A 144,179-nucleotide genomic window follows, 5' to 3' on the forward strand; every position below is an offset into this window, starting at 1 on the left:
CTGACTGGCAGGGAAGGGCAGAGGCTGGGGGGTTGGGGGGGGTGGAGCTAAGGCGGGATGGAGCACGTGGAGGAGGGTCTCAGCCTCAGTGCAAATCGAAGGGGCAATGATGAGACAAGGGGGCGGGGCGGCAGGACCCTATGGGGAAAGAATCAACCATGACGTCATCACCCAGAGGCCAGATGCCGGCAAGATGCCCGGAGTAGCATGGGACCGTCTACCTCTGAGCAGACTCAACTGCACATCCAGGGACCAACTGGACGTCAGGGGCCCCTTTTACCTCCACATGACAGGAGGCTGTTGGCTGCACCCTGGGTTCCAGATAGCATGTTAGAGAGGAACAAGAGAGTTAGAAATCACGACTGCACTCAGTCTAGAGATTGTGTAACTTACTTTTAAAACAAACTGCAACCCATATAAATTAGAAAGGTAAATTTATATTATGCAGGCATGTATCATTATCTGGAGGTTAGATTTCCCCTACACTTCAGAGCCCAAGCCCGAATGGCCCAGCAAAGAATACACCACGGAGCTGGGCTTGTCATTCCTCCTTCTTCCAGCGGTTGTGCCTTTGTAGTTATTTAGTTCTCATCTCTGACCGAGAAATCAAGAGGCCGCTGGCAACAAGCACACTGAGAGGAGGCACTGCGCAAGTGGACTGGGAGGGAGCCCGGGACCCCTCAGAGGGCACAGCAAGAACTTTATTTTTTTTTACAACAGAGAGAGAGAGGAACTGACAGGAAGGGAGATGAGAAGCATCAGTTCTTTGTTGTTCATTGATTGCTTTCTCATATGTACCCTGATGGGGGGGGGTACAGCACAGCGAGTGACCCCTTCTTCAAGCCAGCGACCTTGGGCTCAAGGTAGTGACCACGGGGTCATGTCTATGATCTGCACGCTCAAGCCAGTGATCCCGCACTGAAGCCGGTGACCTCGAGTTTCAAACCTGGGTCTTCTGCATCCCAGGCCGATGCTCTATCCACTGTGCCACCACCTGATCAGGAAAAAACTTTAACAACTGAACTTAATGGCCATCCACATGGTCTCAAAGATCAGGTGACATCTACTTTTAGAAAAGGTGTCAGCATATGTAACACAGTTGCAGAATAATTACATAAAAAATTGTGAAAAGAATATAAATCACATAAATATTTGGCTGCTTTAGATAAATAAAACATTTTTGTATACTATATGTAGACATCTTTATGTGTATGCATTCCTAGTACATTTCTTTTTTTAACAAAGGAAGTTATTTACATCATATCTGATAATACATATAACTATGGAAAATAACATAACTTTAGCTTTAGTCAACACAGTTCCTAGACTTCTATCTATGCAGGCTTGTATGTATGTGCACATTTTTTGCCTCTATAGAATTTTATTGATATTTAATAATGCAGTTTCTTAATGGTGAAATAAAACAGGTTTAAATTTATTACTATGTGATTTGCCACTTGATAAACTACATATTTAGTAATTTATAGCAGAAATTACCAATCTATCCATCAGCTCTCCACTACATTTAAGAATTTCACTCATCATGCTTATGCAAATTTACACATATTCATATATATATATACTTCATACATATATGTGCAAAATACAATTTCAACAGTGTGATTTATTGTAACTTTTAATAACTTACTTTTTGGCCATACTGACTGAAAAAATTATGTAGGAAAAAAGGAACATTTAAGCAAGGGACATATTTCAAGTTCCACCAGTTCAAAGGCAAGGGGAGAACAGTATGAACTAGTTTATTAATATCCACTTTGGTTTTTAGGCAGAAAGTCGGCTGCTGAGAGGATGATGTGCTCGGGCTGATGCCACAGCTCGGGGCCGCATGCAGGGCCAGCAGCTGTGCAGAGGGGGACACCCTACACTGTCTCAAACACGAGTGCCATTTTTAAAAAATTTTTTTATTTTTTAGTGACAGAGACAGAGAGAGACAGGGACAGACAGGAAGGGAGAGATGAGAAGCATCAATACTTCATTGCGGCACCTTAGTTGTTCATTGATTGCTTTCTCATATGTGCCTTGGCCGGGGGCTACAGCAGAGCAAGTGACCCTTTGCTTTAGCCAGCGACCTTGGGTCCAAGCTGATGAGCTTTGCTCAAACCAGATAAGCCTGTGCTCAAGCTGGCAACCTCGGGGTCTCGAACCTGGGTCCTCCACATCCCAGTCTGACGCTCTATCCACTGCACCACCGCCTGGTCAGGTGCGTGTGCCATTGTTAATCTGATGGAGTGACGTTAGCACTGATACAGAAGTTATGCTAAGAGCTGGTACAGTGAGAGCTTGCCACCCACTGCTCCTTTTGTCAATCCAAGCTCCAAATCTTCTAGAAGCTGGAGGGAAAGGTCTCCCTCAGAAGCAGTATGGCATTTCTCACCCAGATTTACCATGGGGCCACAACCAAGACCTGTGGAGAAGTTATCAAGAGAAGCAAACGTTAACAGGTGTATCCACACTTGGGTGGAAGCAGCAGTTACTGTGGCCAGGGTCATGAGAACAGCTATAGTTAGTGAGAAGTCTCCCAAGTGCACCTTCCGGGGTCAAAGCCCAGACTGGAAGGGGGCCCTCCCTGTCTCACCAACCTAGAGAATTAGCTTCCTTGCCAAGCTGAAGGGTTTCCTTACGCACTTAGACCTATGCACCAATCTGAAAGAGAAGCCATTTCTATGATTCTGTTTTTTCAAGAATGAGAAAATTAAAAGCATGCATTTTGTTTAATTACCGGTAGAAGAGGATATGGGTGATTCTATGAAAGCTCATCACGGAAAAGCAATCCCGAGTCAGGGCTGAGTATCAGGGAGGCACATCATGGTCTTGGGAGTCACTTCTGGCCAGAGGAAGTGGATGATCATGAACCCAGACTAAACTCCAGCCGACACACTCTTCTTCTGGATCCCACTCATGGCCCACACTACGGTTAACAGTTGTTAATGACCTTACAAAGTTGGCAGCACAAACTGACCAATTTGTCACCCAGATCTCACCAACTTGCTTCACAAAGGTTCTAACGTGGAAAAGTTCCAATGATCAGTAGACGTTTGCTTTCTTCCTTAGAGTCACTTTTAATGTTAGTTAACTCTACTGACGGGACAGAGGTGACTGAGCTGTGAACACTTGGTTTAATTCACTTTCCCCCAGCTGTGAACACTTGGTTTAATTTAATTCACCTTCCCCCAGAGAGTGCCCAATACAGACCGTGACAACATAGGCTGCCTCTTAACAATGAGGACGCTGTTACTGACTCTCCCCCATGAGGAAGAGTGGCCAATTGGTTGACTGTAACTATTACTGTGGTGTGACCACGAGTAGCATGAAATAAACTGCCCCACTTTTAACCAAACCTCTTGACTTGACCAACATGGTCCTAAGCCAGCTGAGGCACGGTAAGTGCACGTCAGATGTTAATGCTCACACAACCTGCATCACGTGCAATGAACAATCTTTTCTAACTAGCGAAAGTGGGAGTGTATACGCTCCATGGTAACAATCAAAAGCCGCGGCTCCCCAGTCCAGCTGCACAAGATGGCCTCAGACCTCCTAACTCGAGTCTACAAGGGGCAAGTCTTGCTCTGCAGCCTCCGGAGGCGAGTCTGGGGTTTCCGCCCAGAGCCCTCACCGCTCCTCCTTTGGAATCACTTGTTTGTCTGCAGCACAGTCTTCTATTCCTCAGTGAGCACACCCTTCATTTCTGAGACTGGATTGCATTACTTTTTAATCAGGTCAAGTCAGTTTGGTGAATATGAATGCCTCGTTAGAATTCTGGATAATACTAATTTTGGTCAAAAAACCAGTAAGAGTGCTTTCCTTAGCAACTGTAAAATGGCCGGCTTTGTTGGCAAACTTTAGAGAGCAACTTTGAAAATGTGACAAATAAGGAAGTATAGACTTTCTTACTTTGAGAAGGCATCCCCTTCTCTCCTCCCCCTTCATTCAGATGTAGAAGCTGTGATAGGTTTTTGACAGAATCTCACTATTTTATATCACACACTACCCTCCCCCACCCGACGCCACACCCTTTGGGTAAGTTCCCTGCCTCTTCTGACCTACAATTCCAGTCCAAAAATCAGTCTAGTGGTTTTAATACAGAGAACATCATATAGAAAATACTAAAATTCTACAGATATCTGCTATCAGTTCCGTAAACATGTTTACAAAAAATTCACATATACTATACACACCAATATTCACAGCTATCACAAATTTTTTTGTCTAGGATCTGTAAGTTTGACAATATCAAATTCTCCAAGTAACACTTCCTAACTGATCAAAACAAACTTTCACTGAAATACCAAGAAAATTTAGTTTCAGATCCAAATTCAATTGATAAAGTTCTTTCCAGTCTGCCAAAACTGGGGACACATCAACACTCGTTAGAAGCACAAGTTTAGAAATCAGATAAGATTGGGCCCAAATTCCTGAACCCCAATAACTACAACTAGGATCTTGAATACTTTTTTTTATATCACTGTTTTCACAGGATGTTGACTCGAGAGCTTTAGAAAACAGCATGTGACATCCTCTAGAGCCACCCAGCAGTTGGTCTACATTTTCCACTTTTTAACTACTGTATTGAAAAGATGAAACAGTTTCCATTTAGAAAAGTAAAAACTCCGACCCTATGCATATTACTTGTCACACCTCCCATAATGCAGTGCAGTGAGTTCAATCTGCGACTTCCCCCCCAAGTCACAAGCCACCTAGTGGTCATGACGCACATTCATCTGAGATGCACCGAGCGCCTACACCTGCCGCACGCCAGACACTGTGCGGAGGCATTGGAGTATCGCAACTGCAGAAAGAATTTTGGAGTTAGAATTTTAATTATCCCCACACTGAAAGAATTCTTAAAATTTTAGTATTATGTGGACTGTATGTTCTTATTTGAGCACTGCAATCGAACAGTCTCATTAAGTTACCAGGGGAACCGAGCATCGACAGTGCTCTACCGTGACCACCTTACTGAGGCTTACTGGCATCTCGGGGGTTGACAGTGGAACAGCCTATGTTTACAGCACCACACAGGGGATTCTAATACATTCTTTCCAAGACATGCATCCCTTCCCCGACCCCTTTTAAAATTCACCGACATAAAGAATCCTTGCAATCACAACCACATTTTATTTTGTGAGGCTGTGTGTTCCCTAATTGCAATGAATTTTCAGTCTTTAAATAATATAACTATATAACAATTCAAAGTAAACACTGGCTTGGATTTGATGATATCAGAGAATTACAATTTAACAAGTGAACAAAGGTTACATCATTTTTGCAGTTGGAAAACTACATATCCACCCTCCTTAAAATTCTTCAAGTATAAGTCACCGAAATTTATTCACATCAACAGGATTAAATAAATGGTTAGGATGCATTATTCTTTGAAATCAAGACATTAAAAAATGGAGAAAAGATGAATGACTTCTTGCTGAAAAGAAAGCAACGTGAAAACGTATCTTATGAGCTTAAATAATACCTATGAGTTAAAACGAAAGTGTCTATGGTGACCCTATTTTGTTTTCAATGCAGCGTCATTCTCCGATCCATCGTTCAACTCAACTGCAACTGACTGAAACGCAACTGAGTGCAAATGGTCGCGTTCTCCAACCATTCAATTCAACTGCAACTCAGAAATGTACTGTAATATATTTATAAGCACTTAGAAGCATAAATATCAAACCTGTGCTCAAAAACTGACATGTCTCTAAAGTCTAGATTTGATTTGTACATCCACACTTGCGACAATGACATAAATTTATCTTCACTGACTTCTAATACTTAAAAACTAGCATTTAAGTTTTTCTTTTAATGTCTCATTTAAGAGATTTTTTATTAACATGACAATCTGAGTTATTCTAATTCCCAAAGTATTACATATTATTTAATTGGGAATTGAGAGCAATAAAGATTCTGAAACCTGAAATACCAGTAACTTCCTGTAGATGTTTATTACAGAAATTCCAAATATGTACAAATCGAAAAGTGAAGCCTTTCAGCTTCCCAAGCTACACCTGACCTACTATCGCTCAAGTTTGGTGGAAGTGTCCTGAGAACAATGTTCATGATAGTTTTCGTTTGTATCTTAACTACGTCATGTAAAAGTGGAAAATGTGGAGCTTAAGAGCATAAGGTTTATACCATGAGAGTCCAAATGAAGACAAACTTAAATGCAGTAAAAGCTTCTCTGCAATTCTAAAAGGAAAATTGTAACCCAAGACGCATGGGGAAGAAGATTTACGTGGAGTTTTTAATCCATAGTAGAATTCAGTTGTAATTTGACCATAAATTTAAACAGAAACCATCTTCTGAGACATATATTCTAATAAATGTATCAACAGTACTGATAGTCAATGAAGGGCCAGTTATTTGAACTTACTAGGAACATTTCATTTTTCTACCCAATAGAAATCTATAGTGGTTTGCCCCAATTACATTATCTGAAACAATGTCTTATGAAACAAAATTAAATAAAACTGAAGATAAAAATACTCTGAGGTTATTAAAAACAAAGCAAACTATAATCCTTGGCAGATCCATAAGGTCAAAAACATTGCTGAAGTTGGAAGCACAGGATAACTGACAGGAATCCTCAGCACAAGCACGTCTGTGAAAACATGAACGACGACTCTTTGGAGGACAACAGCTCAATATCCAAGAATCATCAGGTGTGGAAATATTGCTTAATCACTTTCCAAAACACGGGTAGCTGCAAGAACCGAAGATCTTGTTAAAAAATATCAAGGTAATCATATTTACTGCATCTTTCAGATGCATTTGGAAACAGAAGATTAACATGCACCTCAGCGTCACCAAAATATATATATATATTTAGGAGGGAGGGACTTACGATATTTTATAAACAAAGTGTAGACTATATGTGCTTTTCAAAGGGGCTGAATTAAATACAACCAGCTGCCAACGTTGTGCTCTGACATACTTGAATTAGTGGGTATGTGTATGCTAAATTCGTTTATTTTTGTCAACAATAAATGAAATAAAAACACTGCCCTATACAATTCACTATTAGCAGTGAGTACAACAGCAAAAAATTATTGTACAATTTATACATACTAAAATATTTCCTCTCTCTAGAGATAACGCAGAACAAAATCTAATAATTTTAAGACTTAATTTGGGAAATCTCAAATTACAATAGGAAAAAACCAAATCAGGGTGTGTATTGCGTCCAAAACAAAGGTTCCTGGTCATAAGGCTATAAGATTAGTAAGTGCAAGTGGTAGATTAAAGCATGCTCCAATTGGATGCTTGGGTCTTGGTATAGTTATCAAACCTTTAAATTAAACTAGACTAGCTAAAGGAATGCCATAAGCAGAGCAAGATAATTGGGAATCGTGTCATTTCTTTTACCATTTTTGTTACCCAACTTATACAATGCACAAAGTGCTAAGCCACACTACAAAAACACATTTACATCAACACTGAAGACCTGGGGAAATGAAATCCAACAATTTTATTTTAATGAGCTGCAGTTTCTAAATGTTTGTTTTATTTTGTCCCGTTTTCGTACAGTATTGAAAACAAAACGCGGCACATTCCACTTTCCCGAGAACTGTAAAGATGATCTCTACAGGCATGAACGGTGTAAAGCCTGAAGCTCAATCAATTGATGTTGGAAACTCTCAAAGGGAGTAAAGGCTTGATCTGAATGGTCTAGAACATGTACTGCAATTTAATAGAAGAGATGGTCGTCTTAATATTTAATGATTTAAAAGAACTTCTCAGTCCATGCGAAGAGTACAGTCCAAGAATAAATCAAATTTCTGAACGCATTTTATGCTACGTATGTGTATACTTTGCGATCCTCAGGTGTTCGTGCCAAGTATTCTCTCTCAATAAGTCCTTCAATACGTTTCTTAATAACAACTGGACTTGGTAAGAATCGAGCCTTCAACTGCTGCGTTACCTGAAAGAGAGGGGAAGAAAAATATTTCTCATCAGAAAATTTAACAATTATGTAACATTTTCATATTAACAAAAATTCTTATCTTTGAATAGAACTGATGTACCATTTCAAGACTCAGATCAACTTGACTAATTTGATTCCCAAAGTTAAAATACTAAAAATTTAAAAAGGTTTTATTTGAAAATGTACTGTGTTGTTAAAACATACCTTCTCTCATCAGAATGTGAATATAAAAGTGAATTAGAATTAAAATAATCAGTGTGAATGTATACCACCTACAATTTCGCCATTCTGACTCTGGCTCACCCTCCCACGTCACAGAATTTGGGTAGCACAATGTGTGTAGAGCATGAACTCTGGACCCGAACTGCCTGGACTGCAATCCCAGCTCTCTGGCTCTGGACCCTGGGAAATGTACAAACCTCGTGAAGTCACTGTATATGAAATATCAAGGATGGTGATTTAGAATACTGCCCAGTCCACAGTAAATGCTGCTGCTGCCATTCCATTCTTTTCTCTATCTGCTGTCAGGATTCTAAGCACTGTGACATCAGTAATAATAAAACAACAACTACAGCAGCAGCTGAATGACTGTGCATATTAATTTAGTTAATGTTCTTCGTCCCATAAAGTAGGCTGCCTAATTTTTCCAATAGGCCAGAGAGGGACACTGACATCAGCAAGCAGCACAAAGTGCGAACAGAGGTGACAACCACACCGCTGCCCCCACAACCACCGGCTTCTGTGCCGAGCACCACCCACAACCGGCTTTCCTTCTACTCCTGCTGAGTCAGTTCATTGCCCAAGGTCGCGACAAATTGAAAATTGAACCCTAAAACTTCACTCTCCACTGAAGTCTATCCTCCTTCTAGTATTATCATTCCAGTATCAACAAACTTGTTCTCAGCCCACCTGAGGTCTCTCATCCTCTGGCCCTTTCTTCTAAGCTAGTAATAACTTCTTCTGACCTTACCTCTGCCCTGACAACGTTCAGACTGCACTCACGATCATTTCAGCAACACACTCAACAGTATCCTAATTCCTTTGGTTCTACTCCATAGACACACTTTCAACATTTACCACATCATTCAAAACCGACTGAGCCCCTGCTGAGTGAAGCTGTAGTTTGTAATACCTGTGTGCAGCCCAGGAGTCAGCAAACTGCCGCCACAGGCCTCATACAGCCCACTGCCTGTTTGGCTCTTCTTACTAGAGCTCACAGCCACACTCAGTTGTTACCTGTGGCTGCTTTCATGCTACAACTGGCTATTAAACATAAAAAGTCTGCCCATCTCTGAAACAGATTGATAACACAAATTTAGAGAATTCAAGTTCAGAAAGTTGCTGAGGATGATAACCTCACATCCTGTTTACATAGAGAAAAGAGGCCATTTCAGTTGGAAATTCCTCCGACTCCCACCACCTTATCCATATACGTTTGGCTGTACTTGTATTAACATTCACCCCTGTTCCCTGAGCCTTAGGTTCTCAGGAAAAAGAATATTCTATAACAGGGGTCCCCAACCCCCGGGCCGCGGACCGGTACTGGTCCGTAGAAAAAGAATAAATACCTTACATTATTTCCGTTTTACTTATATTTAAGTCTGAATGTTTTATTTTTTAAAAATGACCAGATTCCCTCCCTGTTACATCTAAGACTCACTCTTGATGCTTGTCTTGGTCATGTGATACATTTATCCATCCCACCCTAAAGGCTGGTCCGTGAAAATATTTTCTGACATTAAACCGGTCCATGGCCCAAAAAAGGTTGGGGACCACTGTTCTATAACATCCCTGTTAACACACCTACCACCCACCCGTGCTCTATACAATCCTTTTTTTCCTTCAACTTCGGTACATAAATCATCCCCTCCTTTCCTATTTTTCCCTTTTTTATTAAGCAATCCTTTGTTATCCCAGTACATAGACCTGCTCCATATCCTCCCATCTAGAAAGACGAAATCTAGAACCCTTCAACTCAACACCCAATCCTGCAGCACTGCTCTCTGCTCTTTCTCCTGAGCCGCATCGCAAAGGACAGTCCACTCTCTTATGGTGACACATCCACTTACTTCTCAAGGCACTGCTATCAAATACCCACCTCTACCAGTCCAATGACAACGTCTGGAAAAACTAACCAGTCACCTAACTGCCAATATGTCTTCACTGTTTATTTATTTAATTTGGTTTCTCCATGATTTTTGAAATTTGTAACATGTGAACACTTGATGGTAACAATGACTAATTTTAGAAAAAAAGGCAGTTTGTTTTACATCAGGGGTTGGGAACCTTTTTGGCTGAGAGAGCCATGAACGCCACATATTTTAAAATGTAATTCTGTGAGAGCCATACAACGACCCGTGTACTTTACGCATTATCCAATAAAAATTTGGTGTTGTCCCGGAGGACAGCTGTGATTGGCTCCAGCCACCCGCAACCATGAACATGAGCAGTAGGAAATGAATGGATTGTAATACATGAGAATGTTTTCTATTTTTAAAGTTATTATTTTTTTTATTAAAGATTTGTCTGTGAGCCAGATGCAGCCATCAAAAGAGCCATATCTGGCTCGCAAGCCATAGGTTCCCAACCCGTTTTACATGACGGTATTAAAAGAGCAGTAAAACTTTTTGTTTATTCTTCAGGTGACAACATTCTACGGTTTTCTTTACAACACATTAGCTCTTAGAGCGTGCACTATTTCACCGTACTGGTACACTTAGGTGTCCAGTGCCATGCTCTGAGTGTCAGCATTACCGACTACAGCTCCCTAATTCTAACATCAGTGCGCTCCGGAACTCCAACCGCGGCCGTCACTGTGCCCGCAGGCCACGCCCCCCCCCACGCCCGCGCTCACCTCCGCCACGAGCACGTTGTGCTGCATCTTCTTCCTGGACTTCATTATCCGCACGATCGCCGCCTCTATCTCGTGCTTCCTGTCGTCGTCCACTTTCTGCCTCGTCTCTTTCCTTTCCGGGTCAGATTCACCTTGTTTGGCAGCAACTGAAAGAAAATAAAGATGTTTATGTGATTACCATGTAATTTCAAATGTAATGAAAAAAAAAAAAAACAAAAAAAACGTGGTTTATAAAAACAAACAGTATAAACCAGTAATACCCACTAAAAAATTCCAATTTCAACCCATGTACACACATATACTCATTATTCCAAGTAAATATCCAATAGTGCCTAATTCAGTGTTTAATAAATACTTAAGTACACAAGAAGTGATATAGAAATCCTACACTCTTAAATTATTCCTTTTAAATATTAAGGACTTATTTTTACAGAGTTAATAAACCAATTTTTTTTTTGTATGGAGCATAATAATTCCTTTCCTGAAAGGAAAACGGTAGCTTTGGTAGTTGACTTCCCCGTCACTGCACTGCTGGGACTTCCAGACGGCCCTCAGTTCCTACCACCCTGACTCCAAGGGAACCCTCACCAAGAGTAACTCAGTAAGAGAATACCTTATGTCTTACTAACTCAACATGCAGCTGTAACCTCATGCTTACACAGAAGAACATGTATTGCCAAACTTTAATTAGCTCAATAGATAATTAAAAAGTTTCACTAGAATGTCAAAGAAACTCTATAACAATTCATTTGTCCCTCTCACCTATTATCTATTCTTTTTTAATTTCACAATCTCATTGTCACTAAGCACAGTATATTCCAATCTTTAGGAGAAGTCTTACTCTATTACTCCCTAGAGATGTCAAGGAAATTGCTAAGGGATTACATATACAAGTTCCTTTCTCCTACAACTTTGCTCTAAAGTAGCAAAGCAAGAAAGTGGTGACTGAACTTTGGTTGATTTGGTCTGAAACAGGAGGTAGATGAGAAGTTTCCGGCGGCGGAGCCCGGAAAGCACCAAGGACCACACGGGACACCGCTGCCTCGGGCATGGGAACCACCAGGAGAGGGCAGCCGAGAGCCGGCTGACCGCGCGGTTGAGAAGATTGCTTCAGTGTGTGGATCCAACTAACTGTTTCTCACTAGAATCCCTTGGGTGAGAATTCTGCTTTCCATGTCTTGTCCTAAGTTATAGATAATCAATCTTAATAAAAAGGAGTAAAATTAGATTAAAATGGTCTATGAGGAAAGAATGCTTTCAGACTGACTCAAAAAAGCCATGTCATTAAAAAAAGATATGTGTTACTTTAAATAGAATTAAATTAAAAAGAGACATAAAAATCAACTTAATGTGAAAACCTTGATTGACTCCTGGATCTAAAAAGTAGGCTAAGAAAGGTATTTTTAAGACAACTGCCACATGCAAACTCAGGTGTATTATACGCTGTTATTTATTTTCTGGGGTGTGATACAGTATCACATTTATTGGAGGGGGGGGTCTTACTCTAAGGAGATATATGTATGCTGAAGAATTTGGAAGGAACTGTTATGATGTTTGCAAATCAATTTTAAAATACTGTAGTAAACATACACCTATATGGAGAGGGGAAGGGCAGGAGAATGGTGTCCAAGCAAATGTGGCAAAAAAATTTTTTGCTGGTGCACAAAATACTTTTAATTTTTACATTGATTTGAGAGAGATGAACAGAGAGAGAAAAAGAGAAGCATCAACTTCTTGTTCCCTTAGTTGTACACTCACTGATTGCTTCTCATATGTGCCCTGACCAGGGTGCTAACTGGCAACCCCAGGATCCAACCTGCAACCTTGGTACTCTGGGAAGAGACTCTAGCTACTACTGTACCACAGATCAGGGACAAATGTGGCAAATTTTTAATGGCGTGTAAATATATGTGATGGACATATCCATGCCCATTATTGTGTCTTTCACCTTTTCTGTAGATTTGAAAACATTTAAAGTAAAAAGGTGGTGGGAAAAATAAATATTTTAAACAATCTATTTGGTTCACCTTGTCTGGGTCACCTAAATAGGTTACTCCAAAAGAAACATGAAGATTGTGGTGCTATACACTGAATTATGGTTTTTTAAACACCATGTGAGGACAGGACTCCCTCGTAAGGCCCAGCACAAGACGCTGCACGGAGAGCTCAGCAGAGGTGTCCGCCTGGGAAAGGGCGGCCTAGGCAGACAGGCAGACAGGGAGAACAGAGGAAGAGGGGAGTGGCGTTGGCAGGAAAGACTGTCAGCCAAGGAAACTGCTGTAAATTACAACGAATCTAGTTCTTTTCCAAGGTTATTAACAACCCTTTTAACGCCTTTGCTTGAACTTCTATACTGACTACAATAAAAAGCAGCATAAACAGGTGTGGTCAGAGTCCTGAATATTTGGTTATGATTCTCAGTACTTCCTCCAAAAAGAAAAGAAGTATTTTGACAACTTAAAAAAACCTATGTGGCCTGACCGGGTAGTGGCGCAGTTGATAGAGCATAGGACGTAGAGGACCCAGGTTTGAAACCCTGAGGTTGCCAGCTTGAACGCGGGCTCACCAGCTTGAGTGTGAGATCACAGACATGACCCCATGGTCACTGGCATGAGCAAGGGGTCACTCGCTCTGCTGTAGACTTCGCCCTCCCCATCAAGGCATATATAAGAAAGCAATCAATGAACAACTAAGGTGCTGCAATGAAGAATTGATGCTTCTCATTTCTCTCCTTTCCTGTCTGTCCCTCTCTCTCTGTCACACACACAAATAAATAAATAAGAAAACCTATGTTGTCACAATACTTACCATCAAAGAGAAAACTTGAACTTACACAAAATACCAGCAAGAGGCAAGATAATCTAAGTACCATTCCAAAAGGAAAAATATCATTTCTTTACAGAATTTTATAGCTAAAAAGAACTTAAAGGATCTAGAAGTATTTATCATATAAAACTATTTTCCTATATTAATAAGATCTAAAGCACAATATTAATAAATATAGTATTTTATTAATATTTATTAATTTTTCCTGTATTAATAAGATCTAAAACACTACACACACAAAATAAAAATTTTAAAGTCCATGAAGACTGGCACTATTACTGCTGGGCATGAGGGAACCTGTGATTACAGAGACAGTCACTGAGGGTGAAGCAGTGTGAGGATAATTCAGATACAGACACTACACATTTTCCTCCAACTCGAGGATGCAGAGTCCTGAAACCCCAAACCTCTACCTGTCCAAAGGCACTGGGGAAACCAGACATTTTCCTCCATGACTCCAGCACAGTTCCCTTTTCTTTTTCATCTACATCTGTGTCTCAAAGACATGGGGATGAAGACATAATGATACAATTTTTAAGCTATGGGACAAAGTAATCAAGACTTTAGCAAAGACACACCACCCTGCTTTGCAAAGCATATGGATCCAATTAGGGTCAAAAAGGAAACAAATTGTGTTCTACATATAATTTTTTTGAAACAATGTATTATAGCAATGAATGGTATATTTAGCATTAAAATAATTTTAAAAAGACTATTACTACCTACCATAGAACATAAATACAATTTTTAAAAAATCAAAAAGCTGTAATTTAAAAATTTTTATTTTAAAAATAATTTTGCCATAAGATACTAGCTGTAATAAAAAATTAGTACTGAAAAACATTAATAATTTTAAGATGAAGTAGAAAACTACAGTAGAGTTTAAATGTCAAAAAAGTTGAAGTGCCTTTCTTTCCCTTTAAATGCATAGATCAGTGTTTTTCAACAGTGTGCCGTGAGACATGGTCAGGTGTGAGTATAAATACATTTAGAAACTATATTATTAACTATATGTATAATATGTACTGTGTTAGAGTGTCACTTTGTGTCATTTTGGTAGGTGGTGTGCCCCAGGATTTTGTAAATGTAAAAAATGTGCCACGGCTCAAAAAAGGTTGAAAATCACTGGATAACGCACATCTTACATTATGTTGAATGTACAACAAATAGAATGTTCATTGTCAACTTAAATATAAGGCTGTATTAAAATCTGCTCACAGACGCCCATTCCCGAATGCCCTAGGCAGCAACAGCAGAGGGGGAGGTGGGCCTACAGACAGACCACACCTAGGGAACACAGAGGCCACACCCAGTGGACTCCAGTAGCCAAAACCTTCTTTTACACAGACAAAATGAGAAGGCAGAGAAATGCTACACAAATGAATCAAGAGAAATCCCCAGAAAAGGACCAGAATGAGTCAGATAAAACCAAATTACCAGATGCAGAGTTTAAAATAACGATTGGTAGAATGCTCAAAGATATTAGAATAATAATAGATGGTCATTACAAACACCTAAATAAAGAGATAGCAAATATAAAAAAGGACACTGAAATAATAAAAAAGAATCAGTCAGAAATGACAAATACAATATCAGAAATGAAGACCATAATGGAAGGAATTAAAAGCAGGATGGATGAAGCTGGGGATTGAATCAGCAAGTTAGAAGACAAGATAAATGAAGGCACAGAAGCAGAGCAGAAAAAAGAAAACAGACTCAAAAAGTCTGAGGAAACTCTAAGAGAGTTCTGTGACAACATGAAGAGAAATAACACCCGTATCACAGGGGTTCCTAAAGAAGAAGAGAAAGAACAAGGAATAGAGACTTTGTTCAATCATATCATAGCTGAAAACTTCCCTAAATTAAGGCAGGAAAATGTCAAACAAGTTCAAGAAGCACAGAGAACTCCATTAAAGAGAAACCCAAAGAAATCTACACCAAGACACATCATAATTAAAATACCAAAGCTAAGTGATAGAGAAAAAATGGCTATCACCTACAAAGGAGCCCCCATAAGGATGACTTACGACTTCTCAACAGAAACACCTGAGGCCAGAAGGGAATGGCAAGAAATATTCAAAGTAATGCAGAACAAGAGCCTAAAACCAAGACTACTTTATCCAGCAAGGCTATCATTTAAAATTGAAGAAGAAATAAAAAGCTTCCCAGACAAAAAAAAAACTCAAGGAATTCACTACAACCAAACCAATGCTGCAAGAAATGCTAAGGGGCCTGTTGTAAACAGATCAAAGGGGGAAAAGAATACAGCAAAAGAAGAATACAGTTTTAAAGAATAAAATGGCAATAAACAACTATATATCAATAATAACCTTAAATGTAAATAATGGATTAAATGATCCGATCAAAAGACATAGGGTAGCTGCCTGGATAAGAAAACAGGACCCATACATATGCTGTCTACAAGAGATACACCTTAAAACAAAAGATGCACATAGACTGAAGATAAAAAAATGAAAAAAAATATTTCATGCAAATGGATATGGAAAAAAAGCTGGGGTAGCAATACTTGTATCAGACAAAATGGACTTTAAAACAAAAGTTATAGTAAGAGATAAAGAAGGTCACTATATAATGATAAAGGGAGCAATCCACCAGGAAGATATAACTGTTATAAATATCTATGCACCTAATATAGGAGCACCTAAATATATAAAGCAGACTTTGATGGATATAAAGGGCGAGATCAACAGCAATACTATAATAGTAGGGGATTTCAATACTATTAGGATTTTACTAGATAGATCCTCAAGAGAGAAAATTAACAAAGAAACAGTAGACTTAAAGGACACACTAGATCAACTCGATTCAATAGATATTTTCACAACTTTTTACCCTAAAGCAGCAGAATATACATTCTTTTCAAGTGCTCATGCTACATTCTCTAGGATAGACCACATGTTTGGGCACAAAAGCGGCCTCAACAAATTTAAGAAGACTGAAATCATATCGAACACTTTCTCTGATCACAACGGCATGAAACTAGAAATCAACCACAACAGAAAAACTGAAAAATACTCAAACACTTGGAAACTAAATAGCATGTTATTAAATAACGAATGGGTTAACGAGATCAAAGAAGAAATAAAAGTATTCCTAGAAACGAACAATAATGAGCATACATCAAACTAAAAATTTATGGGACACAGCAAAAGCAGTACTGAGAGGGAAGTTCAGAGCATTACAGGCATACCTTAAGAAGCTAGAAAAAGCTCAAATAAACAACTTGACCCTACATCTAAAATAACTAAAAAAAGAACTGCAAGTAAAGCCCAGAGGTAGTAGAAGGAAGGAAATAATGAAGATCAGAGCGGAAATAAATGACACAGAGGCTAAAGAAACAATACAGAGGATCAATGAAACCAGGTTCTGGTTCATTGAAAAGGTAAACAAGATTGATGAACCTTTAACCAGACTCACCAAGAAAAAAAAGAGGACTCAAATAAATAAAATTAGAAATGAGAGTGGAGAAATAACAACTGACACAACAGAAATACAAAATATTATAAGAAAATACTATGAAGAACTGTATGCCAAAAAACTAGACAACCTAGATGAAATGCACAAATTCCTTGAAACATACAATCTCCAAAAATCAATCTGGAAGAATCAGAAAACCTAAACAGACCGATTACAACAAATGAGATCGAAACAGTTATCAAAAAACTCCCCAAAAAGAAAAGTCCTGGGCCTAATGGCTTCACAAGTTAATTCTACCAAATATTCAAAGAAAAACTAATTCCTATCCTTCTCAAGCTATTTCAAAATATTCGAGAGAAAAGGAGACTTCCAAGCTCCTTTTATGAGGCGAGCACAATTCTGATTCCAAAACTAGGCAAAGACAACACAAAGAAAGAAAATTATAGGCCAATATCCTTGATAAATTTAGATGCTAAAATCCTCAATAAAATATTAGCAAATCGAATCCAGTAATATATGAAAAAATCATACACCATGATCAAGTGGGATTTATTCTGAGGAGGCAAGGCTGGTACAATATTTGCAAATCAATCAATGTGATTCATCACATAAACAAAAGGAAGGAGAAAAACCACAAGATAATTTCAAGAGATGCAGAAAAAGCATCTGATAAAATCCAGCACCCATTCATAATCAAAGCCATCTATGACAAACCCACAGCCTACATCATACTCAATGGGCAAAAATTAAAAGCAATCCCCTTAAGATCAGGAACAAGGCAAGGGTGCCTGCCCCCTTTCACCACTCTTATTCAACAGTCTTGGAAGTCCTAGCCACAGCAATCAGACAAGAAAAAGAAATAAAAGGCATCCAAATTGGAAAAGAAGTAAAACTATCATTATCTGCAGATGATATGATATTGTATATAAAAAACCCTAAAGTCTCAGTCAAAAAACTACTGGACCTGATAAATGAATTCAGCAAGGTGGCAGGATATAAAATTAATACACAGAAATCAGAGGCATTTTTATACACTAACAGAGAACTGTCAGAAAGAGAAATTAAGGAAGCAATCCCCTTCACCACTGCAATCAAAAAAATCAAGTACCTAGAAATAAATTTAACCAAGGAGATTAATGACTTGTACTCGGAAAATTATAAAACACTGATAAAAGAAATCAGGGAAGATACAAACAAGTGAAAGCATATACTGTGCTCATGATTAGGAAGAATAAACATCATTAAAATGTCTGTATTACCCAAAGCAATTTATAAATTCAATGCAATACCGATTAAAATACCAATGACTTCCTTCAAAGATATAGAAGACATATTCCAAAAATTTATATGGAACCAAAAAAGAACACGAATAGCCTCAGCAATCCTGAAAAGGAAGAATAAAGTGGGAAGTATCACACTTTCAGATATCAAGTTATACTACAAGGCCATTGTACTCAAAACAGCCTGGTACTAGCATAAGAATAGGTATATAGATCAATAAAACAAAACAGAGAACCCAGAAATAAACCCACACCATTATGGACAACTGATATTTGACAAAGGAGGTAAGAGCATACAACGGAGTAAATACAGCGTCTTCAACAAATGGTGCTGGGAAAATCGGACAGCTACCTGTAAAAAAATGAAACTAGATCACCAACTTACACCATTCACAAAAATAAACTCAAAATGGATAAAGACTTAAATTTAAGCCGTAAAACCATAAGCATCTTAGAAGAAAACAAAGGCAGTAGTAAGCTCTCTGACATCTCTTGCAGCAATATATTTGCCAATTTATCTCCACAGGCAAGTGAAATAAAAGGATAAACAAATGGGAGTATATCAAACTAAAAAGCTTTTGTGCAGCTAAAGACAATAAGAACAGAATAAAAAGACAAACTATGCAATGGGAGAACATATTTGACAATATGTCTGATAAGGGGTTAATAACCAAAATTTATAAAGAACTTGTAAAACTCAATACCAGAAAGACAAAGAACCCAATAAAAAAATGGGCGAAAGAAATGAATAGACACTTCTCCAAAGAGGACATACAGATGGCCAACAGGCATATGAATAAATGCTCAACATCACTAATCATTAGAGAAATGCAAATTAAAACCACAATGAGATATCACCTCATACCAGTCAGAATGACGCTCATCAACAAAACAACATAGAATAAATGCTGGCGAGGATGTGGAGAAAAGGGGACCCTCCTGCACTGCTGGTGGGAATACAGACTGGTGCAGCCACTGTGGAAAACAGTATGGAGAGTCCTCAAAAAATTAAAATTCGAACTGCCTTTTGACCCAGCTATTCCACTTTTAGAAATATACCCCAAGAACACCGTAGCACTGTTTCAAAAGAAGAAATGCACCCCCATGTTTATGGCAGCATTGTTCACAATAGCGAAGATCTGGAAACAGCCCAAGTGTCTGTCAGTAAGATGAGTGGATTAAAAAGCTGTGGTACATATATACTATGGAATACTACTCAGCCATAAGAAATGATGACATCGGATCTTTTACAACAACATGGATGGACCTTGATAACATTATCTGAGCGAAATCAGTAAATCAGAAAAAAAATAAGAACTATATGATTCCATATATAGGTGGGACATAAAAATAAGACTCAGAGACATGGACAAAAGTGTGGTGGTTATGGGGTGGGGAGGGGGAGGAGGAGAAGGAGGGGGTTGGGGGAGGGGAGGGGTACAGAGAAAACCAGTTAGAAGGTGACAGAAGACAACTGGACTTTGGGTGATGGGAATGCAGCATAATCAAATGTGAAAATAACCTGGAGATGTTTTCTCTGAACATATATGTACCCTGATTTATCAATGTCACCCCATTAAAATTAAAGGAAAAAAAAACCCTGCTCACAGCAGGGTCACTTACATGTTTTTAAAAACAGAATATGAGTTTTAAGGGTTTCAAAGATGAAAAAATTCACCAAAATATAAATAGCTGCATGTAAAGATCAAACTTTAGATAGATAAATCCCAATTTTGAGAAGTCTGTAAAGCAGCCTGTCCAGGCAGTGGCACAGTGGATAGAGCGTCAGACTGGGATGCGAAGGACCCAGGTTCGAGACCCCGAGGTCACCAGCTTGAGCGTGGGCTCATTTGGGTTGAGCAAAGCTCACCAGCTTGGACCCAAGGTCACTGGCTTGAGCAAGGGGTTACTCGGTCTGCTGAAGGCCCACAGGCAAGGCACATATGAGAAAGCAATCAATGAACAACTAAGGTGTCACAACGAAAAACTGATGATTGATGCTTCTCATTTCTCTCTGTTGCTGTCTGTCTGTCCCTATCTATCCCTCTCTCTGACTCCCTGTGTCTCTGTAAAAAAAAAAAAAAAGGAAGTCTGTAAATCAGTTTTAAAAATGGATGTTCACTGTTTAGAGTTAACCAGCAAAAAAAAACAAAAAACAGTCAGTTAAAAAGAATAACTTTCTGGCCTGACCTGTGGTGGCGCAGTGGATAAAGCATCGACCTGGAAATGCTGAGGTCGCCGGTTTGAAACCCTGGGCTTGCCTGGTCAAGGCACATATGGGGGTTGATGCTTCCAGCTCCTCCCTCTTCTCTCTCCCTCTCTCTCTCCCTCTCTCTCCCCCTCTCTCTCCTCCCTAAAAATGAATTAAAAAAAAGAATAACTTTCTAAGTAGTAACCTGTTCATACAACTGTCCTTCATATCTTGAAAACCTATGAAAATAAGTATAACATTCAGTGCTATGAATTATTACTTTTTTGAATATTTACTGTACTTAGATTTGCATTTTGACAGGAACACATATCAATAAAAGTTTCATTTCTTAAGTCTCCATGTCATACAGTGCCAGAAAAACTTCCTTTTTAAAAGACAAATTTTGAACAGATAGAATTTCTAGAGAAGAAAAATATAATTTCTTTAGGAGGACATTGTAATACCTGTTTGAATCTTGACTCTGTGCAGTTTGGATGTGAACTGGTCGTTCACGGTGAATATGTGACCATTCTCTATCTCCTTTGACTTGGGTTCTTTGGTAAGAACCCGCTGTGTTGGTTTACCACAGGCGAGGGACTGCAAGGCTCTGACAAGTTCTCTTTCCGGGATGTCCGTTTCTTGTTGAATTTCCTGAAATTTCATTAGATTGACAAAATTATAAATAGACTTTTTGAAATAGTAAAGCAGATTAATTAGTAAGCAAAACTGAACACACAGTTTTGGTTAGAGAATTCCATTCAAGCAATAATTTATAACCAAGAGATCCTTATTATGATACTTCACTAAAATCTCACTTATTTGAATTAGAGAAAGAGGTGATTCAAATTACAAAATACTGAAAATACATGTAATACTTTTTTGTTTCAGGAGATGCAAGGCCTAATCTAAAAACGTCACCCAGCAGGGACTATCAGGAACCTGCTTTAATATTAGGTGAAAGTGTTAACCAACATATAATTGCTACTTTTAGAAATATTCTACAACCTTCCTTCCAAGTTTATGCATACTACTCCTTTCCTTAGGAACTTTTGTAGAGAAGCAAAAGTAAGCTTAAACTAAGGCCTTCTAGCATACAATCAAAATTTATAGTCCAAGCTGACTACATCTTCTACTGTTTGTATGACCAAATTAAAAAAAAATTAAATATCTAATAATTAATACTAAATATAAAAAGCAATAAATCTGTTTTGAAGTGCAGGTGATAACTGTTGCTACGTATTATGAGACAAATAAAATACAAAAGCAATTCAGGAAAAAAACCCTTGAACAACATGGGTTTGAACTGTGTGGGTACACTCTGGATGTTTGTTTTTTACAGAGACAGAGAGAGGGATAGATAGGGACAGACAGGAACGGAGAGAGATGAGAAGCATCAATCATCAGTTTTTCATTGTGACACCTTAGTTGTTCATTGATTGCTTTCTCTTATGTATCTTGACCGAGTAACCCCTTGCTCAAGCCAGTGACCTTGGGTCCAAGCTGGTGAGCTTTTTGCTCAAACCAGATGAACCCGTGCTCAAACTGGCGACCTCAGGGTCTCGAGCCTGGGTCCTCCGCATCCCAGTCCGACGCTCTATCCACTGCACCACCACCTGGTCAGGCCGGATGTTTTTCAATACAGCTGACCCTTCAGATTTAACGAATCCGGGATGGAAAACAGTATTGTTGTACTCCTAACCACAGTGGTTGAACCTGGGGACGTGAGGGGACCGCCACTGTAGACGCAAGTCACATGTGGACTTTCACTGGGGGGGGGGGTAGGTGTTGGGCTCCTAAACTCCACCCTGTTCTAGAGTCAACTGTGAAAATTTCAATTCATCATAATCTTGAATCTTTTATGTTGAATAACTCGTAGCTGTCTTTTTCCTTTTTTTTTGTATTGACATTTTCCTGGTTCAGCTTTAGTACTAAGGTTATGCGCGCCTCAGACATTTCCCAGTCTGTGTATTTCCCTGAATCTGTGTTTCACTTTTTGGGTTCAAAGTTCCTTCTGTACAACTTTCTATTTTAATTTGCTATTGTGTTATTCCAATCTTCTATATCCCCTTTTTTGTCTGTCAGTCGGTACATATGAAGAATTTTTATGATTGTGAAATTTACCTCTTGTACTTCCATTTTCTTTTATATATTGTGGTTACATCACTAATTGTAGTAACTTCTTGATGACCTATTATCACCATTACTTAGTGATTTGCTATTTAAATTTTATGACAGTAATTTTGCAATTGTCCATATCAGCTTTTATATTTAGATCTACTCTCAGAAAAAAATTTAAAAACATAATAAAGAACATTCAAGAAATTTGTATTAATATCCATACCTCTTTTAAAACCCAAATGCTAACTCCCAAATCCAAGGTATAGGCTACCACTGTAGATATTTCCTCATTTTAGCTGCTGTGAACCACAATACAGACTTCTATTCAAACAATATATTATATATATATATAAAGAAAAAAAAGCTTCAGTAACCTCACTTCTATGAATTAATTACATGTGACACTACAAATAAATGATAACTTAAAAAACTGGATTTATTGATCTTTTAGAGAAAAGAAGGGAGAGAACACTGATTTGCTGTCCCACTTATTTATGCATTCATTGATGGATTCTTTTCTGTATCTGACTGGATCAAACCACAACCTTGGTGTCCTGGCATGACACTCAAATCAACTGAGCTACCCAGACAGGGCGATAAATGCCACCTTTTGTAGGTAGCTGGCCTGCAATGATCTTGGTATGTTTTAACCTTGTGTGGTTCCCTCACTGTATCAGGAGTGACTTGGGTGACCAAGAATACAAGGAAGTGACAATATGTGACTCCCAGGCTAGGTGGTAAGGTACTGCATGTTTTGCCTGGGCCTCTCAGACTGACTGCTCTAGGGAAAGCTGGCCACTGGAATTCAAGAGAACTACACAGCCGAGTGGTAAGGCCCATGTGGAGAGAAACTAAGACCCCTTACCATCAGCCGAAAGCATTTGCCAGCCACGCGGGAGGAGGTGCACCCCAATAGCCTGGAAGTGTCTTCCAGTCCCAAACAAACATTAGATAACTGAAGCCCCAGGTGACATGTTAATGCAACCTAATCCGAGACTTCAAGCCAAAAACCACTCACTGAGCCTTTCCTGAATCCCTTACCCACTGATATCACAAAAAGATTACAAATTGTTAGTGGTTAAGTTTTAAGATTCCTGATATAGCATAACTAATATACAATCATATTGAACTCATAAAGAACATTCAAACATAAACAATCCGTTTCTTTTAAATTAATTAACTACCTCCTCTAATATATGCAGATGCTTTCTATGAGAGCTAAGGAAACTTACTTTACAGACTAGAGTGAGACACATGGTGTGAGGAAAGACATCTATCTCATGTACCTTCTCACTGTACCTTCAGATCAAGATGCCAATAGTCAGAAGGCTTTGGAGTCATAGGAATAGCATTCTATACATGGCATTTATAGTCAGGCTTCCAGTTTGTGACTTAGCTAAAATTCAAAATATTAAGACAAATTTTCTACTTAGTTTTACCTTTTACCCAATCACTGCTTATTATAAGCAATGACCTCAAATTGATTGCTAAAGGCAGAAGTTAGCTTGAACCATTAAAAATATTACCAATTCCAATAATGACTGTAGAAAATGAACTTATTGTTTTTATTTTTACTGTTATTTTGGCAGTTCTAAAAACCAACTTTAGCAGTTTTCAAGTAGCTTACTTTGCTTAAAATATATTATCCATGAGAGGTATAGACTAAAACAGCCAATCTATTAAAGAAAACAATTTCACTGGTTTGAAAAGGCTTTCAGTATCTCAGAAAGGTACTCAATACTTGCTTAATCAACATTCGTGGGAATCAAACATTTATAACTTGTGCTTGAAAATTAAGATTCTTCCCTAAATAAGACTCACCTGGAAATATGTAAAAGCAAAATTACTGACTTGGCCACTGACCTAAAACATAGATTTCCAAACATTTCCTTGAAAAGTATCCACAAAAATGGTAATCTCGTAAATTTTTCGCTTCACATAAATGGAAATATGGAGATGAGTATTAAAAAAATAGGCCTAGAATTTAATCTTGCTCTTAATTTCAAACTTAAAATGATTTCTTCCTATGTTCACCAATATCTGAAAACTGGACTTCAAGTAAGTATAAATATGGCAGTAATTTTATAACTTTAAAAAATATATTCATTCTTTATTTTTAAATTTAAACTTTGTAACAATCACATGATCTTCATTTCAACTCCAGCCCACCCATTTAAAGGTATGGGGAGAAAGAAAAAGGGTAATAAAAAAGTCAGCATATTAAAAGTTACTGTAAAAGAAAAATTAATAAAAGATGGAAGGAATCTAATACTATTAAGATAGTGTGAAATTAACAGAGGAACAGACATTGAAATCAATGAAATAAGAGACTGACTCATACTCATACGGTCAACCACTTTTTAATAAAGGTGCCAAAATAATTTAAAGAGATAAAGACTACTGCTTTCTACAAATGATGCTAGAATGCAAAACAGTATCATTGTTTATCAGTGAATATCCATGAAAGTAATTCTTAATCCTTACCTGAAACCACTAAAAAAAATTAACTTGAAATTGATCACAGACAAATGTAAAGCTAATGCTATAATCCATTCAAAAGAAAACACAGAAGAAATTCCTTGTAATCTCGGGGTAGCCAATAATTTCTTAAACAGGATATCAAAAGCAAGAGCTATAAAAGGAAAAAAATGGCAACTGGACTTTGTCAATATTAAAAAATTCTGCTTTTTAAAACACCACTAAGACATTCACAAGGCAAGTATCAGTCAACACTGTGAGAAAATATTCCTAAGGACACGAATCTGATTAATGATTTGTACAGAGAATTTATAAAGAGCTCTCAAAAACTCAAGACATGGACACCTCACTAACAAAACATGTAGGTGGCATATGAACACACAGAAAATGCTCAACATCATTTGTCATCAAAGAAAGGCAGATCACAGTCAATCCACATGAGATATAATTACACGTCAACTAAAATGACAGTAACAAATTTTGTAGGGAAAGTGGGCAAACGGAACTCTGCTACACTGCTGGCAGAAATGGAAAATGGTACAACTGCTTTGGGCCAGTTTGGCAGTTTCTTAAAAAATTAAACATATCGTCCTATTGATAAGAGAGCCTCAAACTGACAACAACTCAAATGCCCATCACCAAAGATGTAGTGACCCATATAACAGAGTGTCACTCAGCACTGGAAAGGATGAACTACTGAAACTACACACACAACAACATGGACGAATCTCAGAAACACTGTGCACAAAAAAAGCACCAGAAAAGCAATACACATTGTACAATTCCATTTATGGGAAATGCTAGAAAAGTCACCTAATCCATGGTGATACAAAGCAGATCACCGGCTGCCTGGGTACGGGGACAGTGGGAGGGAACTGATTATGGTGGCAGTTATAGAGATACATACATCTATTAAAACTCGTCAGACTGTGCACTTAAATGTGGTATGTTTTATTACATAAAACATATACTTCAATTAAGTTCATTTTAAGAAGTCAAATAAAACATGACCTAACAGTGTATAAGTTCATACAGCTCCATGAGCCCAATATTATGCAGTTTTCTCTAATGGCACTCAAAGGTTACTCAAAGAGTAATACTACTAATAATCCTCAAGTATGAACTCTAACGGTTATTCAAATAAGAAAGGCTCAAGGTAACATGTGAGAATTAGAAACAACACTATTGGTTAAAATGTACACATACAACCAGCCCATACCTCGAATGTGTACTTCTCTCTATTATTGAAGAGCATTAATATGGTCATCTGGAAAGTGGAGACTTGCAGTATGTGCTTCCGGGTATTGGAGCCAGTGACTTGTGCCCCTCCAACACCAACTTCAGATCCATCTTCCTGTTTCATTTTAAAAATAAAACATTAAAAAAGATATAATTATTTCCTGGTAATTTTAACAGCATGCTTGAGAAATACCCCTGTAATGTCCAAACCCTCCTTTACAAAACTATGTAACTTATTCCTATAGAAAAAGAAACTTATTTAAAACCCTGTATGTTGTGCATGTTCACAAAGTCTTTATTTCTATCGTATTTTAATTTTACAACTAAAACTGTTTTAACAGTATTACATTCCCTTTACTTACTTTGCAAAAGTGGTAAGGTTAAGTTTGTTTTTGTAAGAGATCAAATACTAGCATAGGTTTGGGGTGGGGGGAGACTCCTCCTGGCTCTATGATTTAAGTACAAAGTAGAAATTTCAGTCTTAGATACTTAACATATAAATTATTTTAAAAACCTGATCTGTTTAATAAAACTTCAAAAGATAACACGATTTAGTAAAGAAACTTCTCCTTTAAACTAAAAACAACCAATAATTAAAAGTTAAATTCTTTAGTATTCCTGACCTTCCCACTTATAAATACATATATAACAATTTCTAACATTATTCAACTAAATGAACCATAAGAAATAGTTCCCATTTAAGTTAAATATAAAAATTAGAATCCATGCAGCCATTTTCAACAATATTAAAAAAAACCCACTTTGGTGTTATATAGTATCATATAAAACTACTAAAATTCTAGATGACAGCTTACATATTATTCTTTAATTTTTTCCTAGAAGTTGTTTATTACTTTTCTATTTTAAAGCAAATGACCCTGATGTGAGTTATACCAAGTGATGAAAGTACTCTGAACAGTGGTCTTCAAATGCTGGTCCGCAGACCACTGCCAGTCACCAGAGATTCGGTGTGGGTCTGTGACAGAACTAACCCGCTGATGTTCTATGAAGATTACAGTCTGGGTCTCACTCTACATGGAGTACATTCACCCTTCATCAGGGACACTCACATGTTCATATTTGTTTCAATTTTTAATAGTTATTTCTACTTAAAAATACAAAGTTTGATCTATGTTTACCTTCTGAATATCTCAACAAACACACACGGATCTATAATCTTCATATGACATTAGGATGGTTAACTCTTTGGTGGACCAGCCCAAAATTTCTATCAGACCGCAGACTGGCAGTTGAAAACCACTGCTCTAAACCTCACAATTTCAGATATAAAAAAGTGTTACTTTTTAAAAAATGAAGGCAATTCAGTAGTCTAGAACTCATTTTAAAATAATTACTTTAATAACATTTTGTACGTCTCACAAATCTCAAGTGTTAATGTTCTCAGTTTTGATTATTGAGAAATAATGATTACAGAACTGAGAATTTTGAAAAGTGACTCACAGTTCTGTATGCCCTCAAATCAAATTACATTTTATTATTTTATGCAATATGGTTCCAAGTCTTATAAATACAATGTATAATTAATCATATTATTACTTAATCCTTAAGGAAGGCTACTGGTATAATCTTCACATTATCAAATGAAGTTACATAGCAACTGAGGGAATAGAGGGAAATACGTATAAGCAAAAGCCAGAGCCCCCTACCCCCCTGGCCTATTTCATATTTGAACCAAGTATGGAAATAAGAGAAATAATTTACCCTAGTCAGGAAGAATCAGAAACAGTCCCACAGACTAATTGTAAGTACTTAACATAAGCAGGGTCACACCATCAACACCTACTTTTTTAACTGGGCCGTAAAAGGTGGCGTTGAGATCGGCAGAACCCATGTGATGCTGGAGTGTGAGCTGTCGGCCGCTGTGTTTCGCTAAGTAAAACCTTCAGCAAATCAAACCAGGTTTTAAAGACTCATACAATGTACATACTTAAAATGATAAACTACAGAATGATAACCGTTAACAAACACACATGTCAGGGAGAGTTTAAAAGATAAAGAAAACCTTAGGAATCAAATTCAGTTCCAAGTTTTTACATAAGAGGAAACAAGAAAAAGAGAAGAAAAAAGGGGGAGGAGGGGGTGGAGAGAGACAGAGAAAACCACAGAGCTAGGTTAAAGGCAGCATACTAAATGTCTCCCACGGGTCCCCACTGCCCCAGTCTGCTGCTCAGCCTGCTACGCCTAAGACCACCCTTCTCCAACAATCAGATATCAAAAACACAAACTATATTGCTAACAATGCACTAATGCTGAGGGATTTATCAATAAAACATTCCTCTGAAAAGAATTTATGCACTGTATATTAAAAGCATAAAGAATAAATTCTCCCTTTGAACACAAGGTACTAAATGGAGTATATTCCTCTTTAATCAGGGATACTCAAATGCTCATATTTCTAATTTTGGATAGTTATTAGTACTTAGAAATACAAAGTTTGACCTATTTTTACCTTCTGAATATCTCAAAAGCATGTCTTGGTGCTGGTGGGATGTTGCACTTTGGTGTGGCTGACTGGGTGGGCCAGTACCCTGTTGTGAGCACCCGAACTGTGAGATCAACACCACCTAAAGATACCTGTGTAAAGGACAAAGAGGTATTTTCCATACACACTTTGTTAACTATCAAAGTAGTTAGCTTCATGTTTGATATTAAGTAAATAAAGCATTATCTTCTTAAAGGTTAGACAAACAGTGTTTCTCAAATTTTAGCTCTCCTGGCAAATATTTATAATTATTAAGATACTGACTTAAAAATACTTACCAAAGGATAGTTGTTAGCATGTGAACAAAGGGTTACCAGTGTCACTGAGAAATGCAAACTTTGGGCCCTGAAGTATTTTTAGATAAAATGTTAAGGGATAAATCATATCTGTGCCACATTAAAGAAAAGTCTAGGATATCTCTCATCTCAGTTTTTTTTTCCAAATACTTTATTTATTGATTTTACAGAGACAGGAGAGAAAGGGGAGCATGGAATGGGAAGTATCAACTCATGGTTGCTTCATGTTAGTTGTTCATTGCTTGCTTGCTGTATGTGTCTTGACCAGGGCAGCCCAAGGTTTCGAACCGGCAACCTTGGCATTCCAGGCCAAAGGTTTAGCCACTGTGCCACCACAGGCCAGGATCTCATCTCAGTTTTTAAGTACTTTTATCATCTTTACTTCTATCCTATTAATATATATTTTTAAAATTTATTTATTCATCTTTAGAGAGAGAGAGAGAGAGAGAGAGAGAGAAGGGGGGAGGAGCAGGAAGCATCAACTCCCATATGTGCCTTGACCGGGCAAGCCCAGGGTTTTGAACCAGCGACTTCAGCATTCCAGGTTGACGCTTTGTTCACTGCGCCACCACAGGGCAGCCCCCATTCATATCTGAAGTATACCGATCAACCTGTCTTTGCATGCAGTTCACATTCTCACACCCTCTACATAGGACACGAGAGCCAGCTCTGCAGAGGAGGTGCTCTATAAATATTAAAATAATGAATAACTGCCTCTACAGAATATATGCTAGCATTACTTTTACAAGATAGTTTCTCTTTTTAAACAAATTAAATTTTTAAGAAAGCAAAGCACAGCAAAAAACCTAACAGGTAAAATATATATTATCTTTATTATTGATAGTCATAGCTTGTTCTAAAACATTATTGCATTTTTGTCTAACCTGAATAATTCAGTGATGTAGATTTCTAAAAGAAAGAGTTAAGTTTATAAAAAAAATCAACTATTCTACATTCAAATTTATTCAAAAATACCTATTAAACTACTAGCCCACTTTAAAGAAACTAGCACCAGAAACCCTAGATGCTCCGAAGAGATGGTCACAGCAGACTCTTAGCTGATGGCCAGAGGGGCCGCGAACTCGTGGTATACTTGCAGGCTGAGAGGCGAGGGGGCTCACAACTCGGTTCAATACACCTAAGAGAATAGTCTTATTTCTTCCCCTATTTTCTTACAGCTTTTAACTTTTCTCTTTAAATTTTATGTATTAATTTTGAGAGAGAGAGGGAGAGAGGAGAGAGAGGTGGGAAACACTGATCTGTTCCTGTATGTTCCCTGGAGACTGAACCGGCCCCTTTACAACTGGGACAACGCTCTAACAACCGAGCTACCTGACCAGGGCCTTCAAGTCTTTTCTTAAAATGCCATTTTTTAAAAGAGGCCTTCTCTCATCACTTTTCCTTGTTACAGATTTCCGCTGTATCTTCCATCGCTGGCTAAGGTGCTATGTGTGTACTAATCTTGTTTCTCATCGTCTCCCAGAATAGGCTAAGCTCCAAACGGCAGGGAATTCTGTCTGTTCTGTTCTCTGCTGCACACCAGTGTGCAGAACCATGCTTGGCACAGACCGCACTTAATGAATTACTTGTAAAATGAAAAAGTAAAAAGAGCCTCAAGGAACTATGATTCTGTGATCTGTGTCTTCTGTTCCTCGCTATTTCAGAAATATTTTGAAGCCATTAAACCAATATTCAAACAACACATGACAGAGGCAAGTACAGAGACAGAAGTTCCAGAAAAATCTATGAGGATATATGATTTGCTGATGTAAATAAACAGAAATATGACAGGACAGGTAGTTTTTCAGACCTGTCCTGTGTTAAAAATAAAAACATAGGGGAAAAAATGAACAAATACTTAAAATATAAGGTCTACCAGAAAGTTCTGTCCGTTTTTGGAATAAAACAAAATACAAATTTTTCTTACCGTCAATAAACTTTATTAAATAATATAATTGCCATTATTATTAATGATTTCTTGCCAGCGTGGGGGCAATTTGTATATCCCATTTTTGAAAAATGTTTTATCTTTTGATGCAAAAAATTGAACCAGTGGTTAATATCTTCTTCATTTTTGAATATTTTGCCCTTCAAAAAATTTTGTAAGGACAAAAACAAGTGATAGTCGGAGAGTGCCAAGTCCGGAGAATATGGTGGATGCGACAGACATGCTTCTGTAGCATTTCTTCCTTGTTGAAATTCGTAAAAATTACAGTGGCGTAAATGAACTTTATCAGTAGCCATGGGTACACTATCGCTTCACACATAAGACTAACGAGAATCAACTTTGTTTTAGTTAATTTGCTACATCAGTATGTATACATTAAGTGATAAAAATAGAGAGGCACAAAAACAAAAAAACAAACAAAAATATCTTTTTTGTCCTGGTTGGATAGCTCAGTTGTTTGGAGTGTTGTTCTGGAGCGTGAAGGTTGCCAGTTCAATTCCCTGGTCAGGGCACATACAGGAGCAGCTCAATGTTCCTGTTTCTCTCTCAGAAAAAAACAAAAAAACTAACAAAAATAGAGAGGCACACATGCATCAAATAAACGTGCTTACGTGTCGAAACTTGTTATAGAAACGGACAGAACTTTCTGGTAGACCTTATACTTTCAGGATAATAAAGTTATCCAAATAAAATATACAATTATTATGACAATTTTAAGGAAGTACTTGATTTGACTTCTAAAACTAAATGCAAGAGTCACTCTTGTTATATAACAAGCAAAAATTGTAAAGAATCACCTGCTTGAGGATTGGTGATATTTTAAAAGTGGGTCAATGATTTCAGAAAGCTCAGGATTTGTTTGATTACTCTGTCAATTTTCATCAGATCTTTCTAATGTAGGCTTAGGAGACAAAGGCTTAAGGTCTTGAGTATAAACAATTATATAAAAGCCAACAATTACATTCAAACAACAACCTTACAGTAAGTGCAAGCTGCAACTGGATTAGCAGGTATATAACTGTGAGCTTCTTGATAACTATTCTACTTACTGTAGTTAACAAATTATTAAGTATGCTCCCCCACAGTGAAAGATACATCTGAAAAATCAAAATGTAAGACTAGACCATTCTCAAACTTTGGAACAACAGAAAATAACAAAGACAAACAATCTGATGAAATCATCATGCTGAACAGTCACCAGACACCCGCTATCCCCCGTGAAGGAAACAAATCAACACAGAGCGATCAAGAGTAAAGACCGTACTTTTCGTATCAAAAGCCTTCAACTATCACAGACAAGGAAATTAGTGAGAAAAATAGGTCACACAGAAAAGGTAACTTAATAAAACAGTAAGGGTGCGGATCCCATCAGGGACAGTCCCATACAGATGGCTTCAACAGAGTACTTATTTGGACCAGGTTACTTCCCTACCTCTCAAAATGTGCGAGATTAGTGGAAACAGGAAAAAAAAAAGTCATTACATGGAAATACAATTACATCAATATAGTAGAATAAAATACAAATTCTACACAATCTTTAAAAAGAAAAAGCTAAGATAATCACATTACTCAGTTCCTGCCCACCCAAATGTCTTTAAATCACAGCCTCATCTTTCCTGCCTCAGCCCCTCTCCTCCACTGTAAACACCAGGAGGGAAATCACAAATCCCTTTGGGTCAGAATGCCTCAATATGTACTTGTCTGTTTCTACAGAATAAGCTATTTTCACATATTTTGTTATGATGGAAGCATAGAAGTGATAATGTAATATTTAAATATCTAAAGAAAGACCTCAATTTTTTTTTAATGGTTGTGACATCTTAATTACAAACTGATGATACAGTCACTTCAAAGAAAAACTTTTAAAGAAAAACTATGGAGTCCCCTATGCTAAAGGTAAAGTTAAAACAGTTAAAAATATCGTCCCTGGCCGGTTGGCTCAGTGATAAGAGCATCGGCCTGGCGTACAGGAGTCCTGGGTTCGATTCCCGGCCAGGGCACACAGGAGAAGCGCCCATCTGCTTCTCCACCCCTCCCCCTCTCCTTCCTCTCTGTCTCTCTCTTCCCCTCCCGCAGCCGAGGCTCCACTGGAGCAAAGTTGGCCCAGGCACTGAGGATGGCTCTGTGGCCTCTGCCTCAGGCACTAGAATGGCTCTGGTTGCAACAGAGCAACGCCCCAGATGGGCAGAGCATCGCCCCCTGGTGGGCATGCCGGGTGGATCCTGGTTGGTCAGGCGCATGCGGGAGTCTGTCTGACTGCCTCCCCATTTCCAACTTCAGAAAAATACAAAAAAAAATTTTTTAAATAAATAAATAAAACAGTTAAAAATATTAATCTTCACGGAACCCCATCAGACTCCAAAGCCATACAAGTTGTAGCTCACTGCGTTCTGGAAGTTGAGTGTCAGTATTTTTACACTGTGCTCATATCCCACCCACCCTGAGGGTGCCGGGCCCCTGTAACGTCGATTAAATATGAGGTAACAGAGATAACATAATCTTGGAGTAAAGTGAACTTATTATAAATCAGCCTTCATAAGCCCAGTATTCTTTTCACAATCTATAATGACTGAAACAGCAGAATCATTCTATTTATTAAATTTTCAGCACATTCCTTCAAGTAGAAAGGATAATCTAATTTTTAGAAGAATAACAAAAATAATTTAACATTAATAGTTAGAAAAAGAGGTATTAGAGAAAAATAATTTTTAAAGCAATCAGACAATACAAATCTTGTCATTAATAACATTTTAAAAACTGATACCAGTAGTACAGTTATTTGATATATGGGTGAAAATGCCCATTACAAAATGACTTTACATAAAAACATATATATGTAGCTCTGGCTGTTAACTCAGTTAGGCAGTGTTATCCTGATACACCAAAGTTGTGAGTTCGATCCCCAGTTAAGGCAAATATATGAATCAATCAATGAATACATAACTAAGTGGAATAACAAATCAATGTTTCTCCCTCCCTTTCTCTCTAAAATCAATCAATCAACTTTTAAAAACCATACAGTCTATGTAAGGAGAAACTGAGAATCTTACCCCAGTTGCTTGTAGATGTTGCCTGAATTCATCCATAGTTGTGTTTGAGATGCTCATATCCCTAAACATTCCTTCCAGTTTTGATGTGAACTGACATCCACATTCAGTCTGCAGAAGTAAACCACAAATATACACAAATAAATGATGGGTTTTTCTATGAGAAAACATATGAAGAACACACTAGTTCATGTTACTGCCATCACTTCTAAATCTTTCAGTAGCTGCTCTATGACTATGGGTAACAAACTTAAGTGTGTTTAAAAATAACTCAAGTATCTGATTTGAAAATAAAGATTCCAAGTCTTTTTCAGAGATTCCAATAACCTTACTGAAGGGAGGGCCCAGAACTCTGTGTTTTTAACAAGCACCTCAAGTGATATGGGTACAGGTGGTCTATGAACCACAATTCTGTGAACAAACTATACAATAATATTCCCTTTCCTGTTTCCATTGTATCCGAACCCTACCCAGATCTCCACGAATGTCTCCTTCTACACCAAGAGAAACTCCAGCAAACTCTGAATGTCTGAGAACTTGAACAGATATTAAGTAGAGCCTGCTCAAAGTCATTCTAGCTTTATTAATTTATAAAAAGTGTTTTATAGGAATTAAGTGTTTTCCAATCAAATGGTGTTGTTCAATCATGAGATGAACATTTAGTTAGGTGCACTCCAATCCATCTTATATACACCTTACCTTTAACTTGGATATCATATTTTTTTCAGAGTCATCAGAAACACTTTTATTTGTGAGAAGTCTCCTTGCCAAGTGTTGCTTATAATAACGTTCAAATACATCTTTTTCTTGCATAAACCTAAAAAGGACCATTGCCTTATCCAATATTGTTTCTACTTCTTGTTCTGTTAGCTGCAAATCAATTAAAAGACTATAAATAATTCAAAAATTTTAGTTGTACAAAAATAGCACCACCATTCAACAGTTTACAAACAATACTGTGACCACAAACATAACCATCTGGCTGAGGGTCAGAAGGAGGGATCTTATTAGAGAAGGTGCCTCCTACTTCACACTGCAGCACACACTCACACCCTAGTCTAGTGCAGTCTCAGCCAGGGGCTGACACGGAGTCCCATTCCCTAGGGTTACCACTGAAATGATACATGGCTGGATTCAAGAATGACAAAAAACAGATGAAATAAAATTGTAACTGCAACAAAGAATATTTTACAATGACTTTACAAAATAAGTAGGCAAGAACTTACATAGCCAAAGGACAGATATTTCACATAAGCTCATTCAAAATTTAAATTGTACAAACAGAATAATAATAATAATGTTATAATTTAAAGAGTAAAAAGGCCCCTTGCTTTTATCTTTTAAATAAGGGAAAGACGCTGGAGTGAGCTTTCAAGATCCCAGATATAAACCTGAGCTTCGGTATATGCTTTCAAAGTATTTTCTGATAGGTATTTAGTCTGTGCCTCCAAATTCTTGGCATCCAAGTATTACCTGATACATAAGCCCAAGAATCAGATGAGAGCAACAACATTCTGTGCTATGCGTAGCTGCTTCCCAGTTCCTTAGTATCTCTACAGCATAACTACCCTCACAGTCTAAAGACTTTGACAACTATGGTGGTGTAGCTGTTTTTACACATTAAATGAAATGTCAAACTTCGTCTGAGCATTTCAAATACCTTAAACAAGTTTCTAAAAGATCACAGCACATATTTAAGCACAACAAAGGGCTATGCTTATTTTTCTATTTACAAAATTCCCTAATTTGATTTCCTAAGTTTACATAAAATTTTTTATCTGCAAGTAACATTTAATGTATTTTCAAATACATTATACTTACCCCTTTGACTCCCTTTTTCAGCTTATCATCAATAAATAATGAGAGGTATTCAGGGGACCTGGAGTTGAGGTTGAGAAAATACTCAAAGTCACCCGCAATAGTTTGTTTAAAGAGCCGGTCATTATTAAATGACTCCTGGAGGAAGCGATCAAACCTACTCTTCAGATCCAATAAGCCCTTCCAAATAAAAACAAAGAAATTTAAGATAGATTATAATAATTTTTCTAGAAACAATACATGTATGAACATGCATGTTTATTTTCTTTGCCAGTAATAGAAATGTCTGCATTTAGTGTTAAACTTATAGATTCTATATTTAAGCCTATATTGAAAAAAAGTCAGTGATGAGAGAAGTATTCTATCTTGCACTTATCTATAACTCAACTGAAAATGAATCAAAGAACTTCCTCACTTGTTTGTCCCCATCCTCTATCTTTACTAAATGAGCAAACCCGAGAATATTAGCTATAAACAAGCTCTTGCTGGGTACTCAAGAGTGGTGTCCCAATATGCCAAGGTGGCAGGTTCGATCTCCAATCAGGGCACATACAAGAGTTTAAACCAATGAGTACATAAATATGTGGAACAACAAACTGATGTCTGCCTGTCTCTCCTCCTCCCTCCTTCCTTCCTCTCTCTGAAATCAATAAATACAAAAATCTAAAACATGTACCATAAAAGTCCATTATTTATATTAAAACACTAAAAACATGGAGCAGAATTTATTCCTACTGTTTGAAAGCAAAACATTTTGAAACAAAAAGTATTTAACACACACACATATATATATATGTTTTTTAACATGCAAGGTATATAAACACTCAGGCAAATAAAACAGTAGAGAGAGTAACTGTCATTCTTAAGACTATTTTAAACATACAACCTTTGCCAAAGAGGATCCATGAAAAGAGGTAGCTGGGCCTGGCTCCCTGATATATAAATCACTGACAAAATTCTGAAATATTTAGGATAATTATACCTATTAGTTTACTACTGGGACAATTAAGGTAAAAATACAATACATGATATGTAGCACTACTGACCTTTCTAGCACTTGTCAATATTACCATAAACTTAACAAGAGCTTTCTGTCTTTACTTACCTGGATATAGTCAACGGGATTCTTTCCTTCACCTTCCTCAGAAACAAGGGCTTTACCTTGCTCCCTCAAATAGGAACTCATACATTCACACATGGTTTTCAAACCATTTGGCACACGACTAAATAACTTGTACATGCAAGCAAGGTCTGCAATCAGAAAGAACATACAAATCAGCTATGTTAATGATTAATAAAAAAATGTGAATCTGTTCATGCTGATTTGTGATACTTAAACTTATTTCTTTTCTATTACAATCATTTGCTGACATGGAAAACTACTAAAAAAAACCAACCAAACAAAAAAAAAAAACCCCAGCAGCCTTGGCCGGATAGCTCGATTGGTTCAAGCATCATCTCAAAGTACACAGGTTGTTAGTTCAATCCCCGGTCAGGGCACATATAGGAGCAGATCGATATCCCCCCCCCCACACTCCCTCTCTTGCTAAAATCAATAAATATAAGTAAAAAACCCTAGCAAAATATAAACAGCAAACAAAACACACGCTAGTTAATATTATCACTGCAATTTATAAAATACAGGTTTCAGATAAGATACTTTGAAAGCATCAATGTCTCAGCAATTTTAGTTTACATGAAAGAGAAAATGCCCAAACAGCATAATAAACAAAATCACAAAATATAAAAACTGCAATTTTGAATTTCTGCATAATTTATCCTATATCATTCTAATCTAGAACCTAGTATTACTAATAATTGTACATCAGGCGGGTAATCTGGATCATGGTATAATTTGTTGTGAATGTAATTAAGAAAAATAATTTTAAACTAAATGAAGTCTTATAGATATTTTTAAGCATCTCTAAAGAGTTCAAACAACCATGAAAATAAAATAAAATATACTAGGATTTATTTCATTATAAATCATGGTGAAGTTTATATAAAATCTAGAGTATAAATTCCTATTCTTGAATATTTTCCTTAAAGCAATGTCTAAGATTTCCTAGGTATTGTCTTAACACCAGTACCTGTATTATAAAAACTGATTTATCTCACTTTTTTAAAATTTAGAACAAAAACTTTAAACACTATTTTTAATATCCTTTTCATAAAATTAAAATATGGGGCTGAAATACTGCTTTTCCATGTCTAGTGTTTCTTTTAAATAAGCAATTACAGGGACATTTCAGGGTCAGAACTTTATGATGATCAAAACCTTTTGAAGATAGTGTTAAAATTGCTGTTTCTAGATCAGAGGCCAGAGATTTTTCTATCAAGTGCTCGATAGTAAATATTTTAGATCTGAGCCACATACGCTCCCTGTTGCTGTTGGATTTTGCCACTACACAAGAAAGACGCCATAGGTGATATATAAACAGATATGACTATGTTTCAATAAAATTTGTTTCTCACATTCAGCATATAACCAAATTTTCCACATTAAAAAGAGCTATTACAAATTTAACAGTGTGAACATATACTACAGAAAATTCAGCATATCAAATACTTCTAACAAAATGGTTCCCAACTTATATATTTTGCTCTTATGTTGTTACTCTTTTCCTTAATTACATGCTGTATATTTAATTGTAGTAAGTTAATACAATTTTGTTGTCTTTCACTATATACTAATGTATGGCATAGTGGAGTTGTGAGAGAAAACGAAAAACACTTGGTATTCAAAACTTAAAATATCCCTACTTCTGTACCAATAAATCAATAAAATGAGATACCATTTAACGTCACAGTGCTATCTGCACCTGATAATCAAGTTCAATCTCCATTCTTGGTGGGAAAACTGGTTTTCACTTTCTGACTTAAGAGACATTCAGCTTCACAATAAAGCTCTGTCCCTGCCCTATTCTCAACATAATGCTCAAAAGCAGAGCCTAGCAAAATTAAGACATTTTGCAATTATGTTTCTAGTGGAAAGTCAGGAAAAGCAAAGCCAAGATTTTACAATTGAATTTAGAATCACAGAGAGTTGATTACTTGCTGAAAATACTAACTGCTAAATAGAGAACTATGGTAAGTAGTCAACTATTTGTGGTATTTCTTCATTTATGTACTTATTAAGCACTTGGTACAAGTCAGACATAATTAAGCCTTTACCCCAGTCTCCAGGCAGGCTGCAGAAATACTGTAATTGAGGCACGCCCAACAACCTCTCCGACAAACATTTCATAGCCTCTAAACTTCAGCCCACTTAAACAGCCCTCCCCCCTCAAGATAGAAAGAATTCAATGGCAAAACAGTATGTTAGAAAATCTATCAATTCTCATTTTAAGTAGGGGGAAATGCTTTTCATGAAGTCCAAACCTGCCAGGGACCATTTAGCTCAGGGGTCATCAAACTATACTCTATAGACCAAATACAAATACAGTCTATTGTCTTTTTTTTTTTTTTTTTTAGCGCTTATGAAGAATGGTGTTCATATTTTTAAATGGTTAAAAAAAATCAAATGTTTTATAGAAGCATACTTTTGTGTTACTGTCTTATGCTTAATTTCTTAGTGTACAAAAGAGATGAGTAGTTTACTAACAGCCCACACACCTAAAATATTTATAATATGCCCCTTTACAAAAACTTTTGCAAACCCGACTCAGACCTTAGACATTCAGGAGTAGCTTATTTTAGAAAACATGATGAACATACTTAGAACAATTTTTGTTTTGTTGGTTTTATAAAAAATGGCTTACCAGAAGGGCTTTTTAAGAAGTAACATTTTTAGGTTTAATAAAAACAACAAAGTTATATGCAACTTTTCAGGAACTTATTGCATGTATAACAATATAATCATTTCAAAACACAAAGCAAGGATTCCATTAGAAGAACCATGGAACCAGCTCTCTTCTCACTATCTTTCTTTTCCATTCTTTTATGCCTTCCTCTCTTTAAAATTATTCACTTAAAATTTTCTTTTCTCTCCCTACCTAGGTCATTCCCCCAAATAAGCAATATGTACTACTTCTATAAGAAATGGCTAAAGACCTCCAAAACTTCATCTAAGAAGCAAGACAAGAGCATGTACCATGTTTATTTTTCAATATCATGCCAGTGATTTATTTATAAAGTCATAGTTTTAAAACAAAGCTTCAGAAATTAAGAATGAAGGCATGACTGTTTACTTAGTTCTTCTAGGGTATTTGTCACAAAATACTGTTTTTAGAAAAACAACAGTGAATAGCCAAAATGAGTAAATGCTAGTTATCTCAAAATGTTTTCTTTTATGCAATTCTCCCTCCTTTTTCAGTCTATAACGTGAGAGACCCAGTACCAATTTACTAATTTCTCTAAAACACAGCAACACAGAAGACACCTATTTTTGCGCTTCTGGAACACTTATTGCAACTAAGTACTTAAGATTAGAACTCCGATTTTAAAAGAATCACAAAAACTACAGAACAAGCTGTGGGAACAGAGTTCAAACTCGACTAGAACACTAAGTACAGGAACAGATGAGCTCAGCCCTCCGATACTAGATTTATCTTCTGGGTTAAGGAAAACACAAAGTGGGCCGTCTTAATATGAAAGAGAAAAAAAGTCACTCAACATACTAGAAACCTAAAATTCTCATTAATAAGTGTGAAGCTCTACCATGATATCCTATGAAAGTAACAAATGATAAATTAATGATAAATACCACAAATTCTTGAAAACCAACATTCATAATCTATTTCAATTATAGGAAAATGAAAAAAGTTACTGAGAAGTTGGTACAACTATAAGGACTTCATTTTTTTTTCAACTGCTAAGACTTACCTTCTGTCTTTCCGTTTTTCAGCATATGCACTAGCCCGGAGTTCTCCATTTCCACTATCGTTTTCATGTGCTTGGAGATGAGCTCGCGCTCCACCACCTTCACAATGGGCTCTTCCGTGGACTTGTCAAGGCAGTGCATCACCCGTTCTATTTCCTCATTAATTCTGGCTTCTACTTTCTTTATATAAACTGAAGCACTGTTCTCTGCTAGAAATTTCTGACTTTCCATCTACAAATAATAAGCATGATTCTTTAAAAACATAGAAGCAAAATGTTTCTGCTTTTAATTACATTTCTATAGTGTTTATCATAAACCAAACTAAGTATCATAAGCACTATTAACATTTTATACCATTTATTACACATGTTCATACAGTCTGAGTTACATCCTTTAAAGAATTACTTACGTAAGACTAAATTAATACATTACTCTTTTTCAAAGACTGCCAATGTATTCCAAAGAGCAGAAAAAGTAAACACATGCCAGAATAAAGCATCTGACTACATGTGAGTGGCGAATTCTTCTTTCATCTGTTTTAATGTAAAATGATGCCTAGAAAGATTAATCATATTTAGCAGTTTTGCTGATATACTGCCAGTTACTGAAGTTCTGCCACATCACTCCTAGCCTCAAAGGACTATATATACCTAAGTTGAAGAAATAGAGGTTTTAAATAACTATTAATCTTGTCTGCTAACACCAGCCTTACAGAAGTTGCAATAAGTCATCAATGTTAATCTAAATGATTTAAACCTATTTGAAGGCTGGATTAATGAATATATCTAAGAATTACTTAATAAAATATATGTTGATATGAACTATTTTAGTGACAATTTTTAATGACACTTCCTACTTTCTTAATAAAAAGTAGTTTTAATTCTTGAAAATAATCAAATTTTGCAGGACCAGGCGGTAGTGCAGTGGATAGAGCATTGGCCTGGGACGCTGAAGACCCAGGTTCAAAACCCTGAGGTCACCAGCTTGAGCATGGGATCATAGACATGACCCCATGGCTTGAAGCCTAAGGTCACTGGCTTGGCTGCAGACCCCTGGTCAAGGCACATATGAGAAAGCAATCAATGAACAACTAAGGTGCCGCAATGAAGAATTGATGTTTCATATCTCCTTCCCTTCCTGTCTGTCCCTGCTGTCCCCCCCACTTGCTTTAAAAAAAATAATCAAATTTCTAAAACAGACATTTATACACCAAACAAAAATCTCAGCACTACCATCCTGATAAACCCTAGTTTATCATTACCTTATAAATGCTGTCTTACATTCATCATGGTCCTCAGTTCTTGTCGTTATCATTTCATTACAAATCAGTACTAGTTTAGCTTCAGTTTCAGCAATTTAGTTGGATTTGGGGTATATATACCATTGCAAATTTGGATCAATTGTACCTACTGACCTACAGTTTCCCAATCAGCAGTCTTGAAGATATATACGCAGTACAGGATCATGCACATTCCCACATTTATTTTACCACTTACTTATATTACCCAAAGCCTGAATAGTGAGACTTCATTGGTGAGGCACTGCCTACTAACGTATGGTAAATAATTTGCAATTTATGGTTATTTCTAAGTTTATGTTTAAAAGGTATAATTTAAAAAACAGTGTGTATTAATCCAAACTCTTCAATTTGTTTTTTAATGACTTCCTTCCTTGGAAAGTGAAAATCGGGGGTGCATATGTGGAAGGGTATTTTTTTCATGCTCTTCCCCAAAGGGCCTCAAAAAAAGGTCAAAATGTTCAAATTAGTAACCATATTCAATAACTGTAGGGATGTCTTAAAAGGGCACTTATTTAAGTCTTCACAGATTACCTGAAAAAATTCTGCAGACATTTCCAAAAAAGGTGCCTCAAAATCTTCTTCATAGACTGACCGTCCTTCAAGACCTAAAATCATTAACATCTGGCAAGCATTTCTTATTGCGCCTCTGTCAAAAGAAGTTAAAAGCACTTGAAAATCAAATTATATCAAAGATTCATGTAAAAAACACAACAGAAGTAGCTCGAGTTTCAGAACATTTTAAAAATCAAAGTGACATTCTCCCAGAAGCAGCTTCTTTATAACATAAGATTTTAAAGTAATTTTAATTGAAAAGCATATCTCAACTACACAGGTATTATTTCAAATTGCTCTCATGTAGCAATAACTTAAAATTTTAAAGAAGTAAAATATTTGTGTCTTTAAACACAGAGAGAATAAAAAGGCTGCTTATCAGGAAGCAGGGAGGAGGGAAGAGTGGTTGTATTGCTTGACATACAAATGTGTGTGCAAAATGGGCAATCCTGACCCAGCACCAGAGCTGAACTGCGAGGAGCCTTACAGGCCTTCCCCTGACAGACGCTGCAGTAGAGAAGCAGAGAAAGCAGGCTTGCATGCGGCAAGCCACGTTAGCCGGTGTCCCAACTACAGCATTATCATCGTGTTAGAAAGGGGAAGGAGTATGACAGAATGGTACAGTCATTCTTAGTCATTTTATATGCTCAACATTTTTCTTTAAACAGGTTAAGAATGAAGGCTGGACAGAACTCCTTAGAGAAAAAGATGAAAGAAAGAAAAACCTGTTATCAGGCAGCTAAAAACAAAAAAAGGACCCCCCCCCCAAATGTCAGCATACAAAATACGTAACAAGTGAAATGGGAAGACTAATGGCCGATAAAGAGTAAACAAAAGCTTAAGATGGTCTCTTCTAAATATAGAAGTGTGCTTTTAAGTTAACATCTCTGTAATTCTGTTAAGTGTGATATAGGTTTTTGAGAATTTTCATAATGTGCTAGACAATCAAACTTATTTTAATAATATTTTGACAGTGACATCGGTTCTCAGGATATAACCCAAAGAATAAAAAGATGACTAGTACCGGTCTACAACTTCTCCTTTCCGCTCTCTTGCGATCATGTCCAATAACGTCTGTCGGAGATGATCCCTAATACACCCATAACGTACAACTTGATCTCGAAAAATAATTAATCCCAAATTGTAGACATTTTCCACATTATTCTGTTGTACATATACACGGTCCTGCAGTGAAAACAAAATCATGCAAACATGAGTACAACTCTTGCAGACATAATAATCACTGTGAGCTACAATAGAAAAGAACAGAAAGTTCCAAAGGCAGTCAATTTTTCAGATGAGAAACACTTCAAACTATCTTAAGCAACATGGAACTTTCTACTACCACTTAAGTTGTATAAAAGTAAGACTTTATATAAGGTCTACCAGAAAGTTCTGTCCGTTTTTGGAATAAAACAAAATACAAATTTTTCTTACCGTCAATAAACTTTATTAAATAATATAATTGCCATTATTATTAATGACTTCTTGCCAGCATGAGGGCAATTTGTATATCCCATTTTTGAAAAATGTTTTATATTTTGATGCAAAAAATTGAACCAGTGCTTGTTTGATATCTTCTTCATTTTTAAATTTTTTGCCCTTCAAAAAATTTTGTAAGGACAAAAACAAGTGATAGTCGGAGGGTGCCAAGTCCGGGGAATATGGTAGATGTGACAGACATGCTTCTGTAGCATTTCTTCCTTGTTGAAATTCGTAAAAATTACAGTGGTGTAAATGAACTTTATCAGTAGCCATGGGTACACTATCGCTTCACACATAAGACTAATGCGAATCAACTTTGTTTTAGTTAATTTGCTGCATCAGTATGTATACATTAAGTGATAAAAATAGAGAGGCACACATGCGCCAAATAAACATGTGCCAAATAAACATGTGTTTACGTGTCGAAACTTGTTGTGATAGAAATGGACAGAACTTTCCAGTAGGCCTTATAATTTACAGTTGGTACTGAAATAAACACTGGCTGTAGATGACTGCCCATTTACACGAAGAAGAAGGCAGGGGAGTAAAGCAGGCACACCCACGGACGGGCGAGTCAGCAGCAAGCAGAAAAGGGCAGACAGTATGGTAGGCAGGTCTTCCTCTCTCCTCAAAGCCATGCCCAAACATGGTTCTTACTTTATTAAACACTCTACTTGACGATCATATTCCACCAAGTAAAACAGAGCTGAATGAAATAGAGATCCACATGATTTAAGTTGATTGCTCACAGTAAATATTAAAAGGCTCTAAGGCTTCTAACAGAGTAGAATTAAATATTTCATAATTAAAACACCTCCAGTTACTATCATTTCAAACAGATTACCGGTGTTCTTATCAACGTGATTACAATGTTTCACTTTATAGAGCACAGATAATTCAGAATTATTGCCTATAAAAGACCAATTTGGGGCATCATTTGAAAATTCATATTTGTACCAAAATATACTGAAATAAAACTGTTTATAACTCACAAACAATTAGGAGCTTTCCTTACAATTTTATTTTTTTTATAGATTCTTAAAGGCATCTGTAATCCAAAAACAGTTAGGAATGACTTCAAACTAATGTCTTTGAACTGTTAAAAGGAACACTGTCATTACAAGCAGCATCAAACAAAGCTACAAGCTGAACAAGAAAAAAGAAGTTCTACCATATTAGCAACTCAACTAAAATGGTAACAACCTGCCAAACAATTTTTACTGAATTCTCCACCTGAAGCACTTTCTTCATATGACATCACTCCTCTAATTTGCCTTTATTTATCTCACATAATGGTGCATGCACACCTAATGGAAACAAGGATTAGCATCTTTGATGCTCACACTTTTCAAGTCCTGACACATTTAGTGAGTTCGACATAGTCACCAATGATTTCTCTGACAAGTTCTTGGGCTTCACTCTTCCATCCTCAAGGTCTTCAATTCCAAGATTCCCCTGAACACATCTCTCCTCCTTTCTGATGGCTTTCACTGTTTCCTGTGTACTGAAGCTTGACAAGTACTGTGTGCTTGACACTCATGACCTTCAAAAACCCAAGCTCTTCTATGGTCATCCAGACTTTAGCTCACTTTTCAGCATAAAACAAGCTACACTTAATAAAGAGTGGCACAAATCTAATAATTTAAAAAGTAGAAATGATCCTTTTTATCATGAGAATAATCACTCCAATTACAGCATAAATTATTTATAATTTTGACTTTTACACTTTGAATATAAACTTTCTGAGGTACAGAAAAGTACCACATACAGACCAAAACCAGTAACTGGTTAATTGAAGACACGTGGTAAAACAGAGAAACTATTAAATACACATACATACACATACCTTCATTGTTCACATCTTAATTAAAGATGGAGGTCACTGGTTCAAAAGGCTGGGCTTACCAAATCAAGGCACATGCAATAAGCAAGCAATGAACAGCTAAAGTGAAGCAACTATGAATTGATACTTCTCACTCTCCAACCCCTCTGTAAAATCAATAAATTAAATCTTTAAAAAGCATAAATACTGCCCTGGTCGAATAGCTCAGTTAGAGCATCATCCTGAAGCACGGAGGTCGCTAGTTTGATTGCCCAGTCAGGGCACATACAGGAACAGATCAATGTTCCTGTCTCTCCCTCCCTTCCTAACTCTTTCACTAAATTCAATAAATATATTTTTAAAAACCCATAAAAATCTCCTTTGAGCTATCAAGACTTTGTTTGAATGAGTCCTGTAATTAGAGTTCAACGTTGCCTTTCTTAAACACTCATATATAATAAATCATCTAACATTTCTCCTTTCTGTTTCCTTAACATGGAGTATGAACTAGAGAAATTTGTGAAGTCTGAATGTAAATTCTTCTAATTTTTACAATTTCCATCCGGTCTTATAAATTAGCCACACCTAATTTGAACCAAAGAACAAATCTATTGTTTTATACACCATTTTATTGGTTTACACATTTTAAATTATTTAATAATAACAAGACCTACAACTGGCATAAACAGGTTTAAAAACCAGTACAACGGCCTCTCAGTAAGCACCAAGCTCAACAGGTCAGAGCAAACAAGGAAGACACACGTGGTGAGTGACTGAACAGCGGTGAGAGGCCTGTGCATCTGAGAGTCAGGCGTCTTCAGAGCTGAGACAGCAAGGACTGGCTGTCCTCGCAGGGGACTAAGTTGCAACTGTACTACATGCTATGGGACACGCAGCAAAGCTTGCAGGGGACACATACATGGGCAAGTTTAACATATTACCAAGATACTTTCTTCTTAATTTAGGCTAAGAGAAATGTCAAAAATTAGGTCAGATGTTACTGTTTTTGAAGAAAGGGTACTACCTGTAAGAATTAAAAAACAAAAGGCAAATATAATGTAATCTTCAGAGTAAATTAAGAGTGACAGAGTAAAACTTTTTATGTCTTCCTTTTTGGTTTTATTGTAATATAATTTATATGGTATAAAAGTCACTCATTTTAAGAGGATAGTTCAATAAACTACAGTAAATTTCAACAGTCATGTAACCATGCCACAATCCAGTCCTGCATGATTTCCATCATCCTTCCCCTCCCAAAGTATCTCTCAGGCCCTTTATAGTCAATCCCCATTTCCAAGACTCATTTTCTCTTTCTATAAATTTCCTTTTCTAGACATTTCATATCATCGGAATCATATACAGTACGTGATCTTCCATGTCTGATTTTGCAGAGTAGAAAGCTGCCATGGTTCATTAATGCTGTAGAACGTATCAGTACTGTACTTCATTCCCGGTTAGTGCTGAGTAGTATTCCATTGTATAACATGCTACCTTAAGTTCACTTGTCAGCTGACGAGTATTTTAAGCTGTTTCCACTTTTTGTCTACTATGAGTAATGTTGCTACAAACATTTAGGTACAATATCTTTGTAGACATATGCTTTTATATTTTTTGGATAGATTTCTAGGACTGAAAGTATTTGAAGCATATGAAAAGTGCCTGTTTTTTTCCCCCCTAAAGTGAAAATATCAATCATTGTAAATTTTTTAATATGAAAATACTAAATGTAGAGTTAGGAATTCTTATAATCTCTGGCTCTCCCATTAAGTGAATGTGTGACAGCTAGAGTGCTGGAGCAGAGCATAATATATTTAAGCCCATGGGAAGTGACTGTGAATAAGGAAAATACAGATGATGTAGCATAAAAGCTAAACCTTTGTCCTTTAATGTGAGACTGTCAAGGTGTATATAATGATTTCAATTAAATGACATATAATCTTAACCCTGAAATTTGATTATAGATACCAGAGCGATAATGAATGAAAAAGGGAAAGCCCACAAACTTGAGTGTGGCTATTTAAATTAGTACTACTAAGTAGTCATTTATATTAAATGTCTAGTCTATATAATTAAATCATCATCAAGCAGAATAAAAGCTCTACATGAATTCACCCGTGTTTATGTGCATGCGTTGAGCAGATACAAAGGCACACATTCACAATAAATACAGTTGTGATATGCATATGGTATATTTGAAAATGTTTGCTAAATGAACATGCTACATCTGTTTATTGCTTAACAGCACTATCAGAAGGAATTCAGCCTGTGGATAAAAAACAGTCTTTTCCTAAGATTCTAACAGGAACATTTCTCTGTTAAAATACAATCTCAAAGTATAGATAAGATAAAGTCACCCCAAGAGAAAAATATTAAACAATAACCTAAAAATAATATTTAATCTCTGGCTTTTTAACCAAAATGGAGTTTGCATGAGTCCAACATCAGTCACTGATCTACTGAAGAAAACTCAGCAAAGACTGAATGATGGCTGCTGCTTCTATTTGACCTTTTAAGCCAAAATGCAGGCATTTTAAATATAAAATGTTCTGAAACAAGTTTGAAAGCCTAATGTCTGAGTCAACCATTAGATTTACTAAAGAGATGTGAGTTTCACAGCACAGAGATAAGCTACCTTTTAACTCTGTATACATTTATGGTTCTCTTTTAGGAGTTGCTAAACTGAAGTGGACAAGAGCCATAACAAACTAGATGGACCAGGGATGAGAAGGAGTCATCAATGATGATTGGACCATTTCACTGTTCTTGCTTTCACAGAGCTGGGGCAAGTTCCTGGCTCTGTACCTGACTTCTGCAGTTAGCTTGATAGAGCAACCCAGAAGCACTTCGTCTGTAACGCACCGTGCATCTCACAGTCTTACTCCACGTGTTTCCACTTCCAGCCTTGCCAGCAGAGCTTTCATAAGGCTAACTTCCTGGCCACAAACAACTAGAAAAGCTAGATAAAAAATAAAATGTATCCCCTGCTTAAAAGCATGGCCCAGGACAGGCAGGTCACCAGGAGCTGAGGCAGAGTCACAGTCTTCTTTCCTGCACCACAAAGACAGGAACCTCAGGCAGCGGGTGCCCGTGACAAATCCATTTGGCAAACACCTAGTCAAGACTTCGGACTCTTCCCATTCTTTTCAATGAGGACAGCAGCCTGAAAGGTGCTTGGCCCTACAAGGCCACGGATATTACTCCTACCACTATCTTGGAAAAGATTTGCCTCTTCCCCTTACCTAATGACTTCAAGATACCTAATGCGCTGAGACACCTAAATATTTAATGTATGACAGATCAACTCAGCATGCAAAAGTGTTCTCTGCGGTGTCAATATAATTCTATGAGGCTAAACCTGTGCAAAGTCAAGGATGACTTTGTAAGTGGGTTAAACAGCTCTGTCACTCAGGGAATGGCATTAAAACAAAACAAAATAATTAATGAAGTTCAAAAAGTAATTTAACTCACTCTTACTACTTAATTTACCTGCAAGAAATGGTTCAACAAATATTTTTAACCAACAGTCACTATGTTACAGAAAAGCAAAGTAGGATAAATGGGTATTAGGCACAGTAGTCAATGACATGCGGAAGGCAAGAAACAAATTATACGTATTTTCATAGTATCATTCATATCTAGTATCTCACTGAACAATGTCTTCCTGAAAAATTAAACAGGTATTTGAGAAGCAAATTTTAAAACTAACTTGTGGGTTACATTCAATTTTGAAACAGTATTACAAATGTAAATACAATAGTACTTTGTCCTAATAATAAAGTTTCAGGGAGCTCTTTATAAAATTTTTGCTTCAAAAACAAGAAGTTCAGTACTTTTAGTAACAACACGAATGAATCAAAGGCAGTTTCGGATTAGTATATGTGTTCACCTACTACTTTCCCATCTAGTACAATTTGTGGTCACTGGTAGCTCTTTATTTAGGCAAAGACTACTGTTAAAATTGTAGCAAAAACCTCTGAACCTCTGAATGTTGTTTTATCAAGAAAACTGCAAAGCTGGTTAATCAGACTCTTAAATATTCCTTCTTTCAGTTTCTTGTCCTCACAGCAAGAGGAGTTAAAACTGGGTTTTCACTTATTTTTTAAAAAGAGGAGGAAAAGAGAAATGTAAGCAGTATTAAAGTCCTTATAAATATATATTATCTATCCTGCTCATACACTAGAGATAAACCCTGAAAAGTTAAACTTACTTACAAAACCAAATAAGCAAATGATTCTCTGCAGCAAGTGGCTACTGTCTGTTAGAACAGTGGTCCTCAATCCCCAGGCCGCGGACCGGTACTGGTCTGTGGGTCATTTGGTACCGGTCGCAGAGAAAGAATAAATAACTTACATTATTTCTGTTTTATTTATATTTAAGTCCGAATGATGTTTTATTTTTAAAAAATGACCAGATTCCCTCTGTTACATCTGTTTAAGACAGGGGTCCCCAAACTTTTTACACAGGGGGCAAGTTCACTGTCCCTCAGACCGTTGGAGGGCTGGACTATAAAAAAAACTATGAACAAATCCCTATGCACACTGCAAATATCTTATTTTAAAATAAAAAAAACAAAACGGGAACAAATACAATATTTAAAATAAAGAACAAGTAAATTTAAATCAACAAAATGACCAATATTTCAATGGGAACTATGCTCCTCTCACTGACCACCAATGAAAGAGGTGCCCCTTCCAGAAGTGCGGCGGGGGCCAGATAAAGGCCTCAGGGGGCCGCATGCGGCCCGCGGGCCGTAGTTTGGGGACCCCTGGTCTAAGACTCACTCTTGACGCTTGTCTCGGTCACGTGACACATTTATCTGTCCCACCCTAAGGCCGGTCCATGAAAATATTTTCTGAAATTAAACCGGTCCGTGGCCCAAAAAAGGTTGGGGACCACTGTGTTAGAACCTGCTTTCCCAAGCTCATTCACTAGACAATCTTCCATCAACAAGTAAGAAACGTGTTTTCTAACAGGGTTCCCTTTCTAACCATGACTTAAGACAGCTTAACACAATGAAGATAGAAATAGAAAATTTAAAAACACCACACACAAAAATAAAACTCATACCACAGTTCTGCAGTAGAAACAATTCTAATTAGCTCCAAATGTAAAGCCCTGTCCCAGTATTTTACACAGAGCTAGTGGCTGACTCCATTGCTGACGGGCACCAGTACGACAGGAAATAGTCAACGGCACAGAAACAGTAACGTTTCTGTATTGAATTTTACTGGTGAAGCGAATGAACATGCAGAGAATATGGGGCCAAAAACCTGACTTGAAAACAGTTCAAAGTTGCCATCACTGTAAAATCGGTTCCAAACCTCTCTCTCAGGCCTGTGAAAGTCTTAAACACAATGTAGTTATAAGGTCTACTTAAAAATAATTTTCATTTATTTTAAGGGCTGTATCCTAGGATGTTTGACAAATCAAATCCCTTTTCTAAAGCTGCGCAAATTGTATATCATAAAAGCACTTTTTCCTACTCCAAAATTTAATAATCTGATAGTAGGGAAAAAAAAAATGCAAGAACACTAGGAAATAGTCCCTCTTAGAACCGTAAGACTAACCACTCTCAAGGTCTTAAAACAATGAGACTATAAGGTGTTTAGGAAAGAAGATTTGTATTAGAGAAGTGATATAATTCAGTGGTTAAGAGCACAGCTTTAAGAGTCAGACAGGCTGTTGCAACCCTATCTATGTATTTACGAGATGTGACAAACATCTGTGTCAGCTTCCCATCTGTGAAATAACATCTACCTCAAGATGCCAATCTGCATATTTTCACTTCTAAACTCGAAAAAACAGCTGTTATAAGACCAACTCCTTGGGCAAGAATAACTATAAAAGCTGGATGAAAATAAAAAGCCACCACTTCACAACCATCAAGATAGCTATTGTATCAAAAACCAAAACAAAAAAACACAGAAAATAAGTGTTGGGGAGGATATGGAGAAACGAGAGCTTCTGAGCAAAGCAGGGTCTTAAAGACATATTTGTATGCCTACGTTGCTAGTAGCATTATTCAAAATAACCAAACGGTAAAAACTATCCAAGCATCCACTGACAGATGAATGGATAAGCAAACTGTGGTACATACACACAATAAAACATTATGAAAAGAAAGGGAATTCTGGGCCCTGGCCAGTTTGCTCAGTGGAAGAGCATTGGCCTGGTGTGTGGAAGTCCCAGGTTCGATTCCCAGTCAGGGCATACAGAAGAAGCAACCATCTCCATCTGCATCCCCCGCCAGCCATGGCTAAAACAGAGCAAGCTGGCCCTGGGCACTGAAGATGGCTCTGTGGCCTCGCCTCAGGTGCTAAAATAGCTTGGTTGCTAAGCAACAGAAAAAGCCTGACCGGGCAATGGCCCAGTGGACAAAAGCATCATACTGGGACACAGAGGACCCAGGGTTGAAACCCCCACGTCGCCAGCTTGAGGGTGGGCTCACTGGCTTGAGCACAGGGTTGCTGGCTTGAACGTGGAATAATCGACATGATCCCACATCCACTGGCTGGAAGCCCAAGGTCGCTGGCTTGAGTAAGGGGTTTCTGGCTCAGCTGTAGCCACCCCCACCCAAGGCACATATAAGAAGGCAATCAATGAACAACTAGGGAGCCACAACAAAGAATTGATGCTTCTCACCTCTCTCCCTTCATGTTTGCATCCCTATCTGTTCCTGTTTCTGTCTCTCACTAAGGAAGAAGAAAAGAAAGAAAAATAAGAAAGATAAAGGAAAAAAGAGAAAGGGAATTTTGACACATGCTATAATATAACACAGATGAATTTTTGAGTCACAAAAGGACAAATACGCTGATTCCAGTTATACGGGGCCTAGAGTGGTCAAATTTATAGAGATATGAAGAACAACGGTTGTGACCGGGAGCTGAGGGGGCGTGGCCAGTTATTGTTTAATGGGTGGTTTAGTTTTGCAAGATCAAAGTGCTGGAGATGGACAGAGGTGACAGCTGCAGTATGAAGGTACTTAACATCACTGAACTGTACACTTAAAAATAATTAAGATAAATTTTGTTATGTATATTTACAAGAGTTATTTAGAAAGCCAACTCTTGAGAAGCATCAAAGCAACAAAGGCAACCTGGACTTGTAGGGTCAAGACTCTGAGAAAAGACAGGTGTACTGAGAGGAGCCCCACGTTCACCTTCACGTGTCCTCCTGAGTCACCTGTTATACGTGGAGAACTGGAAATGGGAAGCCAAGCAAAAAGTCACAGGTTGGCAGGCTATCAAGCAGAGGACTCGTGAGGGACCAAGGACTGAAAGAGAAATCCAAAACAGAGCCAGAAACCCTGCAAACAGTTTCCATCAAGATGTTCACTGACACATCACTCAAGCACGGACGAGACACCAGAACGCCAAGCAGCAGCACTGGGAGCACAAGAGCTGAGCAGAGACCGATGGCCAACTTGCAAGGATGAGGAAAGAGAAGCCGAATTCAAAGCACAGTGATGCAGAAAGCAAACTGGGGAACACCTCAGGGTTTTAGACCCCAGAAGGGCTATTCCCTGTGAGTAACTACATGTCCTGGAAATACAGGTAAACTAAAAACAGACCAACTTTAGCATAGCCTAAAAGCCAGCTTCACCTAATTCATAGTGATCTGCAAATACAATGCCTGCCTGCCAAAAGAAAATTCTATTTCCTCTGAAAGAAGATAGTATCATCCAGTGTCTCCACATATTTCATATACAGTGCTGGTAAAATTATTAGGTTTGTTTCCCCACCAAAACAAAACACCGCAGGAAGTCAAAAGTACACTAAGACTCATACTATCCAGGAAGAAGTTGGAAACAAAACTAATATAAATATAAGTTAGGATCTATGTTGTAATCACTAAGATGACGACTAAAATAATTTTTAAAAGGATATATAGGCCCTGGCCAGTTGGCACAGCAGTAGAGCATCGGCCTGGTGTGTGGAAGTCCCGGGTTCGATTCCCGGCCAGGACACACAGAAGAAGCGCCCATCTGCTTCTCCACCCTTCACTCTCTCCTTTCTCTATCTCTTCCCCTCCCGCAGCCAAGGATCCAGTGGAGCAAAGTTGGCCCGGGCGCTGAGGACCACTCCATGGCTTCTGCCTCAGGCACTAGAATGACTCCGGCTACAACAGAGCGACGCCACAGATGGGCAGAGCATCGCCCCCTGGTGGGCATGCCAGGTGGATCCCAGTCAGGCACATGCGGAAGTCTGTCTGACTGCCTCCCCGCTTCTAACTTTAGAAAAATACAAAAAAAAAAAAAAAAAAGGATATATAAATAACAGCTAATGGGAAAGGAGACTGGACAACAAAACACACTTGATGAACCTAAAGAATGTAAGAAAGCTGGAAACATCAATAAAGAACAGATGAGACACACAGAAGAAAATAGTGGGATGGCAAATTTAAACCCAAATGTATCAATAATTACATTAAATGTAAATAAATTACATGCTTCAATTTAAAAACAAAGATTAGGTCCTGGCCGGTTGGCTCAGTGGTAGAGTGTTGGCCTGGCGTGCAGGAGTCCCGGGTTCGATTCCTGGTCAGGGCACACAGGAGAAGTGCTCATCTGCTTCTCCACCCCTCCCCCTCTCCTTTCTCTCTGTCTCTCTCTTCCCCTCCCGCCGCCAAGGCTCCAATGGAGCAAAGTTGGCCCAGGCGCTAGAATGGCTCTGATTGCAGTGGAGCATCGCCCCCTGGTGGGCATGCCGGGTGGATCCCGGGCGGGCGCATGCGGGAGTCTGTCTGACTGCCTCCTCGTTTCCAACTTCAGAAAAGTACAAAAAAATAAAAAATAAAAACAAAGGTTATCAGATGAGGTTAAAAGACATGTTACTGTGTGGTGCTCACATGTGACACACCTTAAATATAAAGACACAGAAGGTGGAAAAGATGGGAAGTAATTTGCCATACAATTATCAATCAAAAGACACCTCATTTAGTAATACCAGACAAAGTAGACTTCAAGGCAAGAAGTATTACTAGAGATAAAGGATATTCCATAAAAATGAGTCAATTCAACAGACAGATAAAACAATCTTAAATTTATATTCACTTTGTAAGAAAATCTCCAAATATATAAACTAAAAGGAAAATCTGACAAATTCCAATTTATAACAAATATTAGAAATAAAATTTTTTTTAATGTTTCTCAATAGCTGATAGGCAGACAAAAATAATTTACTTAAGATGTGAAAGATGTGAATAAGTCTGATCAAACTGATACATATACAACACAATCTAACAATTGCAGACTGAAAAACTAAAATTAACTGAAATTCAAAACTTTCCTTTAAAGATACCATTAAGAAGCAAGCCAGAATAGAAGACAATATTTCACAATACATCTAACAAAGAATGTCTTTCCAGAATATATAACAATCTTCCATAAATTAGTAAAAAAAAAAAGCACCAAGAAACTCTCTTTTAAAAAAAGGCAAAAAAACCTTGTATACTTTTATTTAAGTTATATACCAATAAAAATGTTTGAAAAAAATTAGAGAAGGCCTTTCAAATTAATATATTAAGTGGCTAGATAACTGCCAAGGCATCTGATTTTTTGGTGAGTTTCTAAGTAGTACAATAATGATGGCTTTAAAAAACCTCTGATGGCAGTCTAAGTCTCAGAAAGCCAATTTTTCAATGAGAATTCTAATATTAGATTTAAAATAAAAAATGAGAAAAGGAACACAGAACACAGAACATTTCCAATAGGCTTTCATAGCTTTGATTAGAAATTTCCAATCGGTGTGCTGCAAGAACTTGAAAACAAGCCGTACCTGACTTCTGAGTCAGGGCACTGACCTCACTCCCTCAGTCCGTCAAGTCAAAATGCAACAACAGCCACTGGTGTGAATGAATCAAAATTACAGCTATTTTTGTCAGACTGGCAAAAAATGTGTTTTTTTGGTGTACCAAAGAATTTTAGTAATTACTTTATGTGTGCCATGAGATGAAAAAGGTTAAAAATTATTTGCTTAACTCAGAGATAAAGTCCCTGTTCTTAAATGAGGCTTGGGGAAACCAGGGTTATCTGCCCAAACAGATGCCCAAATCATAGAATTCCCCAATGATAGAAGAACTTGGAAAAAAGGGAATACAGCTTTTTAAAACCGGGCTTGATAACATAACACAAACTTGCTGTACACTTGCTGAATGAATTTATCCTCATAAGCACAAATGTGAATGAATGTTCGTGCTACTCAAGGTAAATTATCATAAATTCTGTTAAGCAGAGTCAATATACATCATTCTTCTGCACGGAGGTGAAGACCATGAGCTTTGGAAATCAAAAAGACTTCACAAGTCCAATATTGTAGTAACTGTGATCTTGGAAGGTTAATCTAACTTCAGTTGATTCACTTGCAAGATGGAGAATACAATACTCACCTGAAAGTTCAAGTGTTTAAAACATCCTGCACAGGAATATAGCCATGTAATAAAATGACATCTGTTGCTATGTATTCAGAAAAGTATTTTTACCTTTTCAAATAAATACAAATTACCAACATATCTTCCAACCACATCCCATAAGATAGGCCTCAGGGAACCAACCCATTAACCTCTTGAAACTGCACAGAAAAGGTGGTGTACGCACACATCCTTCTTCTAGGACAGGGCCATGAATTGTGACCACATTCCAAGGAATGTATAACCCCCAAAAGGTAAGACCCAAAGCTCTTACCCAATATATTTAATATATTTTCCTTATAAATAAGGAAGCAACAGTCTTACCCCAAGAGATTAATGACTTAAGCAAATTAACAACAAAGTAGGAACTAATGAATCATTCTCACTACTCTACTGTCATATATACAGTGTGTCCGTAAAGTCATGGTGCACTTTTGACCAGTCACAGGAAAGCAACAAAAGACAGTAGAAATGTGAAATCTGCACCAAATAAAAGGAAAACCCTCCCAGTTTCTGTAGGATGATGTGGCAGCATGTGCACAGGCACAGATGATGACATAACACCATGTATACAGCGGAGCAGCCCACGGCCATGCCAGTTCAGATGTGGATGGTACAGAGGAAAGTTCAGTGTGTTCTGTGGTTCGCTAAATTTGAATCCATGACCACAGTGCAACGTGAATATCGGCGCCTTTATAACGCAGCGTCACCACATAGGAATAACATTACTCGGTGGGATAAGTTGAAGGAAACCGGCAGTTTGGTGGAGAAACCCCGTTCTGGTAGGCCATCAGTCAGTGACGAGTCTGTAGAGGCTATACGGGATAGCTACCTAAGGAGCCCTAAAAAATCTGTGCGGGAGCCCACATCGAACTGCACTGAATAGGTATGAAACTGGGAGAGTTTTCCTTTTGTTTGGTGCAGATTTTACAGACACACACACACACACACACACACACACACACTGTGTGTGTGTGTGTGTGTGTGTGTGTGTGTGTGTGTGTGTGTGTGTGTGTGTGTGTGTGTGTGTTTATTGGGAGCATCCCCTTTATGTACAAAAATTTCACTTCATTTGTTACATCAAGAAATATGGGTCTGACCTGTGGTGGCGCAGTGGATAAAGCGTCGACCTGGAAATGCTGAGGTCGCCGGTTCAAAACCCTGGGCTTGCCTGGTCAAGGCACATATGGGAGTTGATGCTTCCAGCTCCTCCCCCCTTCTCTCTCTGTCTCTCCTCTCTCTCTCTCCCTCTGTCTCTCCCTCTCCTCTCTAAAATGAATAAATAAATTAATTAATTAAAGAAGAACAAAAAAAAATTAAAAAAAAAAAAAAAAAGAAAAAGAAATATGTGGTCCTGGCTTAGTGGATATGGACATCCTGGGTCCGATTCCCAGTCAGGGCACACAGGAGAAGCGGCCATCTGCTTCTTTTTCCCTCCCTCTTCCCCTTCTTCTCCTCTCGCAGCCAGTGGCTGCGGTTCTAGATTTGTCTGGAGCATATCAGCATAAGTTACTAAAATAGCTCCGTGTTCAAGCATTGGCCCCAGATGGGGTTGCCAGGTAGATTCCGGTCGGGGTGCATGTGGGAGTCCGCCTCACTATCTCCCCTCCTTTTACCTAAAAATATATATATATATGTTCTCTCTGACTGTAGCACAGGGCCTACTTCCTGCTTAATATTTACTTGCCTCCCTAAATTCAGTATCAGGGACTGCGTGCTTGCTGTACCATCACCGCACACACCTAAAACAGTTCACAAGTCATAGTCATCAAGGGCTTCATGGTTCTACTAATTTGTTTGAAACAGAAATTGAGATGAAAGGCAATGAAGCCTGATCAGGCGGTGGTGCACTGGATAGAGCGTAGGACTGGGATGCAGAAGACCCAGGTTTGAGACCCCAAGGTCACCAGCTTGAACGCAGGCTCATATGGTTTGAGCAAAGCTCACCAGCTTGGACCCAAGGTCACTGGCTTGAGCAAGGGGTCACTCAGTCTGCTGCAGCCCCATGGTCAAGGCACATATAAGAAAGCAATAAAGTGTCGCAACGAAAAACTAGTAATTGATGCTTCTCATCTCTCTTCATTCCTGTCTATCTGTCCCTATCTATCCCTCTCTCTGACTTTCTCTGTCACTATAAAACAATAACAAAAAAAGGCAATAGATAATTCCTGATTATCAAGTATAACACTCTTAACTTTTAAAGTATTTACAATGATGCCCTGTTTTATTTTACATAAAGGCCTATTACTTGGCTTTTGACCTATCCATAAGAAGATGCCAAGGTATTATACCAGAGGTCCCCAAACTACGGCCCGCTGAGGTCATTTATCTGGCCCCGCTTCACTTCCGGAAGGGGCACCTCTTTCATTGGTGGTCAGTGAGAGGAGCATAGTTCCCATTGAAATACTGGTCAGTTTGTTGACTTAAACTTACTTGTTCTTTATTTTAAATATTGTATTTGTTCCCATTTTGTTTTTTTACTTTAAAATAAGATAGGCGCAGTGTGCATAGGGATTTGTTCATAGTTTTTTTTATAGTCTGGCCCTCCAATGGTCTGAGGGACAGTGAACTGGGCCCCCTGTGTAAAAAGTTTGGGGACCCCTGTATTATACTGTCAGTCAAACAGAGAAACTAGAGCCCATATGAGAAAGATCATCTTGATCAGACCCTTCTTGTAAAAGTAGTCAGTAAAAATACTGCCCTGCCACTGGACCCACTGTCTTCTAAGACAGCATTTTGAAAACAGAGAAAGTACAAAGTAAATTCTTAAGCAACAAATTTGTGCTTTTCCAGAATACAAACATCCGAGTTCTTCCAGAATATAGCTATTTTCAAACTTCTCTAAAGTGTAATCTAGAACATTATAAAAAAAGTTTTTTGGATCTAAACCCATCAAAATCTATAGAAAAAAAATGTCAAATTCCATCATCTCCATGTTCTCATCCCATTTCTGACTTCCAAGGACACACAAATCCCTGGTAGCTTCAGCAAATAGTTTGTATTATTTCTCACAACTCTACTCCTTGCCATCTATTCCCTTTGGTAACTAACAGTCATAATGACCAATCTGACACACTCCTTAGAGATGCCTTAGTTTTCATCTCCCTACCAAGATTCCCTTCCACCCATATTAATATATGCAAACTCTGAACCTCCTCATTAGAAAACATGGAACATTTCTGGCACCAAAGATCTTTTTCCTCCCACCTTTCCCCCCTTTGTTCCACTTTAACAAACCTGCTCTTCACATCACTGGGACTTCAGATCTACTGATCCCTAATTCCTATTACTTCTATTTCCTGAAACTTATGATTCACTTGCCTACTTATTAAAACAGCCCATGATCAACCATTTCATTAATGCTACTAACGATCTTAGAATTCTCCCCCACACTCAAGGCAAATTCTATCAGTGGCTTTTCCTTATTTTGAACATTCTTCTCTAAGATTGCTAAGCATTCCTGTGAAAAAGTACAAACTCTGCTGACTGCCTCCATTATACAAAATTTGTGCCAACTCACCTAAATTATCCTCTCACAACTACTGATGACCCATTTATTTACAGATAGCTGACCTCAGTACAGGAGTTATTCCAAACTTTTCCCTTGTATTAGTTTCCTACTGTTGCTGAAAAATTTACACAAATTTTATAGCTTATATATTCTCTTACCGTTCTAGACTGAAACCAGTTTCACTGGGCTAAAGTTCACATGTCTGCAGGGCTGGTTCCCTTGGGAGGAAGGTTCTGAAGGGGAGAATCCACTTCTTTGCCTTTTCAGCTTCCAGAGGTCACGTGTACTCCTTGGCTCTAGCCCTCTTCCATCATCCCATCATTCCCATCTCTGTTTGCATGCAATGCCTTCTCCTGACTCTGGGAGCCATCGGGAAGAACCACGATCCCTTGGGGCCCACTAGGATAACCTATGACAATATCCTCATCTCAAGATCCTTAACCTAATCACATCTGCCAAGTTCCCTTTGCCTTTTAAGGTTAACAATCCTTAGGTTCCAGAGACTAGTCATGGACACATCTGAGGGGTCATCATTCAGTCTATCACACTCCTCAAGACCTCACATGCCTGTCACTCTAAACTAATGGTCCCACATTCTACTCTACGAGGAAGAGTATCAGAGAGTGCCTCAGCTCCTCTCCACAAAGATGCTGCTACATTTCACCTCACCCTTTTAGCCATCCTTGGTGACTTTCCAAATACCTTAAAAAAGCACTGACCCTCCTTTCCTAGGTTAACTTCTCCCCATGATTTTGAATTGACAGCCTCTAATCTTTTTTTTTTTTTTTTTTTTTAAAGGAGCAATGGATCTACTAATAGCTCCAATGTCTCCTTTATTTTTATTTTATTTATTCATTTTAGAAAGGAGAGAGAGAGAGACAGAGAGACAGAGAGAGGAGAGAGAGAGAGACAGAGAGAGAGAGAAGGGGGAGGAGCAGGAAGCATCAACTCCCATATGTGCCTTGACCAGGCAAGCCCAGGGTTTCGAACCGGCAACCTCAGCATTTCCAGGTCGACCCTTTATCCACTGCGCCATCACAGGTCAGGCAACAGCCTCTAATCTTTAAGACTAACCTGCAATACTATTATATCTTTGCTGTTTGTAAAAATGACTAGAAATATAAATTCAAGTAAAAACATAAAAATATCTTTGAAATTCACCATAGTTTAAGACAGAAAATTCCTCTATTAACCTATATATCACAATAGAAAATGCTTTCCTTTCCTTCGACATTAATTCTAATTGCTCAAAAGTAGCGTACAGAATAACATCCATAATTTAATTTTACCCTGATATTGCACAATGTTTAACAGAGAAAAATAAACTGAATAGTAATCTAAACTTACGAATTATACCAATAATTAAAGCTATTATAACCTATATTATCACAAACTTTCTCCATAAAATATTTAAATTTTCCCTAGTCATTAATCTTTTAAACAATTAAAATTGTAAATAAAGCTTATACTAAGCAGCCCCAAACCAATCGCACAAGTTCAACATGTTAACTGTTCTTTAAGAAGAGAATGAATTAGGCCTGGCTTGTGGTAGTGCAGTGTATAAAGTGTCAACCTGGAATGCTGAGGTTGCCAGTTTGAAACCCTGGACTTGCCCAGTCAAGGCACGTATGAAAAGCAACTGCTCTTTGCTCCTCCTCCTGCTCCTTTCTCTCTCTCTCCCCCCTCTAAAACCAATAAATAAAATCAATAAAAAAATCTTCCCTGAAAGGTTAGCTCAGTGGTAGTGTCAATCCAGCATGTGGATGCCCCAGGTTTGATTCCTGGTCAGGGAACACAGGAGAAGCACCTCCACCCTTTCCCCCTTGCTTTTCTCTCTCTTTTTTTCTCTCTCTCTCTCTCCCCCTCCTGCAGCTATGGTTCAACTGCAGCGAGTTGGTCCTGGGTACTGAGGATGGCTCCATGGTCTCCACCTCAGGTGCTAAGAAGAGCTTGGTTGCTAAACAACAGAGCAATTCCCAGATAGGCAGAGCATTGCCCCCTGGTGGGCATGCCTGGTGGATCCTGGTTGGGGTGCATGCGGGACTCTGTTTCTCTGCCTCCCTCTCACTGAATAAGAAAGTATATATATACATATATATTCTAAGTATATAAAAAAAGAGAAGAGAATGAATTAAAGTAAAGCAATTTAAGTAAAGCAGAGATTACAAACTCTATTGCCTTCAGAAGCTAAACAGGTAACACAAGCCTCATATACAAGGAGGAGGTGGAGTGGCAGAAACCAGAGGTCACATGTTCCAACTAGAGGCACAGACGCTTTCTCTTTGAAACACTGAACCTGCCAAACAACAAAGTTATGCAGGGCAATTTTGACCAGTGGCTGCCTCCATGTAACCTGTAAACATCTTTTCATTTTCAGGAGTTAGTGCATCCAATGGTATCTGTACGCTGAAGCTCAGACATGGTATTTTAGATACAGATGCCTCCTTATTATAGCAAAGTCAGTTAGCTCATAAGGTGGTAGGTAGATAGTCAAGCATCTTCTCTTCTTCCTCTCGGAGCCTGAAATCTAAAATCCCAGCAGTTGGAGCTAGTATTCACTGGAAGAAATCTGTTCAGTAGCTATGAAGGTATAAACAGTATACCTGAGGAATATGCCTTATCTAGCAGGTAATGTAACCCGAGAAAGTCTGGAATGAGGATACAACTACCTCCGAACCTCACCCCACCCCCAAATAATATAGACAGCTATGTTTTTTATTTTTGGAAAACTAAAATAATTTATTTACCTTGAATGAAGTACTGGTTTACATTGGTTCATACACTTACCAAAAGTAACTTTTATTTCTGCACATTTCAATGTATATAAATTTTACCTTAATTTTAAAAAGCACTCAATTAAGTCAAGAATACTGCAGATAAAAAGGCAAAATAAAGAGAATGAAAGAATTCGCTTTTGTGAAGATATCTATCTCATCAACACTTTAACTTCTGATTCCAGAATAACATTTTTAATAAGCATTTTGAAAAAGCATGGTCAATTAAAATATCTATGTACAGGGTGTCCTTGGGTTATGATGGTCTTGACATACGGCGTTTTGAGTTTACGATGCTCATTCCCATAAAAACTTTAAAAAATTGAGACGTGTTTTAGCTTAAGCCAAACAAACTTAAATGGATTATGGAATAAACTGTGTCCCAGTTTGTGTGTGACTTCCATGGCTTTGAGGAGTCAGTGGAGGCTGTAACAGAGAAGGTTGGTGTCATGGGCAAACAGCTTAATTTGGAGGTGGAGGCTGAGAATGTCACAGAGCTACTGGCATCACACGGAGAGGAGCTGTCTGCTGAGGACCTCATTCAACTAGAGAAACAGCTGATTGAAGAAGAGAGAGAAGCCCCAGAACCCAAGAGACTTACTACCCAGGGTTTGGCAGAGGTTTTCTATGGTAGAGGATGAGTTGGCAAAATTTCAGGCTGAGGACCCCAGTGATGACAGATTCAGTAAGGCCTACAGAGCTGTTATGGGTGCCTTGCAATGCTATAGCCAGATGATGGAAGAGAAGTCAACCTTCCAGACTAGTCTGGAACAATTCTTTAAGGAGGTTGAGAGGCCTGCAGCAGATCCTGTACCCTCTACATCAGCTGCTTCTCGGGATGAAACACCTGTAGTGCAGGTATATAGAATCATCTCCAGTGTCTCCTGCATGTCCCTTAGGCAATCCTGAATCACCTGACCCAGTATCTCCAGCACCTTCTGCAGGTTCTCCTGTCTCTCCAGCTTCCTCCTCCCAATAGGTCACTCTTTCCCACCTTGCAATGCCCCTTCCAGTGTGCAAGCCAACCACAGGAATAAAGGTAAAACCTTTTTTAGACTCATTCTTTCTGTTGCTACAGTACAGTGTACAGTACAGTCTATTTTATGTCCTTTTCCTTCTTCTGTGGCTTAGTTGTGTTTCTGTGTTCTAGATTATGATTTTACAGCTGTGTTAGGATAGGTAAGGACTTAGGCTAGGGTGTGTTTCAACTTACACCAAAATTCAGGTATGTCACTGTCATAGGAATGGAACTGTTATAACCCAGGGGTTCTCTGTATATGAATTCATCCAAGAATATGTAAGTGGCTAGTCTGTGCAAGGAGCTCTGCCAGGTACTGGACCCAGTGTGGTGACAGACACTGATCCTCAGTCTAGTCAGGGAACAAGCACTAGAGAGCTGTTAATGAATAGGATAATGCTGCAAAGACACAGTACTGGGCAGAGTCAGAGCAACTGCGGCCCGCACAGACAGCGTGGGTCAGGGAAGCTTACCAGAAATTTACACTAAGTTCTAAATGGTAAGTTGGAGCAAATCACATAAAGAGAGGACACATTCCAGAAACATTTCTAGGCAGAAGACAAGTGTGAGGATTCTAAGATAGGAGAGAAGGATCTCAGCAGGGAATTACCATGATCGCTTCTTTAAGACAGTACTTCTAGGAGCGATATGGAAAAGAGAATAGAGGGGCACAATGAATGCAGGAAGACTAGTTACTGATGAAGAAAAGCGAAAAGTGAAATCAAGATGTTTTGGTCTCGGGTAGTAGATATAAAAAACAGAAACTGCAGATTCTAGAAATACAAGATGTAGACAAAGAGGGAGAAGAAAATGACAAGAATAAGTACCAGGTTTCTGTCATAAACAATGAACTGACACTGATTATAAGCTCATATGGAAATGCCAAGGGTGAAATACCTCTGAGACAAGAAGGGAGCCATAATCCATGGGTCTGACTCTGAGGGGAGGCTGGAGACGGAACGTGGGCCCCAGCGGCACAGAGGCGCTGAAGGGAGCCGCGCAGTTCCGCAGGTAGAGTGACCAGGAGAACGAAAAGGAGGACAAGGCCCAGGAAGGCCTCTGGTTACAGGAGGAGGAGGAGGAGGAGGAGGAGGAGGAGGAGGAGGAGGAATGCTAAGAAGGAAAAGTCAGAAAGTCAGAAGGCTTGCCAAGGGTGTGCTTTGTCACAGAAATTAAGGACCGAATGTGTTAGAGGAAAAGAATGGTCAACTATGCCAAATACTGCTGGAAAAAAATCAAGGAGCATGCGAATTAGCAGTGATCTTTGCCTTCAGAGATGCGCAGATACGGCGCTCCTGACGAGGGCAAGGCTGAACAGAGCTTAACTGCAACACATTCAGAGTGAACAAAAGATCAGAAAAGAAAGATAACAAGTGTCAACATTTCTTAAGAGACATTTAGCTGTGAATGGCAATGCAGGGGCCCAAAACAAAGTTTGGTAGAATTTTATTTTGAGGATATGAGTGGCTCAAAGATATCTCAAGCTCAGGATTAAGACCCAGTAAAAAGGCAGAGCCTGAAAATAGAAAGGAGTGTGACCCTGACTCAGCACAAGGGGAGAGCTGGCCTTTGCCAGAAAGGCACTAGCTCCCATTAAAACAGGAAGGAAAAAGAAAACCACAGAAGGGAAGAAAAACAGGTAAAATTGTACATTCAATGGCAAGACATGGGCACAGTTTCCACCGGAAAGTTTGTCTTTTCTCTGTGAGGTAGGAGGCAAAATCGTTTACTAAAAGTGAGGGGACCAGCAGGAGAGCTAGAAGTCTAAAGAAAAGCAACTATTTCAAAGTGGTGGATCGAGCTACCAGAAAGGGTGACTGCTGGGCAGTGTGGAGGGCTAACTGCAGGTCTGGGACACTGGACAAACTGTGACACTGGACAAACAGTGGCACTGACCACCGTGCGGTTCCTCCAGCAGAGGCCCAGGAAAGGGTTAAGGTGCTGGGTTTATCCAAGGTTGTAGCACTACCAGAGAAGTTTGAGAAAAGGCCGCGGGGACAAGAAATAATAGTATTAGTTGATTTTTTACTGAGCACATTATGGTCCAGAGCCCTGCAAGCCCTTTACGTGAATAGTTCCTTTAAGCCTCATGGCTATCCTACCCAGTTGATACCACATTATTTCCATTTTATAGATGAAGAAGCTGAGGAATGAACTTGACTCTGGTCATGTATGTAACAGCTAGGAATCAAGGCTTGAGAATTCATGAGACAAAAACAAAAATAAGAAACTGCAATAAAAATTAGAATTTAAAAACTAACGTGTGTAAAAATTTAAGACATTTCTTGTATCAGCAGAGCAATGAACCATGAAATTACAAGTGGTTTTCTATCTCAGTGTTAGACAGCATTATAATTTTAGGGCTCACCAAATCCAGACCTCAGAGAGAACAGCAATAAGCTAACTTATATCACATTTATATCCCAGACATTATGATATCTGTTTTTGTATGCTATCTCATTTCCTCAGAATGTCAACACAACATGACTCTATATCCTGAAGAGGAAAACGAGACTAAGAAAGATTAAACAACTCATTACACCTTTTACCAAGTCCCTAAAAAATGAAGTATCCTCTCCTTGAACCCCTTGCCACTAAGCCCTAAAAAACCAGGGGTAAATAGGCCGGACTGAATTCATCAGCAGAACAAAACACTTGACAGCTGTTTGCTCCCATTGAAAATTCTTTCCAACAAGAAAAGCTCTAACCACTATAAAAAAAAAACAAAATAAAAATTTAAGAAGCAAAGGGTACAAGTTTAGAAAAAAACCATTATTTTCTATTCCCAAATATGAACACTGACGTAACAAGACTAATAGACTTGGTAATTTTGTCGTGAAAGAATAATTAAGTAGCTTGATGAATTTCTGTAATTCAGTAATCATACTGAAGTTAAAACCATCTTGGCTCAAGTCAATGTCTTCCAAATTGCTTTGCTGAACAAGATATTTTCACTGACAGAAACAAAATACAGTATTATCAGGTGAAAACTAGAATATATTTCTGAAGGATATATATACTGCAAGAAATTACTATTAGGAGATAGATGACAGCTATTAATTATTACAAAACTATTTGTATTAATGACATCCCATGTCACTAAAGACATAAGGACATTTGGTTTTAAAAACCTAAAAGAACATTCATTTGTCATCTATCACATTGTCACTCAACCACCCTGACTCAAGAAAAGATGTTAATCAAGTTTTTCAGTATTTCCCATTTTGAAGCATAAATGCTAGATATTGAGAAAAAAATTGTATGTTTCCCTCTAGTCTTTCTAATCATTTATATGAAACACTAAAACTTTTACTCATATTAAGCTAAGGTGGCCCTTGCAAAGGAAATATTATTTATTTCTTTAAAAAGCACCTTCCACACTGACATACTATTTCAACTAAATGTAACAAAAAGAAAAGTTTTGAAATGTCTAACTTCTTAAAGGAAAAACAAAAACTCTACTTACCATATACATTAATATGTCTCGAATCATCACCATAGCTGTTTGATGATCATTCCAAGCTTGATTTAGCGTTTGAAGAAAGTTGTTATTCAATGAATTAAGTACATCCTCTCGCACCTATTAACAGAAGAGTTCATTAGTTTGTTTATACACACATGTACACATGCTCGTATGTATACATGCACTTATCTGTTCAATAAAATAAGAAAGTAGAGTCTTCAATTTTAAATTAAAGAAATGTTATAAACAGCAGAAATATATTAAGCTATAATATAACCTATGTACGGATGACTAACAAATGTGTTTGTATAGTGCAGACCCTTTCCTTGACCTCCAGAATCATTAAGCAACCTCCTGGGCATTTCTGAACATCACAGTCTGAATAAAACCCTAAATATTTATACTGTTCCAACTTCACCTTCCCTCACCCACCTATAAAGAACTATGAGACCACTGATTCTGGGGTCTAATTACCTGGGCTCGAATCTCAGCTCCTGACTAGCTGTGTGACTTTCAGTCACTTATTTAACCTCTATGTTTCAGTTTCCTCAAACGTGAAAGAATGTCCATTTTGTGGGATTGTTCTAAGGATTAAATTAACACTTGTAACACACTTAGAACAGTGCCTGGCTCTCATTAAACACTCAGTGACATAAACTATTAATTCAGTACACTCCAACTACCATGGAGCTGCATACAGCACATGTGCTCTGTGACTCACAGCTCCCTCCCTCCCTTTTTTCTACTCAAGTTTCACCTCCACAGATAGGTGTTCCCTGACTACACCATCCCCAACAACAACTTCTATCTTTACTCCTTTACCCTACAGCTTCTTTTCCTCACAGTACTCATTAATACCGACTATATTACTAGTTTATTGTTTCTCCTGCCAAAATGTAAGCTCCACAACAGTTCGAGTTCTGTCTTCCATGCGTGCCTCCCACGCCTACAACAGTGCCTCACATATGTGAGACTCTTTTATTTCATCCCCACCCTCCAATACCATGATCCACTTCCAACGTGGTAAGCTCTTTCAGGGTATCAGCCTTTGCACACCCAAGTTCCTTGAGTCTGAAATGCCTTCCTAATGCAATCCTGATAAGACCATGAAGAGTTCAAGAATTCCTTTACACAGCCCACAAGCACACTGCCACCTTCTCCAGTAAGAGGTTACTGACCGCTCACACTGCTTACTGCTATGCTATCAGTCCCATGGAAAGAGTATTTAACCAGGAAACAGAATCTAGTCTCTGGCTCTAACTTTATCATGAAGAAATAGTGTCCTCTAAGTTCCTATAACTCATCGGGACTACATCGCTAACCTTTCCAGTTATTCAAATCCAACTAATCCTCCAAGTCTAGCTCAATTCACAATAACTCCAGCCTAACCAGACATTGTTATTTCCAAATATCCTTTACCATAGATAATCTGCAGAAGTAAACTTTTTCCAGGTTGGGGAGAATCTGAAGTCATGGTGTTTTTTGAGAAACAAATTAATACATGTGTTGAGATATATAGAGATCTATAAACCTGAATTCTAAACACATGTAAATAAAATGCCACTGGGTATAACAACTAGTATAAACAAGTGGTTGGAAATGCCAGATACTGGAAAAAAAATACATATAACACATTAGTCCCAACACATGAGAGAATAAGTTCAAATTGAGAAAACTGTATCTAATTTATTTTCTCTTACATATTAGAGGAAAAGAGGCCTTCAAGAGATATTAGTGATGGAACAAAACATCTATTCTACTAAATATGGAACATAAAAATCACTAGCCTATACCCCATCATTTACAATTTTGTTATAGATTTAAGCTTTTGTTCACAACTGTATTTTGTCTTATAATTTGAAGCTTCTGAACTTCAAAATTTATCACTCTGCAATTCTTCCACAAATATGCTGACTATACCAAAAGTGATAAATGTTCAAGTCAGTTAGTTGACAGTATTGTGTTTAACAAATACAATTATGCAAAGTGGATAAAAAATAGCATTTATTTCAACTCCTAAGTCTACCACCTGTCAGATACAGATAACTAAAACTAAAAAAAAAAGAAAAATACACACACAACCCGAGCAAGTTGAATATGTAGCTATTCACAAGCTCCTTCACCAAACTTCATATTCTTTCACTGAACCACTAAAATTTAAGTGTCAAATAAGTTAAAATCATGCCAATACTAGAGAAACTGTACTACATAACAAAAATAAAACTATATATCCCAAACACCAGAATATCTAGCAATTGATTATTCTTAAGCACTTTAGACTTCTGTATACCGCTGTTATAAAAATCAGTTATGTGTTATCTATATTAAAAGTCACCCTGATTTTGGATGGAACACAAAAATAAGCGTGGTATATTCGTTTGGATGAATGAAAAAGCGACCAATTAAATGTAAAAAGTTATAAAACGTTTTTCAAAATCACCAATACTCTTTAAAATAAATCAACATGTACTTATGTAGTATTTATACTTACATCAACTTTCAACAAGAATGTGACCAACTAGCATAATGTCATAAATAAAACTTTATTTGCATCCTACTTTAAAAAGTTATCCTCACAAATCAGTAACACTGAATATTACTTAGCAAAATGCAGCTATTAAGAGTTAATTTTGTTACAATATATGTATTTCTCAATTACTACCCATAAGCCTAAGATGTAAAATAAATGACTTAGATACTTCTTGTAATCTTTTAATTATTCAAGTCAAATTACGAGCAAAAAATTTCTTTAATATTACACCAGAAAAATATCTTTCAACTCTGATAATCAAAAAGTAAATGGATATTTGTTCAAAGATATACAAAATATACATTAAGTGGAAAAATTAACTTAACTTTATAAATTATTAACATACAATACAAAAATTCTAAGAAGGCGAGAAGGGGGGGCAGTGTGTGTATGGGTGACACTGTGAGTCTCACCTCCCAACACAACCAACCATTAAGTTTTTGCACCAGCAAAGGCAAACGGGAAGGAACCCTGCTGTAGAGGTGATGGCAGAATCAAAGGGACTTGCAGATATATATGACTAACCTTTTACTTAGGAAAACCTACATTAAAGTTATCCAGAAGAAGAGCTGGAATTTGAAGGGTGTGAAACAAGCAAGAACAAATAACGAACCAATGAAGTTGCAAGTAGGATGGGGTCAGCTGTGACAAAGAGGCTACAACGAGTAGCTGAAAACTGAGGGCTGTACATGGCACACAGCCTTGCAAAGGATAAAGCAACACAGGTAACAGCTCAAAACAGGACATCACAAATATGAAGAATCAGAATCATTTGAAGAGCAATAGATTTTGATCAAGAAAACAAGACGGTAAGACACAGACTGGGAGAAAATATATGCAAAAGACCTATCTGATAAAAGACTGTTCAACCTTGTTTCTTAGCCTACAGTACAACTGGTTTTGTTCTGTTATTTCACTTAAGGTCACAGAACCTATCAATGATGTTAAGTGAGGACTTACAACTGTATACAAAGAATTTATAAAAATCAAGAAAACAGCCCTGGCTGGTTGGCTCAGCGGTAGAGCGTCGGCCTAGCGTGCGGAGGACCGGGGTTCGATCCCCGGCCAGGGCACACAGGCGAAGCGCCCATTTGCTTCTCCACCCCTCCACCGCGCCTTCCTCTCTCTCTCTTCCCCTCCCGCAGCCAAGGCTCCACTGGAGCAAAGATGGCCTGGGCGCTGGGGATGGCTCTGTGGCCTCTGCCTCAGGTGCTAGAGTGGCTCTGGTCGCAACATGGCGACGCCCTGGAGGGGCAGAGCATCGCCCCCTGGTGGGCAGAGCGTAGCCCCATGGTGGGCGTGCCAGGTAGATCCCGGTCAGGCGCATGCGGGAGTCTGTCTGACTGTCTCTCCCTGTTTCCAGCTTCAGAAAAATGCAGGAAAAAAAAAAAATCAAGAAAACAAATGACCAGCCTGACCAGGCAGAGGCGCAGTAGACAGAGTGTCAGCCTGAGGGCCCAGGTTTGAAACCCTGAGGTTGCTGGCTTGAACGAGGGATCAGACAAGAACCCATGGTCACTGGCTTGAGTCCAAAGGTTAGTGGCTTGAGCAATGGGTCAAGGGCTCCGTGAAGCCCCCCTCCACCCCTGTCAGGGCACACATGAGAAAGCAAGGAATGAACAACTAAGGTGCCACAACTATAAGGTGATGCTTCTCATCTCTCTCCCATCCTGTCTCTCTCACTAAGAAAGAGAGAAAAAGAGAGAGAGAGTGAAAAGAAAACAAATGACCTAATTTAAAAAGTTGTCAGAAAACCTAGATAAATTCAGATGGCAAATAAGCATATGAAAAAATGGATCAGTACCTGAGCACTAAAGAAATGAAATGAAAACAACAATGAGATACTACTACACATCAATTAGAATGGCCAAAATACCAAACACTGACAGCACCAAATGCTGGTGAGAATGTACAGGTACATTCTCTCTCAATCACAGCTTGTGGAAACCCAAAATGGCACCAGCCACTGTACAAGACAGTTTGGTAGTTTCTTACAAAACTAGGACACATTGTTACCATAATGATCCAGCAATTATGCTCCTTTGTATAAATACCAAAGGAGTTGACTACTTAGAGCCACACAACCCCATGCCCCAGATGTTTATAGCAGCTTTATTCATAACTGCCAAAAACTTGGAAGCAACCAAGATGTTCTTTGGTAGGTGAATATATATCCAGACAACAGAATATTATTTACCATTAAAAAGATATGAGCTATTGCCTGGCCTGTGGTGGCACAGTGGCTAGAGTGTCTACCTGGAATGCTGAGGTCACAGGTTTGAAGTACTGGGCTTGACAGGTCAAGGCACATATGACAAGCAAGCAATTAACAACTGAAGTGAAGCAACTATGAATTGATACTTCCTCTTCCCTACCGGCCCTCTCTGTAAAATCAGTAAATAAAATCTTAAAAAAAAAAAAAGAAAAAAAGATACAAGCTATCAAGCCATAAAAAGACATAGAGGAACCTTACATGCATGTTACCAAGTGAGAGAAGACAATCTGAAAAGGCTACATACCATACGATTCCAACTGCAGTATAACATGCTGGAAATGGTAAAACTAAGGAGGCTGGAAAGCCACCAAGTGCCACAGGTGAGAGTGGAAGAAGCAATGAATGAGAAGGCAGTGAAACTATTCTGTTCGGTAGGCTGCGTGTGTGTATTTGTGTGTGTGCACACGCGCACACATGTGAAAGCGGGGCTATATGAAAAAATCTCTGTACTTCCTGCTCAATTTTGCTGTGAACCTAAAACTTCTTTAAAGTCTAACAAAATAATAATAATAATAATAATAATAATAATAATAATAGGTTTGGGGACTACCCAAGACCCAAAGAAAAAGAATCTCTGTTTTGATTTTTTTACTTAAAAAAAAAAGGTACCCAGGTGATTTCAATGTAACATCCAGTAACAGGAAACCACTGGCTTAAAAGAATCACATTAGCTATTTCTGTTCCTTCCCTTTACAGAATTTCTTCAACAAGAACATGTTTTTTAGACAGAAAAATAATACTGATGAAATTCTGAGTCTTGATTTTTTTAAGCCATCAATTAACATTCAATATTAATAATATCTAGTTATAGCATATAACTTCCAAAGTACCATGCAAATTTTTTTAAAAAAAGAGGTCTATTATACTGAAGAGAAAAAAATATCTAATATTTTAAGGCCCTGGCCATTTAGCTCAGTGGTAGAGTGTCAGCCCAGTGTGTGGATTTGATTCCTGTCAGGGCATACAGGAAAAGCAACCATCTGCTTCTCCACTCCTCTCCCTTCCCCTCCGCCTTCTGTCTCTCTCTCTCTCCCCCTCCTGCAGCCATGGTTTGATTGGTTCCAGTGCATCAGCCCCAGGCACTGAGGAAGGCTCTGTGGAGCCTCAGCTTCAGGTGCTAAAAATAGCTCAGTTGCGAGCATGGCCTCAGATGGGCAGAGCATCGGCCCCAGATGGGGCTGCCAAGTGGATATCGTCAGGGCGCATGTGGGAGTCTATAGCCCCTCCTCTCACTTTTTTTTTTTGTTGTATTTTTCTGAAGCTGGAAACGGGGAGAGACAGTCAGACAGACTCTCGCATGCGCCCGACCAGGATCCACCTGGCACACCCACCAGGGGCGACGCTCTGCCCACCAGAGGGCGATGCTCTGCCCCTCCGGGGCGTCGCTCTGTTGCGACCAGAGCCACTCTAGCGCCTGGGGCAGAGGCCAAGGAGCCATCCCCAGCACCCGGGCCATCTTTGCTCCAATGGAGCCTCGGCTGCGGGAGGGGAAGAAAGAGGCAGAGAGGAAGGAGAGGGGAAGGGGTGGAGAAGCAGATGGGCGCTTCTCCTGTGTGCCCTGGCCGGGAATCGAACCCGGGACTTCTACACGCCAGGCAGATGCTCTACCACTGAGCCAACCGGTCAGGGCCTCCCCTCCTCTCACTTAAAAAAAAAATTTTTTTTAAGCAGCTTCCTACACAACACCAAAAGTATGGTCTATAAAAGAGAAAAATAAAAAAAACTTTTTCTGAAGATAATGTTAAAAAAGACAAACTATAGATGAAAACACCAAATGACTTGTATCCAGAATACGTATTTTTAAAATCCCTCTTACAAATAAAGAAAGCAAACAATAAAAAAAGGCAAAAGACATGAACAGACACTTCATCAAAGAAAACATAAGGGCAATTTTGCACATGAAAATATGTTGAAACTAGACATTAAGAAAATACAAATTAAAACCATACTGAGATACCTCTACACAATCACTAGAATGGCTAACATAAAATATACCAACAATACCAAGTGCTGGCAAAAATTCCCAGCAACTAGAACTCTTCGTATATCACAAAGGAAGCAAGGCAATGCAAACTGTACAGCCACCCAAAAACCACTTTGGTAGTATTTTACAAAGCTGCATAGATGCTTACCATGTGACCCAGCAATCCCACTCTTAAGTCTTTACCCTAGAGCAGTGGTCCCCAACCCCCAGGCCACGGACCGGTGTTGGTCCGTGGGCCATTTGGTACTTGTCCGCAGAGAAAGAATAAATAAAAGAATAAATAACTTATATTATTTCTGTTTTACTTATATTTAAGTCTGAACGATGTTTTATTTTTAAAAAATGACCAGATTCCTTCTGTTACATCCGTCTAAGACTCACTCTTGACACTTGTCTCGGTCACGTGATACATTTATCCGTCCCACCCTAAAGGCCAGTCCGTAAAAATATTTTCTGACATTAAACCGGTCCGTGGCCCAAAAAAGGTTGGGGAGCACTGCCCTAGAGAAATGAAACCTTAATATTCATACAAAAACCTGTTCCAAGCAGCTGGATACAACACAAATGTCTTTCAACAAGTTAATAGGTAAATGCATAAGCAAACTATGGGACATTCACCACAACAGAATATCACTCAGCAATAAAAATAAACTGATATATACAACAGCTTAGACCCCTGGTCGGCAAACTGTGGCTTGCAAGCCCCTAGAGGCTCTTTGGCCCCTTAAGTGTGGCTCTTCCACAAAATACCACGTGTGGACGCTACCTCGATAAGGAATGTACTTACCTATATAGTTTACGTTTAAAAAATTTGGCTCTCAAAAGACATTTCAATTGTTGTACTGTTGATATTTGGTTCTGTTGACTAATGAGTTTGCCGACCACTGGCTTGGATCAATCTCAAAATAATTATGCTGAATGAAAATCAGTCTCAATAAGATACAATCTATATGGTTCCATTTATATTACATTCTTGGGAAAAGAATTAAACTGTAGTGACAGAACAGACCAGTTGTTGGAAAGCACTGGGGTAGGAGAAAAGCGTGACTGTCAAGGGAAACAAAGTTTCTGGAGTGAGGGAATGTTCTACATTAATTCATGAGTATTACAAAAATCTACACATGGGGTAAAATCTATAGAAATGTACATGAAAATAAATGGTTAATGCTATTGTATAATGATATTTTAAAACTTAACAATTATGATTCCCAAGTTGGGTCCTGTTTTATCACTGTCCCATAAACATAATCTATGATACCACAATCTTTACTCATAAAAGCAACTTGAATGCCAAACAATGAAAGAATTATGAGTTATCATGAGAATATCCATCTCATGAACGACCCTCTAATTGTCCAAACTGGTATACTACATTCTTCACTTCTGTGTATATAGCTTTTCCTGCCCTTTTTCTTATATCCTTAACAAAGACTAAAGTGGAATTACCAAATCAAAGAGAAACCTTTGTTTTTTCATGTTGTAATAAAACATGCTCACTGATAAATTAATGCCCAACTTGCAAAATATCATTCTCAAATCAACTAAGTTACTGGCCAAGGGAAGAAGAGGAAGATGAGAAGGAGAACAGGAAAGGCCAGCAGACATGAGCTTGCCCCGGAGTTTCCACGGACAAGTATCTTCACGGACTGACAAGGAGGCTGACCCTGGGCCAGCAGCTCTTGACTGGTTGGAGAGTTGAAGTACATTAATAATCTGCAGAATATCCCGACCCTCTAATACATACAAACACAAAATGATTTTTAGTCGTTAATTAAAAATCTTCCACCCTCTAAATTTCAACTTCTGAGGCAAAATTTCAGGCAGCCAATTCTAACAGAATGTTTAGGTAACAAAAAGAAATTTATCAACTAAAACTAATTATAAAGATTTTAGTTCTACAGTTCATTGAAATTAGAACTTAGCCAATATGAATAATGATGGTAGGGATTACTGAAAGTTAACGACTTTCCTTTTTAAAAGTCTCAAAACTCAGGACACTATTTAATTCAAATATTAATTAAATCTCTAAAGTACAGAAACTTATTTTTAGCATTATTCTGCATTAAAATAAACATGATGTATTAAAAACACAAAATGGAGCACGAATAACAGAAGCACACACTAATTATACAAAGAACATGAAAAAGTATCATAGGGATACTACATATAATTTTAAGAAGTACGATCTCCTAAAACTCTGTAATACTTTAGCTGATCAGCCAGGAGCTACAACAATCAAATTAGTGTTTACAAACAACTACTTACTTAACCGATCTAGTCTGGAGCTCCTCTTTTCTTTAATATGACTGGACTGATTAGATCAATGACATTCACACCACACTCCACAAAAATGTTCTAGGACCACTGCGGGGCAGGCTGCATTTCTTCTGATTAACATGATTTCCATGATTTTTACATGATTTTATAAGGGGTTGGTTTGTTACTGCTCTAAAACTACGGAGAACCACCGGATGTCTGCTATGTACCTTTTTAGCTCTAAATTCTAAAATATATTGGCTAGTTTATCTGATGACACCAGAGTATTTATATAAATATCCAACAATTACTATAATTAAAAAAAGAATTTAAGTTCCCACTTATGACATTTGAATTTCTCAGAGTCCCACATATATAATTTGGGGGCCTATCACTTCAAAAATTTTACTAGTTAAAAAAATCTTATTTTTCCAAGAAATGGTATTAAAACATTACTGAAGAGCTCAAAAACAAAATGTTCACTTCATCACACCAGAGGTATCTGACATAAACCTATCAATAAAAGTGGCTTAGTACAGAAATGAATCTCGATGGAAGCTAAGTCATGGAATATAGAGGACATTTCTCCTAATCCAACACACAAAGATTACAGCTCTTTGCCTTACCGAGAATTTCTGATTTCAAAGACTAAAACCTACTTCAATAAGGTGCTGTATGGATAAAATAACTTAACACAAACAAAATGCTTAGAAGAGTGCCTAGCCTATAGTAAATGCCATATAAGCACATTCTACTATTATATTTCTGGTTACACATTTATAATATTATTCATATATATGTTTGAATCTTGATACTCAAAGCGTGTTCCAAAGAGCAGTATTATTGTCAAGATCACCATCACTATTATCATCATCTGGGATCTTGTTAGAAATGCAGTCAAAATCTAGATTTTAATAAAATTACTGGAAAAATTCATAAATGCCTTAATTTTTCAGAAACAAATGACATAAAACACACATACACACATGCTCACATATTTTATACAATACTTTCTAAACTCTCCATTTCCACTTGATTCTTGTTTTCCTATCCTCTATACAACAGATACTTCTCAATAACCAGAAGTAATTCTTTTACTCCATACCTCAAGGAGACTGTAACATAGCCAATCTCCTACTATTTGTACATTCAATATAAATTTGATAGATGTTGCTATCTCTCATAACACCTTAAGATTTCTGTATTTCAAAGCAAGCTTCTATAAGGTTAGAATTACTCTTAACTGTTGTAGATATTTAAAAGTTATCTAAGAATTTCTAATGATAAGTGATTCCTGAAAGCTATAAAACTCACTGCCCTCTTGATAGTTCCTAGAGTGACAGAATTGTTCTCATTTTCACTGAACTTTTAGAATAAAAGTGGCAATCTTGATCAGAGAAATCATAAAAGTATTATTAACAAAACAATAAAGCCACCGCAGGGAAAACTTTTTCTTGATGCTGTAGGAAGATTCTTCTCTAAGTAATTTACTAATGTATATAAAGTTAGTAATATCAGTTTAAGCATTTCGCAAAGAGCACACTGCTTGCAATTTCAAAAATTCATTTCTAGCGGCAATATTCCCCACTCTTTGCTTTAAATGTCCAAAGCAAAGCTCTTAATTCAAAACAATACATAAAATCCTTCCCCAAACTAACAATTCAGCTATTTAATAATTACTTCCAACAAGCAAAGCAGGATACTAGGCACTATGGGGGATACAAAATGCATTTAGCTACTTTATAATCTCTATGGGGTACGGGAGAAAAGGGAAACCTAACAGTAGCATTCATATGACCTAAGTACAAAGTGGACTACAATGACTAGCAATAAAGAAGTCATGAGAGTCAACGGTGGGACACAGTGAGAATTAGGACAATACACTTTCAAAACTTCATATGCAAAGAAAATTTGCTACATGTTTAAGAAAATAATAATCTCCATTTGGCACTGTTTTTAAAAAATACATTCTTAGCTCAAATACTCTAACATCTTGCTTTTTTAGAAAGAGAGAAATAGAAAGAGACAGGAAAGGAGAAATGAGAAACATAAATTTATAGTCGTGGAAATTTAGTTGTTCACTGATTACTTCTCACACAGGCCTTGATGGGTGACAGGGGGGAGGGCTCCAGCCCTAGCCAGTGACCCCTTGCTCAAGCCAGCAACCTTTCGGCTCAAGCCAGAGACCATGGGGTCATGTCTATGATCCCACACTCAAGCTGGATAAGCCTGTGCTCAAGCCAGTGCCCTCAGGGTTTTGAACCTGGGACCTCAGCATCCCAGGTCAATATTCTATTCACTACACCACTGCCTGGTCAGGCATCAAATACTCTTAACTAAAAAAAAAAAAAAAAAAGAACATACCTTTTTTTAAGAGTTCAAAGTAATGCCATTAAAAATAATAGCTTTCTACCTACTGGTTTAAAAGGGAAAAGTAGTATACCACAGAAGGACAACATGAGTTATCATTTTTAAAGTACTCCATTTCCAACTGTTAAGACAACAAGACATACATTAAAAGCCATGATAGTATCAGTGCCCTAAACAATGGGGACACTGACAGAATAAGTAGTAAAACATATACAAAGCATGCCAATATGGCAGTTAAGTCTTCTTATTCTCTTGATACCACAGTGAAAAAAAACTATAGATCCTCAAGATAACGGGATCTGGTACCCAGTAGACTGACAAACACCAGTCTCAAAAAGAGGACGTCACAGCCCAAAATTACACTGTGCTGAAATGGTGAAACACACTGTTGAACAGTGGCTAGATTTCAGTAATTATCTTGGGCAGGCAGAATTATTCCCCACATACAGAAGACAACACATATCTCCAGTTCATGGATATAAACCATGATGGTTTCCACTTGCTTGCTAATAACATTCTTAGAGATTTCATTTTGACAATTACTGACTGCCAGCTATATGAAGGAGGAGACGCAGAGATGAATGAAATAGGTCTTAGTTTGTTCATTCATTTATTTAATAAATATTAAAAGAATATCAATAGAAAATACAACAGAAGACAAGACAGTGCTTATAATCTACTCAACAATGTAAGCAGAAATAACTGGTGTTTAACATGGGTGAACTTGCTAAATAATAACACTTTAAACGTGGCTCTCCCCAAACATCTTTCCTCCACTAAACTTTCAAAGTAGCTCTCAACTTCCTATACCCCTCACATCCCATGGGTGTCCTCTTCCTGGGTTTCTAACAATCCTATTCCCCACCCTTTCCCCAATAATTTCTTCCTCTTTTGGGATTACTGTATCCACAGTCAAGTAACTCTTCCACATCTTACTTAAGGGTCTGTACACCTAGCTCAGAGCCTTCCTCTTCTTTTGGACTACTTTCATCACACTAAGCAACTCCAATATCCCTGTCATGGGTTCACAGTTTCTTCCAGAAACTTTAAGTGAAAGAAAAGGATGAGTAAAAATGGCAGAACAAAAGGTAAGTAGCTATAAAGCACTGAAAACAGCACTCCTTTACTCCATCTTCTAAACCTTTACTCCATCTTCTCCAGGCTCTCTTCCAAGATTAAAAAGGAATGGCTCATACCACCCATAGAGTAAAAGCCAAACCCCCTACAATGTCTGCCAAAACTCTGCCCAAGTAACTCATTCTTATTTCCTACAACTGCACTTCAAGTGCAGATGCAAGTGCGATTTTCAACCTTTTTCATCTCACTGCACACACAAACTAAAATTCGGCAGCACACCAAAAAAATACATTACTTTTTGCCAACCTGAAAAATATAGGTACAATTTTGACTGGCTTACAAAAACAATAATAGTAATTACCTACCTTCTGTGCTCCTAAGTGACTTTTTAAAAAATCAGATGCCAGATTTTAAGTAAGGATTTCTGGTACCAAGAACTAACCAATCAGGTGCAACCTTATTATGCGATTAAAAGGATGCAACTCTATTACATGACCTATTTATGGTTCAAGAAAGGGCATTCGCACTGGATGGCTATTACTGTGTTGGCTGCTGTCATTTTTTCATTAGACAATCTAACGAAAAAGGAGTCAAGGCCCCTGACTAGTCAGGTTTGCATGTTTTAAAAATTCCTGGAGCACACTGGTTGAAAATCACTGATTTACACTGATCCTCCTGACCAAGGCTCATACCTATCTGCCTTTTTTACTTATGCCATTTCCCTACTGAGACTTTGCTTGGCCTTTATTCCCATAGCACGTCGTCAATAATCCCTTAAAGCTCATCAAGAGTGATCTCTTCTTTCTCCCTTGCCCTGCATTCCTCAGGCACGATTACCCTTCAAATCCAATTGCCTTACTAAAGTTGGGAGCTTCCTGCTGCAAGCATGGTATCATAATTGTTTTTTGGTGCCTGAAACCAGAAGAGTATCTTGGGCCTCTGAACCTATCTTTGCTAGTGAAAATCTTATTTTTGATCGTTTATACCAACATCCTTCATAATTCACTGCAATCATATTTTGCACATAAATGGCATTAAAAAATCTCTTTATAGTCATTCACATTGCCTCAAAAGGAAGGAAAAGCATTTCATTATAAAAACTGAGTCTAGGCCCTGGCTGGTTGGCTCAGTGGTAGAGCGTCGGCCCGGCATGTGTATGTCCTGGGTTCCATTCTCAGTGAGGGCCCACAGGAGAAGCGCCCATCTGCTTCTCCACCTTTCCTCGTCTCCTTTCTATCTCTCTCTCTCTTCCCCTCCCACAGCCAAGGCTCCACTGGAGCAAAGTTGGCCCAGGTGCTGAAGATGGTTCCATGGCCTCCGCCTCAGGCGCTAGACTGGCTCCGGCCATGATGGAGTAACACCCCAGATGGGCATGCCTGGTGGATCCTGGTCGGGCACATGCAGGAGTCTGTCTCTCTGCCTCCTTGCTTCTCACTTCAGGGGGAAAAAAAAAAAAAAAAAAAAAAGGCTGAGTTTGGCCTGACTGGTGGTGGCACAGTGGATAGAGTATCGACCTGAATGCTAAGGTGCCAGGTTTGAAACCCCGAGGTCACCAGCTTGAATATGGGCTCACTGGCTCGGCTGGAGCCCCCTGGTCAAAGCACATCTGAGAAAGCAATCAATTAACAACTAAAGTGCCATAACATGAATTGATGCTTCCTATCTCTCTCTGTCTCTCTGTCTCTCTCTCTCAAAAGAAAAAAGCAAAAGGAAAAAAGCTGAGTCTGCTTGACTGGCCTAAAAAATAGTCTAAAGCTTAACATAAAATTATCAACTTAATTTCCATATACAATTAGTACAGTCACCTAGACTCGGCTTTTATAAACATTTTAATTTACCTACACATAAACATAATATCTAAAGCTCTCCTCTAAAACTGAGGAGAATAATTCAGGTATGTAAGTCCAAATGAGTTCTGCAAAGGCAGGAGTCTTGTAGACTAGTGCAAATGCTTAGCAGACCAGATCCTGGCACATAGTAGGTTCTCAATAGGCAGTTTTCTTAATGAACAAAAAGTGAGCAGCATGAAGCTCCTCTTATTTTGCCTTTCTCCCATTCAATCCAAGTAAGATATTATTTGAAGAATAAGATATGTGAATAGAAAGATTTTGAAAGCCACTTAAATGTTTTTAGCAATGAGAAGCTGTTTTTAGTGGAGTTAAAGTCAACATCTTTTTTGTTCAGCTACTTTTCTAAGAGGAAAACAAATCCTCAAAGTATTAGTCCTTATAAACTCATTTCTGAGGCTGCCATATTATTAAATTACTACTGTATAGTAATATTATTACTATGTATAGAGAATGGGAAATGAAGCATAAAGCATATTTAAGAAACCTGTTAAATACCATAAAATTGAGATAAAATTCTTGACATGGTAAAACAAAAGAAAGTTTTCCCCGACTTTAAGAAACAATGGACAGTGGTAGAGTGTCAGCCTGGCATGTGGAAGTCCCAGGTTCGGCTCTAGATCAGGGCACACAGGTGAAGTGCCCATCTGCTTCTCCACCCCTTCCCACTCACTTCTCTTTCTCTCCCTCTCTCTTTCCTTTCCTTTCCTCCTGCAGCCAAAGCTCAATTAGAGCAAGCTGGCCCCAGGCACTGAGGATAGCTCCATGGCCTCCATCTCAGGCACTAAAAAATGGCTCCAGTTGCAATGAAGCAAGGGCCCAGATGGGCAGAACATCACCCCCTAGTGGGCTTGCCAGGTGGATCCAGTGGGGTACATGCGGAAGTCTGTCTCTGCCTCCCCTCCTCTCACTAAAATAAAAAAAATAAAAATAACAAAAATGTAAATATTTTTATTCTCAATATGTATTATGGCATAGGAATGAAGAATGGTAAGTAAACTGTAAAAACTATGATTCTCCTAAGTCTTAATAACCCAAAATTGTCAAAATATATAATCATCATATAATTTTAAGGTCCATTCAGGCTAAGAAAATCAATCCCAATCTCATTTTATAAACTAATAATCTGAAGTTCAGAAAAGTCTAGTAGATAATTTGTTCAAGACTGTTGGTGGCAGAACTAGCCCTGAAGTCCAGCTCTTCCTACTTCCTACCAAGTACTTTTCCACTGCAGCTGCTCTAAGTTATTTATTACTAAACATGGAGTGCTCACAGTGGGTAAAGGAAGAAAAGGCAAGTCCTAGGTTAATGTACTGTGATCTTAGAGACCGTCAAGTCTGAGCCCCAAAGAGGAATCTTCTGAGATAATCCCCCCCAACACCAAAACATGGTAAATATATTAAAATTCTGTCCAATATACCTCAATAAAACAGATTTATATACCTAAATAAATTTGCAGAAAAAAATCTAAAAAGATAACCCAACCCTTAGCTAAATCTACTCACAGGTAACAGAACTGATTATCCCTATTTCTGAATTGTCCTTTATCATTAGACACACACACACACTCACAGAGAAAAACCACAACTCAGATAAGTGTTGAAATTAAGTTATTTTATAATTTAAAGTAAGCACTGAATTTTTTTAGCCAGAGACAAAGAAAGGGACTGATAGGGACAGACAGAAAGGAAAGGAGAGAGATGAGAAGCATCAATTCTTTATTGCAGCACCTTAGTTGTTCATTGCTTTCTCATATGTGTCTTGATGGGGGGGTTGGGGCTACAGCTGAGCCAGCAATCTTGGGCTTCAAGCCAGCGACCCAACACTCAAGCTGGTGAGTGCTCAAGCGGGATTAGCCCGCACTCAAGCTGATAACCTCTGGGTTTCGAACCTGGGTCCTCTGCGTCCCAGGCCGGATGCTCTATCCCAGCGCCACCGCCTGGTCAGGCAGCACTGCATCTTGGAAGTACCACTAACACTCTAGCCATTTTTTAATCTCTACCACAATCCTCAAATTACCTGAAATGTTAGAATTCATCAGAGTTCAATCTGGATCCCCCATTTCTTTTCTGTGAGCTTGACCACTTCCAGGGCTTTAAGTATCATCTGTATGCTCATAATCCCCAAATTTACACTTCCAGCCCAAACTTTTCAGAACTAGATTACCACACCCAATTGTACTGGCACCTTTAAAATATCCTACCCAAATGGCTTTTTTTTAAAACCCCATATCTATTAAAATAATAAGCTGAATTACTGATTTGTCTAAGAGTCCAAAACCTAGAAACCATCTTGGATTCTTCCCTCTTCTTCATTCTTGATAATCAGTCTGCCCACAACAATCTTTCTACTTCTGAAACATATCTCAAAACTGAAAACTTTTCTCTAGCCCCACTGTCACTACAGTAGTGCAAATCTCCACTATCACTCACTTGAAGCTATTGAATTACTCTTCTGTTCCCCTCACTTCAACTCTTGAGTCCTCCAACTTCTAAGCTATCTAACTAATTATTTACCACAGAGACCAGAGTAGTGTCTAAAACACTGCCTTTTTTATAACGCTTGGATGACTCCCTACTGCACATATAACTAAGTATGAACCCTTATATCTGGGGGTCAAGACCAGCCATAGCTGGCTTCTGTTTCCCTCTCCAAACTCATCTTGTCCCACTCCTCCTCCTCGCGGCCAATTCTTAATCTCCCATTCACAACAGGTTGTTTTGGTCTTATTTTTTTAATTTCTCTAGTCCAGAAATGAGTTAAGCATGGCCTGCTGTGTTTTTAAAATGAAGTTTCCTTGGGATACTGCCCCGCCACTCATTATGTGTGGCCTATCGCTGCTACTGGGCTACAATAGGAGTTACGGAGCCTTGACAAAGAACACACGGCTCAAAAAGCCAAAAATCCTGACTACTGGTCCTTCACAGGAAACGAGAAGTTTCACCGGCATTCCCTCTGCCTGGGATGCTCTTCAGTCCACACATCCCATGATCACCTTTTTTCTTTATATAGTGAATACAGACATTCAAATTTATCTCAGTTCTTTTTCTGAAAATAAAAAGTTCGTTTAACCATTTAATAGTTTCCAATTTTTAGGAAATAATATCCAATTAAACCAAGTTTCACTGTACCACTTATAAAGAGATTAAAGCATTCTTAAATTTTTTTGTCTGTTTTGTTGGGGTGGGAGGCAATTTCTAATAACAGGGCTTTGAAACGACCAAGGATTTTAAAATGGCTTGAAGCTCATCAACTTGCACTACTCTTTTTTAAAAATTAAATTCATTGGGGCAACACTGGTTCACAAAACTCATACAAGTTTCAAATGTACAGCTCAACAAACACCTGCACACGGCCGGCATCATGCACCCACCGCCCCAAGTGAAGTCTCCTTCATCCGTATTATTCAAGTCCCAGTTTAAACATCATCCCTTCCTCAAAGAGCTCTTCCTTGGTCTATGTACTTGCCCTCACCATTTTTCTGTGCTACTGCATCCTGTTTTCTTCATTACATTTTGTAACTAAAAGTTTGTTTATCCATTCCGTAAGCGCTGGGGTCAGATGCATTCTATTTACCAACATATTTCTTACACCTCAGTCAGAGCCTGGCCAATAGTAACTACCTTTGAATGTTGAATTCTGTCGTAAGTCTTACAAGAATACATTTGAGGCTTTGTCAAAATAAGCTATTATTTAAAAATTCTTAAAACTGAAAGGTGGCAGAACATTTTCCTTCCAATATAACCATGCTTTTAAAGTTTATTTAGAAAAATATGTTTTTAAAATAATCCCTGTGAATTCTGAACTGTTTTCATATTTACTAAAATAAGACAAGATTTTTCTCATGGCAAGTCATATACAGGCCATATCATACCATCATTTTGCTTTGCAGTTTTGAGAAATTCACTGGATTCCTTTGGGTCTCAGTTTCCTCAGAGGAAACCTTCTTCTAGAGATAGAAAGAAAATTCTACTAAGAAAGGGAAATTAGCATTTAAGATTTCCTACACCTGCTTCAATTTTGGGAACTCATTTCCAAAGTCAATAGTCAGACACTCTCATCCCAAAGAAGTATTCGCACTTTCATATGCCCTCTGGTGGTCTGTACCACTCGGCTTTACTGGAAGTGTTTATTCCTCAAAATGTTCACTGTTTTCATCTCCAAATTAGGGCACCAATAAAATATAATGAACCAGCCTTATTCTACTGATTCACATAAAAATTGTATTTCCTTTCAGTTCTCCAATGTGAAAAGACAGGTTGAGGCTATCTATGCCATAACCCTAAAAGATTCAAGTCAGTAGAACCTTTAAGCAAAGGTTCACTGCTTTAAAAAAATGTATACATACACATATATGTGAATATATATGTATGTTAGGCAGTTCAGCTCACTGCTAAAATCATAGTGAACAAAACAGTTGATGAACAGACCATGTAGCAATGCTTCCCACACACAGGGGCTCTCTGCGGTGACATGAGACAGCTAGCCTGGCACCGCCGAACTCGAGCCATTCCTACCTCTCCAGTCAGAGGTGGAGTGAGGAGACTGCCCACGCTCGTTTCATGCAAACTACACTTATGTGTTCTTTATCAGAACCATTCCTAAAAGTCCCATTTAGTAGAACAAGCATGAAATTTCCTACATCAGGGGACAAATATTCTGGACTACTGCACGATGGCCCTGTCTGTCAGTTAATAGACTTCTTTAGGCAGTGTCTCCATACAGGAGTATGTATAATTACATTTTTCATAAAGTAAGAGTAAAAATCAAGTAAGATAAATGAAAACACAAAAAAATCACAGATACTAGCAGAATTTCAAAAACTTAATTCAAATGAAATGAAGAATTACATATGATTAAATTGGTACATTTCCTAGTCAGAAATTGACAGTTTAAGCTGGTCAAATGAGCGTCTGTGAAAGAAAAAAATTAAAAGACATTTGTGGATGCTAGTGATACACCATTAATGCCTGTATAAAAGAAAGAAAAACTTAGTATATACATATTTAATCTTTTAGCACATTCATCTTGAATACATGTTCTTTGGAATATACTGGGGAATTGACTATATTTTTAAATGACAGTTAACCTAGATAGAGGACCACTTTAAGCAACTGAAAATATGCTAAAGCTCTCCCAGTTACTATGGGAGTTATTGATTAACATGACTTCAATTTCTACCTAACCATGATGCACAGTCCAGAACTCAATCACTTCAACACTGACCTCACTCTCTGGCCTCCTCCCCTCGCCTCACTTTGGATGACCCTGTCCTCAACCACAGCACAGTGACTACAGATGTTTTTTCTGCGTCTGTGCCCAACTTACATAGCACAGCTTAATAAAAAATAAAATCACACATTCAGGCCATTTCCAAATGAGCCATCTTTTCCCTCACTTGGCAATTCCTTAGTATATTCTCCACAAAGGCTAACCCAACCTCTTCACCTCATTTTCAGGCTCAGTTATTAGATTCATTAATAGTTTTAGAACTAAAGAATCTCAGAGATATTACTGCCAATTCCTTCATTTTAATTACACAAACTAAGACTTTGAATGTAAAGGACTACAGCTTTACAAACACTGAGCCAGTAAACTTGAAGCCCCTCCTGCCCCCGGTAGGCTAGCATAGCTTTGCATCTTGAGTCACTCACTACGTATGCCTCAGGAGCCAATCGGCAGAGAAGTCAAGGCATTAGCCTGAAGCCACACCGAATGTTTCATCTGGGCTGCTTCCTATGCATCTGGGCAAGTCATTAGTTCTCTGTGCCTCAGTTCCTTCACTTATGAAACAGAAATAACAGTATCTCGCTTATTGTGACATTACCTAAGCTAATACTAGTAAAAAGCATTAGAACTGGAGCTGCAAATAGTAATGAAGAGTCAGTTGTGATTGTTACCATCATTCCGTACAGAACTCCGGCAGATGAGAACATGCCGCTCTTCTAACTTACTTCCTCATTGTTCCCAACTCACTCCACATCCAAGGTATCTCAGTTGCTGCAATCTTCTCTCCCTTCACAGGTTTTAAGCTAAATTTGTCCACTCTATTTTTTCTTCTTTCTTTTGATGCCAAACTTCTTAAATGAGTCTTCTTTCTTTTCCCATATCTATTTAACCAGTTTGCTTTTGAAGATTCATCCCTTAGCTCTGGGATTTTCGGTCTCTGAACTCTAATGCTTATTCTTCAATGTATGCAAACAACTGCCAAATCTTGATCTTCAGTGTTGAGCTCCTGCCCAAGCTCTAAACCTGTGTATCTTCAAACACATTTCTACCTGAGCATCTTATTACGATATCACACTCAATTTTCCTCAAATGTAAAATAATTGCTAAGGTGTCTTCCAACTACAAAAAAATTCCAATACAATCTAAAACAAAATTAGTCATTTCCTGTACTCATTCCCAATCAGTCTTCCACTGTTCACAATATTTCTATTGGGGGCACCATCATTCCCCTAGTAACCAAATTCTATCTAGTCTTAATTTAGAATTTCTGACATCATTCATTCTTTTCCAGCCTATGCTTTCCTCAGATCTTTCTAAGTTTTCTCTTGTCTAGAAAACAGCCTTCCAACTCTACAAGTCTGTCACTTCCATCTTAATCTCCCTAAACTGCCATCACACCATCACCTACTTACAAACAACAAATAACCTCACTGTTAAGTCCAAATCCCGAACTTGGTCTTCAATTTCTTCCCAAACCATTTTTGCAACACTATAATCTAATTCTTATAAATTATTATGCACCTCAATCAAAATCCGCTTATCACCTACGTGTACATTTCTGTATAATCATGTGATATATGCAATCCCTGGAATGCTTTCCGCATTATTCACCTATATCCTAAATTTGTTCTGATTAAGTTCAATTTGAACCTTTCTCATGAAGTTTTACAGCCTAGCCTAACTTATTTACTTAATTATATGATGTCTCACTGTTATCTATCTGTGTATCATCTCTCACAGCAGAGTAAAAACAAATCTAGGAAGGGATAGTATCACATCTCTGTATGCCCCGTGTTTTCCTAGAAAGTTGTGCATGGTAGGCACTTAACAAAAACCTGTTGAATTGCATGAAGAACACAATCACCTGCTTTATGAGATAGTAGCTACGGCTCATATAATCCCACTTAAGAGAAAGAACTTGCCAAGAAATAGACATAAAAAGTAACTATTCTGTAACCACTAAAGTATAATAATGATTCATGCAAGAATCATCAATGGATGCTAAAACCATCACATGAAAGTTTCTTGGGGAACAGGATATTTATACAGTCTCAAAATATATCTGAACAAATTACTTATGAATTACAAAGGGAAAAAAGGTACCTTTACAGTGGAGAAATCTGGCGGACACCAACTGATCAAAGTTAACATCACCAATAATGGGATAAACTGACATCATGTGCCTCCTGATGTGATGCACTGAGGACACAACATCACTTATGTATTATTCCTGCCAAAAATGCACAACCTGAAACTAGTCATGAGGAAACAATCAGACAAACCAAAAAACTGAGGGACAGTCTACAAAACAACTGACCTATACTCTTCAAAAAGGTCAATGTGTTGAAAGACAAAGAAAGGCTGAGGAATTGTGTGTGTGATCCTGGATTGGATCCTGGATCAGAAAACAAACTGCTATAAAGGACATCACTACTACACAGAACAAGGGTGAATTCATATGTGGACTGTATTACATAACAGTATTATATTAATGTTAAACTGCCTGATTTTCAACATTGTTCTTTGGTTAAGTAGAATTTCCTTGTTCTTAGGAGAAACATTCCCAAGTATTTGAGGGTAAATATATCTAAAACTTATTCTCTAATTGTTCAGCAATAACAGTATCAATAATAGTAATAACAAGTGTCAATAAAAAGATTGGCAAAAATGTGGCAAAATGTTAACAATTGGATAATCTACAATAAAAGAGATCACTGTACTGCTGGTTGGTGCAACTTTTCCATTTTTCAAAAATAAAATTTAAAAAGTAAATACCCTAATACCACACAAAAACTCTGAGAAGTTTTTATTTATCTGTGGTATTTAAATTTTATCTGACAATCTTAAAGCAAGACATACTTGCAGTGGAAGAGTTTGCTCTATAAAAACGTGTTCTTAAAAACTAAATACATCTTTTTGGAACCAAAGAACCATTTTGTAATATTAACAGCCCACCACTATTCTTTAAATTCATATTTCTATAGTAAAACTCAGTTAAAATTAATAAAGTCAACATTAAATGGTGAAAAGTCTTAGATAATATGTCTTAAACAATGTAGTTTTAATATTTTCAACTATACAGAGAAACTAGAAAAAGCTAATATTAAGCATTTAAAAAAATGGTCTATAATTAACATATTAATAATAAACATTTGTAAATTACTAAAGTTTGCTTCCTTAGAGAATATTTGTCATAGATCTCAAATTTTATCTTTTAATTATCAATAATTCTGATTTAGCTGATTATAAGTTTTGAGGAAGGTTTTGTAATACAGTCATTAATTAGTATTTCTATAGGCTTCCTGGAGCCTTTAAAAATAATACTTCTAGTTGAAGTAAAATATGATATAAAGGATTTTCTAATTTCAATATAATTAGCAACAGTCCTTTAAAGTTGGATACCTTATTTATGAGATGTTCGGTAACAACTTCTCTTAGTCCAGTGTAGAGCTTTTCTCCATGTTTATGCAAAACCATTGTATATGCATTTCTATAGAGCTCCTCAAAACTAAGACCACTGTTATTCTTACGCTGGATTTCTTGAATTGCATTTTTCAGAAGGTCCCAAATGCTGTTTACATATTTTTCATCCATGGTCATCTGTAATATCCAAGAGAGAAAAAGAGACAAAAACAAAACAAAAAAAAAAAACCAATGGTTGAAAATTTGTCTGTATTTGTCCATTTAGTAAATATTTTATTATATGACTATTATAATAAAACTCTATGACTTAAAAGGATATTAACAATCTGTTTTAACAGAAAAAATACATTTTCAAAGTTTTAAAGTTGATAAACAATTTTTTAAAAATTCTTTTAAGACATCCCTCCCTTTTTATTTTCAGCAGAACCCTCCACTTGAAATAAAATCATAGCCTGACCTGTGGTGGCGCAGTGGATAAAGCATGAACCTGGAACGCTGAGGCAGCAGGTTCAAAACCCTGGGCTTGCCTGGTCAAGGTACATTTGGGAGTTGATGCTTCCTGCTCCTCCCCCCTTCTCTTTCTCTCCCCTTTCTCTAAAATGAGTAAATAAAAATGTTTAAAAACAAAATTTTAAATAAAATCATAATCCTTGATGTTAATACTTGCTTTAGCCGTAAGTGTAAGACGTCTTGCCCCTAAGTTTATTTAGTACAACACAAGCTCAGAGATTTCCTCTCCTGAAGATTTATAGAGCTCCTTAGCAAATTAAAGACTGGGAGAAGACCTGCAATCAAAAACAAAACAAACAAAAACAAAACAAAACAAAAAACCCGCCACATTTTCTCTGTTTAACCTACCAACCTACCATTCTCTCATCTTCCTCCTTTCCCAGATTAGACTCCACGGTCCATCATGTGTAGCTACCTTTTAAACATTTTTAAGTCACTTGCCCTCTCTTCCTCCCTCCAAAGTACATGCCATTCTAAGCCTCAACTGCCTACTTACACTTCACCTGCACCCAAGTGGTAGAAAGCAAATGAAGAATTAACACATACATCTATACTCAATTTATCTCAGTTTAAATTCATGACCACTAATCACAAATGGGGCCTTCGTACAATCCTACAATCCTACTTTTCTATCTACTGACCCAACTCTCCTAGATTTTACACTATCTCCTTCATCCTCACACTAAGATAATGACTTACTTTCTGTTCCACCGAGGAAACAAGGAACAACCTGAAAAGAAGCTGCACAAACTCACCATATCCACTAACCTACTGGTTGCATACCAATATAATCTGCTAGTTGTGCCCCAAACGCCAAATTCTTATACTCAAACGATAGCACAGGGACCCAAAACAAAGGTAAATTCTAGGAATCTGTTAGAAATGGATTATTTCAGACTGCAACACAGACCCACAAAACCATAACCTGCATTTTAACAAGAACCCTAGGTGATAAAATACACGGGATGAAGTTTAACAAGTACTGCTCTAGTTCTATCACAACAGACCTATTCAAAGACCCGTTTAGCAACTTTACTTTCTAGCATCATCAAACTTTTTCCTCTCTGCTACATAATTTTCATCTGCATTCAAAATAACCAGTTTCCCATCTATAAACAGATAACTCCTCACAACTCCACATATTTCTCAAGCGCCACCTAACTTCTTTCTTCACCACTAACACAACATTGCAGGGCAGGGGAGGAGGAGAACTCTATGTTGACTGTCACCAGGTCCTATTTTTCCCATTACATCTTAAAGCCCCTCTAGTAAGGCTTCTACCTCTACCATTTCACTGAGACTACTCCTGAGGTCACCAGTGACTTCCACATTGCTAAATTTAATGATGAAAGTCTCAGTTCTTATCTTACTTGACCTACCTGGCAGCAGTTGAAAGAACTGTTCATTCCTACTTGAAATAGACTCCTCACTTGCCTTCCAAGCACTACAATCTCTCGGTTTGCCTTCTATCCAGTGGCCCCTATTCTTCAGTCCGCTTACCGTATTTTTTACTCATCACAACCTCCAACCTTACAGCTCACTTTCTGAACCTTTTGTTTACCCACACTGCTTTAAAAAGGCAAAGCTGACATCATCTATTCTCATGACTTTAACCTCAAAATGCATATATCCTATTTGATTGGCCCTCTCCCTTAATCTCAGAGCTATATATTCAGTTTCCTATTCTACTTGAATGTTTGATATCAAGTTTAAAACAGAAACCCTAGTCTTCTCCCCTAAGTCGCTTCTCATGCAGTCTTCACCAACCGAGAAAATGTCCAATCCATTTGCTAATGCCAAAGAGCTTGTAACCCTTTTTACACCCTTACCTCCTTTATAATTCAACAGGAATTTCTGTTGCCTCTACCCTCAAAATGTACCCAGAATCTAAGACATAATCACCACTGGCACTGCTACTAGCCCTGTCCAAACCATCATCTCTCAAATACTGTTACGGCCTCTGAACTAGTCTGTTCCTGCTCTTGGCCTATTATTACAAAGCAACCAGACTGACCTTCTGAAAACATAAACCAAATCATGTCACTCATCTCTTCACAACCCTCAAGTGACTTCTCATTTTGCTTGGAACTGAAGTCGAAGTCCTTAGACTAGCCTACAAAAACCTTATTCCACCTGATAATCTTGGACTTTAGCTAGTCCTCCTTGCTCACTCTGCTCCAGTCACACCAGCTTCCTTGCTTTGGAATACGCCAATCAAGCTTGCTTTAAGATATTTCTATCTGCTACTGTCTCTGAAAGGTTCTTATCCCAAATAGCTGCACGGTTTATTCACTCGTCAACCTCAAAACTCTGCTCAACCGTCACCTTAAAATGAAGCTTTACCTGCACACTCTTTTTAAAATAGCAATGCCTCTTACTAGAGACCCTCAAATTCCAACCCCACATTCCTTATTTCTTTTCTTGGCATCCCTCCATCCCAGCCAAATATCAGCTCCATGAAGGCAGGAATATTTTTCACTGGTGAATCTCTCAGCCACTAAAATCATACCTGGCATATAACAGGCACTTATACTTGTTGACTGAATGCTTTCCTGTTAATTCATAGCAAAGGAGTTCTTTTTATGCTCTGTATCTTACAAGTTCTGCATTCATTTCTGGTCTGAACTGGACAGAAATCACTAAGTTAGGAGAATTCACTCCTAACAGAGCAAGAAAAAAACCTTTGGAAGTGAAGGATACGCTTACTGTATAGACTGTAGTGACGGTTTCACAGGACTCACCTCCAAACTCATCAAGTTGCATACATTAAATATGTACATTTTTTTGTATGCCAATCATGCAACCTCCATAAAGTGGTTCAAAAAACCTTTCTCCAAGCCATGTCTAGTGGGTATGAATGTGAAAGAGAAAAAAGTAAGTAGGCAAAATACAGTGTATCCGTAAAGTCATGGTACACTTTTGACCGACCAGTCACAGGAAAGCATCAAAAGATGATAAGAAATGTGAAATGTGCACCAAATAAAAGGAAAACCCTCCCAGTTTCTGTAGGATGATGTGGCAGCATATGCACATGTGCAGATGATGACATAACACCATGTATACAGCGGAGCAGCCCACGGCCATGCCAGTCGAGATGTGGTCGAGACAAAGGCAAGTTCAGTGTGTTCTGTGGCTCGCTAAATTTGAATCTGTGACCAAAGTGCAAAGTGAATATCAGCGCGTTTATAACAAAGCGCCACCACATAGGAATAACATTACTCGGTGGGATAAGCAGTTGAAGGAAACTGGCAGTTTGGTGGAGAAACCCCGTTCTGGTAGGCCATCAGTCAGTGACGAGTCTGTAGAGGCTATAGGGGATAGCCACCTAAGGAGCCCTAAAAAATCTGTGTGTGAGCCCACATTGAACTGCACTAAATAGGTATGAAACTGGGAGAGTTTTTCTTTTATTTGGTGCAGATTTCACATTTCTATCGTCTTTTGTTGCTTTCCTGTGACCGGTCAAAAGTGCACCATGACTTTACGGACATACTGTAGGTTCTTTCAGTCACCCTAGAAATAAAATATCAGCTGAACTATCAATCAAGAGGATTCTTAAGGCAGAGGATTCAAATTGAGTCTTATTATTCTAATCTTTTTCTGTAGCACTTAAAAAATATATATCAGGTCTACCGGAAAGTTCTGTCCGTTTCTATCACAAGTTCGACACATAAGCACGTTTATTTGGCGCATGTGTGTCTCTCTATTTTTATCACTTAATGTATACATACTGACATAGCAAATTAACTAAAACAAAGTTGATTCACGTTAGTCTTATGTGTGAAGCGATAGTGTACCCATGGCTACTGATAAAGTTCATATATGCCACTGTAATTTTTACGAATTTCAACAAGGAAGAAATGCTACAGAAGCATGTAGAAATTTATTAAAGTGTTTGGTGAAGGTACAGTTTCTGATAGGACATGCAAAAGATAGTTCGAAAAATTCGAAACAGGTGAATTCGACCTTTCTGATAAGCCACGTTCTGGGTGACCATCTTTGATCAATGACGATATTGTTAAGACTATGTTGGAGTAAGATCCTTTTCTGACAACATCGGAGATCGCAGAAAGGCTTAATTCAGCTCAGCAAACCATTTCGGACCATATTCTGAAGATAGGATTGGTGTGGAAATATTCAAGATGGGTGTCACATGAATTAAGTCGGAAGAATTTGGATGATCGAGTCGTCATATGCACATCTCTGCTTGCTCGGAACAAAATCGAGCCCTTCTTGAACCGGATGATAACTGGGGATGAAAAGTGGATTACCTACGAAAACATCGTAAGGAAAAGGGCATATTGTGAACCCAGAAAACCTAGCCCTTCCACCTCTAAAACAAATTTGACTCTGAATAAGAGAATATTGTGTATATGGTAGGGCATTCGAGGACCAATACATTATGAGCTTTTAAAACCGAACTAAAAGCTCAATTCGGAGAAGTATTGTCAGCAACTGGATAATTTAAAGACAGCAGTCCAAGAAAAGAGGCCAGCAATGTTCAATAGGAAGAACATCATACTGCATCATGATAATGTCAGGCCACATGCTGCTTTGGAGACTCGTCAAAAAATTGCAGAACTAGGCTGGGAAATTCTGTCACATCCACCATATTCCCCGGACTTAGCACCCTCTGACTAGCACTTGTTTTTTTTTGTTTTGTTTTGTTTTTTTTCATTTTTCTGAAGCTGGAAACGGGGAGAGACAGTCAGACAGACTCCCGCATGCGCCCGACCGGGATCCACCCGGCACGCCCACCAGGGGGCGTCGCTCTGCCCACCAGGGGGCGATGCTCTGCCCATCCTGGGCGTCGCCATATTGCGACCAGAGCCACTCTAGCGCCTGGGGCAGAGGCCAAGGAGCCATCCCCAGCGCCCGGGCCATCTTTGCTCCAATGGAGCCTTGGCTGCGGGAGGGGAAGAGAGAGACAGAGAGGAAGGTGCGGCGGAGGGGTGGAGAAGCAAATGGGCGCTTCTCCTGTGTGCCCTGGCCGGGAATCGAACCCGGGTCCTCTGCACGCTAGGCCGACGCTCTACCGCTGAGCCAACCGGCCAGGGCTAGCACTTGTTTTTGTCCTTACAAAATTTTTTGAAGGGCAAAAAATTCAAAAATGAAGAAGATATCAAACAAGCACTGGTTCAATTTTTCGCATCAAAAGATAAAACATTTTTCAAAAATGGGATATACAAATTGCCCTCATGCTGGCAAGAAATCATTAGTAATAATGGAAATTATATTATTTAATAAAGTTTATTGACAGTAAAAATTTATATTTTGTTTTAGTCCAAAAACGGACAGAACTTTCCGGTAGACCGTATATATTATAAATAAGATGTAACTATTTATAACTTTTCACAAATAAATGATACAAGCCCATGTGATAATAATGGCCTCAACACTCTATGTATGATAGTCTCCTTTATCCACAATTTTGCCTTCTGTGGTTCCAGTTACCCAGTCAACCGTGGCCTGAAAACAATAAATACAAAATTCCAGAAATAAACAATTCTTAATTTTAAGTTACACGCCTTTTGAATAGCATGATGAAATCTTGCACCATCCTGCCCTGTCCATCCCAGCATGCGAATCATCCCTTTTCCACCATGTCCACACTCTATGTTTCTTGCCCATCGGTCACTTGGCAGCTATCTTGGTTATCAGATAGCTGTCTCACAGTGCTTGTGTACAAGTAACCCTTATTTTATTTAATACTGGCCCCAAAGTGCAAGAGCAGTGATGCTGGCAGTCTGGATATGCCAAAGAGAAGCTATAAAGTGCTTCCTTCAAGTGAAAATGTTCAAGTTCTCAACTTAATAACAAAAAAATATTTGTATGTTGAGGTGGTGAAGATGTATAGTAAAAATGATTCTTCTGTCCTTGACATTGTCAGAAAGGAAAAATAAATTTGTGCTAGTTAAGCAAAAGTTATAGCCAGGTGCATGATAAGTGCTTAGTTAAATGGGAAAGGCATTCAATTTGTGGGCGGGAGGCATAAATAAAAAACGTGTTCTGAATGACAGCAAGAAAGCACTGAGCCTGTATGAAGACTTGAGCAAGGGTTAGTTTAGCAAGGGATCCCCTTAAACAATAGACTGCAATCACATAACTTTTCTTATATAACATTGTTATACCTGTTCTATTATTGTTGCTTGATACTACCGCAATTTCAGGCATGCACTGAGGATACTGGAATTTTTCCCATGTATAAGGGGGACTACTATATGTGCAATGTAGCCTTAGTCTGCTGGCAGCATATGCAGAGGTTATAACAAAGCAGCCTAAGACACCATCCCTTAATGATAAATAACACACACCTAAAGCAGAATATTCAGAATAATTACAGAATAATTTTTTGAAGGGCAAAAAATTCAAAAATGAAGAAGATATCAAACAAGCACTGGTTCAATTTTTCGCATCAAAAGATAAAACTTTTTAAAAGAAAGAACATTTAAAACACATCAAAAGAAAGAACAATGTATGTAAACTATAAACTCCAGAAATAACTATACTGCCAAGTTTAGCAAAACTTCAAATGATCTTTTCAAGTTCTATAACATGAAAGCTAGAAAATGTACCAAAAATAGAAATTACTAAATTTTATATTAGAAACTAAAGAATTTTTAAAATAGAAACCAAGAGGCTTCAAATATTATACAAGTACTCTCACATTATAATACTTTCTCACATAAATAAAAGTGGTTTTATAATCCAAGACTGTATTATATTAGTCTTTTCCTCTGCATTCATGCTTTATAAAGCAGAGTTGGAAGGATCACAGTGTTTCTTCTGGTGATTGCTCAGGTACAAATACTTTTAAGCAAAGGAAAAGCAGGCAGAGATAAAATGATTTACCCAAATCACAAAACCAGACTCAGAACTCATTCACCCCCATAGCTAGTCCATACTACTGGACTCGCCTCACACTCTTTTGTACCACTGACATGGTCAAGTAGTATCACAGTGCCAGTCACTGATTATCTTGGTAAACACAGTATGGTACATTAGTAGAGAAAACAGGTTTTGCTTTCTGAATGGCCTGGATTTGTGACATGGCTGTTTTAACTCAAAGCCATGTCGCCTTGGACTAATTATTTAATTTCTCTAAGCTTTTATTTCCTCACATGTAAAGTGGGTTTAATATCAGTATCTATATTGAAGGACTATTATGAAGATTGATCAAGAATACCAATAATAAATTTAGCCCAGCCCAAGACACAGCATAATTCCTCATGTTGACTAACAAAACTGCTCAATGATAGAATCTCTTAAATTCTCACCTATGGGCATCAAACTCAGAAAAAAATAAAGTTTTTCAAGCTTAGCAAATAAATAGATATAAGTTAAAATAAAAGTACCTTAAGAGTATAACTATGCTAAATAAATGCAAGCTAGTATAATGTGGCCTTCTTTCAGAAATAGTATTCCTCTACTTCATGTCTCCTGTGCATCCAGTGCATTTAAATCATTTTAATCCTGAGAGTTCTTTCCTGGCTCTTTTTGCTCTGCACTGTGTCCCGATGCCTTTTAAGTCATGGTTACAACTACTACACAAACATCTTCGGTTCTATAATTTACAAGACTAGATTGGCAAGGAATTCTGGACCCTCCTAACACTGTATACCAGGGGTCCCCAAACTTTTTACACAGGGGGCCAGTTCACTGTCCCTCAGACTGTTGGAGGGCTGCCAATACAGTGCTCCTCTCATTGACCACCAATGAAAGAAGTGCCCCTTCCCTTCCAGAAGTGCGGGGGGGGGGGGGGGGGGAGATAAACGGCCTCAGGGGGCCGCATGCGGCCAGGCTGTAGTTTGGGGACACCTGCTGTATACAAAACTTTGCAAATATGTGCATATACTTCTTTTCTGGGTGGTGGATTCTAGTTTAGATTTCCCAAGAAGTCTGACCCACATCTCAAAGAAGATAAATTACTGGTGTATATGTTAAGTGCTCCCAAATCTATATTCCCAGCCCAGGTGTTCCTCTTAAAGCCTACAACTACTTTATTCAACAGTCTGCTGGACACCTCCAATCAAATGCTCCAAAGATTAAACTTAGCATGTCCAAAATCCATGGTAAACTCACTCTCCACCCACCCAAATCATCCTCCTGGAATCTAAGAGTCAGCAGTACCAATACAACCACCTAGCTATAACAAGATAGAAGCATACCTTTTTCTTTTTTCCTCTCTCTCAACCCCTTCTCATCCATTTTCAAGTGCTACTAACTACAGGCCAAATATGCCCCATTCTTTCATTCTGAATACTATTGCTTTAAAACTTTCTCGATCACTACAAGAGCCTTACAACCACCATGAACTCATGAACTCTAACATCTTCTTGGAATCATTCTTCCTCAAAATTACCATTAAAATAAGCATGTGAGCATCATGCCCCTGGCCAAACCCATCTTTCATTAATGACAGGGCTGTGGCCTACGTACTTTAAAAGGGATCATAACACTTTAAGATCTAGCCCATGCCTACTTTATCTTCATTTTTCACTTACCACTACCTATTTTGCATTTATTCCCTGTCATTAAACCAATGGTAAATCTGGACCCCTGTCACTGCTCCCCACTCTCCCAGGTCTTCTTTAAGCCCCCTCTTCAGCTGCTTCTTCATCTGATTCTTCGCGTAGCCTCTGAACACCGCTCAGGTGTCCGTTCTCCAGGGATCCTTTTCTGACCTCAAGCAAAGCTAATGACTCCTGTTCAGCTGTTTCATAATACTCGGGTTATATGCATCACTACATGCCCATACTTCTTCATAATATGTTTGTGCATCTTTTTTACTAGACTATGAGATACTTAAGGGATGGTACATTTTCTTCAATGTCACTTAGAAGGCCATTAAAAAATGTCTGATGAATAAAATTGTTTTACATATGTTACACCAATGCAATTTTGAAAACATGAACATTTGAATTACTAAGCACAGTAACATGGAAGAATATTTTAATGTGCTTAGCAATAGCAAAGAACAATTTTTAAATAATAAAAAGTCTTTTTCAAATAGAGTACAACGTGCAAACAACAAACTCAAATTTCAGGTATTAAATGTTTTCAAATTTTCCATCCACCTAACTAAATACCTCACATGACTGCAAAATCATGAATTTTATTAATAAATTTTAATTGGAAGGAAACTAGTGAGAGGAAAAGGTCATTAAGGTGAAGATCCATATGCTACAATCTTTCCCAAAATTAAACAAGTCCAAAAACAATACGACAAAGGAAATTAGCTTCAAGTACAAATTCCTACATTACGTGCTTTCGTCTTGGCCTCAAGTGAACGTGTCAACAACAGTTGCAAAATGATCATGTAATAATAAACTTTAATTTCTCACTCACCCATCCTTAATGCAGAACACAACATTAGCTGTCACAAATTTTAAAGGCCCTAGTTTTAAGTACATAAAAAAAAAATTATAATGTTCTTATTTTAACTATTCTAAATTATGAGAGTGGGCTTTTAATTCCATTTGATAAAAGTGATTACCTCTGTTGCAATAACTGCAAATATACTCAGCAAGGGATTTGGTAACAATATTTCAATAAAACAGTAAAATGATAAAATGAAATGCACACACACATATATACACAAATATATAATATTTGCTAATTGTTAGGTATATTCAGTATCTATCCCCAGAGAAGCTCAAGTTACAAAGTGATCAGCATTAAAAGTAAATTTACTCTGCAGGAAAAGAGGCAAAAAGTTTTTTAAATGAAAGACAACCAAGTAGTATTGTTAAGGTTTAGTAACACTTTTAAAAATCACATCGAGACATTAATTTTTTAAAGTGAACTTCCCTTTACCTTTCGCCAATCCAGTATTAAAATTTCCTCCTTAGAAAGTAGCAACAGCAGGCCCTGGCCGGGTGGCTTATTGGATTCAGCAATGAGCCAGACAGAGGTCACGGGTTTGATCTCCAGTCCCGGCAGGTATGAGAGGCAATCATAGTTTCAAACAAGTGAAACAAGAAGTTGATGCCTCTCTCTGCCTCCCCTCCGCCCTCCCTTTCTCCCTCCCACCTCCCATCAGTGGGGAAAAAAGAAGTGCCAATAATAAAAATAAGGCTGTCTTTCACAAACATCTCTAGTTTTACATCAACATTACTTCAAATGATACAAACACATAACCTTCAAAACATCTGAATTTGAAAGGATGTAATTCTATCATATACTTACACATCTTGAAGGTCGAATAATTACTAAGAATAGGAGAGAACTACTGCATGAGCCAATTAAAACTAAAATGAAGAGAACTGTATCCTTCACATTCACTATATACAAAGGACAAGAAGTCTTTAGTCCCCTGCAAATAATTTTCTACAAGAAATTTAGAACACGGAGGGTGGGGGAAAAGGGTGAGAATTTGAAATTCCAAGCAATTTAGAATGACATTGCTGAAAAAAATAAACAAGGAAAAATGCTTGATCTTAATTTTATGCTTCAGCCTCAAAAAATGTTGCTTTGGTACAAATATCTGAGGAATGGCAGTGTTCTAGTCAAACACAACTATGCCATAAATTATGAAAAGAAGTTCTCTCCCAGACTGTAAGCAACTCAGAGTAATATAAAGTCTCTCTTCCTTTCTTTTATTTTCTTTTATAATCCACAGCACAATGCTTAGACAACATTCAAAAATATGATTTAAATGCAATCCAGTTATTGTTAATGATGATGAATGTTATTTGATGACAGATAACTACATAATAATTCATGACATCTGCTACAATCCTATTTATCCATCAGTTAATCTTCAAGCAACCTCAACCAGCAAGAATATAATCAAAGATCCAAACTTTGAGGAAAACAGCCCAATGGGAAGCATTCAGACTTTGGACAAGTTAGTTAACTTTCCAAACTTTCCTCATCTGCTTGTGGAGGGAGAAATGGGAAAGATGATGTATTGTGTGGCAATTAAGTAACTTTGTGAAAGCATTTGGCACACAGCACTTGTCTAATAATTTCTTTTTTACTACACTGAAAAGACATATAGTTCTAAAGACATAAATCTGAATGTAACGTTAAGACTACTGATGTCTGCTTAACTGCTTCTCTTTAGTTTCAGTGGAGACCTGATAGGAGAGGGACTGAGCTGCCAAAACTAATAAAGTGATGTCAAAGAAAGAGAGAAAAAGATGATCAATTAAAAAAGCACAGTAGCTGGCCCTGGCCGGTTGGCTCAGCGGTAGAGCATCGGCCTGGCGTGCGGGGGACCCGGGTTCGATCCCCGGCCAGGGCACATGGGAGAGGCGCCCATTTGCTTCGCCACCACCACCCCTCCTTCCTCTCTGTCTCTCTCTTCCCCTCCCGCAGCCAGGGCTCCATTGGAGCAAAGATGGCCCGGGCGCTGGGGATGGCTCCTTGGCCTCTGCCCCAGGCGCTAGAGTGGCTCTGGTCATGGCAGAGCGAAGCCCCGGAGGGGCAGAGCATCGCCCCCTGGTGGGAAGAGCATCGCTCCTGGTGGGCGTGCCAGGTGGATCCCAGTCGGGTGCATGCGGGAGTCTGTCTGACTGTCTCTCCCCGTTTCCAGCTTCAGAAAAATAAAAATAAAAAAAAGTAAAAAAATAAAAAAAAAAGCACAGTAGCTTGGGACGATTGGAATCTGATCTACCCTCAGTTGGCCCTCAATATCATTAAATTATAGAACAGTGACATGATGAGAAAGCTAAATCATCAACAGAAGGTTCAATTATAATCTGCATTTCAGATCTCAGCATGAGTAAGCTGTTCAAAAATCAATTTGAGAATCTGAAACAATTTTTTTTCAAAAACACAAGTCAAGCTTCCAGATTAGCCTATTAGCATCCATTTAAATAATGACTGACTTAATATTTCAAACAATACAGTATTATTTCAACTGTGTCTCTGTGAATTACTTATACATTTGTGAAAAAATGTATATGTAACATTTCAGTCTGATGAAGACGACAAAAAGATACAACCTTAAGTATTCTCTCAGTGAAGCAAGGAATTTGTCACTATCCTATATTGGTGTTAAAGAGATGTTACTTGCCACCCTGAAACACATTTTATCCAGAATACACAGTACATTCACCTTGACTGAAATTCTTCAAACATTATAATTAGAAATCCTCCCTATTCAATTAGTTATATCTGTATGATCAACACCTTAAAATAATAAAAACATGCCCTGGCCGTATAGCTCAGCTGGTTGGAGCATCATCCTGAAGCACAGAGGGTGCCAGTTCAATCCCCAGTCAGAGCACATACAAAAAGAGATCAACACTCCTGTCCCTCTCTCTCTGTCCCTTCCTCTCTTGCTAAAAATCAATCAATAAAAATTTTTTTAAAAGAAATAAAAACATTTGCTGTATCTCTCAATATACTATCAAACACCAAACACTATTAAGGATCCTGTATATAAAATTACTCTTTAAACACTCATCTGGAAAACAGAAATAACAGAAAAACAGACTCATATTTGGGATGAAATTTTTAAAAAGCAGTAGTTAATATTACAGGGAGAAATACATCTGAACGTATGTTTGACTTCCATATTTCTATCCTATAGTCTAAAATTATTGATTTTAATCAAAATTGACAATCCTGTCTTCTCTTTAGCTGAAGTCACTAAGTCTTTTTTTTTATGGGTAAACCAGTTTTTCTAAAACTATGATGTGTAAAAAACTCTATAAACTGTAAGGCAATTAACAAATTAGTTTACACTAGAATCAACTACACACAATCCAAAGGAAGAGATAAAAACACATTAAATAGTATAAATTGTCAGTTAGCTTTGTCTTTTATTTTTATGTGTTTGTATTTTTCTGAAGCTGGAAACGGGGAGAGACAGACTCCCGCATGCGCCCGACCAGGATCCACCCGGCACGCCCACCAGGGGGAGATGCTCTGCCCCTCTAGGGCGTCGCTCTGTTGCGACCAGAGCCACTCTAGCGCCTGGGGCAGTGGCCAAGGAGCCATCCCCAGAGCCCAGGCCATCTTTACTCCAATGGAGCCTAGGCTGCGGGAGGGGAAGAGAGAGACAGAGAGGAAGGAGAGGGGGAGGGGTGGAGAAGCAGATGGGTGCTTCTCCTGTGCGCCCTGGCTGGGAATCGAACCCGGGACTTCTGCACTCCAGGTCGACGCTCTACCACTGAGCCAACTGGCCAGGGCTTAGCTTTGTCTTTTAAATGAATGAACCTAACTGTAACCAAATCTGCTCAAAATTTCTCTAAAACTACCAACTCACACAGAAAGATGTAGAAGACAGCTCACTTTCTCACTGCTTCCTCATAGGATTTAACCATCACCACTAAAACATACCATTCCTATTTTCAAAGAAATTCTAAGGCTGAAAAGAGGTGACTTTTGCAACATCACAGAAAACATTTTAAGCCACAGACCACACTAGCATTCAGTTCCTAGACTTATGTGTAAATATGATACCTTTATAAAAATATTTAGAGTTAGAATAATCCCCAATTAAAATCTCTTCATTTTACGAATGAGGAAACTGTGGCTAAGAGCCTTCTTCAAGATCACAGGCTCGTTAGAGCAATGAAGGAGTCCAAGTACCCTAAGTTAGCTGAACCTTACAGTCATATCAACTCAAAATGCCTGGGTGCTCAAAACATTAAAAAATTATTTTATAATTGAATAGGCTAATATTAACACTCCATCTCTATAGCCAAATGCTTATTTCAGTTTGGTCTAGAGAAAAAAAGCTTTCAACTGCATATCAGGGTTCTAAAGTCAAGGTTCTTCTATAAATTAAAGTCCTCTCTATTTGTTTCCTCATCTAGTAAATAAGATTTGAACAAATTCTTTCTTAAGTCCCTTATTGTTTTTAAAAATTAAAATACAAATAGCAAATAAGTCACTTGTTTATTTGGCTAGTGATGGGGTTCATCCAAAAAATACACCACTTTCGTGTCTTATTTGCATATACCATGAGGAAAAGTGAAACATTTTAAAATGTCTGAATTTTGTCCTTCAAAATTCATTTCACTGTTTAAACTTCTTAGTATAGTCTCAAAGACAAAAAAGTTAAAGATTATATTAAAGTATTTACATATATCAGTAACTTCAATGAATCACTTTCTTCTAACATACTTAACAAGATAAAGTTCTATTAACTGAAAAAAGGAAGTGAACAAATGTGTGCTAATCAGCCTTATAATTTAAAAAGGAACGTCTTGACTCATAAATATGACAATTAATATGTCTTTCTTCTAGGTTATGATTTTGACTAAATAGACACTAAGGCCCCTTTAAGCAATGTATATACTCAAATTTTACTGAATATATACTTTGATTAAAAGTTCTTGTAACATTTACTCTTATGAGTGGTGCCTGTACCTTGAATTGAGTGAGGCTTAAGTCTGAAAAAAAAAAAAAGTTCCTTCCAAGGCTCAGAACTTAATTTTGATTTCTTTTCATAGACAGTAAGTACTACATTATATAAACTTCAAGGCATCCTGGATCCATCCCTGGCTAATAATTTAAATGGAAAGCTTAGAATTTTCCAATATATTCCTATTAAGAAACTAAATATTTCAAAGCCCTGGCCAAGTAGCTCACTCAGTTGGGTGGAGCGTCAACCTAATACACCAAGGTTGTGGGTTCGATCCCCAGTCAGGGCACATACAAGAATCAACCAACGAATGCATAAATAAGTGGAACAACAAAGTGATGTTTCTCTCTTTCTCCCTCTAGTAAATCAATAAATTTTTTTTTCTTTTTTTTTGGTGGCAGAGACAGAGAGAGGGACAGATAGAGACAGAAAGACAGGAAGGGAGAGAGATGAGAAACATCAATTCTTCATTGCAGCTTTTTGTTGTTCATTGATTGATCTCTCATATGTGCCTTGGGGTGGGGGGGACTACAGCAGATCGAGTGACCCCTTGCTCAAACCAGATGAGCCTGCGCTCAAGCTGGCAACCTCGGGGTCTTGAACCTAGGTCCTCCACATCCCAGTTCGATGCTCTATCCACTGCGCCACCACCTGGTCAGGCTAAATCAATAAATTTTTTTAAAAAACATAAATGTTTCAGAATCTAGCAAATTCTTAACAGAATATAATTAGTCAATATGGTGCAATGGAAACAACACAAATTTTTGAGTTAGACATGCCTGGGATCTGAATTCCAGCTCTGCCCTTCCATAGACATAAATGTTTTTCACTAGGTCTCCAAACCCCAGATAGGTTTAAACCAGGACCAATATCATCTAAAGATTGTTGTGATTTGAAATAATTAGTTCAAAGTACCTAAAACAGAACCTAACACAAGGTAAAGCATTCAACAAGTCATAGTTACTAATATTATAAACTTCTCATATTGGAAAGGAAAAAGGAAATCTTTCATGACTACTTTCAAGAGGACAGGGCAAACAAGAGGCTAAATGTTGCTGGTGAAGGGCTGCTTTAGATAGGAATGACTTACAATCACTGTGAAAGTATTCCTCTCAGCAAAATGGCTTGCTTTTAGAGAAAAGTATCTCTAAAGAATGTTGTATTTTCTTAAAGATATCCCTTTAAAGTCTTTACTCTTTGATTAGAAGTAGGTCTTTCTCATTTAAAGAACAAATTTGGGTCCATTCCTTTCTCAATGATTACAAGTACTAAATGAAGTCAAATTAAGAAGTTCTACTCAATCACATTTTCAACTTTAAAAGTAATGCTTTCCTGTAGTAAAAGCTCTGGATTAGGAGTTAAGGCAGTGTCAAACTTTTTGAAGTTGGGGCGCATTTAAAATCCTATAAATAATTGTAGGCACACTATATACAAATTTCTGAGAAATATGTTATAATAATGAAGTCAAATATTAAAGAAAAAAATATAAAGTCCAAGCGTGCTTTTATGGTAATTAAACAAAATAAATACAACAAAATTAAATTTATTCTGACATTAAAAAACATTTTTATGTTATGCTTTTTAGAATTTGTAAAAAAGGGGTTAAAAATAAAAAACGACAAAAGTTATATATATATATATAAAAATACATTCTTAGTAAGATTTAGTAAATTTGGCAGGTCTGAGCAAAATGTGTTAAATTTTTTCATTCTTGTGTTTATGAGAAACATGAGCCTGATGTGTCCCAGCGATTTCTTCAATGTTTGGGCATATATTTGAAAGGCAAACTCTCATTTCCTCGTCAATACATTGACGAATTCCTCTCTTTTTACTCTTAACCGTGTTGAGTGCAGAAAACCGCCACCATACATATCATCTTAACTTTATACCAAAAGATTGAAGAAACTTGCCTCCAGTCTTTCCGGGGAACATGGGGGGTAGTGTAAACAATCCAGCACCACAGCTTAACAGTCTTCTGCAACCTAATCAGGCAAGTGAGGTGGGGGGGTTGAGCAGACTATCAGCTTACAGCCAATTCCCCACACCTCTGTCCCCCAAAATCTAAACTCCAAAAACCCTGTTGGTTTTTTGGTTCCCAACAGGCACATATTTCTCTGGAATACCATAAAGTGCACCTGGAAATCTTCTAGGGCACACACTTTGAGAACCACTGGGTTAAGGCAACTACTGTCTCTGTTCTCAATTTCCTATTAACTTTATCAACCTGAGCAAGTAGGGCTATCCTTAACTTCAAAAAGGCTAGATTAATGACTACTGACCTTATAGCAATGGCTAAACAACTTGTACAAATGGCAATGCAGGAACTGCTCTGAACTACCAGAGAGGAAGATTTTTGAAGACACTTACTTCACTGTTCCTGGATCCTAATATAAGACCTTATGAGAGTTTGAAAAGAACTATCCCACATAAAACACATTACACTTGTAGTTGAAAATTGTGACTTTAGGATTAGAAAATGATTTTATGATTAGAAAATTCTCAGTGATGCCATGATTAGAAAGCACTTTCTGACATTATTTCTTTTAATCCTCACAATCTGTGAGAAAGACTGCTATAGTTCCCATCTTCAAGATGAGAAAAAAACTGTCTATTAGTTCATCCACTGGGCGCTGCTGGGACACTACTGTACTGCACTGACAAAGAACATCATGTTCTACTACAGAACATACAGACCAGGGTAGTTACCAAGATAGGGAAGACAGGACAAGAAACATCCTCCTTCTCTGAGACTTGCAAGGCAGAGCTGAGAATGACTCAAGATACAGGTTAAAGAAGGTGACTGAAAGGGAAGAAAGTTGAAGGGACTTACACAAGTTAACATTAGTTTTCAGTGAAGCAGTAAAACTTTTTGAAAAAGAAAGAGAATTCTCACTAAAGAGCTTAAGGGTAGTGACTGAAGTCTGGAATAGCCCATGCAGGAGAAGGGAGGGGGAGCTTACAAGAGACACACAAAAAAATTGGCCAGAGGCACTAAGAGCCCAGCCAAGTTAAAAAGACCACCGTGCCTTGCAATTTTCATCAGGAATGCAAAATAGCCTAAACAATATGAGCAGTCTAAAGGCACACAGGTGGAATGATCCAAGATGCTTCTCTTCTGGCCTTGCTCTGAGGAGGCAGCAGGAAAGAAGGGACAACTGTAACAGGACCCAGCTGGGGAGAGTGAAAAAGCCTCTGGAGACCCAAGAGGACCTCAGTGGGAGAAGGAAACGAGCACAATAGAGTAATTATGTAATAATCACAACATACATTCATTTATAATGCTTGCTGTGTACCAGGTACTACTGTTAAGAGCTTTACAGTATTAATTCTAATAATTCTATTAATTTGTATTAATTATATTCGTACATTATGAGGTAGGTACTATTGTTTTTCTTTTTTACAAAAGAGGAAGCTGACAGAGGTTAAGTGATTTGCTCAACTCCTACATCTAATAAATGGAGGAGCTAGGATAGAAGGCAATATTGGAGTTTAAGATTTCTAAAGTAGCAGGATGACAAGCTCCAAAACAGGGTAAAGACCACAAATATAGAAGAGGCCAGGTCTGTTTGATCATCATTGTATATCATGTGCCTGACCCCTAGTAGAAACATATAATAAATGCATTTTCAATCGAATAAATGAATGACTTTGTCTATATTCACTGGATCAAGTTAAGACTTAAACAAGAGAATGAGAAGGTTCTAAAGTTTTCAGTAACTGAGGAAGCACATGTAAGAAGTTAGAACACAGTCGTAAAAGGCACTCAGAAAGAACAGTTCACAAGGCCCTGAACCACAAGTGGTGACGGACATGCCAATAAATGGCACCTGGGCCCAGTGATTCAAGGATATAAAGAAAACAGACACCTCTATTCAAGAGAAGCCTGTATCCTTAGCAAAGATTTCAGATGAAAAGGCTAAGAATCCCAAGAACAGGCCATGGATTTGGAGGAGTGAAGAAGGGGTTCACAGTGTACAGGTGAACAGATTGGGAGCAAAGAGTCAAGGTGGAGGGAGCAAAATGTAAACTACAGCTCATAAACAGAAAACACTGGGCCGGAGATGAAGCCTTCTGACGCTCAGTCCAAGGCTGCTGTCAATGCCTCATCCTATCTTTCCTTTCAAGTCACTACTGTTTCAGAAGACTAGGCTGGCTGGCTGAGGAAAGTGCAACATAATCATTAATGACCTGCTATATCTTAAGATTTCACTTACACTATAGTTGCAGAGCTCAAACATTTCAGAGTACTATTTGTATCGATTTACCAAATAAATCAATTACTATGGTTTGGCTTAATGAACTAGTTTCTCATTTAATCAATTGTTCAATAACCACCCACACTGTTTATAACACTATGCTAAGTGCTCTGTGGTTCAAAAGGGTGTCTGGTATAAGCTTTGGGGAGGGACCACACCTAGTTAGTTCATAAGTGAAACAAAAAAGGAGGGTAGAGAAGGAGTGTGGAGAAGGGAGAAAAAATTGGTAGGAAATTTTAAAAAGTGTATTTTTAGATAAAAATTTAACGTACATAAGAGTGTACATACCAAATGAGTGTTTACATCTTCAATCAAGTTACTCCAATGATTATGTGAAACTCATTATTGGAACTTCTCTTTTGAATCTATCCCCTAAAAGCCAGCCACATTCTTTTGAAGTGCCCCAGTGGTACCAAACCTATATCCTTTGACAACAGTTTCTTGGTGTCATTCACAAATCCACTCTGTAGGCTTTCCAACATGTAAGTTCTAAAAACTTACCAAAAAAGAACAGTATGACAAAAATATAGTATATCCATATAACTACTTGCAAAAATAACATTGTTTTAATATTTAAACTGTAGTATAATCCTGGCTACATGCTGGTATAGCAATAGCTAACTGTGTGCTAGGTACTATTTTAATCCCTTCTTTTCTTTACGTCCCACCCACCCTGTATAGTAGTACTACTGGTACTCACATTTTACAGAGGAGAGAACTCAGGCTAGCTGGTTAATGAATTTGTTCAAGATAACACAGCGAGGCAAGGTGGAGTGACATTCAGACCCCTGCAAGCCAGAGCCCTCACTCCTATACTCAGTCTCTCTACATTTTAGGCATATTCCTACGACTGTACATACAGTGAACACTCTTAACACAAAACTAACTAAAAATTCCCTCGGCTATCCACAGTTGCAGTCTCACAAGTAGTCAAAGATATATAAATTAAAGCATTAAAGTACTACTCTTTTCACTAAACATATATGTTGACTAAGACACTGCTACACAGAAGTTAAAATGCCACAACCGTGAAAGGTATAATTAATTCTTAAGAGCATCACTTTAGAGCCAGACTGTCTGGTTTAGAATCCCAGCTCTGCCACTTAAGTATAGTGACCTTAAGCAAATTACTTAACCTCTCAAGGCCTCGTTAGGAAAACAAATGAGAATAGTAGTATTCTGTGGAGTTGGACAAATTAAATGAGTTTATATATGTAAAGCACAGAGAACAGTGCATGGCACATGACAGCATTCAGTAATACTATTATTACCTGTCAATTTGGTAATACATATCAACTATAGTTAGCCCAGTAATTCAATAATCAAAATGAGCTCAAATATTTATATGCCTAGTCACAGCTGCATTATTTAGAAGAGAAAATATGGATTCACTGGAATTAATCAAAATACCTGGCAAAGGAAATAATTAAGCAAATTGAGGTATTATACAGTATTAGTCATCAAAAATTATGTTTTCAATACATTTAACATAAAATATATGTATAATAATATACTGTATTTTTTAAAAGCAGTATATAAAATGATATAGTACCTCACTTTTACTCTGTGCTCACATGTGTATGACAGATTAAAAGGAAACACATCAAAATGTTTTAATACTATTTATTTCCAAGTGGTAGGGTTATAGATAATTTTTATTTCTTTATTTCTAAATTTAGGTATTTATCAAGTTTTCTATCATGAATATGCATCACTTGTAATCAAAAAAGCTACTAAAATGAATTCATTGCTTTGAAAGATTATGACTGAACAGTTCTCACGATACACTGATTGACAAGAACTATAATTCACTTTTCATCTCAGTGACTTGTTCTTACTTTTTTGTTGATTTTACAATGGATAAAAAATAACTATTCTCAAAGTTGCATTATTTAAAACTACAAGTTGTCCAGCAACTTTTATTAAAAAAATTAACAAAATTGTTAAAGAATATCAAGATAACCTTGAATGAAAATAACAGCAAAAAATTATCTCTAAGGTCTCCCAATTTATAATACAAAAGGAATACTATTTTTTCTAGTGCTAATTATATAATCTTCCTAAACTAAAAAAATTCTATTACTTAATGAATGATGTACAAACAAATGAAGCTTTCTCTATTTTGTCTGAATGAATCAACCTTGTGACTAATCCATTATTTAAAAGACCAAATTTTCACATTGTATCTATACTATCAAAAATAGTTTCAAATTCAATATTGGTACTAACAATTTTTTCAGGTTCCTCTGAACTGCCATCTAAGAAGTTAATGAAAAATAAATACTTTATAGGTAACTACCTTATGCTTTTTTCAACTTCTAACTACAACTATTGATACATAGCTGGCTATGCTAAAACTACTAAAAAGAAAGAATTAATCTAAATGTAAGCAACACTTTAATGAATCTGCTACACTTTACTCTGGAATTTCTCTGTAAGAAAATATCAGAGAATGAAAAACAAACTTATAGTTAACTCCCCACCCTGTGTGATTTGCAAAACTATTATTCAGTTTTCCTGTATGTATAGTCCAGGTAGTTCTAGGCAATAATTACTTTTCCTAAGAAAGAGAAACCTATTATGAAGATGAAAGCTGTTTCCCCAAATCTGGCAAATACTATGTACCTGAGAAAAACAAAAACATTAACTGTCCCCAAATGTCATTAAGTTCTTGTGCCCTTAAGTACATCAAAAATAATCTTAAAATTCAATCTCTTACTAATAATGTCAGTCACTTTATGGATTACATCTAACAGTAACCTCCACATCATTCCCTGTCCATGCCACACAGATAGAGCTCTGGTAAGCTCATCTAGAATTATAGTGTGGACATCACAATCAGAGATTCTTTATTGTGATTATCATGCTTCTATAAACTAGCAACTGAAGTCATTTCCAGATGACACTCTAACAACAATCACTTCCAAAATGTGTCTTAAACTGAAGGCTAAGCCAATTAAGGCAAATCACAGGATAGGCTAGCACTTCCATTCAAATATGTCCTCCAAGCCAATCAAACTTTTCAAGCTCATGTGGACAAAACCCTGGACAGTACAGATGGTGAGGAATGGCGTTTCAGAGATAAGAACAAAAGGTTCATCTGACAGCAACTAATCCCACATAGTGGAACAAAAGCTCAGGAGTGAGACACATGGCAGCAGCAAGGAAAGAGAAGCAGGAACTTCTTGAGGCAGCATTCTCTGGTCCAATCCACACTGTTTCCAGGAGTTAGGCAACTACTGTCTCCTACCTTAAAAAGGTTTTGTGGCCCTTGCTGTTACTTTGGGTACCCAAAAAACAAAAAGATGTTAAAGGACATACATTCTGTGCACTGCAGGAAAGCTTAAAAACAGAGATAAATGTATCCTCCATCAACAATTTATAGGGGAAGTTCCTTATTGTTTTCATCTTTAAAAGAACCATTTCTCTTGAAACCTTATGAAAAGGTCTACTTAAAATGTAAATCACGCATAAAATTGGTATGCTGTAACTTTTATTCTTGTGAATAATGATGCAAAAACACTTAAAATATGTACTTAAAACATTAAAAAGAACTTGTACCTGGAACAGGTTTACATGACTATAAAATATCCTGTAAGTTCACTTACCACTCTCTTTTGCAATGAAAACAAAAAATCCCCAAACATATTTTTACACCTTTCACACACCAATTTTATAAAACAGAATCTGAAATGAGCACTTAAGACCTTTGGTTAAACTATAATGTCCCTTAAATTATAGTGACTATACATCCAAATGGTAATGTAAAATCCAGTATTTGTATGTACATATGTGCACACATAAACAATACTTTTTCTTTGTGGAACACTATGTATTTCCCACTCTGGACTAGCAATCTGTGCAGACTACAGTTACATGCAGACTACAGGTACACAAAAGATCACTAACTTGGAAGAAAAGGAGAATTCTGAAGGTCTCTAAGTCCTCATTTACCAATGAGAAACGCCATACCAATGAGGCTATCTCTATCCTTAATGAAGGAACTAGGACTTAAGAATGTATGTATTAAAAACCTTTAACAGTTCTTTTCATTAGGAGCTACTTATGAATGGTATTAATAACTATGAAAGGATAACAACACTTTGCTTTTAAAATTAGCAGATATTAATTAATGAATATCAAACACTAGTCATAAACTGAAGGATTTTAGACAGACTTAGAGGGCAACAAGTCAGACAGAAAGGGTCCAAATTAGCTGATAACCATAATACTATTAAAAATATTAGTTTTAGTGCTATCACACAATATTGTACTCTTCAGCTAAAGGAGTAAGGAAATTCTCTCCTAACAAGCAGCCATCTCGGTCTTTCAAGCTATACTGATATATCCCAAGTCCCTAGAACAGTGCCTGGCACACATACTCAGTATTTGTTGAATGAACGAAGGAATAGGAGAGAACAGGTAGACATAAGCAAAGCTACAGAGACGAGAGAGACAATACATATATAAAAGTACAACTTGTTATTCAGAATATTAACATAAATTGAGTTGCTGTCAAATGTGAGCGATTCCACATTTTAGTAACAATGAGAATCAGAAGAACTCAGACTCCAAGAACAGCAAACTTTCTCTAGAAAACATGTTGTCTGAAATTATTTAAAATACTAAGTAATTCTAAATTCTGCTTAAAAAAATAGAGCTGATTTGGTGGTTGGAAAACTAACATTACTCACAAATTCATAAACCCAGCCCATTGTTCCCTTACATGGAAAAACATGCTAGTGGACTTTATTAGTGCTCTTTTGTCACCATTTCTCACTTTGTAGTGTCTCACATTTACTTAGGAAAAAACTTCAAAAATTCAAAATCCCTTCAAAACAGTTAATTCTCCCGAGTACATCCCACCTTTATTTACATAAGGAGGGACATTTCCACACACTGACATTAGTATTCATATTACTACAATTTCAGAAATCTGCATGAGGTGTCTTCTTTTAAGAATTCAGGGAGGTCAAATTCTTTGGATGACTTTCTTACTTAATTACAATATTATTAATAAAATCTTTCCTCACTGCAAACTACACTTTAGAAAAACCATGGCTTAAAAAGTGAATACAAACCCCCCTTTTGTGTAGAGTCTACACAATATGTTCCTATGTTTTAAGAAAACCCAAGATCTTTCTCTAGTTTTACTGTCTTAAAACCTTGTTTAGTTGCCACTTTGTCTCTCTTGACATATACTTGTTATTGTAGCGACATGAGCAAGTGTGTCCAGTTTCTCTGTTACCACAGCACATTTTAATCATTGACTATCTGAATTAGTTATGACACCCCAAGAAATACCCTAATATACTTAACACCTTCAAGCGCATGACTCAACCTAATGCTATAAAGAAAAAGTTTCTGAACAGGCTATGCTTGCAGTCCCTAACACCTATAAGAGTGAAGCAACCAGGATGGTGACTACTCGTTCTTTTGGGCTTCCAGGGCTAAGAAATGGAGAACCAATTGTCCGTGTGTTCCCGCTGGCTTCTCCTGACGTTCCTATAGGTGGGGAGGCGATTCCTGCGCCGGAGAGTTTGTAAAGTGCTTTGGAAGCGACGAAAGATGCTATAAATACACCTGATGCTGTTAGTATACTACGAGTGAGCATTACGTGGAACAACTGTCACTGCGTCGAGGACAGGTTGGAGGCACAGCGCTTCCTGAGGAGGGGAAGGGAAAGCAAAGAGGACAGAGCCTTCCCCGTCCTAAAGGGCTGGCCGGCCACCTCTTCGGCTGGGGCGTTCTGTTAAACCTCCACGGAACCACACGGGAAAAGTTACACACAGGCCGCACACACGGAGGACTTCGCCAGTCCCCATCCCCGCAGGTCCGCGCGTCCCGGGGACGGGAGAGCGAGGGGCTGGGCCTGCTGCCCAGCAATGTGGGGAGGCGGTGGCCCCAGCGCGGGGCCCCGGCCGCGGGCTGGTCGCCGGGCGCGGGGAGCGGCCCGGGAGGGCGGCCGCGCCGGGGCCCCCGCGCCGCCCCGTTACCGGGCCGGCTCGCGCCCCGCGGCCAGCGGCCTGGGGGGAGGGGAGGCGGGCCTGCGGCCTGTTGGGGGACCTCAGCACGGGGCTCGCGTGCGGCTCCCGGCCGGGGCCCCGGCCCCAGCGTCCCGGGTGCCGAGCGGAGACTCACCGGAAAGGCCCGGATCCGCATCTTGGTGTCCTTCCGGCTGCCCGTGCCTTTGCTCAGATTCGACATGGTGCTCGTCCCCTCCCCGGCGGCGGCTCTGGGTCGCACTCCGAGGCGCCGGTGTCACATTTAAGGCGGGCGGCAGGCGAGGGGCGACGCTGGGGGGCGGCGGCGCGGCCCCCGGCTGGGCTGGGGAGCTGGCCGGCCCCTGCGCGGCCGCGGCGGGGCTGGCGGCGGCTCGGGCTCCCGAGGCCGGGGCTGGGCTGGGGGGCTGCGCTGGCGCGGCTGCTCCGCGGGGTCCCCCTCTCGTCCGGCTCCGCTCCCTTTATCGCGCTCCTCCGCGATGGCGGCGGCGGCGGCGACGGACAAACATCTCACTGCGCAAGCCGAACGTCCTCCTCCTCCTCCTCCGCCTCAGCGAGACGAGATCCGGCCCAGAGGGTGGAGGGGGGAGGAGGGAGGGAGCCGAGCCAGAGAGTCGAGAGATTGGGGGGAAGGAGGTGGGAGGACGGGAGGAGGAGGCGACCGCCGCCGCGTGGGGACGCTCAGATATCGCGAGAAGAGGGCTAGCGCGGTAGCCCGGGGGAGGCGGGGCGAAATCCGGACGCGGGAGGGGGCAACAGAAGGGGAGGAGGGGAATAAAGAGTTGAGGAAGTGGGAGGGACCAACGGGGCGGGGAGATAGGGGACGGGGCGGGGCTTATGGTGGGAGGAGTAAATTGCCTCTTTGAAAGGGGAGCGTCGGAGACGGGTTCTAGGTAGAGGTAGTTGTTGATTGGTGGAACGTGGAGCGGAGGTGGGGGGAGTCCTGGTCACGTGGGCCGAGTGGGCGGGGAAGTTCGGTGAGCTTTTTCCGGACTGTAGAGGGCTGGGTTCCCACTGGGCTGGGCTGGGCTGGGCTGGGCGGAGGCGGGGCGGGGGCTGGGGTTGGGGCGGGAGGATAGTCTCGGGGAGGAGCGTTGGGTGCAAGGTGGATAACTACATCCTAGAACTGGTTCCTCTGTTTTTCTGGGGCATGTGTACAAGGGGTGGGTACTTGAGCAGAAGCCAGAAAGTTGAAGGAAGAGTTTGTTCAGGAATCGCCTGTAATGTCAGAAACTAGGGTCCCATATGTTTAACAAGGTATTCGGATTGGATATGCACACCCAAACTCCCGGACTGAGAGGTAGAGATATTGACCCACAAAATTTCCTTAAACTAAAGAAGCTCAGGGACTCTTGAATCCCTGATATTCTCTAAGGGACCCAGGACTTCTTAGTATTAAAATTTCTTTTCCATACCATTTAAATAAAATGACAACTCCCTTAATGGTAGCGCAGTATTTTGGGAAATGCTGTTAAATATAAGACAGGATGGTAGAAACCTATTATTTAACCTAACAATCATTTTTCACCACTACCAAGAGTATTGTGGGTATTGGAAGACAAAATAATTGTCTTTGATTCAATTTGCTGCAAAATTGGACTTTTTTTAAATTGTAATCAAAGGTCTAGTCAAGTTTGATTCATCAGTCTTGAATTTTACTTTCTAATTTGCCTCTTTGTCTAAATGATATTATATTTGGATTCTGATGCTACAGAGGAATATGTGAGTTCCCACTAATGTCTGTGATCTCATTTTAAGGAAGAAGTTACTGTTGAGATAGGTATGTATTTTGGAAGCTAGGGTTTAATGCTTTAAATTAGCATTTGGAAACTGGAGTTATATATATATATTTAAAAAACACCAGATAAACTGAAATATATACTTTTCTATTTGTTTACTATAAGGTTGAATTTTCCCTAAATTAACTTAATTCTGATGACTACATTTGAGTGTATACTTTCATCCCCTACTTGGTTGAAATGCTCCATTTGAAGATATATTTTCTTGTTTTGTTTTTCTGTATTTGCTAATCAAAACATGAGATTAAGAAATGAGGATGTTGCTTGAAGCAATGTCTGTGTATACACTGAAGCTAAAAATAGGTCATCAAGAACTGGGTTGGTAAGGTAAAATTGGGAGGGGCTATGATTTAAATTGTGTATGAACCTTGGATCCTTTATAATCTGTAGGGTGATTGAACTTCCATTTGTATTACCATTAGAATACAACCACCAATGGTTTTTATTGATTGTACCTTCATATGGCCCAATTTTTTTAATACAGGAATATTTGTTCTGGAGCCATCGGTTTGATTCCTAGCTCTCCCACTTTACTATGTTATGTGTTTTGGAGGGTAAGGACTTGACTGTGCCTGAGGTTCCACATCTGTAAAATGGGTATAACAATACTTCCTTCTTGAGCTGCTATGAAATTTAAATAATTTAATACATTTTAAAAAGCCTGAGAGCAGTGCTCAACACAGAAGAGCCATTCAATTCCTGTTAGCTAGTATTACCATGGATAAGGCCAAAGTTACACCCTTTTTCTTTTAGTCGGTATGTAACTTAATTTAAAAACACTTGTATACTTTTATAAAATGAATTTTATTTTAAAACTGAGCCAGTCTCCGGCACTTGGATTTCACAAACCGGCAAAATATTGTCAAAAACCTGGGTTAGCAATGTAGGTTCCCCAACTTCATTTTGGTCAGCAAGGGCATTAGAAAAGAAGAACTAGCATAAACTAGGTCTGTTATGTTGTCTTTGTTTGTTTTTGATGTTTAACCACATAAATGAGGGAAGATCAGTTTTTAAATAAATGACAGTTTCTTAAATTGATTAATTTAGCCTTATGAAGAACAATACACTGAGCTGTTACTTCTCATTTCACTGTGAACCTGAGAAGCTGTTGTGGCCCAACATTTAGGAACCCTGTACATTACGGCATACTTCCATGTGATTGTGATGCATAGAATCACCCTTTGTTCTTTTTGTTTTGTGAACATGATTTTCATATGTTGATTTTGTTTAAGCAAAAATTGACTGAGTTCAAAAGAAACACTATTAACTCTGTCTTCCGTTAGGCTTTTAACCACAAAGACCAAGAAAAGCTCTTTAAAATGAATTTGTCTGCAACTGTCATTAAGAAATCTGCTCATTTATTCAGTTATTTTTTCATAAGTCAAGAAATATGTATTTAATGGCTGCTACATATCAGGCACTACAGTGAGTAACATAGAATGTATAAATCTTTTTCACATCTCAAATTTTGGAAACCAGAGACCCAAGTTGGATTTGGCAACAACTGCTACACACTCCAATCCAGAAATCAGAGATATTTTTTCTTCCTAGGTAATCATCATCCTCAAAATGTATGTGAAATACTTCATAAAGGAGCAGCAGACTGTTTTCCTAGGCCCAGTGAAATCTCTGACTTGCAACTAGCAAATTAGCTTTTAGGATATTAGTTTTTCTGCCAACTTCACTGCCACCTGATCTAGCAGAGAAAGCAGTATTGGAATTGGAACTTGCTAGATGCCGCATGCCTGCTCATTGGTGTCCCTACTTATGCTGACGGTGGCCTGACACAGGAAAACAGTGGCCTCATTTTCACTTATTTGTATGGCATGTGCAGTTAAAGCTGGGAGGCTGAGTGGGCCAGCCCCCATTCTACATCTCAGTCTAGAACTGGGCATTATGCTCTACGGGGAGCCGGTGAAAGGGAATAGCCTCTTCTTGGCCTTGAGTTTCTAGGTATCCAGGATACCAAGCCACTTTAATCATTATATGAGACCTGCTGATTTGATTGTGCTGATATTGATTATTAACACAGCCAACAGCCTACCGATTCACTTAGAAAGACCTGTTCAAAGATTGTGAATACACAAAGACTATTAGGGAAGATGTATGTTTTTCAAATTGGATCGGGAGCATTTATAGATATTATCACTTCAGTGAAAGTAAGGGCTAGATTTTCTGCTTTCCTGTCTTCACCAGGCAACTAGTAAATATTGTAGGCCATAACATTTGTATGGATTTAGAGCAGTTACATTTGTATGTGCTTTATAAGAAGATGTGTTAGAAGAGGATTCTATTGAAACATAACCACAGACACATACGGGAAAACTGTAGTAGGTCTTCTCCATGCCTCTTGGCTACTTAGATTTTCCTTACATATATCATCACGACAGGAAACATAGAAGATAGAAGAGCATATGAAACAAGTTACATCTTAAATTAAAGAAAAATCTTAAAATGTCTGTTATAAGAACCTACTCAATTTTTTTTTATCACATTGTCATGGTAAATAAAATCATCTTCCTGGCAGCTCTGGAAACTTTCTTGTTGGCCCAGACAGTGTTCTGTTTATCTCACATTTTTTCCAGTAAAATAATTATTTTGGAAATAAAAACATTTATATACACAACCAACTAACCTAATTTAACAGAACATAAATCCTCAATGGAAAATTATAAACATTGCATCTATGTAATTTTATTTTGAAGAAAAAGAATTTCCTTTTATTGATAACAATAACTGTATCAGGAAATCTACAGGGAACAATATGTATCACTTTCATTCATGACAAGGAAAGTGTATGTTGACGTTAAGTCATCAGCCCTGTCTTTGTGAGACAAGTTAACTTTGGAGTTGAGATAAAGCATGGTTCCAAAGAGCTATAAAAGTAAATAGTCTAGATTTTATGCTAGATTTAGTAATTGTGTAAATTTTAAATGCAACAGTCCACAAATGTAACAAAATAGCTTTATCTTTAAACTTCTTCCATAAACTGTCTTTCATTCACAGTAAAACTATTCTTTCTTCTTAAATCTTGAACTAGTAAAAATCAAAATCAGAGAAAAGCAAAGGATTGCTGGTGAGATTCAAAATAATCTTTAAGAGACTAACAAATGAGAAAAGGATTGTTGGAGCCAATTTCTAGCCCCAAATTGATATAATGAATGACTTCCTAGAGATAAGTTTATTTGTAGTTACTGGCTTGTGAGTCTTCTAGTTCTAGAATGGCTGGTTATTAGGCAGAAGACCCATTAAATGTTCAGTTCTTAGAAAGGGGCATATGAGCACCTTGTTAGGATGAAACCAACAGCTTTATATCTAACCCAGTTAAAAATCCTTTTAAGGAATTTTCATTTCTGAGACCCTTAGAAATGGTACTTCTCTGCTACTGAAATCTTTGTTAAGTGCCTATCTCTATGGGAACCTTCATCTTTTGGGAAAAATTGTTTTAGATGCTTGGGTTGTTAAGGCAGTGTCATATTTTATTAATTATTTTAATAACATTTGTCCTTTTGGAGGGTGCTGCTTTTTAGCAACACCCTGATATTTTGTTTTAAAGGATTTTCCCGTTGGTTGGTATTGGTGGGTAGTGGTGTCTACTTCCTATCACAATAGGGAAAGTGGCCTAATCCTCCCCCTCCACTCCTCAGATTGGTCTGGGGATGTATAATGTGGACTCAGGCAAGTAGACCCTCTCCTAGAAACTCTTGAGTGGGTGACTGAAGGGCACAGGGACAGTGAATCACCTGGGCCCTTCCCCTGAATGGCTTTAGCTGTTAGTCCTGCTCTTCTACTTTCCTGCAGTCCTCTGATCCCTGCTTGTTCTCCTACCCTCGTCCTCCTTCCTTCCCTCATTTTTGTGACTCCAAACATGCCTTCCCCAAATTCCATTTTTGCTTAAAATAGTCAAAGTTTGTTTCCGCTGTATATCAGTCAGGGTCCTGCAGGAAACAGGTGGCTCTCACTCAAACAGGGAATTGGAGGCAACTTTAGAGCAGGGACTATTTAGAGATGTGTGGGCAGAGTTAGGAAGTGATCAGGGGTGAGGAGACATCTCAGGACTAACTGCTGTGAGGGTCTTTGCAGCACTTCCCGGCTAGAAGGGCCAAGAGGAGAAGTGGCCACAGAACTGGGAGAGAGAGTTCTCTCTGTAGCTATGGGAGAGGGCTGCCTGACAAGCTAGGGTCATAGGAGAGGGCCCAAGCTACTGGCTCAGGGTGGCGGGAGCCAGGGGCCTCACTCTCCTCCTACCCTCAGACTTCTGGCTGGTGCCTCCTAATGAATAAATCTGCCTGGAAATCAGGAGGCAAAGGAGCCCATTGATGGAGCTCTCGAAGGTCATCCTTCCAAGACCCAGAGTAGAGTACAGGATGGAGAACAGCTCTAAAGAGACAAGTAAGCATGTCTAGGTAGAGTGCTTGAGAACATGACTTTTGACTGAGAAAGGTAAGCTCTACATTATTTCTTAAGAACCCCTTCATATTGTTGTATATTCTTTGTACTGTAGGAAGGTAGCTTGCTGAGCAGATAAGTGGAGATTGATACTCAAGGCTTGTGTCTGACTAGGGCTGTCAATACGTAAAGGATGGAGCGCCTGTTTCTTTGATCAAAGATACCAACTTCCCTTGAAGCTGTGAAGCTATGGGGCTGGATGTTTCTGGATGATAAAGGCCTTTGGCTCTTTTAAGTTTTATTTCGTATTAAAGCCATCATATAGACTAACTATGCCTGTCTGTGCTTTGCCAGTACACTAAGATCTTAAACTATGAAATAATATAGTACTTTGGTTAAGGGTACCAGCTCCAGAATGAGACAACCTGGATTCTAATGGCAGGATGGCCTCCCCGTCATCTATATCTGGTATTTATACTTCTGTTCTCTCAATCACATCACTTCTCTCTTTTTTTGTTTTTTGGGTTTTTTTTTTTGGTTTGTTTTTGTGTGGTTTTTTTTTTTAAATTTAATTTATTGTTTACATAAATTCTAGTGTTGCCCCAAATGCATCCTCCCTCCCCGTATTCCCCTCAACATCTCTCTTGCCCCCCTCCCAACAGCAGCCTCCCCCCTCCCTTCAAGTTTATACTATTCTATTATCCCCTTTCCCTCTGTCCTCTTTTCCTCTGGTCCCTTTGATCCCTCCTCTGTCTCAATTCCGTTCCTCAGTTCACATTGTTCCTTGGATTCCTCAAATGAGTGAGGTCATATGATATTTTTCTTTCTCTGCCTGGCTTATTTCACTTTAACATAATAGTTTCCAGGTCCATCCATGTTGTTGCAAAAGGTAATATTTCCTTCTTTTTTATGGCCCCATAGTATTCCATCGTGTATATGTACCACAGCATTTTAATCCAGTCATCCACTGACAGACACTTGGCCTGTTTCCAGATCTTTGCTATTGTGAATAATGCTGCCATAAACATGGGGGTATATTTCTTTTTTTTGAATCAGTGTCAATTACATCACTTTTCAAGCAGCATTCATGTTCCCTGCAACGTTTGGTTCTCTAGGCCTATCTACTAGCTGTCTCTTATCAATAGAGGAAGATCCCAAATTACCTGTCCTCCCAGGGAGGCTGAGGGGCAGCAAGGCTCCTAAAAATAACCAACAAGAAGAAACAATGATAGGAACTCTGCTTTGACTTTCCAACCAGGTCAAAACCTCTCCCAAGCTTTAAATCATTAAGACGCATTCTCTGCGTGTAGATTGAGATTTGGTTTCTCTAGGATTAACACTTTAAAAGCCATGATGCTTATTTTAAAGTTAAACTATGGGCCTTTAAAAATAAACACACAAAGCACTGTATCCTAGTTGTCACTTCTCTCGATCTTTCTCGCGCTGTATTCTTTCTTTTCAAAACACACAAAGTATAAACTTGGGCTATGGAAATGACCTGTGGTCCAATTCCTCATCTGTGCTACTGCATTCCTTTCCCCTCTGCCCTGTCACATTTGTCCTGCGCAAGAGGGCAGCAAAGCTGGACCTTATGTCATCAAAATAATTGAAAAATGATGAGTCTCACTGTCAATGTTAAGTGCATGGCAAATTAAATGTTTCCTTAATATTTTGATTAAATGTATGATGCTATATAACCTGAAGTTTTTTTTTAATATTTACTAATAAAAAGGCAGTTCTTTCCATAATTTTTTTCAGACTTTTAGAAGCTAAAGAAATGGGCTATATGGATCTAGTATGGTCAACTCATTCACCATCAGTTTTTAGTAAATTTACATGGCTACCACCTAACTTTACACTAACCAGCGACACATGGTAACAAGTGACCAAGGGTAGGGAATGAAAAGAATTACAAATTAATTGACTATAAGCAATATCACTTTTTGAAACAAGGCTTCAGACTCTATATTAATACCTGGAATGAAAATTGAACTCAAAGAATATTAACAATTATTATCAGATGGTTGTGTCAGAGTTATCAAGTATATGAACAACTCAAAAAAAAATGTGAAATTAAATGACTATTAACAATTAAGGTTGTCCATAAAAATAGTGTATCCAAATCAGCTAAATTACTATTTGCTGCAAATAAGAGCAAACCCAACCCAAACTGGCATAAGCAACAGTCAAATCGATTATCTCACATAACAGGAAGTCCAGAATTAGTATGGGTTCCAGGTATGGTACCTCAGGGCTCTGGCCCAGCTTTGTGGCAACTCTTTTGGCCCTGGCCTTGGCTGGTGGGAAGGTGTTATAGGTATCACTTATAGACACAACAAAGTCTAGACTGGGGGAAGAAGAGAGATAGACTTTCTTTCTTATGGATCTGTATTATGAGCTAGGAAACTATTCCCAATAGCAGGCCCAGGAGATTTTCTCATGGCTCATTAGCCAAGACTAGGTTACATGTCTCTATTAACTCAGTGCAAGGAAAAATGAGCTTCATTTATACAAATCAGGGTAGAATAGATCTAGGGAGTCTAGCGCCACCACCTACTAGTACAGAACACTTTTATCCCTGGAGAGACTTTCCATGAAGATGAGCAAGTTTAAGGGGTATAAAGGAAAGTGTGTGTGTGTGTGTGTGTGTGTGTGTGTGTGTGTGTGGACAAGTGTAATAATAATAGAGAGTTTGGTTAATGAAGGAGCATGACCTCAGGCTCCAAGTACATTGACAGGAAAGCTCAGATAAGGAGATCAAAGAGAAGCACATCACAGACAGAGACACACAGAAAGATACAGCTTGTTTCAGAAAGGCACTGTGGGCTTGCACATTGACAGAGACACCTGCACACCTCTTTCAGGGATCATAGGTTTCTTTTTCAGAGGCACTGGAGAAAGCTTATTTTCTTCCTCCTGCTTTGATGACATCTTTAGACAAGGGTAGCCACAGGCAAATGAGGACAAGGTGGTTGGTTGCCCACACAGAACAGTTTGACAGGTGATTAAGAGACCCTTTTACTCTCCAAACTCTCCACTCTAAAAACAGAACAAAGCAAATCAAATGCACAGAATCACAAAGGGACCAAACTAGCTATTTGCTTAGGTGGGCAAGAGAGTTAGATGTGGAACATGGTGTGAGAGGCCTTGCATTGTCTCTCTGAACCCCATAGTATTCTACTCTGGGCCCCGCAGCCAGCAGTTCCACTGTTGTTGATGAAGCATTAGACTCTGTCGAAGGTCCTTTCCTAAGTAAATGTTGGAGAAAGAAAACTACACTAAGCCACCAACACCCTGGTATCCATTATTACCACATAGAAACTGAGTGTACCAAGAGCCTGACTGGTGGTGGCTCAGTGGATAAAGCATTGTCCCAGGACACTGAGGTCACCAGTTCGAAACCCTGAGGTTGCTGGCTCTGAGCACTGGCTCATCGGTGTGGGGCTGTGGGGTCGGTCACTGGTTTGAGTGGGGGAATTGTCCACACGATCCCAAAGCTTGACAGTTTGAGCCCAAAGATCACTGACATAAAAAGCCTGAGGTCGCTGGCTTGAACAAGGTGACACTGGAACATCCCTATCAAGGCACAGATGAGAAACTCAATGTCCAACTAAAGTGAAAGCAACTGCAAGTTGATGCTTCTCACCCTCTCTCTTCCTTCCTCTCTCTCTCTCTCTCTTTATCTCTGACTCTCAAAAAGAAGAAGAAGAAGAAGAAGAAGAAGAAGAAGAAGAAGAAGAAGAAGAAGAAGAAGAAGAAGAAGAGGAAAGAAACTAAGTGTACCAGGAAATCAGCAAAATCCCTAAGTGGGAAGGATCTTCAAAAAGGGAAAAGCAACTTCTTTTTTATTTTGCCCATTTCCAATAAGAAAAACAGCTATGTGAAACACACAAGAAAATAATGTGACCACGATACTCAAACATGTGACCTACTTGAGCCAGTCTGTGGGGAAGAAGCTATGAATGTAAGATTCTCAGGAGAGGCTGATGCAGCCATCTGGGAGTTTCCCTCTCCTGGCAGGGCTCTGACAGGGGGCCTGGGACCCTCTCTCATTCCACTGCCTGCTCGATAAGAGGTTGGCTCCTCTCCACGTCATCATGACAAGGGGACTTAATCAAGATTATCTCCCCAGATTGAAGTATGATGTTGGGTTCGTTTTAGACCCACATCAAGGTAGTAAGTGGATATGTGAGCTCTTTGTATTGGGATGTGAAACTCAGAAATGCTTATACTTGATTGATACAAAAATGTTTATCCATCATTCCGTTACCTTTCAAGCTCTTGATTCTGTCTTTACTGTTTAATAGCAAAAGTGTTTATGTCTATGTCACCCAAAGATGTAAAGAGCTGATATAACAAAATTTCTTTGGGGAAAGAAAAGAAGTTAGTATTTCAAGTCAGACTTTTTTTTTTTTTTGCAAGAAAGAGTGAAAGATAAAGAGAGATACAGAAATAGAAAAGAAGGGAGGAGATGAGAACCATCAACTCATAGTTGCAACACCTACTTTTTGATTGATTGCTTTCTCATATATGCCTTGACTGAGGGGCTCCAGCTGAGCCAGTGAGCCCTTGCTTCAGCCAGCAACTTTGGGCTCAAGCCAGAGACCTTGAGCTCAAGACAGAGACTTTGGGCTTCAAGCCAGCAACCTCTGGGCTCAAGCCAGTGACCATGGGGTCATGTCTATGATCCCACGCTTAAACTGGCCACCAACACTCAAGCTAGTGAGCCCACACTCAAGCCTGCAACATCGGGGTTTTGAACCTGGGTCCTCAGTGTCCCAGGTCAGTGCTCTCTCCACTGTGCCACTGCCTGGTCAAGCAGGTCAGATCTATTCTTAATTTATTGCCTTTCTTTTTTAATTCACTAACTTCCTTAAAGTAAGTAAACATCTAAAGTACAGTTTCTGGGTGCTCCTCTTTGGGCACACTTTTGCAGAGGAAAGAAGAGCGACCAAGGATTGAACCTTTACTGCCTGCTGGCTCCATGCCTCCGCCTTGTTCCTTCCCTCTTCACAGTATTGTTAGCATCCGGATGAAGAGCGCTGGGTTTGACTCCACGCGCCTCACAGTTAGCTGAGTGACCTGGGTGGTCCTATGTAGAGAGGGGATGAGAGCAGCGGTCCTCCCGGAACGAGGTGGTTGTGAGAATTAAATGAGTTAAGGGCTCTTAGCTCAGCATCTTGCAAATAATAAGCACTTAGTTGATGTCTGCTCTTATTATATTGTTTTCCTTATTGTGCAAGTTAGAAGGTCACTTCTCAGAGAGACTAAGTAACTTGTCATATCTAAGAAAGGTTGAGTAATTTGCTGAAGCGCACCACATAAGTAAATCGTGAGAGAGGAATTCAGACTTTTTAAATCTACGTTAAGGTTTCTCCAATTCTGGAGTATGCACATTTCACAACTATGTTATTTTTCTGTTCAATCCTCTATTTCACATACTCCATTTCATACAAGATAGTAAGACAAAGCTCCTAGAAGCTGGGGATCAAATGAATTTCTCTTTGTCTGACCAGGCGGTAGCACAGTGGATAGAGCCTCAGACTGGGACCCAGAGGACCCAGGTTTGAAACTCTGAGGTTACTGGCTTGAGCATGGGTTCATCCAGCTTGAGCACAGGCTTGCCAGTTTGAGTATGGGGTCTCTGGCTTGAGTGTGGGATCATAAACATGATCCCAAGGTCACTGGCTTGAGCCTCAGGTCGTTGGCTTGAGCAAGGGATCACTCACTCTGCTGTAGCCCCTCCCTCGACCCCGTCAAGGCACATATGAGAAAGCAGTCATTGAACAACTAAGGTGCCGTAATGAAGAATTGATGCTTCTCATCTCTCTCCCCTCCTGTATGTCTGTCTGTATCTGTCCCTCTCTCTGTCTCTGTCACAAAAAAATAAAAATAAATTCAAAATGAATTTCTTTTGGTATTGTTCTGTGTGCTGTGCACCTCGAAGGCTCTACGGAAATGTTGCTGAATGACCGACAATGGAAACTCGATGCATAAGATTCTGACAAACTACCGTGTTGTCATTTTGAGGGATGACCTGAAAAGGTAGCAATACTCATGGCTTGGGCAAGGGGAAGCGCTTTACCTGAGGTCACCTAACTAGCAGGTGAGAGAACCCTGGTGGGAAGTGTGCATGGCTGCATTACTCATGCTCTGGACCACCTGCTGGATCAGCCCCTGCTTTGAAAAAGCTCTCAATGAATGCAGAATAAATTTGGTACAATGTACAGCAAAACTTTAAGTGATAAGAACCTAAGAATCAGACATCTTAAGGTTCTCCAGGAAACAGCCAACAGGATATAGCTAGTTTGCTCGATACATAAATAGATTTATTATCAGCAATTGGCCCATCATTATGGAAGCAAAGAAGTCCTACGATTAGCCATCAGCAGCAAGCTGGAGAGCCAATTGTGTACCAATGTGAGTCTGAAGGCCCGAAAGCCATGGCGGGTCATGTCCAAAGGCAGGAAATGATGAAGGTCCCAGGCCAAGCAGACAGTAACCTCTGGCCTTTCGTTCTGTTGCAGCCCTCAAAAGACTGGATGATTCCTGCCCATATTGATCAGGTTTATCCTCTCTACTCCGTCTACTGAGTCAAATGCTAATTCCTTCTGAAAACACGCTCACAGATACACTAGAAATAGTGTTTTATCTGTTATCTGGGCATCCCTTCATCCAGTCAAACTGACACGTAAAAGTAACCACCACATCAGGCTTTGTTTTCTGACATAAAAAACAAACAAACCCAAAACGTAGAAGCAAACCAAACATGTTAGCAATGAAAACAAAGGCCCTACTGGGATTAGATTGGGGCTGAAACAGGGTCGTGCAGAACCCGTCATTCCTCATGTCCTCGGCAGCCTTGTTATTTCTGTGGGACTGTGATCACTACTCATCAAGACCATTTCTATGTACTTGAAGACATAACTCAGCATGTTGGAGAAAGGAACCAGAGTTCCCATAGAGGTTTTGGGTCATAATGAGTTTCCTGAGCTCACCAGAACGTAGAAATATCTGAGTGTCCCTGTTATGGTTAGTTGATGTTTCTCAGTAACTGTAGTGGAACTTTTTTTCTTCTTCTCTGTCCAGGGTTTACTTTGTATAGCAAACATATTATGGGAGATGGCAGGGAGTAGGTGAACAATAAGACACTTTGAACAGGTACACTTGAGGGGATAATATTATCAGAATTCTTTATATAAAGTACATCAAATAAGACTCAAGATTGCTAAAGCCCTTTTCTTCCATAGGGGAAATCTTACTCATTTTCCCCTTAGTGCTGCTCATGGAGACTATTGAGTTGGAGTGTTTGAACATGGTGGAATCAAACAAAATGTTGTAGAACCAGAATGTGTCCTTTGACTCCTTAATGATTCACATAGTTCATTTGTTTGATGTTGTATTACATATTTATATATTTATCTTTATTTTTTAAAAAACAGATACAATTGACTATAACCCTATATTGATTTTAGGTGTTCAATATAATGATTCAATGTGTGTGTGTGTGTGTGTGTGTGTGTGTGTGTGTGTGTGTATTGCATAAAGTTCACCACAATAAGTCTAGTTAACAGCTATCGCCACAAATAGTAACAAATTTTTTGGTGTTTAATGGAACGTCTTTTTATTACAGTTTATTATTTTATGGGTTTGGATATACAAATGGATGTGGATATATGACACCAGGATCAAATTACATGTGCCCAAATAAAGCCACCACCAAAAAAAAACTTCATATGGTTTAGCTGACCTATAGGGTGGGATTGCCCATTGACACTAGGATTTTAAAGGCATTTCAGTATATTATGAGGTTATAGTAAATATTATATAATTAGTGATTTCATTTTGGATATTTAAGTCACCACAAAAGTCAATTTGGAGTATTTAAATCACCCCTAAATATAAAAATAAGTGCATAGTTTTTAAGTTTTACCTCAAATGGAATAAAAAAGCCCACAAAAGAATTCTGGACTCAAATAAATGCAGGCTGATATGTTAGGAAGGACGTGCACTGATGTCTTCCCCTGAATTTCAAACATCACTGGATGGACGTAGAAATGAGTAGACAGATATATGATAACAGAAATCTAGTGAACTGTTCATTGTAAGATCCAGGTGGTGGGTCGCTAGGTATTCACGGCATAGTTCTTTTAACATAATAGTTTTGAAGATGTTCAATAAAATGTTAGACAAAACATGAATCCATGGATTAAATTACCTACAGTGAGACTTTGCTTAAAAGGAGAGTCTAGGATGCACATGTGTTATAGGAAGTCTCACAGAAAGTGACCTTGACACATGAAAATGTAGAATTAACAATGATATTGACTGTAATTTATCGAGTGCTGAGTATGTGCCAGGCACTGTATAAAGTGCTTAATAAGTATTATCTAATTTAACATTTACAAGCATTATTTTGAAGTATGTATGACTACCGTCATTTTTCAGGTTAGGAAAAGGTATAAGAAGGTTTCATAACTTGTGGAAAGGGGAAGGTGCACATCCAATAAGCATCACAGCTACGAGTCAACCCACGTCTATCCGAGTCTACAACCAATGCCCTTAATCTCTGCACTCCAGGAAAGGGAAATAGGAATGACAGACATTGAGAGATTACAGTGTATCTAGTTCAATTTCTCCACCTTTTCATACAGAGGGTCAGTAGTACTGGAATCCCAGAATTTCTACTGCTTGCCCAAGGCTTTTGCTATTAATCAGGATGTGTCTCTAAGTGCAGTGGTTGTTTTTTTTTTTTACAAAATGAATTCACTATAGGATGGCTTTAAATAACACATTTCCATAATGCACTTCAACAATAATTTGACATAGTAGAATTTGATCTATATACTTTTCCAGGTATAATATATGTCATCAATGATGGCACGCTGATGCTATAAACAGTATGTCCAAACATGTAACACTAGCCTGAGCTTTTGAATGCACTCAAATTGTGCATATTTCCCTGGTGGGAAAAATGCATGAAATTCTGAAATAAATATTCATATATTTATCTATATGAGTGAAAATGCTATCATTCTGATAATTCTGGAATTTTTTTTCACAGCTCAATTCCAAACCTGGAAAATTAAATTCTTCAAATTTTATCAGTGACTGATTTATAGTAGTACAAACTACCTTTAAAAAGCATGAACAAAGAAAAAGGAAGTTGAGCATTAAAAAGCTAAAAAAGAAAAAGATATTTATATTTTCCCCCATTTGCATTTCTCCCTTCACCCCAACTCAAGTCTTATTCTGACATGGGAATGTGACGTCATTGAAGAATTGAAGAGATTCACTAACTTTTCCAGGTTTGAGATTCTAGGCAGTTGTCACCTCTAATGCTCCTGGGCAGACGATTGGCAGCTTTGGCGTTGGAAGTCCTGGCTTTAATTTCGGCTCCACCGCTCGCGAGGTATCAGTGAAGCTCCTTTTCTTCTGAGTCGGTTTTCTATCAGCTATGACATGCTGACCTGACAGGAGGGACTATTGTGGGCATCGAAACAAAATGCACTGGTGCTTTGAAAGCAAAATGATAGAAACATCAGAACTAAAAACAACACAATAAAGGTGGCTGGTTCGATCACTGGTCAGGGCACATACAGGAACAGATCGATGTTCCTGTCTTTCTCTCTCTCTCTCTCTCTCTCTCTCTCTCTTCCTCTCTTTGTGCTAAAATCAATCAATAAAAAACTTCTAAGTTAATTTTAAAAATTAAAAATAAAATTTTGTTATTTCCTTTCGTCATTTTTTTATAAGGCATAATTTCCTCTAAACCATTGTGTAATGAAACTATGAACATCTTTTTTTTATTTCAGAATACACAAAAAAAGATCTCCGTGGGTTTCTTGCATATCTGCACACCTTTCAAGTGAGGCACTGATTACCTTTATTACAGACTATCTTTTCAAAAATTTTTCTATAGATAACATCCCTAAAGTCAGAGATAGTATCTCTCAGACATGCTTACTGTCCAGTATAAAAGATTTGGGTTCCCTAACCTCAGGGTTTTTCTCCCATAATACAGTCCACTGTGTGTGCAGTAATCTATCCATGCTCATCTGTGCTACCTTGTGGGAAACGGGCCTTGGGAAACTGGCCCAAATGCTGATTCTCTAGCTACTGCTATTGCTGTGTGTAATAGAGTCTCTTGTCTCTGACCCAGGAATCTCATGTCTTCTACCAGCCTTCATTAAACTGTTCTCATGTCTTCTACCAGCTTTCATTAAACTGTGGCAGGCTAATTTGTTTGCTGGCAAAGGGAGTAAAATTTCAGACCTTTCACAGTTCTTGACAAGAAGTTGGGGTGTAAAATGGGTACTTTCTATCATGTCTTAGAACAATTTTTACCAAAAATGTCAACCCTTGGGGAGAATAGGCAGTTATTATGGCAATGAAACACATAGACTCTGTGACCAGACTGTCTGGGCTCTAATCCTGTATCAGACTCTCTTTTAGTTTGGGTTCTCCTAGACAGAGACTCAATGACAAGGATATGAGTGAAAACAGTTTATTTGGGAGGTGATCCCAGGAATCACTGGTAAGAATTGAAGAAATAAGAAAGGGGAGGAAAGGCAACCAACAAATGATGAACTTTCAAATAAATTATGACTATGGGTAACAAGTTTAATCTTACTTGGGAATTCTTAGTTGCCAAAATAGAGCAAGCAACTCTGAACTAGCCTGCCTGAGGGATTAGGAATTTGGGATGTTTTACACCAAATTGCACTTATCACTGAGTGAGGGTCCTGAGATGGGCTCAGTGTTCTAGTTTTCTAGCTCTGGCTTTTCTGGCCTGTCCCACAGCAGCTCAAAGTCGGCTGCAGTGGGCCCTGGCAGTTGGAAGTGAGGTGTGCGCTACATTGATAAGGCTGAAAGAATGTAGTTGGCACACCCACAGCCTTTGCTACAAATATCCTCTAGCAGTATATTCTTAGGAAGTCACTCAACCTGTTTGTGCCCCTTGTTTCCTCATCTGTAAAATGGGAATAATAATAGCACCAGCCGCACAGGATTGAGAGAAGGATTAAAGGAAGGCTAAACATATGTAAAGCACTTAAAAGAGCCTACAGCATTTTCTAAGCACTTAGTAAATGTTGGCTGGCTTTTTTTTTTTATAGAAGAATATGACATTGATTGATATTTTGTCTCTATCATTTTTTGACATTCTGGAGGTTGACTTCTAATTCCTTAACACTGTGTAATTTTATTTTACTGAATTCCTGAAATGGACTCTTATAGATTTAAGGTATATTTATGCCTGCCATTTGTCACGGCCCAACATTGGCTGTCTCATGGGAAGTATCAAGAAAGATGTGTCTAAACCTTATTATTCCTATTTAAATTTCCTTAGAGGATTTATGGGGCTAAGCACTCCTGAACTCTTTAATTTAAAGATTTACTGCTTTGTCAGAGAAACTAATTAAATCTTATTGAAGTGTCAGTAACACAGCAGCATTAGACTCAATTTTCTCTTCCATTATGGAAATGAAAATATAAAGGAGACGTGTGTTTTAAAATCTATTTTCTACCATTATTGCATCATTTATATCCAACTCCTGTGAATCAGCATCATGGTAACCACGGAATTCACCAAAGCACTTAAGAATTTTAGTAACCCTACTTAAATCCTGATGAAGGTAAAATTCTATTAAGCTAAACAACATGAGTAGAAAATGGCAACTTCCGAGGGAAGAGACTCATAGTTATGGAAACCTTCAGAGGCCCATAGTTTTGCCCAGTTCTTACTCTAGTCAAGCTCTCATTTAAAGATCTCGCTCACTTTTCCACATTTGCTGAATCTTTACATTAAAGAAATTAAAGAACTTTCCCACAAATCCTTATTTTTAATTTTTGCAGTTGCAAATTCAGGTAATCTTTTCTTTGTCTAAGTCTGAGGATATCTTAATGCAACATACTTGTGTGTGTGTGTATGTGTGTATGAGCATGAAAAAAATTAAGAAAAATTAAAAATTTTTAATAAATATTTTACCAGTGGTTAGACTGAAAGAAAAATAACTAAAATCTTCCCTATTAAAACTTTGATAGTTTTAATAAGACAAATTTACACTTAGTTACTTTATGTTTTCCATTTAAGTATCTTATATTTAAATTCTATTAAATGGTACTTAATTTTATGATGGATCAAGAAAAGTTGAAAACAATCTGTAAGCTTTTTTTTTCTTCCATTAGTCAACTTAAAAAATAAAACTTTTTTGGATGTCTTACTGCCCTATAAAACTTTTTAAAGTAAGTAGTAGGATCAAGTTTCCTATAAATTTAATCCATATGTACTATGACATTATTATTTTTTTTGTGTGTGTGAGAGAGACAGAGAGAGACAGACAGACAGGGACAGACAGACAGGAAGGGAGAGAGAGATGAGAAGCATCAATTCTTTGTTGTGACACCTTAGTTGTTCATTGATTGCTTTCTCATATGTGCCTTGACCGTGGGGCTACAGTAGAGCAAATGGCCCCTTGCTCAAACTAGCGACTTTGCACTCAAACCAGTGACCATAGGGTCATGTCTACAATCCCATGCTTAAGCTGGATGAGCCTGCTCTCAAACCAGTGAACTTGGGGTTTTGAACCTGGGTCCTCTGCATCCCAGACCAACACTCTATCCACTGCACCACCGCCTGGTCAAGCTATGACATTATTTTTATTTCTTCAAATTTCTTTATCATTTTCTTTCTTGCTCAGACTCAGTCTAATAAAATTTATTACTGTTAATAAAGTGAATCAAATTTTTTTATATCAAACATAAGATACTTAGGTTATTAGAAAAGACTAATAAAATTCAGCACTTAACCTATGCTTTTATAAAGAAAGCATAAAATAAACTGAGTTTTAAAGTAAGCTTAAATTATATTACTGATCTATGGATTTTAAGAAGTGTTTTGAATAGTCTTTCAGTGCATATATGTAATTATAAAAATAATGTGACTTAGTAATTAATAACCGATTGAATTAAATCTCTGCTACATTTATTTTAATTTAAAAAAATATCAATCCAAATGCACTGAAAAAAGAATTGCTATTCTTACCTTTTCTTTGAATGTCTTCCTTCTTGGACTTCAAACTCCATTTCTAAAACTTCAACATTTATGTGTTGCTTGATTTATTGAGGCTATGGTATTTATTGAACGCTTACTGTGTGCTAAGCTCCAGGAATACCATGATAACTCAGCATGCTTTCTGGCCAAGGAGACAAGATAGTAATCAAATAATGCCACAAAAAGGCCTGTAAGAGTCAACTGTGAAAAGTACCATGTATAAAAGCTACCAGGCACTATGAAGCATATAGTAGAACCTGACTCAGCCTAGTGAATAGAGAGAGGACTTCCTGGAAGAAGAGACATTTCATTTGAAATCTGAGGGACGTATAAGAGTCGGATGTAAAATTCAGCTTTAGCTGCAATTGCAAATCTGTAGCCTGAGAGTCACTGTACAAAATTCTGTTTCCAAATTTAACAAGTAAAATAAGAAGCCCAAGAAATTAGTGAGCCCCACCTCTTTAGTTTCATTGGGGATACTCTCTCTCTCAACTATACTTCAGCTATTTGGGTTGTAAGTTCCTTTTTTATTAATAAAATAGATTATAATGTAAGTTCTATTTCTGAGAAGATTCCTCTAAGAAGAAAATGAAGTGATGTATGTGAAAATGTTTGTTTGTATTTGTTTGTTTTACATCATAGAGTTTTGTGCAGATACTAACTTCTCTCCGTGTGATGTCCGTTAGTTTTTATTTTCCCATGGCACGTGGGAGAAAGAACTGGTGGTTTTAAGGAAAGGATTATCTGTTCTCTGCAACCAAACTTTCTGGGTGCTCTGGTCCACTTGCTTCCTAGCAGATAACTTTAAGTCAGTGGTTTCTTGATAGCTTTCTCCTACAGAGTAACATATAGATCTTTTTTTTTTTTTTTTGCCAACAGTCTTCCTCATTGATTCAAAACTTTCATTAATAATATTGAAAATATTTTAATGTCATTAAAAAAAAGAACATCAAAGAGTTAAATTTTATAAATCTATGATTGTCACACAGAGCCAGAGTTCCTGATGACAACTAAGGATTTGCTTTTGTACAACTTGAAAGATTTATTGGATAAAATTTCTAAGAAAAAAATAGAGAATATGTTCAAGTAGAACTTCAGAAAGAAAACATGGAATCTGGGTCTTATTGAGTCAAATTCATCTAATCTTTCCATAAAAGAATGACTACAGCAAGGATGCACAGTCCACATAGACAGCATAACACCAAGAGAATAAACAAATTCCTTACTCATTCATTCATTCATTCATTCATTCACTGTTTCAGTTCATGGATACAAGGAAAAACAAGGCAGAAGTGGTTTCTGTCTTCATAGGGCTAATAATCTAGTTCTAATCAAATGTGGTGAATATGTGTAAGATATATGTTTAATTTCAGAACACACACTAGAAAGAACATGAGCTAAGAAGTACCATTCATTATAGAAATCACAAGGCCAGTGATGCAATCAAGATGTATGCATAGACCTCAAAGCCACCCACAGGGTGTGGAAGATACCCAAACTGTTTGCATTACTTCACCCCACTCTCTGGCAAATGTCCCCTCTGGCATTTGTCTAGATTCCAAGCTGAGAGCAGATTACAGCTGTCAGGAGCACGAGCAATGAGCACTCCATCTCTACTCAATGAAAAGGTAAAAGAATCACCTCAGGAAAAAAGCTAGGCTTCTCGTGAGATAGGGCATCATTTCAGTGGAGACAGTGGGCCCAGACAAGAATCACTGGACTATGAGCAGGCTTTGCAAGAGAGAAAAAAGGGAAGAATTAATCCTCAACAGCTCAGTTTACAGCTAGCCCTGCTCAGCATCCTGAAAACTCCGTAAGAAGTATCAGCTTATTTCTGGAAGGTGGTCCACTTACTGACAAGTCCTCTGCAGAACCTCAGAGACTTGGAAAACCCCTAGTGACTTTGAAGTCCATGGCCTCAAAGCAGGGCTTTGAAATTAAACTAGCAAAAAGGGTAGCATCATCAAAGCTCAAGTTCCATCAGAGAGATAAAGCAGGCAAATGTGGACTTGTTGACACCATCACCCCCTCTACTTGCACCATCTTTTACCTCCTCTTCCTTCTCTGATGCCCAGACTCCTCGACCCCCCTTGGCTGTGCAGTGTTCCTCCACAGAGACTCCCGAAAGTTCATCTTTCCTGGGAGTGCTCTGAAGCTATCCAAATCTTATCCTTCACCAGAACTCATTAACCTGCATTCTACCTCTTACCGGCCCCATATTTTTCCAGGAGAAAGATAACACTGGGGTACAAAATTTTTGTTGCATCCACAAAAACACTTGTTCTTACCTAATTCGAGTGTGCTGATCTCAAATCTGACATTAGTTTTTCTCTGTAAGCTACAGTTTTTTATGCAATTCAAGATTTTAGGTTTTTAGCTTATTGTAAAATTTTCAACATTTAGTTTAACATAATGAAGTAGAATGTCTTCTTGGGCATCATCTTTGTGAAAATATAATAATTTATATAATGCAGTAAATACAGTAATACACTAAAAGATATGATTGCATCAGAATTTGTCTACAATTTCAAAATAGAACACATTAAAACACTTATTTTAATCATAAAATTTGCGCAAAACATATTTAAATTCTATTCAGGCAAAAATTTGCTTCTGTAGCTCTTGCGTTTGTGTACTTGCTGAAGACAATCTTATTTGATGCTCCAGCAGTAGTCTGCTCATACTAACAGCTCCAAGATTTTCGGGAAACTTATCAAGGTGACTGTTTAGGAAGTGAATCTTAATGCTCATGTTACATCCAATGTCGCAGAAAGCCAACAGCATCCTTAGAACCAGAAGTTCATAGTTGTCTGCTTTTTATGTTGCCAAGAAAGTTCTTTGTAACTGTCACAAAAGACTGCCATGCTGCTTTCTCCTCCTTATTCATCTTCCTGGCAAATTCTTCATCACATATGAGGGTTTGATTTTTTTTTTTTTTTTTTACAGAGACAGAGAGAGAGAGTCAGAGAGAGGGATAGATAGGAACAGACAGACAGGAACGAAGAGAGATGAGAAGCATCAATCATCAGTTTTTCGTTGTGACACCTTAGTTGTTCATTGATTGCTTTCTCATATGTGCCTTGACCATGGGCCTTCAGCAGACTGAGTAACACCTTGCTCGAGCCAGGGACCCCAGGTCCAAGCTGGTGAGCTTTGCTCAAACCAGATAAGCCTGCTCTCAAACTGACAACCTTGAGGTCTCAAACCTGGGTCCTTGACATCCCAGTCCAATGTTCTATCCACTGCACCACCACCAAAATTCACCTGGAAACCCCTGTCTGGAGGTGATGCTTTGCCAATGTGAGGCTGATGCTCACAACTGAACTATTTTTAGTGCCTGAGGTGCCATGAAGCCATCCTCAGCACAGGGCTGATGCACACGAAACAATTGAGCCATGGCTGCTGGAAGGGAAGACAGAGAGAGAGAGAAGGGGGAGGGGCAGGGGAAGAGAAGCAGATGGTTGCTTCTTCTGTGAGTCCTGGCCGAGAATTGAACCTAGGACTTCCACACACTGGGTTGACGCTCTACCACTGACCCTACTGGCCAGGGCCAAGACATTTCTTAAACTCCAGAGGATGGCACTAACGTTTAAAAGTTTCAATCCTAAAAAAGAGTTATCTTTGGAGGTATATCTCTCATTTATTAACTCTGTCCCATCATATAATTTCTGTATATGATTTAATTAGCCTAGTCTTTTGGGCTATATCTGGTGTAATTTAAATATGCATTGAGCCTAAGATGCACTATTGGAAATTCAAGAGTCAGTGAGGCTGACTGTTCCTGGGCACTTGTACAAGCCCCAGCAAGAAAGATTAGTTACATGTTTTCTTTCGTGATGACATGAGTTAAATAGTAATACCCTCAGATTAAATTTGTCACCTATTCAAACACAGAGTTCTTACAAAAGGCCTCAAAGCAAATATAGTCTACTAAGTGTAAAAACTGGGGAATGTTGACAGCTGCCAAGCCCATGTAACATTTACACATTTTACATGCTGACCTCACACGTCAGTCAATCTGTCTGACCTTCCCATGCCCCCTTCTTGAGAAACCATTTTCATTGCTTCCTGTGAATAGGCAGCAAGCCTTTGACCTTACTCTCCTGACTATAGCTGATTGGACCAGGGATGAAAAAGAGAGAGAAAAAGAGATACAAAGACAGAGAGAGACAGAGAGGAAAAAGAGCAAAGCCAGTTTAGGTATGGAAACAGAGACCAGTAACCATGTGGCTCCAGAGAGAGAAAAAGAGAGGAAGCACAAGAAAGAAAACCATCTTGATTCCAGAGCACTTTCAATTCCTTCTTCTGATTCCATGGGTGGCCCAGATGTATTTCTTATCTCGATTCTGTGATACAATCTGTGTACAGAGAAGGTTGATTTTCATAGCAGTTCTATCCAATAGAAACAGAATGCAAGCCACATACATATATAATTTGAAATTTCCTAGTTGCCATGGTACAAAGGAACAGGCAAAATTAATTGTAATGATATATTTTATTTAACCCGATGTAGCCACCATATTGCCATTCCAATCAATGATCAATATAAAGACTATCAATGAGAGATTTACATTCTTATTTTCATGCTAAGTCATCAAAATCTGGCATACATTTTCCACTTAGGGCACAATTCAGTTTGGATGACCCACACTGCAAGGGCCCAATGACTAGTGGCTACCGTATTGAACAGTGCAGTGATGGCACAGTCATGGAATGCAGCTTTGGTACTAAGTATTGTCAAAGGATTGGGAGTAGACATTATGTATGTGGCTTCTAAACCAAGATGGTGAAGAAGCAGGTGTGGCTTCTCCACCCTCTGCCCCTTTACATCAGCCTGATGCAAGTAGACTCGGTCTGTTAAAGAGGGCATGAGAAGGGGGAAGCATGGTCTTTGAGTCATCACTTTAAGGAAAGCCTGCCGTCAACTGGAAAGTTTTGTTTCAGATGTTGTATGGAAACAAAAAAACTGTTTTTGTTTGAACAACTATACATTTTTGGGTTTATTAGTTTAGCCATAAGTCTACCCTTTCTAATATATATAATAGTTCCCTGTATTGGCGTTATGTGAATTTTCTATTTCTTGCAGTAAGTGATAATCTAACACATGCACGTGAGCACCTGGGTGTACACACACACACACACACACACACATACACACACACATATGAGTGCACACACACAAACACAGGCATAATAGCTAGTTACCTTTGGGTTTTGCAGATGAGTGATCCATCTGTGTATATTTTACACAAAACATGTTTAGGCTGCAAACTATAAATGGGAAAATAAAGCTCTAAGCACAAATCAAGAGGAAAATATGAATAAACTATAAAATTCTTACAAGAAAACATAGAATTAATGCTTCATAACAGTGGATTTGGCAATGATTTTTTGGATATGATACCAAAGGCACAAGCGATAAACAATAAGCAAATTAGATCTCATGAAAATAAAACCTTTTGTGCATCAAAAGACAGTGTTATCAGTAAAAAGGTAATCCACAGAATGGGAGAAAATAATTGCAAACCATATATCTGATAAAGTAATAATACATAGAATAATACCTAGAGAACTCCTAAAATACAACAGAAAACCCAAACAAACAATTCAAAAATGGGCAAAGGCTTGTACAGTCATTTCTCCAAAGAAGATAAGCACATGAAAAGACTCTCAAATCCCTAATTATTAGGTAAATGTAATTCAAAACTATGGTGACACATCACCTCACACATATTAGGATGATATATATATATATATATATATATATATGTGTGTGTGTGTGTGTGTGTGTGTGTGTATATAATGGCATAATTATTTAATAAGTTATTTTTCATTGTACAAATGTCATATATATATAACCTACTCATGTTCGTGAAGACATGGAGAAATTGGAATCCTTGGGCACTGTTGGTGGGAATGTAAACCAATGTATCCCTGTGGAAAACATTAAGGTAATTCTTTTACAAAGTAAAGATAGAATTGCTGTATTATCCAACAATTCTCCTTCTGGGTATATATCCCAAAGTATTGAATACAGGGTCTTGAAGAGATATTTGTACAACATGTTCATAGCAATATTATTCACAGTAGCTAAAATGTGGAAGCAACCCAAGTCTCTACTAACAGCTAAATGGATAAACAAAATGCAGTATATACGTACAATATAATGTTATTCATCCTTAAAAAGGCTGGGCATTCTGACACATGCTACAACAGGGTGAACCTTGAGGTTATTATGCTAAGTATAATAAGCCAGACACAAAAAGACAAATACTCTATGATTCCACTCACGTGAGTGCCCAGAGAAGCCAAATTCATAGAGACAGGAAGTAAAATGGTGATTTCCAGGGTTTAGGGGAAAGAGTAAATTGGGTGTTATTATTTCAGGGGTACAGCACAGAGTTTTAATTTTGCAAGATGGGAAAGACCTCTGGAAATAGATGGTGGTGGTGGTTGCACAACAATATGAATGCACTTAATACCACCAAACGGTACACTTCAAAGTGGCTAAGGTGGCACATTTTACATCGTGGACATTGTACCACCATAAAAATTTTATTAAGGCCCTGGCAGGCTGGCTCAGTGGTAGAGTGTCAGCCCGGCGTGTAAAAGTCCCGGGTTCAATCCCCGACCAGGGCACACAGGAGAAGCACCCATCTGCTTCTCCACCCTTCTACCTTTCCTTCTTCTCTCTCTCTTCCCCTCCTACAGCCAAAGCTCCACTGGAGATAAGTTGACCTGGGCACTGAGGTTGGGTCCATGGCCTCTGCTTCAGGCACTAGAAGGGCTTCAGTTTCAGCAAAGCAACAATGTCCCAGAGGGGCCGAGCATCGCCCTTGGTGGGCATGCCGGATGGATCCCGGTCAGGTGCATGCGGGAGTCTGTCCATCTGCCACTGCCCCCACCACTTCTCACTTTGGAAAAATACCCCCCCAAAAGAAAATGTTATTAAAACATCTTATTTTTAAAAAAATCAAGAGAAGAATATATTCAAAGCCTTTAGAATCCTGAGAGATTTGATGAGTAAATCTGGACTTCACCACTGCCAAGAATTTTTCCAACCCCAAAGCACACATAGAATAAGGAAGAAATAGTTAGATAATGGCATAATTATTTAATAAGTTATTTTTCATTGTACAAGTGTTATTATGACAAATTATTGAAAGATCCAAAAGCAATGCAGTAAGTCCTGTGCTAATCCTACGAGAAACATACCTGTATTTACATGGAGGGAAATTCTGAAGCACAGAGTTGTTAAATAATTGGCTCAGTGTTATTTACCTGGAACTCTCAACTACGGTTCTCAGCTTCAGCATTATTCACACTTTGGAGCAGAATCTCTGGTCTCTACCCACTGGGTGCTATCAGCATCCCATCCCTCTTTGGTTGTGACAATAAACCAGGGGCAGTCAACCTTTTTATACCTACTGCCCACTTCTGTATCTCTGTTAGTAGTAAAATTTTCTAACCGCCCACTGGTTCCACAGTCATGGTGATTTATAAAGTAGGGAAGTAACTTTACTTTATAAAATTTACAAAGCAGAGTTACAGCAATTTAAAGCATATAATAATAATTACTTACCAAGTACTTTATGTTGGATTTTGGCTAAGTTTGGTAGAATAAATCTTTATAAAACAACTTACTATAATTAAATCTATCTTTTTATTTATTCTTTGGTTGCTCCGCTACCGCCCACCATGAAAGCTGGAATGCCCACTAGTGGGCGGTAGGGACCAGGTTGACTACCACTGCAACATACCTTGCAAGATATGCCCTGGGGGCAAAATCATCTTCAGTTTGACAACCACTGCTCTACCACTAAGAGGTTCCTAAGGTTAGGGAGGTCTGGCAGAACCCCTGAGGTAGAACTGGACTTTTAGAAAACCACTGGTCAAGACAAAGTAGAGTCCATTTAGAAAGATCTCATCTACCAAGTTAACAAAATGAGTCTGGTCACAGAAACAAATTACAGCTCGACTGTTTTAACTCCTGTCAGAGGAGCAGCTAGGTGATTACTGGAGGGCTCTTCCATTTTTCTCGAACGATAAAGCACAATCTGTCCTAGGGCTCAGGGTGGGGGCGAAACCTCTAGGAGGCTTGCAATGACAAGGAAGCAGTGAGACCAGGCAGGTCATGACAAGGTAGAGAATTGTTCCAGCTGGGGTGATTCTGAAAAGTGTCATAGAATTGTTGTCATCTGAGCAGGAGATATTTTTTAAAGGCAAACTCAAGGGTTGTAAGGGACAGAAACCCACTCAATTTAATTCCACTTGAAAAGGGGTCTATTGGGGGGATCAAGAGCTCTGATATCCAGGAGGTGCCATTGGGGGTGGAGCTGCACCCTGGGCGGCTGCCAAGGCGCATGGCTGCTCTTGTTTTTAGCGGCTGTGTGAGTCTCCTCCTGTGCAGAATTTTGTGGGCACGCTCCCGCCTGTTTAACAAACCTATTTTCTTTGCTTACTCTTGGTCTCTGATGCTTGCTAACTTTATCTGGCACAAACGTGGCTTTGGGTTGACACGGTGCTAGCTAGTTCAGGAATAGGCCCTAGATCAGCTTCAACTTGTACACGGATTCGACGTTGACTCAGTGTGTGGATTCCAGATTTCTAGGAAAAAACCTTATTGTTCCAGTTTTGCTCCGCTGTGCGTCTGTTATGCACTTCAGCTTAGAGTAAGAATGGGAACCTCTGAAAAAATGGCGGTCACCGACACCCATCCCTTGAACACAACCCTAGTGGGTGCGGCGGGCCAGGGCAGTTCTACGGGCAGAAAGTGTGGGAAGACTCGTTTCTGAAAACATTGCTATGACAGCTTTAAAGTGTAAGTAGACTGTATCAGATTGTCAAGGGTATTAAGCAGTAGGCTGAGGCTTTCAGTCTTTCCTGGGTGTCTGCCTTCTCTGTGGACACATCACGGAAGAAAACTGTCCTGTTTTTCTGAAAAATATTCTTTGGCTCCCAGGCCCCGGAGTCAGGTAGCAGATTAGTCTGATTTTACAGTGTGTTTAGAGAGAAGTCAAACCATGAAATAAATGATCAGAGGTATAAGGCAGCTGAAAGATGAGTTTGCTTAGCACGCTATTCAAGAAAAGACCATCTGAAGTTTCAACTTCAAAAAATAAAGTTAGTAGATCACTAGAAACCATTTAATTAAAAAACCAATCCAAGAAGCCAAGAGCTTTTCCGCTACAACTGCAAACAACAATAGTAACAACTGACGTTTATCAAGCTTCTTCTCAGGGCCAGAAGTTGTGTTAAGCATTTGTGTGGATGGAGCAAGCTAAGCTAAGTGGGGTTTATTCATTATGCAGTAAACTATATTACCTTTCTCCTTCAGGGACTGGAATCACTGAGTCTTAGGATTGTAAAGCCTTTGCCATCTTCACCAGGGGCAGACTCCTCTAGCACTTACCTGTTACTCGTCTACCAGTTATCAGAGTCTCCCTGGCAACTGGCTAAACAGCCAGGACCTGACCAATCCAGGACTGACCTGAACCTGGCTTAAGCAGTCTCCCACTTCTGCAGGCTGGACAGCCAGTTCTATGCACAGAGGTACAGTTGGCTTGGAGCCTACATTTTTGGACTTAAAGTCCAAATTTGAATATCAAAAGTGTTTTTGTAAACTATATGTCTCTGTAGAGAATAAAAATCTATTCTAGGATTTAATAAGCCTGCTTCTTGCTTCACATTTAATACTAATAGTAAACTGAGAAAGATTTCTAGTGACAC

The 144,179-nt window shown here is 38.4% G+C and overlaps 1 protein-coding gene across 3 annotated transcripts; it reads right to left on the reverse strand.

The window, feature by feature from the left end:
• Window positions 1–5,116: 5,116 nt before the first annotated feature.
• CUL3 (cullin 3) lies at window positions 5,117–115,852 on the reverse strand. Of its 3 annotated transcripts, none has more exons than XM_066344945.1 (16): window positions 115,348–115,851; window positions 90,100–90,297; window positions 67,133–67,246; window positions 43,674–43,834; window positions 42,629–42,743; window positions 40,800–41,028; window positions 37,081–37,226; window positions 35,979–36,155; window positions 34,857–35,027; window positions 34,161–34,268; window positions 28,834–28,958; window positions 28,168–28,264; window positions 26,344–26,478; window positions 20,993–21,179; window positions 10,794–10,939; window positions 5,117–7,936 (listed from the first exon to the last, which is right to left on the reverse strand). In XM_066344945.1, exons 1-16 carry the CDS (start codon window positions 115,411–115,413, stop codon window positions 7,805–7,807), a joined length of 2,307 nt encoding a protein of 768 aa, XP_066201042.1. In that variant the 5' UTR covers window positions 115,414–115,851; the 3' UTR covers window positions 5,117–7,804. The 3 variants fall into 3 exon arrangements, with proteins under 3 accessions (XP_066201042.1, XP_066201045.1, XP_066201044.1); XM_066344948.1 differs by lacking the exon at window positions 115,348–115,851 and adding an exon at window positions 88,801–88,927 and having other exon boundaries at window positions 90,100–90,225; XM_066344947.1 differs by lacking the exon at window positions 90,100–90,297 and having other exon boundaries at window positions 115,348–115,852.
• Between the last annotated feature and the right edge of the window lie 28,327 nt (window positions 115,853–144,179).

Source organism: Saccopteryx leptura, chromosome 7 (genome assembly GCF_036850995.1).
Source record: "Saccopteryx leptura isolate mSacLep1 chromosome 7, mSacLep1_pri_phased_curated, whole genome shotgun sequence".
Taxonomy (NCBI): Eukaryota; Metazoa; Chordata; class Mammalia; order Chiroptera; family Emballonuridae; genus Saccopteryx; species Saccopteryx leptura.

Excerpts from the sequence above, each read along its gene's own strand:
- CUL3 (XM_066344945.1), bottom strand. The coding sequence starts at position 115,413 with ATGTCGAATCTGAGCAAAGGCACGGGCAGCCGGAAGGACACCAAGATG. Across the intron at positions 90,298-115,347 it reads TGCGGATCCGGGCCTTTCCG|ATGACCATGGATGAAAAATA; the intron begins GTGAGTCTCCGC and ends TGGATATTACAG. Across the intron at positions 42,744-43,673 it reads AAAGGAGAAGTTGTAGACCG|AGGCGCAATAAGAAATGCTT; the intron begins GTACTAGTCATC and ends TTCTTTTGACAG.